The sequence below is a fragment of the Chiloscyllium plagiosum genome, chromosome 23, assembly GCF_004010195.1.
Source record: "Chiloscyllium plagiosum isolate BGI_BamShark_2017 chromosome 23, ASM401019v2, whole genome shotgun sequence".
Classification (NCBI taxonomy): Eukaryota; Metazoa; Chordata; class Chondrichthyes; order Orectolobiformes; family Hemiscylliidae; genus Chiloscyllium; species Chiloscyllium plagiosum.
In genome coordinates this window covers 51,827,990-51,972,168 of record NC_057732.1, presented here as the reverse complement: position 1 = coordinate 51,972,168, position 144,179 = coordinate 51,827,990, and the positions used below count along the sequence as shown (strand labels likewise).

The 144,179-nt window shown below is 40.1% G+C and overlaps 3 protein-coding genes across 7 annotated transcripts; 1 reads left to right on the top strand and 2 right to left on the bottom strand.

Moving 5' to 3' along the window:
* The first annotated feature begins 12,728 nt into the window (after positions 1 to 12,728).
* ucmaa (upper zone of growth plate and cartilage matrix associated a) lies at positions 12,729 to 25,599 on the top strand. Its single transcript, XM_043713261.1, has 5 exons — positions 12,729 to 13,003; positions 13,879 to 13,944; positions 14,024 to 14,119; positions 21,318 to 21,416; positions 24,687 to 25,599. Exons 1-5 carry the CDS (start codon positions 12,946 to 12,948, stop codon positions 24,782 to 24,784), a joined length of 417 nt encoding a protein of 138 aa, XP_043569196.1. The 5' UTR covers positions 12,729 to 12,945; the 3' UTR covers positions 24,785 to 25,599.
* An 8,433-nt stretch (positions 25,600 to 34,032) lies between these two features.
* Positions 34,033 to 96,865, bottom strand: mcm10 (minichromosome maintenance 10 replication initiation factor). 4 transcript variants are annotated; one of them, XM_043714166.1, is made up of 20 exons: positions 96,735 to 96,865; positions 90,274 to 90,324; positions 89,637 to 89,951; positions 86,275 to 86,400; positions 85,370 to 85,510; positions 82,111 to 82,300; positions 79,441 to 79,600; positions 71,564 to 71,731; positions 71,271 to 71,387; positions 67,252 to 67,448; positions 63,690 to 63,787; positions 62,481 to 62,597; positions 62,138 to 62,264; positions 61,381 to 61,609; positions 60,001 to 60,145; positions 53,658 to 53,776; positions 50,273 to 50,386; positions 41,575 to 41,720; positions 36,317 to 36,359; positions 34,033 to 34,263 (listed from the first exon to the last, which is right to left on the bottom strand). In XM_043714166.1, exons 2-20 carry the CDS (start codon positions 90,278 to 90,280, stop codon positions 34,180 to 34,182), a joined length of 2,643 nt encoding a protein of 880 aa, XP_043570101.1. In that variant the 5' UTR covers positions 90,281 to 90,324; positions 96,735 to 96,865; the 3' UTR covers positions 34,033 to 34,179. The 4 variants fall into 4 exon arrangements, with proteins under 4 accessions (XP_043570101.1, XP_043570099.1, XP_043570100.1 ...); XM_043714164.1 differs by lacking the exon at positions 96,735 to 96,865 and adding an exon at positions 90,885 to 91,251; XM_043714165.1 differs by lacking the exon at positions 96,735 to 96,865 and having other exon boundaries at positions 90,274 to 90,856.
* Positions 96,866 to 97,096: 231 nt separating this feature from the next.
* optn (optineurin) lies at positions 97,097 to 140,443 on the bottom strand. Of its 2 annotated transcripts, none has more exons than XM_043714169.1 (15): positions 140,290 to 140,443; positions 134,724 to 134,895; positions 130,643 to 130,836; positions 129,717 to 129,887; positions 128,692 to 128,768; positions 124,943 to 125,077; positions 124,360 to 124,555; positions 122,590 to 122,705; positions 120,507 to 120,677; positions 119,450 to 119,543; positions 109,348 to 109,482; positions 108,756 to 108,908; positions 103,850 to 103,992; positions 101,217 to 101,299; positions 97,097 to 98,707 (listed from the first exon to the last, which is right to left on the bottom strand). In XM_043714169.1, exons 1-15 carry the CDS (start codon positions 140,296 to 140,298, stop codon positions 98,586 to 98,588), a joined length of 1,971 nt encoding a protein of 656 aa, XP_043570104.1. In that variant the 5' UTR covers positions 140,299 to 140,443; the 3' UTR covers positions 97,097 to 98,585. The 2 variants fall into 2 exon arrangements, with proteins under 2 accessions (XP_043570104.1, XP_043570103.1); XM_043714168.1 differs by having other exon boundaries at positions 134,724 to 134,871; positions 140,290 to 140,385.
* Between the last annotated feature and the right edge of the window lie 3,736 nt (positions 140,444 to 144,179).

Genomic DNA, 144,179 nt, shown 5'->3' with positions numbered 1-144,179 from the left:
ATCGATCCATTCACTGTTGAAAAATAAAATTCAATGATAGAAAAATAGAATGGTTTAGAATTGTGCTTTGAATGGGCAAGGAAATTATACTGTGGAAGAGATAGCAAAGTCATTGAGCTCAGGGGCACAGACCTGAATCAGGGGTCCAGAATCCTGTCTGAGACAACAACTAGGCAGCTGAAAATGTGTTTCTGGAAAAGCGCAGCAGGTCAGGCAGCATCCAAGGAGCAGGAGAATCGACGTTTCGGGAATGAGGAAGGTGTGCCAAGCAGGCTAAGCAACACATTTTCAGCTCTGATCTCCAGCATCTGCAGTCCTCACTTTCTCCCACAACAGCTAGGTACCAATACGAGTTGGAAATGTATAAGCTCATAATGAGGTTTGTAAGTATTAGAACCAGCCAAGGGAGATTACATTCCAAACACTCTTTTTGAAATGATGAGTTACAGGAAAAATTAATAAAAGCCTCATGTCTAGGGAAGTGCTAGAATGAATAAGATAACTGTAAATGAGGGGGTGGAAGGATTTGGCAAGAGAAGCAGTGGTGAGAAGGAGGAATCCATATGGGAATCCATCGAGGGAACATAATCAGATGAAAAGGAATCTTTGTTCATTGGCTGATGACACAGAGCATAAATCTTGACAAGTTCTGTTGTAGGGAGTAAGTTGAGACAAAGAGGTAACTCAAACTGGACAGACAAATTGCAAATAAAATGAGTTCGGATTCCATTATACCAAAATATCTGAATGGAATTCAAGTATATTTTTGAGTGACCACTGTCTACTGCTCTTTCAACTAGCAGGAGAGCAACTTCTTCAAATCCTGGGTCACAACTCACTAAGAGAAGCAACATTCACTCCGGATGAATACATGCCCTGAGTCACTTCCGAAGGAATTCACCCACGTTCCAACTCCACTGGGTCCTGTAGGTCAACAACCCAAACAATGCCCTTTCCCTCTTTCATTTGCTGACTCATCAACTTAACCTCCTCATACGTGAGAAAAGGTCAGTGGACAGTGGGACAATTTGTTTCCAATGGTTATTGAGCTAAAATTTCTGACAATTAAATAACTATTGATTGAGGTGAGTAATAATGAACAAACTAAGTTCATTGTAATTTTACACTGATATAGCCAAGATAAGGTACAATAGTTTTACATCGATTTCTGGAGGTACTGGAAATGTGCTCTGAGATGTTAAACTAATCGGACAGGTGCAACATGTTTGACTGATAACCAATGCAAACTGTAGATATTTTCAATTTGATTAAAGTAACAAAGAAATCCATCAATAATTGAGTTCTGAAATGTGTTCCAATTGATAAAGCTAGCAAACAGTCTTCTCTCCTGGTTGTTCTCAGGATATTTATTATGTTCAAATGCAGTAAGTCTGATCAGACAAGCTCACTGCCTTACTCCCCACGCCAATAGTCACACGCGGTGACATTCTCCACATATGTTAGATCATGCTGTGCTTTATTGAACATTCTTATGTTGAATTTGTGACTGAATTGGTAGAAATTTCTACTTTGATTTAATAGGGGAACATCTGTTGTGAGACAAAGCTTGTCACTCTAATCAGTTTGGAGTACAACATATCATTCTGGATCACCATGTTCCTTTACTCTTTCACTCTTTTCCCACACTTGAAGAAATTCTCTTGTGGGGTGGTGGTGGAGGGGGAGGTGGTGTTTCAGTATCAAATTGATGTGGGCTGGTTAGCTAAATGACCAAAAATTGAAAATGTGTCATGAAGCAGGCACCAATGGATGATGTCTAGCTCCTATCACAGGCAGGGAAAGGGAAGGAGGCTGGTTATCTTCTTAAACATCTTAATCAGGCTGCAAGACTCAGATTGAACCTGTTTTGCAAACTCTGGAGATTATTCCCACAATTTCTCCACCACTGTTCCTCACTTTCATTAACTCCTTCACCTCTTTGAGCAGCATTTTGGTCACCTGACCGAATATCTCTTCATGTGACTCAGTGTCATAATGGTCATGAAGAGTTGAAAAGTGTTGCTCTGAAAAAGCACAGCATCCAAGGAGCAGGAGAGTTGACATTTCAGACGTAAGCCCTTCATCAGGGAGGTGCGCGGAGGTGGGGGGGGGAAGGTGGGAAGGGGCTGAGAGATATATAGGAGGGTGGGGGGAGAGATTAGATTATTTACAGATTAGATTACTTACAGCGTGGAAACAGGCCCTTCGGCCCAACAAGTCCACACCGACCCTCCAAAGCGCAACCCACCCATTCCCCTACATTTACCCCTTTACCTAACTCTATGGGCAATTTAGCGGGTCCAATTTACCTAACCTGCACATCTTTGGACTGTGGGAGGAAACCGGAGCACCTGGAGGAAACCCACATAGACACGGGGAGAATGTGCAAACTCCACACAGACAGTCGCCTGAGTTGGAAATTGAACCCGGGTCTCTAGCGCTGTGAGGCAGCAGTGCTAACCACTGTGCCACTGTGCCGCCCAAAGGTAGCTGGAAAGTCAATAGGTGAATGCAGATGGGGGGTAATGGTGATAGGCCGGTAGAAAGGAAGTTGGACAGAGAGGACAGGTCAAGAGGGCGGTGCTGAGGGCAGTGAAGGGTTGAATTTGGGTTGAGTTGGGGAGAAGGCAGATTTGAAAACTAGTGACATTGGTGTTGATGCCATGTGGTTGAAGGGCCCCAAGGCAGAAGAAGAGGTTTTTTTCCTCCAGTCATCAGGTGGCTTGGATTTGGCCCAGGTGGAGGTGGCCCAGGACTTGCACATCCTTGGCAGAGTGGGAGAGGGAGTTCAAATGGTCAATCACAGGGCAGTGAGGTTGTTGGGTGCATGTGTCCCAGAGATGTTCCCTGAAATGCTCTGCGAGTTGGCGTTCTATCTCCCCCGTGTAGAGGAGACCCTATCGAGTGCAACGAACACAGTAGATGAGATGGCGTTCTGTCACATGTAGACTACAATGGGTAAGATTGAGAGATTTCCTTCCTGGAAAGAACATTATTGAACCAGCTGGGTTTTTACAACAGCTCTGTGGTCCTCATTAGGCTTGCTTTTGATTCCAGATTTTTGTTGAGTTTAAATTGTACCAGCTACGTTTTGGGATTCGAAGCCACATCCCTAGAACATCGACCTGTGGCTCTGGACTGCTAGTCCATTGACACTATACCAGCACTACTCCTCACGTGTTAATTTCTGGCAACACACTCCTGGATATAAAGTGAGAGAATTATTAAAATATTGACTTCAAACTAAATATGAAGATAAGTTATGTCAAAGGTTTTATAAACTTGCAAAAAAACAAGCAAAAGGCTAACAATTTAGCATGGGTTTGACTTTGAATTAACTGTGAGAGAAATTTCTTTTCTGTTCCTTGGGTGGGTAACATTATTTTTGCCTCATTTTTCTGGCTGGGCAGCTTTGTGAATGTGCTAGTGGCTATAAGAGCAGACAGATCATTTTCTCTTGTAGTGGAATTATATTCCATGTACTATGATTTGATTAACTATCTATCCCATTCCAGAACCTGTATTTCAGGTCAAAATCTCAGTTGTAAGGGGCCACATATTTTTCACTTCTTTGGAACCATAAGCTGATGTTGGACTGCTTGAATTGAGAAAGCATGAGAGCTTTGCAACTTGTAAAACAAATGTTGAACATGGTTGAGCTGTGCCTGTAACATGTTGCTTTTCAGTAACAAGAGGGAGGGACAAGTTGAGACCGAACAACACCAGGCGAATTTTGCCTGACAACAGTTCTCTGATTGGTTGAACTGCAGAGTGTATGAAACATTGTCAGTGCCAAAAGCAAGAAAGAATGAAAACTTACAGCCTGCAGACGACACCACCGCACCCCCCTCTCCCATCCTGATCCCATGTGGGGGAGAAGAGACAGAAAACATCCAAAAGCCTAAAACAGAGGATTCATAAGAACATGAGAAACGGGAGCAGGAGTAGGCCATCCGGCCCATCGAGCCTGCTCCCCCATTCAATACCATCATGGCTGATCTTTTTGTGGACTCAGCTCCACTTACCCGTCCACTCACCATAACCCTTACTTCCTTTACTGTTCAAAAATCTATCTTTGCCTTTAAAACATTTAATGAAGTTGTTTCAACACCTTCACTGGGCAGGGAATTCCGCAGATTCACAACCCTTTGGGTGAAGAAGTTCCTCCTCAGCTCAGTCCGAAACCTGCTCCCCCTTATTTTGAGGCTATGCCCCTAGTTCTAGTTTCACCCCCCCAGTGGAAACAACCTCCCTGCTTCTGTCTTATCAATCCCTTTCATAATTTTATATGTTTCTGTAAGATCCCCCTTCATTCTTCTAAATTCCAGTGAGTACAGTCCAGTCTACTCAATATCCCTTCACAAGACAATCTTCTCAACTCCGGAATCAACCTAGTGAACCTCCTCTGCACCCCCTCCAGAGACAGTACATCCTTTCTCAAGTAAAGAGACCAAAACTGTACTTAGTACACCAGGTCTGGCCTCGCTAGCACCTTGTACAGCTGCAGCATATGCTCCCTGGTTTTAAACTATTTTTAAACTCCATCCCGCTCTCCATTCATACAAGTAAAGACCTCAGTGGATGGTGATCAACTATTGAGTCAAAGGATAACCATCACCATACAGACAACGGTGTATCATCATTGCAAAAGTCAAAAGAACTGTGAAAAAAAGAGAACATTCCATTTTGTGGTCTGGAATTTTGACATTTCAGAACGTTGCATCCCCTATCTATATTCTTTTTCCATCCATAATATCAGCCTTTTCTCTACCTTGATTGTGAATGTGTGTATGTGTGTTTGAGAGTATGTGTCTGTCTATGTGTGTGGCTGTCTTTGTGTCTGTGTGAGTGTGTGTGTAGTTTGAAGGGGTAAGTTGCATGAATTAGAAATCCTTTCTTTTCACATGTTACAAAGTTGTGTAGAAATCTGGGAAGTGAAAGGCAGGAAGCTATAGTTTGTTTGTTTAAATGATAGGATGGCAGAGTGTGTGGTCCCTTTAAGAGATGAAGTGCTTTTCAAAGCTTGGAAATGATTTAAAACTATGGGTCTGTAATCAGCTGTTGCGGCACAGATAGTTCTAAAATATACACAAATAACAATTGGCTGCATGACTGGAAAACCTTAGGCTTTGGTAACGAGCTTGAATCAGCCAATTAGTTTAAACCAAGCCCTTTGATACTGAAAACCTACCAAATTTAAATCTGGTGGTGCTAGCAACCTTGAACCAATCTGATTGTAAAGAAATTAACAGGTAATCAAGGATACAAAAGATGTGGGCATTTTGAAAATTGGGAGGGAGCCATCTGAAGAGATAAAAACCTTTTCAGCTCTTGGGGGGGGGGGAAGAATGCAACACTTATTCATAAAGGTACATGGCATTCTTAGATAATATTCCTGATGCCAGAATTCAGTGGAGAGAGATGTTCAGAATAGAAGAAATTACAGAGGAAACATCTCTGACAGCAGAAGAAAAGCTGAAGAGGCAGGGGAGCATTTTGGAAGAAACATTCTGTGTGAACTTTGAGAGACTAAGTTTTAATTTATTGTTTTCTTATTACTTGTATTTATAAAAGTGGGACTTGTACATTTGAACAGCATCCTATTAGGATTTAAGTCAGTAAGGGAATAGTTAGTAGTTGGGGGAATTGTTTGTTAGTAATTCTATTAACTTGTTCATTGTTGGAGCTAGATAAATAAATTGTTACTTGTTAATTATAGAGTGGGTGAAAGGATTTCATTTCACTTAACTACTCCTTTATAACAGATTGGGGGTAAGAGGTAGGGGGTACCCATTGTTACACTTTTTTTAACAGATTGAGGTGAGGTGAGCTTCTCTGGGTGTTTTGGTTTTAATTATCAGAGGGGTGTCAACCTCCCCTTCATAACTCCATCCATTGTCACTCAACTAACTTAACAAGAGCAGTGTGTTATCATCTTGGCAACTGAGGTACCAGACGTGGGTTGCTTTTGCCCTTAATCAGCCAAATTGGGTTTTTGTGGTTTCATTGGGCTGTTTCAAACATTCTCACATTTTGTCACAACTTTGGTAGCAGGGATGAAGGAGCAAATTAACTGCAGATGTTGGAATCTGTACTGAACACAACAAATGTTGGAGATCACAGTGGGTCAAACTGCATCCATGGAGAGAGGTAAAAACAAGGACTGCAGATGCTGGAAACCAGAGTCTAGATTAGAGTGGTGCTGGAAAAGCACAGCAGGTCAGGCAGCATCCACTCCATGGAGAGGGACCAAGTTACATTTCAAATCTAGATGAACTTGTTGTCTCTCCATTGATGTTATCTGATCTGCTGTGGTCTCCAGTATTTGTTGTGTTTGGTGGCAGTGAGACCTGAGTATTAGCACATTATTCCCCAATATATTGTGACACAGTACAGATAAGTATCCTTGGAGTTGCTGTGTTTCAGGTGGGACTGTAAAACTGAGACCCATCTGTCTGCTCAGGTGAATGTCAGGGATCCAAGATGTCTTGCCAATATTCATACCTCAGCCACCACAAAGCAAACTGGTCACTGAATGTTTGGAAAGAAAATATATTTTCCTCACATATTTTGGTTTCCTTAAAATAATGCAGCAAGGTTCTCCTTGATGGCTTTTTCGGTTTCACAGCTGTACTTTACTCCTCATGTCTGCTTAGCAGAAAATAAATGTCAGAGAACCCAATTCAAGATACATTGAGAGATCCCAAAGTTTAATTGCTCCACCATTCCTTCATTAACACTCACCTTGTTCCCTACCAGTGGAAACTTTCCTCTGCTGGTTACGTTCCCAAATCTCTCTCGGCCTCTTCTTGGCCTTTCCCTCCTTGGCTCCAGTCTGAGCTTCTCCTGGTTTTTTTGGCTCTGCTGTTCCTTCATTGGCTGCATCCCAATTCTCTCCTGCCTTTAAGTTTCCTTCACAGGCTCTGTTCCAATCCGTTGCTTCAGGTTTTCTTCAGTTACATTTGCACAATTTTTCCTTTATTCTTTCATGGGGTGTGGGTGTCACTGGCAAGGGCCAGCATTTATTGCCCACCCCTAATTGCCCTGGAACTGAATGGCTTGCCAGGCCGTTTCAGAGGGTGGATAATATTCAACTACATTGCTGAGGGTCTAGAGTCACATGTAGGCCAGGCCAGATAATTGCAGAATCCCTACATTATGGAAACAGGCCATTTGGTCCATCAAGTCCACAGCAATCCTCTGAAAAGCATTCCAACCAGACCCAACCCATCCCTGTAACTCCTACAGTTCCCATGGCTAACCCACCAAGCCTGCACAACCTAGTGGTGAAGGATGTCTAAGGCAGAGTCACGTAAAGGTTTGATAAACAGGGTATATTTATTGCATGATGTTAGCTGGTTATGTTCCATCTGAATTACATGAAAGTCTCTTGAGAGATCTCAGACTAGACATAAGTGCATGTACACGTTGATTGTTTAGCTACATAGGACTGAGCATTAACAAAATCAGATATTGCTGGAAAAACTAAGTACCTGTGCAGAGAAAGCAGAGTTAACATTTGTGGCCCAGAACTGATTTGAAGCTAGGAAAATGATGGGCAATTTAGCATAGCCAATCCACCTAACCTACATATCTTTAGAGTGTGGGAGGAAACCTACGCAGATACAGGGAGAACGTACAAACTCCACACAGACAGTCACCCGAGGCTGGAATCGAACCTCGGTGCCTGATTATGGGAGGCAGCTGTGTTGACCACTGAGCTGCTGTGTTGATCACTGAGCTACTGTGCTGCTCAACAGGTAAGCATGGCAGATTTCTTTCCCACAGGGCATTAGTGAGCCAGGTGGGTTTTTACAACAAATGATGTTGTTAGTCACCCTTATTGGGACTAGCCTTATACCCCAGAGCTAACGTTTCAGGCCCAGAACCAATTTGAAGCTTGGAAAATGATTTTCAGAACTGTTTGTAGCTAGAAAAAGGTTGGTGTTTATGCTGATGATTGCGGGGGTGGGGGGAGTGAGAAAGAGTAAGTGATAGGTGGAGATGGAACCATGAGAGAGAGAACACAGTTGGGTGAACAATGGGATGGGTTCAGGTCAGCCTGGGAAAATGAATAGCTGCTAATGGGGATCGTTAGCATTGAACTGTAACTGGAATCTGAACTCAAACTGTTTAGCTCCACCCATTTGCTTATATCATGATGGGTGCAGTTTATTAGATTATATTACTTACAGTGTGGAAACAGGCCCTTCGGCCCACCAAGTCCACACCGACCCGCCGAAGCGTAACCCACCCAGACCCATTCCCCTATATTTACCCCTTCACCTAACACTACAGGCAATTTAGCATTGCCAATTCACCTAACCTGCACATTTTTGGACTGTGGAAGGAAACCGGAACACCCGGAAGAAACCCATGCAGACACGGGGAGAATGTGCAAACTCCACACAGACAGTTGCCTGAGGCGGGAATTGAACCCAGGTCTCTGGTGCTGTGAGGCAGCAGTGCTAACCACTGATGCCACTGTGCCGCCCACGGAGGCATCAGTGTAATCCAATCTTATCTTATGATATCAGTTAACCCTTTCAATTACTAACCACATTATACAATACAGATGATATATCAAATAACCAGTTAATTCACAGGGTCCTAATAGATTACTGGAAAGCCAGAAACTAGAATTGCATTGAAGGCATAATGTCCTGAAAGGGATAATTGTACCCTTGAAAGTTGCCACCCAGGTTGATAGGGTTGGTAAGAAGGCATATGGTGTGTTAGCTTTTATTGGTAGAGGGATTGAGTTTTGGAGCCACGAGGTCATGTTGCAGCTGTACAAAACTCTGGTGCAGCCACATTGGAGTATTGTGTACTGATCTGGTTACCACATTATACAAAGAATGTGGAAGCTTTGGAAAGGATTCAGAGGAGGTTTACTAGAATGTTGCCTGGCGTGGAAGCCTTATGAGGAAAGGTTGAGGGACTTGAGGCTGGTTTTGTTAGAGGGAAGAAGGTTGAGAGGTGACTTAATTGAGACATGCAAGATAATCAGAGAGTTAGGTAGGGTGGACAGTGAGAGCCTTTTTCCTCAGATGCTGATGGCTAGCATGAGGGACATATCTATCAGCCCTCAATTTAAACCAAAGGACAGATATCAGGGGTAGTTTCTTTACTCAGAGAGTAGTAGGGGCATGGAATGGCCTGCCTGCAACCAGTAGTAGACTCGCTGACATTAAGGGGATTTAAATGGTCATTGGATACAAATATGGATGAAAATGGAGTAGTGTAGGTTAGATGGGCTTCAGATTAGTTCCACAGGTCAGCCCAACATTGAGGGCCGAAGGGTTTGTGCTGTGCTATAATGTTCTATGTCCTTCAAATATTCCCTTTCTCTTCTCCCCTCTCCTGATTGTTTTTACTCAATAGTTCCCCTGGTAGATTGACTGGCACCAGGAAATTACAGGTTAACTAGCTTTGGGATTGTAGGCACATCTAAGAAATGATGATTCAGCTGAGGGAAATTTATTAGAGACAAAGATTTAGTCAAGCCCAATGACAGTTGGCAATAACCTCAAAAAATAACTTGCAATGACATAGTGCCTGCAACATCACAAAATAGCTCCTTGTTTTGCGCCTGCACCTTTTCCTTTTGACTTTTCTTGCATCTTGTATTACTGTCTAAAAAAGGGAAATGTCAGGCGTGTTGCCCCATGTAACATTATTCTAGGATGCACACCTGAAAATGAGATGGGTTGTCTGAACCAATATTCCTTTTAATTGCTGATATTATGGATGGAAACAAGGGCAGGGAAAGGATGATAACCGAGATTGTCAGAATGAGGACTCTCCAAGTTCAGGCTGCGAGACCTGGTAACGAGGTAACCCTACCCGGAGTCCCAGTAATCTGAAATAAAACGGTGCCGGAGAAACTCGGTAGATCTGGCAGCTCCTGTGGAGAGAGAAACAGAGTAAATAGATGGTTGAGGCCAAAACATTGAATGTTGAAGGAAGAGTTATAGTTCTTAGGACTGAAGGTGTGGGGGAAAGTAGGAATAGGGTACTGAGTTGGACGATCAGCCATGATCATATTGAATGGGGTAGCAGGCTCAAAGGGCTGAATGGCCCACTCCTGCTCCTATTTTCTATTTTTTTTTCCTCCATGTGTGATTTGGAGTGGAGCTTACAGGTGATATTATTTCCATGCATCTACTGCCTTTATCCTTCGAGGTAGTGCCCATGGGTTGGGAAAGTTCTGTCAAAGGGACCTGGGTCAATTTCTGCAGTTTGTCTTGTAGATAGTACACACTGCTACTACTGAGTGTGGGCTGGTGACAGCAGTAAATGCTGAAGATGGGCATTGAAAGAGAGTATGGGATTAGTGGAAGCTGGAGGACTAAAGACAGCTGAGCGGCAGGATACCTCGAGAGCCATCACCTTGTAGATAGAGATGAACAATTTCCAATAACCAGGCTTCAGTCTCACCTCCTGCAGCAGGCTGACATTTTCCACATTAGTGCATTGCCAAGAAAACTGAACAAACCCATTGCCCTCAGTAGACAGTAAAGGCCTGTGTTCCTGGGCTGGATTTGAAATCAGGTCCTGAAGGGAAAAGTCTACCCAATCTCTAACATGCTTTCTCTTTTGCAGGAAGAGGGCATACACAGTTTGCTGCAAATGATCCAGGTGATTACTGTGAATGCTCCACGATTTAATGAATGACATTAAAATAATTCAAACACCTTGTCATGTGCAAAAACAGAGTGCTAAAGAAACTTAGCAGGTCTGGCAGCATCCATGGAGAGAGAGATAAACAGAGTTAACGTTTTGTGCCCAGTGACCCTTCTTCAGACCCCATCCTCCCAGCAACCTCCCCAAATTCTATACATTTAGAATGATTCAATATCTTGTCTTTAATAAGAAATGTGCAACACTCCTGTCATTAATATCTGAGGTGATTTCAGGGATGGATCCACATTTTGAAAACGGTGCTGAAATTTTCGACTTGTTTTTCAGCAGCAGTGATGTGGTGTCAACATTATTCACTATGAAAAGGACTCAAATGTAAGGAATCTGGGAAAATTAACTCCACACATTATTAATCATTCAATATTATCCATAAGGGACAGCATGGTGGCTCAGTGGTTAGCACTGCTGCCTCACAACGCCAGGGACCAAGATTTGATTCCAGCCTCGGGTGACTGTCTGTTTGGAGTTTGCACATTCTCCCTATGTCTGCGTGGGTTTCCTCCGAGTGCTCCGGTTTCCTCCTACAGTCTAAAGATGTACAGGTTAGGTGGACTGGCCATGCTAAATGGCCCATAATATTCAATATTGTGTAGGATAAGTGCATTAGTCAGGGGTAAATGGAGGATGGGTCTGGGTGGGTTACTCTTCGGAGGGTCGGTGTGGACTTGTTGGGCCAAAGGACCTGCTTCCAATATATAGGGAATCTATGAAATAATTAGGTTCTTGGCAGCAGACTGTATACAATTTCTGTTGAAAGCTGAAGATAAATGTTTGAAAGAAACATATATTTTGTTTATGTCTAAGATAATATTTGACATCAGTTTGATCACAGTGAGATTTGATTCTGTGTTGGATTAAATTCATAATGTTGCTGATTCACAATTAGACTAATCTAGCCAGAAGCTCACGGAAGATTGTATCCAAGATTTTTGATTTGCAGAATTATAACAGTTTTGCTTGTTACTAAACTTTTTTAAAATTAATTTTGCATTCCTATTTTTAATAAAATCTCAGCACATTATGTGATGGGGTGCTCCATTCAACATAATCATTATAAATTCAGCTTGTCTATCTCAGCCGGACTAAAATATATTTAACACTGGCTATTGATTGTCAATATCCAATGAAAACTGGTTAAGGGAAGGACACACCTGAAGTGGAATTTAGAATTGGAGTTTAGAAGAATGAAAGATGAGCCCTTGAAACACATAGGCTTCTTAACGGTGAATATTGAGAGGTTGTTTTCCCTCATGGGAGTATGTAGGGAGTACAGAGAGTTTCCCTCATAAATCCAGAGGGCATATTCTCTGAATAAAGTACTGCCAATTTAAAACTGAGATGAGAAATGTCTTCTCTGAAGGTTGTGTTTGAACTCCTTGTCACAGAGAGCTGTGGGGACAGAGTCCTTGTGTACAGTTAAAGCTGAGACTGATAGATTCGTGATCAGTTGGGGAATCGAGGATTATGGGGAAAGGGCAGGGAAGCGGACATTAGGAACGCCGGATCAGTCACTATCCTATTGAATGGCCTACTCCTGTTCCTATTTCTAAAAAGGGGCAGCACGGTAGCTCAGTGGTTAGCACTGCAGCCTCACAACGCCAGGGACCCGGGTTTGATTCCAGCCTCGGGCGACAGTCTGTGTGAAGTTTGCACATTCTCCCTGTATCTACGTGGGTTTCTCCGGGTGCTCTGGTTTCCTCCCACAGTCCAAAGATGTGCAGTTCAGGGTGAACTGGCCATGCTAAATTGCCCGTAGTGTTAGGTGTATCAGTCAGAGGGAAATGGATCCGGGTGGGTTTCTCTTCAGAGAGTCGGTGTGGACTGGTTGGGCTGACGGGCCTGTTTCTACACTGCAGGGAACCTAATCTAATCTATAAAGGAACTGCTCACACTGGAAACCAGAAATTGCTGGAAAAACTCAGTAGGTCTGGCTGCATCTGTGGAGAGAATTCTGGGAATGTTAACACTGCTTTCTCTCCACAGATGCTGCCAGAGTTTCTCCTGCAATTTCTGATCTTGTTTCTGTTTCTTGTGATCTGAAGCATGTTTCTCGCTGTCGTACCCTCACGGGGGCCAAGTTCCTGACTCTGGAGATGAAAGTGTTTAGAAGCCAGAACCCCGCCCCGGTCAGGTTGAAATGCCAGCACTCTGCCCCTCTCTCTAACACATGTGGAGTGTTCAAACTGCTTTCAGAAACTGACCCACTTCACGATTGTTCTGAGCACTGAGATCCCCGGGAAAATGGAATGGAAACAGTTTATTTTGCTTTCGTGTCTCGGGACCATCTTTATTCTGGGAAGTGAGTAAAAATTATTCAAATTTTCCTGTACTCTGACAGCAATGTTTTGCACGCTTTGTGTTTTCTAATCTTGAGTTCCAGCTTCTGTCAGGGACCGTCGAGAGCGAGAGGGAGACAGACAGACATAGAGAAGGAGAGAGACAGATAGAGACAGGCATAGATATAGAGAGGGAGAGAAACAGATAGAGTCAGACATAGAGAGGAAGAGACAGAGACGGACAGACAGACAGGGAGTGAGACAGACAGACAGATAGATATAGAGAGGGAGAGAGACAGAGACATGGGGAGATTGACAGAGACACAGAGAGGGAATGAGGGAGAGGGACAGACAGACATAGAGAGGGAGAGAGACAGACAGGCAGACCCAGACAGAACGTGTCCCCCAGTTTGTCGCTTGTCCAGAGCTCTCTGGCTCGGATGATTGTAATAACCTGAATGATTGCAAATACAGTCAGAGCTTCTCTATGACACTTAACTCCCTTGGTCCTGGAATTTTACACGGACACATTGCTAACACAAAACATTTACCTTTTACTGAAACGCATGTTTAAGAAGTAAAAATTCAGAATCACGGAATTGCTGCTGTAAAACAGGAGAGCCGTCCCTGGGGACTGTTTATTCTCAATGTGCACTTGCTCGGTTTGGTGTTTTCATTAATACCAGGAGACCCGAAGGATATTTTCCCTTCGGACAGGGCTGGAGGGAGTGGCGGGGGGGAGAGACAGCGGAGACACTGAATAAACTGTGCAAGTTTCTAATGGAAGCCCCCAGTATTTGAAAAATCTGACTGGCTGTCCTCATTGTCTTTTCAATGTTGGTAGTCTGCGCCTTTATCCCAATTAAAGGTGTTTTTGTTTTGATTTTCTCCTCTGTAGTTCTCAGGGAGAGTGAAAGCGCCGCGGTGCCGATGGATAAAGCGAGCAAACCAGGAAACCAGGAACGTAAGAGGAATTTCAATACTGACTCAGTACAAACCGCTTTTATTCGCTCCAATGAAAAGTCTCTTTATTGATTTGGCAGGAATGAAGAGGCAGGTTTTCGTCTCTGAACAAGACGCCTCTAATTTCTTTAAGCGACGTGCTAAGCGCTCGCCGAAATCCAGGGCTGAAATAATGGGTGAGTCTGAACTGTCAAAACTACAGCTCTACCCCCCTCCCTCCCCAACACACACACCCGCTGTCCCTCTGTCTCTGTACAGGCAGGGGGGGGGGGGGGTGGAGAGAACAGACGGAGGGGGAAAGAGTCAAAGGGAAGGGAGAGAGAGAAAGCGAGGGGAGATGGAGAGAGAAAGAGGCAGAGGGGAGGGAGATAGATAAAAGAGGTAGAGAAGGGACGAGGAGGGGGGGGGCGGGAAGAGGAGGGGGGGTGGGAGAGAGGGGCCGGTGGACTGCCCCGGTTAAACGGAGGAAGCAGCCGGTAATTGGGAATGGGGAGTGGGCGGTGGGGAGCAGGAATTGATGTTTCTTGGGTCCTGTGAATGTTCCCCCCCGGGGCTCTCTCAGTTTTAGAAATCTGAGTTACAATTAACCAAAATGAAACTATCCAATATCCTGCAGGACAGGGAGTGGGATGTCTGGAGCTGGTCTTTGGTGGCCCTACATGGGGATTGGGAATAGCTGGCCTGGGGATTCCATATAGTCCATTTCTCCCTGAGCTGAAACTCTGTGGGTGGGGGGAGATACAGAGGGTGAGAGTGTACTGTGGGTTAGGTGTCAAACAGAAAACTACAAGCCTCTGAGATCTCGACAGAAGCTGCTGTTATCAGGTGTCTCTGCCTTGTGAAGCCTGTTCTTTCACTGTTTTTTGGATTAGTGGTGCTGGAAGAGCACAGCAGTTTCACTGTGCTCATTCTGGGAGGTATAGGACAGTCTGGAGTCAGGCTCCTTCACTGCCGAGTCCATCCAGATTTCACATTCATTGGAGCCTAGTCCAACCCAGGACCATTCGGGGACTATCAATTTTTAGAATCCAAATCTTGACCCCCTGCTCTCCCTGCACATACTCTCCTGAGTCCGAGGCACTCTGAATGGTGCAATCTCCCTGTTGAAGGCAGTTTTGGCTGCTTTAAAATTAAACCATTGTGCGTTGGCCATCAATCCTATCAGTCAGGAGACCTGTGAAACTCTAACGCCGGGAGGGAGTTAGCCTGGGGCACAGCGAGATTACAATAATCACAGGCAAAGTCGATAGCTTCTCTCTCTAACCGATTGTATTTTGCACTCAATTTAGTTTAGCAATGATCAGATGCATAAAATGCAATAATATCTTGACAAACCAAAAAGCTCTCAAACTCTGCATTAGTAAATTGCTTTGGAGTGGGATGTGAAATAACTCCATGTCCGGACAGTCCCAACATTTTCTTACCCTTGCGAAATCTCCGTAATAACCGGATGTTTCTGAATGTTGGGTCTCAAAAATAATTAAAAACGAGCTTTTTCAACCTTGAGAACAGCCCAAAGTATTTTTTTTTACCAGCGCCAGGTCGATTTGCAGGGGAAAGTGCTGGACACACAGGAGAGGAAGGAATGAGCACATTATTCCGACTGGGTGATTTGATTGATGCAGGAATGAAGATGTGTTGCTTTTCCAGCAACACATTTTTAGCTCTGATCTCCAGCATCTGCAGCCCTCACTTTCTCCTCCTTGATGCAGGAATGCTCTGGCTGGGACACCCGCAGCATTCCCTGCTCTTCAAAATACTGGGCTCATTTTACATTGACTGGAGCAGGCACAATTTAATATCGCACACAAACAAAATACATTTCCAAACAGACTGTGTACCTGAGTACTGCTACCTTAGACTAGCTCCATGGTGAAATTTTAATCCGAATCTTCTGACTCTCAGGTGAATCCAGTACCAAACTCTCAATCACAGGAAAGGAAGGCAGGACAGACGAGTTTCAGATTTTGTCTGGCTGGAAAAGTTTGGGTGTAAGACCATTAGCAGCAAAAGTAGACCATTCTGCCCATCAAGTCTACTCCACCATTCGATGAGATCATGGCCAATCAGGTCATCCTTGACCCCACCTTATGGTTTTTCCTCATCATATTTCTGAAAAGTTTCAAATCTTGGACCTTCCACAGGTTAAGTGAACGTCATTATTTCTATGCCACAGAAACATGGAGTCTGTGAGAAGGAGCTTATTATTTCAACAATGTCTCTTTATGTGATAGTGCTAGATAATATAAATTCAGAAACAAAACCGACTGGGCAGGTGCACCTGCTACTGGTAAAGTTGCAATTGTAAAAGTTAACTCAAATTTCAGAAAGTCTTTAGGTAACTAGGGGATGAGAGCACAACACTGGTGGTTGAGGGAGCCAGGCATGTGGATTAATGAGATTTTGAAGAGATCAGTTCAAGCAGCAGTTGGGGAGATTTAAATTAAATAATAATTTATACAATATTACTCAATAAATGGTCAAGAAAGCACTGGGTTGTCGCAAAAAGAATCTGCTCAATCATGTCATCTAAGGAAGGAAATCTGCCAGTCTGGCCTTAACTGCCCCTGAAATGGCCTAGCAAGTCCTCAGTTGTAACAAGTTGCTCCAGAATTACTTGATAGCGGAGCACATGTACTTACATCACGTGGACAGCAGCGGTTCAAGGAAGCAGCTCCCTGCCACCTTCTCTAGGAGAGCTAGGGATGGGCAACAAACACTGGCCAGCCAATGATGCCCAAGTATCAAGAATACATTATTTTAAAAGAATCATCTGCTTGGATATTAGTACCAGCAGCCCTGCCAGATCGATGTTCAGCTTCAATGAAATCAGTGGATTTGGTGATACTCATTCTGTGCTACTGATGAAGACCAATTTCATGACCTGCTCTCACTCCATGTTACTTTAGTAATGTAAGAGGCCGTAAATCATGATGCATCAAGGAAATTGGCTGAATTTACTAAGGTGCAAAATCCATTTTATTCATAACTGAACAAGTTTCAATCTTCAGGAGAACATTATACTCTCGGAAATTGAAATTGATTAGGATCCTGACTAGGTAGGCACTTGAAATAACTTAATTCTTAATATTTGACTGCCTGATCAGTGATATTGGCTCAGCTTTTTTTTTAAGGTTACATTGTCTAAATCAATGTAATCTGAAAATTGATGCATCCGATACATTTAGGATTTAACAAATGTTTAACCATTAGCATTAGTTTTGTTTTTTAACCTTTAAATACTTTAATATCCTAAACATGAGTAATCTGAAATTATTTTGACAAAATTTGGAAGTAATTTTTTTTTGAGGCTTTTAAAAAGTGTTTTATGGCAAATTAGTAAATGTTACAGATGTTCAGAGCTGCCAACTTCAGCAAACATGTCGACAGATTTCATCAGTCTGTGGTTACTCTCTGACCACTGGAAACTTTCACCAAATTTCACTCTATTCCTCACTGACTAATCCATTGTTAATCCTAATATAAACAGTGTTTTTGTTACCATCTGAAAGGTCAATACTTAGCTTCCAAGCCCACATTAATTTCAGGTTGCCATGGTAATCAAATTTGTTATCAGCATGGCGAATGATGTCCCTAACCCCATCAGGATTTCTCTCATAAAGACTCTGGCAATGGTTTCCAGTCCACAGCCAACATTAACAAGGAAGCTGAGACTTTCTTTGAGGTGCTTCGCACCGTCTATAAGAAACTCTGCCAATTATTTTAACCTAATCGATGTTTCTGCTGAACCGTGAGCTTGTCACAACCATCTAGATGTACATTCTATACTTAGCACAGGAGCTCTGAAGGACTGTTCGTGTGCCTAAGGGGCTCTTTCATGGCTGTATAGTAAAATTCCCACCCATCACCTGTTACTCATTCAATATGCCATTAGCAACATCGCATATGCTCCTACAATCCATGAATGGCAGCTATTTCAAATGATGCATAGAGGTCTGGAAAAAAAGTGTAACTATGGTTTATCTGTGGATAGTTCTACTGTTGATAGCCATTTAATTCCATTTCCATGAGTTGTCTTGCTTCTAAAATACATTTTCCTTCAAATCCTATGTATTGTTTAGGTTTTATTTTGAGGGCCACTGGACTTGTGCTGAAAGAAAATTTACGTCCATGCTCTGCCAATGCTATATCTGAGACTGGTTTGGATGAGGACTGGCAACAGTACAATAGGAGAACTCATTTCTTCTTGTGGAAAAGATTTTTGCCCCTTATGAATCAATGTAAATTGGATAGAATTGTAAATTTTAACAGTCTCCATATTTTCCTAATCAGCCTTTCAGAGACGTTATTACACATCTCTGGAGCAGTTCGGATTTGAAACTGGCCTCCTGGCTCAGAGGCAGGGACATTACCACTATTCTACAAGAGGCTCTCATTGAATCTGTTTATGGTACAGAATCTGATGCATTCAAATTGAATGAGGCTACCCCTAAATTTTACCTTTAAATTGGGTTTGTAAATTATTGTAGTGCTTTAAACAAACTTAATTGAAATTCTTTGACATCTTATTGGCTGGTATTCACATTTAGTTTTAATCCATGTTCTACTTTTTTAATATGTGTGAACAAACATTTTAATTTTTGTTCCATGGGATGAGTGTGTTACTGGCTTGCCAGCATTTATTGCCCATCCCAGTTGCCTTTGGGAACGTGGTGGTGACTGTTGTGTTTGTGGTGCAGGGACACTCACAATGTTGTTAAGGAGGGAGTTCCAGGATTTTGACCCTGCGATACTGAATGGACAGTGATATATTTTCTAGTCAGGCTGGTGAGTGGCTCAGAGGCGAGCATTCCCATGTATCTGCTGCCATTGTCCTAGGAGGTTTGGTGCATCTTGCAGATGACCCACAAGTAAATGTTTAAGGAGATGCATAGAGTACTAAACATGCAAGTTGTTTTATCTTGGATGGTATTAAATCTTTTGAGTTGGAGCTGCACTGATTATAGGTAAGTAGGGAGTGTTCCATCAGAGTCCTGGTTTGTAGGTGGTGGACAGCCTTTGGGGAGTGTAGAAGTGAGTTAGTCACTGCAATATTCCTCACCTCTGACCTGCTCTTGTAGCCACAGTATTTATGTAGCTAGTCTAGTTTAATTTCTGATCAATTTTAAACATAGGATGTTGTTGGAAGATTCAATGATGGTAATGCAGTTGAATGTCAATTAAGGGAAGATAATTAGATTGTCTCCTGTAGGCGATGGTAATTGCCTGGCACTTGTGTGGCAAGAACGTTATATGTCAATTATCAACCAAGCCTGAATGTTATCTCGATTTTGTGCACAGACATGAACTGCTTCAGAATGTGAAGAATTGTAGATTGTTCAATATTGTCACCATCAGTAAAAATCCCCAGCATTAACTTTGTGATGCAGGAAAAGTCATTGACAAAGCAGTTACAATGGTTGGGCCTGCAGCATTACCCAGAGGAAGTCCTGCAGTGATATCCTGAGTGTGAAATGATTGACCTCTAACATCCACAACGATCTTCCGAAAATGATGGAGAAATTCAGCAAGTCTGGCAGCATCTATGAAGAGGAAACAGAATTAACATTTTAAATCCAGTGACCCTTCTTCAGAACTTGAGTTTCTTCAGCATTTTGTTTTGGTTTCGGATCCACAGTTCTGCTTTATTTTAACAACCATCTTCCTTTGTGCCAGATATGACCTCCAGTAAAATTTTCCCAATTCCCATCAACTCCAGTTTTGCTAGGACTCCTTGATGCCACACTTGGTTGAATGTTGCTTTGATGTCAAGGACAGTCACACTCACCTCACCTCTGGAATTCAGTGCTTTTAAGCATGTTTGAACCAAGGATGTAATGAAGTCAGGAACTGAATGTTTTAGCAGAATTCAAGCTGAGCTGTTGTGAGCAAGTTATTGCCCATTAAGGCTGCTTGATTACACTGTTAATGACACCATACGTCACTTTGAGGATCAAAAGACAACTGATGGTACAGTTCATTCTGCTATTTGTGGACATGACATACCTGGACAATTTTCCACCTTGCTGAGTAGATGCTAGTATTGTGGCTATACTGAAACAGCTGGGCTAGGGCCATATCTGGGTCTTTGCAGTATCAGTGACTTCAGCCATTGCTAATATTAGGTGGAGTGAATTGAACTGGTTGAAAACTTGCCTCTGTGTTGCAGGGGACCTAAGGAGGAGGCCAAGATGGATCATCCACTTGGTATTTCTGGATAAAGAGAGCGACAAATGCATCAACCTTGTCTTTTACATTGGCATGTTGGGCTTCCACAATGTTGAAGATATTTGTGGAGCCTCTGCCTTCTATAGTTTAATTATCTACCATCAATCATGACTGATTGTGACAGGACTGCAGAGTTTAGATCTGATCTGTTGGTTCCAGGATTGCTCAGCCTGACTATTGTATGTTGTTTTTATCTGTTTAATATTATTAAAAAATGCTCATTCATGGAATGTGGGGTTGTTGGCTAGGGCAGCATTAATTGCCTATCTGTGACAGTCCAAAGAACAGTTAAGTAGGTAACTGTAGCTTCACCATTTTGACATCTTAGTTTTAAGTATGCCTGGTACTGCTCCTGACGTGCCCTCCTGCACTCTCCAATTACCAGGGGTCAGTTCCAAGTTTGATGTTAATGGTGCTGGGCCATGAAGTTACAGATTGTAGTTGAATACATGTTGATGGCTCTTAGTGCCTCAGAGATGTTCAGCTTTGAGCTGACAGATTTGCTTGAGACCTGTTTTCAGGAATGGCTTTGTTTTTGAGACATTTTGACCATTTCAGAACAGTTAAGGATCAACCTGATTGTTGAGAGTCCTGAGTCACGTGGAGTCCAGCCAGTAAAGACATTTGTCGTCTTTGCTTTCAGCACATCAGGTGTAATTTTAAAGCAATCCAGTAGTTTCATGGTCAAACTGTTTATACTGAAACTATTTTGTTCAAAATCAAGATTTAGTAAATAAATTCCACCAGATGCATTGGTTGGAACTCTATTTCAATTTAATCACACAAGACCCCATAGCTTTGTCTTGTTCAGTAATATCAGCACTACATCATCATTCCCCTCTTGTGTTTTATGCATTTGTTCATAATTTGCCATATTTCATGTTGATTTTCTAATAGGTATTTTTAATCCAAGGAAGTTTCATCTCAAAATGAAGTTTGTGTTACTTAATCCAGAAGCTCAATGTACAAAACCAGTATTAAATGAATTTTACCATGCTTAGTGAACAATTTTAATTTACTATAGCAAAATAATCTCATTATCATGCTTTAAAAGAAATGGTTGGATAATCATTGCAACAATTTGAAATATGTGCATTGGTAAAGATACAGAAGTCAACACATGTTCAAAAACGATCTTCCCTGCAGCTGAGAACAGACAAAGGCTTGCAGCTGATGAACGAAGGAAGGAATATCATGAGGAACAGTTGAATGAATGGGAGAGTTTTGCAGAAGAGGAGCAAGATGGTAAGGATTCAGAGAAAACCTAAATGATGAGTAAAATTGGAGTATATTCAAAGTGAATTACGTGATGGCTTATGCGGTTAACTAGAAAAATACAAAATTCTCAAATCACAGAATTGCCATGGCACAAAAAGAGGCCATTTGGCCCATTGCACCTGTACTGGTTCTATTCCCTAGTTGAAAATGTGTTGCTGGAAAAGCGCAGCAGGTCAGGCAGCATCCAAGGAACAGGAGAATCGACGTTTCGGGCATAAGCCCTTCTTCAGGTTTCCTGAAGAAGTGCTTATGCCCGAAACGTCGATTCTCCTGTTCCTTGGATGCTGCCTGACCTGCTGCGCTTTTCCAGCAACACATTTTCAGCTCTGAACTCCAGCATCTGCAGTCCTCACTTTCTCCTTCTATTCCCTAGTGTTAATCTTCTGCCTTTTTCCCCATGTCCCTGCTCATAATTTCTATCCAAATAATAATCCAATGCCCTGTTGAATGTCACAATTGAACTCCTTTCCACCACATGTCCAGGCAGTGCATTCCACACTCACTATTTGCTATCTGAAGTTTTGTTTTCTCACATCACCTTGGCTTTGTTTCCAGATCGCTGTAAATCTTTGTCCTCTTGTTTATGTATATTGCTAATTTTTAAAAAAATCCTCCTTTTTTCTGTAATAATCTCCATAAGATCAGATTTTTGACAGTGTGACATTGATCTGCACTGAATGTTTGTTAAATTACCCTTTCTAACCTGCATGGCAGGATCTCTGTTCCGAAAAGGTGACTGGCAACTTACCATGAAATTATGTTGAACTGCTCCAGAGGCTTATTGCTCAACTGAGGGGTTCTGCAGAAAGTAATATTTTACTGAATTAGCAATGTCTTTGAACGTACAATTGTCAAATTTACATGGCCAACTGCAAAAACAAACCCAAAATAGCTTTCTGATGACAATAATCAGGAGTTAACTCAAGCTATTATGATATATTCTTTACAAACTACTCAGTGCTTTGGAGGTAATGGTCAGTAACAAGTTATCCTTTTGGAACAGAGATGTATGAGATGGCAGAAATGGCAGACAGTCAATGTTAACCTTAGTATTTTACTCCCGGAAAAAGGCTCGTTTTAGAAACTGAAAATATTATTATTTCACGCCTCAGACTAATAGGTCAAAAGTCTTCTCCACTCGGTGTAACAATCCTACATGAGGTGTGTTTGAGATTATAATGTCTAGAGTAGATAAAGAGGATTTCCCAAAGACATTTGATAACGTACCACATAAGAAATTTTTACAGAAGATAAGAACTTGTGACATTACGGTAAAATACTTTCTTAGATGGTGTTTAGCTCGCTAGGAAAAAATTAAGAGGCAAGTTAAGTGTACAATTTTTCATTTTGGCAAACAGTAAAGTACCACAGGGATCAATGCTGGGGCCTCATCTATTTACACTCTATATTAATAACTTGATGAAATTGCTGATGATACAAAAATAGGTAGTCTCCAAATGCCTCTTGGAGCGCGGATGCATTGGATTTTGGTTCACTGTCCTTGATGTTTGAGGTGTCGACAGTGAGGAATCTAGGAAGGACGTAAAATGAGGAGGACAAAGTCCACAAATGATTACAGGTAGAGGGTGGCCAAAAAATTGAATAAAATTTGGGGAAATGTGAGATTGTTCACTTTAACAAGAAGAATGACAAAGCAGAACATTAGCTAAAACAAAGACTAACAGATTGCTGCTGTACGTTGTGATCTTGTACACAAATCACAGAAGTTAACAGGAAGTTATGGTAAACAGGAAAGCAAGTAGAACGTTGACCTTTATTGTAAGGGTGTGCAGTATAAAAGTAGAGTAGTTATGCTACATCTGTGTAGGGAATTGGTGAGACCACATAAAAAGTACAATGTATATTTGCTTAATACATACTTACAATAGAAGCTCAGAGGAAGTTCGTTAGGATTTCTGTGATGAAAGGGTTTGTCTTATGAAGAAAGACTGAATGGGTTGAGCCCATTTTTATAATTTTGCAACACAGGATCTTTGGCAGAGTAGAGGCTGAGGGGATGTCCTGAGGTGGAAGTAGGTGGCCTTGGTGCTGGATCACAGGCTTAGTTGCACTATTGTGGAAGACTCATAGAATTTGCAGTTTTCAAAATTGAAGTAATATTTTACTGAATTTAACCAGTTTATCAGGAGTACAGAACATGGTATCTTTTAAAAATACCTACCATATATTACTTGAGTTATGGTTGATCTTGTGTAAAAGTTGATCTTTGACTTTGTCCAAAATTTGCAAACTCTTTGGTTCTTATCACTCGCTTCCAAAGGCAAACTCAACCTTGTGCAAGCTGAATTGATAGAATTATAGAAAAGCACAGTATTGAATGTGACTGAACAGCTCCTGGAGTCTGCAGATATACTATCAGCTCCAGTGGTGGCGCTAATGGAGACAGACTCTGACCTGCAAACACTCTACTAGCAAGGTGACAAAGACAGGATTTCAATACCTCCAAAATGTTACTTGTGTAAATGTCAACGACCTGCATTTTGACCAAATATTTAGCTGTAGCAACAACTTTTATATGACTAGATATACATTTAAGCTTTTTTTTGAAGTTATCATATCAGAATGAAGAGCTTATGATACATTTATGGCTTGAATCATAAGGAGGTTCCCACTGAGAGGGAAGTATATAAATATATTCATTCAGACCATGAATTTGTCTTCAAACTTACAACCGCTATCTTATGTGATACTTATCATTGAACCTGCTCTCTAGTTCCACATGTAGCAGTTTTAAACACTATTTTAAACAGCACACAACTTCAATCCAATACTGAAAGCAGTAGGTGCATTCATTAAAACTACAGCCGTCATGAACAAAATAAAATAAAACCTTTTACTGACTATTATAATCCATGTCATCCTCATTTGGATGCTTTATAATTTACTTCACCATGGAAGTGCGAGGCTGTGATATTTCTCCACTTTTTCATGAGTACAGTATTACCAATGTACAATATTAAACCACAAACAGGAGATACGAGGGATGCATATACATTTTCTGGAAGCTAAACTATTTCATTGGTAGATATTGCTTCAGTTCAAATCAACAATCAGATAAACAATTATGCTGTCGATGCCTTTCACTTGCCAACAATAATTATTGAATAACCCAAAAAATACAGTCTGAGCAAGAGCAAATCTGGAACACTCTGGTAATTCATTTCTTTAGTTAATTGTCAATTTCAATCTAATCCTTTTCTTCTAATTATTCCATAGAACAATATGAAAGGTCTCATGAAAAGATTGAGTCGTGGCGTCAGTGGTACTATGATGGTCTCTACCCTTCGTACCTATACAACCGCTACATTTATTAAATGAATCCAGTGAGCCTCAGATTTATAAGTCAAAGATGAAACTACATACTTTAATATAAGGCAACATCATGTACAGATTGGTTAGATAGAACAGATTTTGTGTTTTACAATCTCATTAAAGTTCTCTTCAAAGTGGCAACAGAAGGATGAAGAATCAACTTATGTTTTTGATTTATTGTGTGCAGCTTCTATAGGGCATAGCTTTGATAAATACTGTATGGCTTTCTTTCAATGTTGTAACAAGTTCACAAATTTGAAGCATTGCTTCATTCAAAAGATTTTTCACATTTTGTTGCAAAGAGGAATATTAAAATTGCATGTGGCAGTCTCCCATAAGTAACATATGTGCAGAATATCAGACTGCTAAGAAACAGCAAAAGCTTTAAGCTATTAAAATCTTTTCCCATAGTTTAGGGTTTATTTAATCTAAGATTCCCTGTATTGAAGGATAGCTTTTCTCAGCAACAACCTCTATTTATCAAGCACCTTTATTGTTATAGAAAGTCCCATGGCGCTTCATAGGGATGTATAAAACAAAATTAGACATCAAGGCAAATATTAAGGGAAATGTCCAAGTACTTAATTGAAGAAGTAAGTTTTTAAACAAGTCTTGAAGATGGAGCTAGGAGGGCAGAGAGATTTAGGAAAGAAAACTCAAAGTGTAGGGCCCAGGCAGCTGAAAGTTCCCCTTCAATTAAAATATTTCTGCTGTATAATTTCCTTTTTACTATATAAATTTTAATTATGTACTTAAGCTGTACTACAACTGCATGCAGAATATTAAAAAAAAACAGAATAAATAATTTTAATCCCAATACTTTTGTTGGTAGAGTTTGTTAAAGGTTTAATAGTGACTTTTTAAACCACTGATGTCAAGTTCCATAATTGGTGATTGAAGCTGACATTACTGAAGGCAAATATACTTTGCTTCTGTAAAACAAACTGAGTTAATCCATGAAATTTAAATATTGTAGTCAGCTCCATACATCGAGAACTCCAAGAAATTCTAAGGTTGCCAAGTCTCATGTTTGGCCTACTCCGGTTTCTATTAGGAGTTTTTATTGCTCGGAAATATCTTATGGTACACCATTTAACAACAAACTCAGCAGATTTACATGACCTCAGCCACCTTTCTGCACTGAAATTCTTTTGCCCAATGTACATGTATCTCTACCATTGAAGCAGGTAATTTCCAGAAAATAGTGGGATTTTTATTAACTTTGTCAAACACTGTAGTAACCTGTTTAAAACTGCAGCTACTCACCTATTGTCCCATAAGTCAATAAAGCTAATTCTATTTGTAACCAAAACTCAAAACCAAAACTTGTAACCAAAAAGGAGTTTCCAATAATCTGCAAAGCAACCCATGCATTAAAGCTCCTAACAACTGGTTAGAGGCCAACATTTCTGATGTGTACTGACTGAATTTGAACGAGATGTTCAGGTATATAGGAAATTGGAACAGAAAAAAGGCCAATTAGTAGCTGGAGCTTGTGGTTTATTCAGTCAGATAATGGCTGATTTAGAATCTAACTCCTCACTCAGCATCAATCATGATTTTCCTTTCAGGCAGAGCTAACCTTTACTTTTGCAGTTACACCTGCGCTGGACTAAAGTTTTGTTTCTTTATCTTTGCCTTATGTTTTACAATACCTTTGGTTTTAATCCCTCCCACCCTCTAACTTATCCCTGGCCTTCCATATTGCTCTGCCTGACTCTTACCCCTTTTTCAACAGCATCAAAGCCCTGGTGTTTCCAACTTCTCCATTCCAATGAACAGTCAACAGGAACGGAAAGGTTAAGTGTTTCTCTCTCCCTGACCTGCTGAGCTTTTCCAGCACTTCCTGCTTTTATTTTAGAATTCCAGTATCCAACGCATTTTGCTTTATCCTTATACCTTCCTTTGCCTTAGCCTATAAAATGGGGTCAGTTAAGCTTGAATGGTTGGTTTGTGATGCCAACACTGTGGGTTCAATTCCCACTCTCCTTCTCAACCTCTCCCCTTGCCTGAGATGTGGTGACTCTCAGATTAAACCACTACCAGTTGGAGATGTTACTATATCCCATTCGAGAACATTGGCATTAAACAACCTTGCTCCAATGTTAAGATCATACCCACCTGGATCTGGACTCCCCACACTACAAAAAAAAGATTTTATCTCCCCTATCAAATCTAATAATCCTCCTAAACACCTGGATGCTAAAAATCTTCAATGTTGGGAGAAAGAATTTCTTTCACTATTTGAACTTCCGATCATCCGATCTAACTCCCCACTGAAAACATCTGTTTCAAAAGAAATAATTGAAATGAGTTCAGAAACAAAGGCAGAAGTCTTATCAGATCCGACTAACTTTAGATACAGTTACTGACAAGTAAAATGATACTTTTAAAATTGCCAATAAAATGGTTCAATGTTTGTTTACTGTGTTACTAGACCTGGCCTGAAGCAATGCATACTTTTGTAGATAAATCCTTTTCCTGATGGCTTATGAACATGTGTGTATTTTTCAAAAGCAGAAAACACATTCAGTTCATCAGCAGGAAATACTATAAAACGCGATGTATCTGGATTCACTTAGTTACATTCTGGCCAAACTAAATACTTTGTCTAACATTGGACTTTTCAGGAAATGTTTTCAAACAACACAAAACTGAGGACCGGGCTATTTAGTATGCCATTTTTAAAAATAACAACTTTGCGAATGTAATATTTTTCATTTTAATATCTGAGTAAGCTGTTCTAACCAGGTAGAAGGTAGTTCCCACCTACGCTTCACAACGTATCTCTTCTCTAACTCCACAAGTACAACCTCACTGCTTGAGTACAATTTTTTTATCCCCACATATTACAAAAAACATTTCATGGTCTAAGATTGATAAGTATTTTGAAATGAGAAAATGACCAACAATTTCCATTTTAATTTGTTTTCACACAAGTGATGCTAATGATTGTGTTATTGCCATTTACTGCTCCTCTCGAAACACCTATAGTTTCTTCACCGGTTCCACCATCCCCAATCTGCCTTGAATCATTAGTTGTCATTTAATTTCCCCCATCATTCATAGGTCTTTCCTTCTCCTGCCTCCATACTTGCTTAAACATTGGTACACCTCTAATCTTTTTCATTTCCAAATTTCCAATGAAAGGTCTTTGCTCTACAGTGAACTAACAGTGGATGGATCAATGGATCAAGTAGCCTCCTTTTGGACTGGATTGACTCAATGACCTGAATTGACTTAATTTCTCTCTCAACAGAGGGTGAAGATTTTCAGCAATTTCTCATTCAGTTACAAATTTACACTGTGCTCGTAGAAACTGAATTGAAACAGTCTGAACTTGTTTCATGAGGTACCTTCAGTCAGCAGAGAAGAAAATGTCTTTCCTAATAGTTTTCTTTAGAAGATTTTAACTGGAGCATTTCTGTTGAACCTACCAAGCAAAACATTAAGCACACTATTTTTTAAAAATTGCATAAACAAAAGACTTTTTAAAAATATTGCTTGGACTTTTTTTTAAAAGATGGAATGCAGATTATTACATATCTGGTCCAACTATCGCACTCCCACTCTGTATCTTCCAATTGCACAATTAAACTTTTTGGCAAGTCTTAATGCAAGAATAATATGGCTGTAGTTTGTTTTAAACAGAAGGAACAGAGATCCTTTAAAAATGGGCTTAGAATTTTGTTTAAACTTTTAAGGTGCTGGATGATTATTTTAATCAAACAGCAAAAAGATGACAGCAACTATAAACTCACATAGCTGAATTCATCCCACTCCAACTCAAAAGTACTCAGTCAAGTCGCCAGTGAGGGTGGCACAGTGTTAGCACTGCTGCCTCACAGCACCAGAGACCCGGGTTCAATTCCTGCCTCGGGCAACTGGCTGTGTGGAGTTTGCACATTCTCCCCGTGACTGCGTGGGTTTCCTCCGGGTGCTCCGGTTTCCTCCCACAGTCCAAAGATGTGCAGGTTAGGTGAATTGGCCATACTAAATTGCCTGTAGTGTTAGGTGAAGGGGTAAATGTAGGGGAATGGGTGGGTTGCTCTTCAGAGGGTCGGTGTGGACTTGTTGGGCTGAAAGGCCTGTTTCTACACTAAGTAATCTAATCTAGTCTTACTAGACCATAGGGCTGCTCTCTCATTAGAGAGAAAACTGATGGTGATTTACCCTGAGGGCAACAATGCCTCAGGCAAGGAGGCAGATTGAGGAGGAGAGTCTTTCATGGTAATCTCAACTAGTGTGGGAATTGAACCCATGTTGACAGCATTGCACTGCTTCACAAACTAACTGTCCAACCAACTGAGCTAAACCAACCCCCAAATATACTCAGTACTTTGTGAAGAACAGGTCAGAGATCCAGCATGCCAGTTTAAAAAAAAGATCATGAGCTAATTGCTCTGTGCATATGCTGCACTTAGTACGATACTGCCATCTAAATGAAGACCATGAAGACTGAAAACAAATGAATCACACGCATCATTCAAGAATTGAAAGCACCAGGAAAAGACCAACAGAATGCTTCTTGTCTCTAGAATGGCAATGATTAAGGGATGACCTGATAGAAGTATTTAAAATGATCAACGGGCTAAATAGGACGTAGAGAAAGTGGGCTGAATTTTATTTAAAATCAGATAAGTGCCCATTTTGGGGAGTTTCATGTTGGATTTATCATCTTGAATGCTCATGAGTTCTCTCTCTCAATTTTATATTGCTCACCTCGTTGTGTATATACCACTGCCCTATAGTGTCACACCCATGCTTCTCACCAGAGAGTACAGGAAGTACTTGCCACCGGCAAACCATTGCAGGATTCCTGCAATCGGTACCATGTTTAATGCCTAGCTGTGTATTCGGAATAGCCCTTCATAGTGTACATTGTGCAAATGAAATAAAAGCCCTGAGGGCACATGGGTGGCAAGGATGACACTACGTTGGAAAGAGGTCACAATCATAAAAGATTTGCTGCATTATGTCATCACCTGTCTGAATAACTATCATTGTTGCTGCAGCTACAAGAGAAGGTGCACAGAAAACCCATTCTTATCTCCATGCCATGTTAGAACCCGGCCTAACAGGGATAGATGTATGGAAGGGTTTGGGAGTTGGCAAATGTGGAGCCTAAAGACCTGTTTTGGCCACTTGGGCCAAATAATCCTATGAAGTAAAATGACAGTGGACTTGGGCTTCTGAGCCCAGAGCTTGTCTGATCTTCTTTTAGTTTCTTTACTGTTTTTTCCTCTTCTATTTTATTTTACTTACCTTTTGGTGAACAGCTGGATCTTTTGCGACAACGAATGGGTCCAACAGTGTGTACTCATGGTGACGGTGAGTTTTGATTTCCAGTGGCATCTGCTTGTAGTGGAGATTCAAGGAGATGGTGGTGGAGGCGAGTTTGGGCCCAGTAGGGGACTTGGTGGTATCAGCAGTGGCTGCATTGATGAGGTGTGCCCAAAGCAGACTCATGTTGGCAGTGGAGTTGAGTTTGGACCAATGTGGCAGTATCATTGATGTCTGCATTATCAGGGCCCAGTGAGGATGCAGTGGTGAGGGCGAGATGGCGCCAATGAGTAGCAATTTTTGTTCCTGTGGTGGCAGTGTGGTGAAGGGGACTGGTGCCTGGCTACCAGGGCTATGACAGAGCACTTGACACAAAGGACTGTAAAGTTGGACACTATCTATTCCTTCAGTTTCCTGCCTTTAAATTCTGTTTTGGTTTATTTTTCTTTGTTTTAAGATGGTGTTGGAGAGTGGCGAAACTATACAACACATTTCATTGTATTTTTTAACAAACTATACACAACAATAAATAAATCAAACTTTACACACTTTGTCTTCTATTTTTGGTCTGTGCTGTGAAGCTGATTGAGGAAGAAGTTTTTATAAAGCTCTGAAGTACTGAGAACTCTTTGAATGAAACAACACGTTAAGCAGTATTCTGAAGGAAAGAAGTTTAAATAATTAAAAAATAATAAGTTATCATTAATCCCAGACTGGCATGTTAAGAAACAGTTGGTATAAGAAAATAAGCTTTTGAAGTTATTAAAAAGAATTTGCAAGTGTCAGGGATTGTATAGGACTGGAAATCAGGAAAATAATAACAATAAATAAGAAGTTACCTACAGTTCCAGCAAATTAGTTTAAATTTTAATTATTTCAAGCCCATCAGAGTATTAAAAATAAGTCTCTCTCTGGAAAAACAGCTGGATTAGGTCTTGTTACAGGTTAAGCACTAATCACTTTTAGAACTGTAACAATGTTTGTCAGCTCTACCAATATGTACTAATTCTGATACAAAACTATTGTTTTGTTCAATCTATAAAAATGCTTAGATTATTTTTAGTGTGTTCACAAACCTTTGAATCTGTATCATAAAGCAATAGCATTTTCCTTTTCTTATTTATTTTCATTTCTGTTATTAACAGATTTTCGTTTTGCTTCACTGTTGAAACAAAGCTCACAGCATGTGATTTAGTAAATGATCACTTTTGTAACAATAATTTAAAAAATACAATGTGACCTGTCCAGCCATGTTACTGTCAGATCTGATTTTTCTGGTACTGACATCAACTGGGTATTACCCCATACCAACTGGAGCCACTAGATAATAATAGGTGCAACCCCTAGCTGATATTTATCCCAAAATCTGATCATTATCACATTGCTGCTCGAGGGCTTGCTGTGCATAGATATCCTACAGTACATCAGTGACCACACTGCTAAAAGTATTTCATTGGCTGTAAGGCACTTTGGAACATTATTAAGATGATGATATAGCACAAATGCCAGCATTTTCCTTAATGCCAAGTCTAGAGAGCCAGTAGAAGCCAATCCTCCAACGTTACTCTGATAGACAGCCATCGTTGTTTAAGGAAACTCAAAGGGCAGGGCTTTTGTTTGCACTACTGTTTTGCAAACTACGCGTGCCAGATTTGTCCCTTATTCATAGACCTTAATTCAATAACCAACGTTGTTCTACCTCTCACAGCAACTGGATCATCTTTTCAAAGTCTATTAATTTCAGAAATTTTTAAATACCACTTTGCTATTTCAGTTTTAAATAACTGAATTATATGTTGAAAATACTTTAAATTAGTAAACAGATTCAACCCTCAATAGGCCTACCTAAACTCAATGGCCTTCTCTTGGTTTCTCTCCAAGGCAATTGGCGCTTCTCCCAACACGTGGTCACTCCTAGCACTACACAACCTGAGATTCCAAGTCCCACCACTGTGATTCTTTATCAGTCTTCTCTCCAATCTGAACAACCGTGACCAGGTTCTTAGCAAAAGGCTTTATTGCTATTTTGTCTGACGACATATTTTGTTGCACTGTGGGTTGATATCTTATGGTAATGTAACTTTTAGTTTATATTAAAATATATCAATTTGGAATGACAGATATCTTTCCACTGTGGAGGGTAACATGTGAAGGGTAATTGCGAGTAATTAGCTCTAAATACAAGTTTTATGAAAGCTTCAGATCTTCAGTGCACCAGGTCCCACCCTATCTTGACTGTATTAAAAAAGGTACAGGCATATCCCGGATTGCAAATGGGTTCCATTCTGCTGTCCGTTCACAAGTTGAGTTGTATGCAAGTCAGGACACAACACAGGACAATTGAAAGGAGCAGTTTGTAAGTGCAGGACCATTTGAATGGTGGGTCTTTAAAATTACATCCCTGTATGGGCTTGTGTTCCTACACTCCGTACATCTTTATATGAAGTGTAAATTGCATCATGTAGATCAGATGATCTTATAGGGGATGAGTAATCATCTAAGGTGGAGTTATTCTGAAAGGATTTTGCATAATTCCCAATAATTGGTTTTTGTGTAGCTTTGGCTGAGATCTGGAAGGTGAATATAGGAAGTTATGAGAGATGTCAAGTAAGAAGAAGAAACCAGATATCTGCTGAAAAATAAATACTGCCTTCCAAGACTTGGTCTTGGATTGTTATATTTTAACAGAAAAAATCGAATTTAAGACATCACTTCCTTAAAATTCTAGTTCTTTTCACCTTTAGCACCCAAAGATCATGTACAAGAATAAATCTGTGCTCATCACCTGTCAGGAAAGAGAAATGGAAGAACATAGAGTTGCTCTAAAACAGATTGTGGGGCAATGCAAGCTACAGTTCACATTTCTAGAGGCATTTCTCCCACTAACAAATCTGAATAGGATACTACGTTAAATTGGTAAAATTATTATAAATGCAGCTTCCTGAAGAAAATGAGCTCATGTCAAAAGCTTGTGCAAATCTGCAGGAGATACCTTTAAAGAAAAACCTGTCAATTCGGGAAAAATATTTACTCAGGATTACTCAGAAATAACAACCTACCTTTCTGAAGCTGAGCAGAGCAAACACAAGACCTGCTGTATAAACTGGTTAGGATTTGGGTGTCCTATCATTAAGACCATAAGACATAGGAGTGGAAGTAAGGCCATTCGGCCCATCGAGTCCACTCCGCCATTCAATCATGGCTGATGGGCATTTCAATTCCACTTACCCGCATTCTTCCCGTAGCCCTTAATTCCTTATGACATCAAGAATTTATCAATCTCTGCCTTGAAGACATTTAGCGTCCCGGCCTCCACTGCACTCTGCGGCAATGAATTCCACAGGCCCACCACTCTCTAGCTGAAGAAATGTCTCCGCATTTCTGTTCTGAATTTACCCCCTCTAATTCTAAGGCTGTGTCCACGGGTCATATTCTCCTCGCCTAACGGAAACAATTTCCTAGCGTCCACCCTTTCCAAGCCATGTATTATCTTGTAAGTTTCTATTAGATCTCCCCTTAATCTTCTAAACTCCAACGAATACAATCCCAGGATCCTCAGCCATTCCTCATATGTTAGACCTACCATTCCAGGGATCATCCGTGTGAATCTCCGCTGGACACGCTCCAGTGCCAGTATGTCCTTCCTGAGGTGTGGGGACCAAAACTGGACACAATACTCCAAATGGGGCCTAACCAGAGCTTTATAAAGTCTCAGTAGCACAAAGTCACTCACAAAGCAGCATTAAGTCTTAGTCTCCTCACTCCAAGATTCCTCTTTATTTAGTGGTGAGTCACGCTCCTATATGGTGAGTGTACTGGATTCGTCATACTAAAGCTGGTGGAGATCCAAAGGTTCATATGTGTGCTGGCAAACCTTGTTCGTACCTGACACATGATTTTAAAGAGAAATAAACCTTCCATGTTCCAAATAGCCATAAGATGCAATCTATGAGATTCGTTTTTGCAGAAATTAAAAGATTGGTCAATTTATTCATGATTAAAAAAGTTAATTTTACATCTGGAAGTTTAACACCACAAGATAAAACTGTTCTGTACCATTGATACAGTGATATTAAAAATGTAGCATTTAATCTTACACTTGCTGATCCATTGATCATTTTGAACTACTTAAAAATTTGCCATGTTCTTCTCCTCTTGGTAGCAGCAGCTCTCCACCTATTTTTGGACCTTTCTTCTCCTAGAGAGACAGAGAGAATTCAGAAATAACAGTATGCTGACAAAAAACAACTTTGCAGCATTGGAAATGTCATTAAGCGAATAAGACTGTCTGCAAATAAAACCATGAATTTTGACACAAAACAATTTTGCTGGCAACAAAATATTTGACAGACAGTTCATCTAAGTTGAGACTAGCATCATTTGGATATAACCTCCAAATGCACATAAGAACCATCTTCCAAATGTCTGTCCTTCAATCGCCTCAAATTTTTCACGTGGAAAATTTTATATGGACATCCATATAGAGTGAACTCAAGTGAGGTTTAAGGAAGACCACACCACGTGGCCATTGTGGGAAGCTAAGGTCTTCAAGTCAGGGTTCTTTATAGGTGGTGGGAGGGGCAATCAACTCTTTAAACCCAGCAGCACCACCAGGAGTAGTGGCCACTGTTAGAACTACATGTCACAGGATGAGAATTAGCCAGAGGCCCAGGAGAGAGGAGGTTACTTGTTGGGGCCAGTCAGGAAGGCCATGGCATGGAGGATTGGTATTGAGGGACAGACTTCCCAGAAGGATACCGAAACAGAGGCCTGCAGCTGGCAGACTGGCTTGCCGGACTACACGCGGTGATCATGTGATGTGATTCCCCCCCTCAACGACCGCACTACTGGAATAACAGCAAGAGTGGGATGAGGTCTGTAATTGGCTCATGCGACCGTGAGGAAATGCAACTTACACCTGGCCCAAGAAACACCCAAATCAACTTTTTGTCCCATGTTCTCAAAGGACAGTCGGCACTTTGGCAATCAATTGTGGCTTTGTTAGTGTCACCCACATCCAATGAATGAATGATGAAAAGAAATTTGGTTATTTTTATTTCACTTTGCACAAGGTTTCACAGGGGTCCTGTCTCCACTGAAGAAAAAGTGTGAAACTAATTCATGAGGAAGATTTCAAAGACACAGAAATCCACAGCTGCATATGGATTATATTTTAAAAAAAGACTAGATGTCCCTAGCGGTTGCTCCTGGACAAACAAATGGTTTAAGATTCCAGACACTATTCATGAACCCGGACACCACTGGATATTCCCTCTCAGAATTTCCTACCGAGGGTATATTCACCAACTCTAAATAAACTGGGCAATGGACTTTGAAAGATCAGCATTTGTAAATAAACATGTATAACCAGATTTCAAAACCTAATATTGTATCAAACCACAAATAGGTTGCAGAATTTTCCAATGAAGGAAAAAGACTAAAGGCCCCCAATATGGAGCAGTGGCTGGAAACTTTGTCCAGTAATGTCTACTGGGAATGGCAACTCTTTGTCCCAGACTTGCCTGATTATCTAAAAGCTATAATATTCAGTCATTATTAAAGCTAAACATTAGTTACCTCTTGTTCTGTGCCACTCCATTTTCAAGGGTTAAATGATGTGAATTCATGAGTGTCAGCATGGGTTGCTGAACGCTGATCTCTACTCTGGCACGCATTGTCACATCCTGCATCACTGTGATTCCCTTCTTGTCAATTTATTTTACTACTTTAGCAGACAGGTTCTTGGCAACTTATTGTAGCTGCATTTCTTTCAAACTAATCAGGTTTATTCAACTCACTGTGTGAACCTTAAAAACTACATCAGATAAAATATTGCTAATACCATTGAATTTGGATCTCAATCTTGGACTTAGATATCTGACACTAGGAAGGTGGTTTTATTTGTTTATCTTGTTTCCATCCATCACCAGTATTGAAGTTAAAGACCGCAGTCAGACTTCACTTGCCCACTACCTCCCCTAAATATCCTATCAAGTAAATAACTTACATGAAAACTCAAATTTAATTTTTAAAAGTTGTTTAGGTGCATTTAACTCCTGACAGGGGAAGGCCATTGTCTGTATTTAAAAATAAAATGCTTGTTTTGGAAGTAATAGTTTACTATTTTGCCTTATTTTACTCTGCAAAAGATGCATTATTGACTACATTATGATACATCAGAGCAAATTAACACATACAAGTAAGCCAAAACAGCAAGCTGTTCAGAACATGAGAACCTTAGATGAACTCACCTTCAGCATTCCATCTCTCTCCCACTTAAACAAGCCACAGTTACTGAAAACAAATATAAGAAATTACTATTGCGTTAGTCAAATAAGTATATGATTATTTCTTATTATTCCACTCATTTAAAATGTATTAACACTTGGAGGGATATGAGCCAAACACATGCAAGTGGGACTAGCTTAGTTTGGGAACATGTTTGGCATGGACCAGTTGGACTGAAGGGTCTGTTTCTATGCTGGAATACTCTACAAAAACATCTGCATTCTGAAATTCTCAGGAAATTATAAGAACATTCTGATGAGTTAAAACAAAGGTGCTCATTGTTGTGGCTTGTACATACTAACAAACACAAAGATAAAACAAAATGCAAAAGCACAAAATATATTTTTAAAATTACAAAATGGAAAGGGTGGTGGTGGTTGACAAATCAAGTTAATTTTTTTTCCCTTAGTTTTCCATCAAAACGTTAGCATACCAATTCAACAGGTAACAAAAAAGAAAATTGAATGTTGGCCTTTAATTCAAAGACTGAGAGGGGAAAGATATATAAGAGACCTAAGGGGCAACCTTTTCACACAGAGGGTGGTACGTGTATGGAATGAACTGCCAGAGGAAGTGGTGGAGGCTGATATAATTGTAACATTTACAAGGCATTTGGATGAATAGAAAGGGTTTGGAGGGATATGGGCTGGGTGTTGGGATATCTGGTCGGCATGGACGGGTTGGACCGAAGGGTCTGTTTCCATGTTGTACATCTCTCTATCTCTATGACAAAGGAGTCTTGAAACTACAGAAGGCACTTATCAGATCACAGCTAAGGAAGGATATAATCCCACTGGAGGCAATGCAGAGAAAGTTTGCTAGGTGGATACTAGGCGTGGAAGGATTTTCTTTAAGGGAGAGGAAGAGTCATTGTAGTTTAGAATAATGAGAGACTACATTACGGAAAAAGATTTTCAGGGGACTTGTCAAGGTAGATGTGGAAAGGCTATTTCCCCCTGTAGGAAAGCATAATCTCAGACTAAGGGCTGGCATATTTCAGACAGAGATGAGAAGGAATTTCTTCTCTCAAAGAAGAATGAATCTGTGGAATTCTTTACCACAGAGGACTGTCAAGAGTGGATCATTAATATTCAAAGCTGAAATAAAGGTCTTATCCATGTGTGGAATATTCAGCATTTGGATAGTTAAAAGGACCGAAACTTTCCCACTGCTTAATTCAAGGATCTTCCTACTCCAAATTTGAGAAAATAAGGTATTCCCAATATACCAGACTGAGTTCAAACAAGTACGATGTTTAAAAGTGTGTAAATTGAGACAGCACAATAAAGAGGCTTTGCACTGGAGTTAAAAATCAAGATAATCAAACTTTATTTGCCCCTCTTTTACTGACTTACAATTGCTACTGATCATGAGGGTGATCTTCACTCTTTCCAGAGGAAGGAACCATGTGAATAATCCTCAGCTGTGTTATAATCGTAAAAAGTGGGAATCTGACTTCTTACAAGATTTCGATAGTGTACTGGACTACCCTTTAAAAAGACTACTTATGATAAACATTTGTTCATGAGATAGATATTGGCAAGAAAAAGCTTCATTTTCCTAAAGAAAATAGCATTGCCTGAGAGATAATATATCGCATCGGGTCATAACACTCTCAATGGCGTACCACTGTAAGCGTTTTTTCTATTTTGCTTCAGAATCAGAGTAGGCTTTAACTGTGGATTTAGGTTATTTTTCAATACAACTTACTTTGTTTTGCTCAGGTGCTACTGTTGTAGTTTAGTGGTTTAGTTTGGAGACCATAAAGTCCCTGTGTATACAGAATGCAATGCTCCACAAGCTTCCAGTCTGAAGCCCTCTCTATTTGGGTCTAACAGAATTTTTCTTTGCATTTATTAATCTGCAGTTTTCTCAGTAAGTCCTCACTGAAGGTTATGATTGCATTTCTGGAAACCACAACTTTAAGTGAAGTGAACTTAACTAAACATTAATAAAAGAATCAATGTTAAAATAACATTTAGATTCTATATGAACCTTATCAGAAAAAAAACATTGTGTTCAAGTATTTTACATTGCTATATCCTACATTGGTAAATAACTTTCAAAAATAACTTTAAAATATGAAAGAAAAATGTAACCTGCCATTTACAGTACCATCTTTTCACTGACAATCTTGCTTCCTGATCATTGTGGTCACTGGTCACTCTTCATTGCTCAACCCTGAGTGGCGGGCAGTGACCACATTCCTCATTCCCTGACTGTTCAGGTTGAGGTTTCTCCCTATTCCCTGATCATCCCAGATGTGGCATCTCTCCACTCCCCAGTCTGAGTTGTGCACCACGCTCCCTGACACACTTGCATACAGTTTCTCTCACTTGGACTTATGCTCCTGTTTAAGATCTCGATTTAGCCTAAAGCTGGAGCAGTGATGTTGAAGTGTGAGTCCCAAAGTGTCGGGGGTTTAACAATCTATATGCCTTTCCAAACTGCTTCTTCCTTACTGCTCTTCTCCCAAATTCTTGATCATCGCAATGTTTGAGGACAGGTGAGTAGGGGGACATTTTAAAAAATAAACATGGATTATAAAAGCTCCAGCACCGTGAACCGTTGAGTCTTGCACTTGCACAATGTTGTACATTGGACTGAATCTGAATCTTGAATGTGAACAGAAGTCCAAGAGAGACAGTGAGTGAGTTTGGAACTAGAGAAGGTACCAAATGACTCAAGTATAAAACAAATTTGAAATGAATCACACAATGTTCAACAAGACTTGAAAGGGTTCAGAAAAGATTTACAAGGATGTTACCAGGGTTGGAGGGTATGAGCTATAGAGGTTGAATGGGCTGGGTGTTTTCCCTGGAGTGTTGGAGGCTGAGGGGTGACTTTATAGAGGTTTACAAAATCATGAGGGGCATGGTTAGGCTAAACAGACAAAGTCTTTTCCCTGGGGTAGAGGGGAAAGATATAAAAGAGACTTAAGGGGCAACTTTTTCTCACAGAGGGTGGTGCATGTATGGAATGAACTGCCAGAGGATGTGGTGGAGACTAGCACAATTACAACATTTTAAAGGCATCTAGATCGGTATATGAATAGAAAGGGTTTGGACGGATATAGTCCAGATGCTGGCAGGTGGGACGAGATTGGGTTGTGATATCTGGTCGGCATGGACGAGTTGGACCGAAGGGTCTGTTTCCGTGCTCTACATCTCTATGACTATGGGCCCCATTAAGTTACTGACATTAAAGTGAAACAATGGTAAGCATGGAATGTTTGTGTCTCTCAAAGGGTCATGAATCTGTGAAATTCACTACCAGAGTGCAGTCAATGTTGAGACATTGAGTAAATGTAAAGAGGAGATAGACAGATTTTTAATGAGTAATTGGTTGAAGGGTTATGGAAAGTGGGCAAAAAAACGGAATTGAAGCAGAGATGAGATCAGCCATGATCCTATTAAATGGCGGAGCAGGATTAAGGGGCTCAATTGCCTACTCCTGCTCTCAAATTCTTGTTTAAGAACACAAAAACTTTGAAATGTTATGAAGAACCAAGCAGAAAATATAATCCTTGTATTATAAGAACCATTGAACCACATCCTAAATTTGAAAATGTGCAATAAAAACTCAAATAGGTCGATGAGTCATAGAATCTCACAGCATGGAAACAGACCAAGTTTCCCAAATTAAACTAGTTCCACCTGCCTGTGTTTGGCCCATTTTCCTCCAAACCTTCCCTATTCATGTATCTGTCCAAATGCTTTTTAAATGTTGTAACTGTATCTGCATCCACCACTGGATTCAGGGAGAGCTTATCAAATGGATACAAAATTGTCTTGCGTGTAGGAGACAGAGGGTGGCTGTTTTTCGTGATGGAGGGTTGCTTTTTGGTTTGGAGGCCTGTGACCAGTGGTGTCCCACAGGGATCATTGCCGAGTCCACTGATGTTTGTTGTTTACGTAAATGATTTGGATGAGAATTAAGGAGGCATGATTAGTAAGTTTGCAAGATGAGACTAAAAGTGGTGGTATAGTCAACAATGAAGAAGGTTGTCTAAGATTACAGAGGGATCTTGATCAATTGGGGCAATAGGCTTGGAGTGGCAGACAGAGTTTAATTTGGATAAATGAGAGGTAAAGTAAAATTTTAATAACATGACTGGAGATTAAAGCTACCCGATCAGGTTATATTCTTAAGGTGTTGTGAATCTGTTGGTGTTATCTGTCCATATTTCCTACCTTTTAAGATGCTTGATATGCATACATTAGCAACTAAGGACGTTTCAATTCTATACTTGACCGTAATGTAATCTGTGTTAACTCACCTTAAAACCAGATGCTTCCCAAAGTGGAAGTTGCAAGTTAAGATTTTGGGGGCGTGAACTCCAAAACAGTAATGACTGCAAGATATTTCCAAGTGATCCCTGATACCCCCTGGGCCTTTTAATAGCCTTGGATGAGGTGCTGGTGAAGGGAGGGAGAGATATCCCACTCTGTTCCCCACAAACAGCACCTACACCCTCTGCCAAACTTTCAGAACTGAAGTTAAGAAGTGTCAATAAATACGAAATTATAGCTCTGCTTTCTCTCCACATATGCTGCCAGACCTGCTGAGTTTTTCCAGCAATTTCTGATTTTGTTTCTGACAATGGAAAAATGTTTGAGAAGCATTGCTCTAAGGAACTCAGCTCAATGTGTTTTAATGTAAAAGGCAATAGAAGCATAAGCCAATCTTGGAACTCATAACCGACAGTCAATTGCACATCATGAAGAACAACTTTTTTTATGTAATTAAGGTGAAGGTGGCACATATTGATGAATAAATGTGATATTCACAGTAGAAAAGTTTGGTTAGGATTATGTATTAAGAAATACTTTGTTGGGCAAAGGGCAGTAAATACTGGAATAATCTGTTGGGCAACTCAATAAAGAGACAGTACGAACATTCAAAGAGGATTCTGGACTCGGAGAACAAGCATACTGAAAGACTGAGCTTGAGAGGGATAAATGTGGTCTTCACCTTCACTCTTCTAATGTCAGTGTAGCTGACAGGAGTGATATGGAGAAATTGGACCGTATTTGAAGCTTTTGAATGGTCCACTACAAACATTGGAATTATACTATTTTTATTATTAATGATATATTACTTGTAATACACTGATTAAAGTTGCCATTAAACCAAGTCCAACTATAGTAGAATGAGATCTTGAACTGATAATTTCAGAACATTTCAATTTTTCTCTACTGCCGGTCTACCACAAACATACCTGCAGCTTTTCTTTGGTAATCTTGTTAAGGCTATTGCTCTGTTACCACATGGGCATTTAAAGAAGCGTTTGACTGCATCATGCCAATGGTAATCATGGTTTTCACTCACACACATCTCCAATGGTTTGTAATATGAATATCTGCACTGCAAGAAAAGTGAGCAATCTATTAACTACTTTAAACTTCCATAAACAATTACAAACGATATAACAGAATTCTGACCCACTGTAAATTTCCAGCATTTTTTGCTTTCAGTACAGATTCTAATCTGCAGTAATTTGCTCCTACATTGTGTTTAATTGACTGCCGCAGCTCTTCAAGGAATGCCCAACCTGAAGAAGTTTTGCTCTACCCTCTGACAGGCAGCTCTGATGAAGAATCATCTGGACTCAAAACGTTAGTTTGCTCTCTCTCCATGAATGCTGCCTGACCTGCCGTGATTTCCAGCATTTTTTGTTTTCACAACAGAATTCCTTGCTCTGAAGCAGGGCAACATTTCAATTTAGTTTTGATGAGATTAGACGTTTTACCATGATAAAATTACGAAAGCAAAACACTTAAGGAAGACTCTTCATCGCACCTACTTAGGTCAACAATTAAATAATTTCTTTCATGATAAAATCAATCAATTGTGCAACTTTAAAAAAACATTCTAGAATGTTGGTGTCAATGTATTTATTGCTCATCTTTATTTGTCCAAGGGCGTTATACTATCTTCATGAATCCCTACAGCCCATGTTATGAAGATGCAACCACAGCGTTGCTGGATAAACAGGCCAGGTGATGGTTCAATTATTTTTCTTCCTGCAATTTGACACATGATTTAAACACATTGGTGTGGGATTGGAATTACATATAGAACAGAATAGATCAGATAGGTTTCCTTCTACGTGTGAAGCATCTAAATTTTTTATTACAATCTGACAATTTCATAATCCCTTTTACTGACAGAATCTTTTAAAGGCTGGATGGAATTTGAATATTCCCTGGATAATTACTCCCATGACATACCAACAACGTTAACATATGCCTCAACATGCTCATACCAAAAACAAGTACCACACTAACATATCATGCATTTGAGTGGGTCTTTGAGCTCAACCACATTGTCAAGTTCCCTCACATTAATTGCTTTATCCTAAACTAATTGCCGCGAGTTTGCGGTCAGCAATAGGACTAAGTAATATGCTGCAGACCTCAAAAAAAGATACTCAAAGATCTAATCACCTGTAATGTAGGTTTCTCCTTTCCTGCTGTCAGCTTGAATCTGGAGTCATCTAGCAGCAGTGATGTTATCAAGCAACATAAGCAGCCAATCAGGGAAGCATTTTCATAGACAGTAAATCAGGAAGTAAAAAACCTCATGGGTCCCTCTCTCAAATTTAAATTTTACTCGTAGTTAAATAAATGATTGGCAGAGATGCATGGTATTTTAAAAGGAAGCTACAAATCATTAGAAAACTAAGGCAGTAAATATGAATCTCTTCCATGAAAAACCCAAATGCACATCATTCAACAAGATTTATCTCTCTCAAGGGTTTTTAATCCTAAGAAAAAGAATGGGAAAGTATTACAGGGTGGCACAGTGGTTAGCATTGCTGCCTCACAGCGCTGGGACCCAAGTTCAATTCCCACGTTGGGCAACTGTCTGTGTGGAGTTTGCACATTCCCTCTGGGTGTTACCAGGGGTAAATGTAGGGGAATGGGTCTGGGTGGGTCGCTCTTCGGAGGGTTGGTGTGGACTTGTTGGGCCGAGGGACCCGTTTCCACACTGTAGGGAATCTAACCTAATCAATTCAATAATTCCTTATTGGTTACAGCCTTTGGTGACTTCAACAGCACATGCAATGGGGAATAAATCAACAGTTTTGTTGGTGTGACCACTCTAACCTGGCCTACTATTTAAAAAAAAAGTCTCATTTCCACATAACATGGATCAAAATATTAGAGTTCAACAATTGGTTACACAAGCACTTGCTTATCCAGAATTTAAATAGATTGCATAACCTTGTTTTCTTCTCTGCTAACAGATTTAACCTATTATCACATTTTTATTACTTTAAAAATGTCCGGTTTAGTATGAAAAGTGAGACACAAAAATGCTGAAAAACATGAGACATTGGAATTTATTATGAACACAGTTGGATGAGTGGAAATCAGGTTTACAATTAGAGCCATCTGGATCAAGACAAGGTTATTTTAAAAAAAAAGACATTGGATCAAGTATGCTTACTAGGAAGGTATGAGAAAACTATTTTCTCATTTAAGAACATTATCCTCAAAGTGTTAAGGAATTTATCTGAACTCTATTAAGCATAATTTTCTGCAACAAGTGATTAAATTGAACATGTGCTATTCTCTATATAAAACATTATATATTTTAATGACATTACAGCACAAGTAACACAGAATTTTCCTATATCTAGTTTTTAATGATTCTAAAAAAATGCAGCTTTAAGTTTAAAGTTGCAGTATGATAAATTTTGAAGCCAAGAACAAATCATGTAATTGATATGTCTTTTAGCATTTGTTTAATTTTCAGCTGTGCTTTTTTCCCAATACTTCAAGAGGTCTCTGCTCCTTCAATTCCATTCTTGTGACCCCTGCTTCCACCACAACGTATCTCTGTCACACCATTGTCTGGCATGTCTTCAGCAACTTAAACTGTAAACTCTGGAATTCACTCCTTAAACCACTCTCTCCCCTTTCAGGTTGCTCAAGCTTTCAGTCACCTGTCTAATTCTATCTTAAGTTGGGTGGTGTCAAACTTTGCTCTGAGATTTATGGCCATCTTGTGGATGTAATAAAATCTGTTAAAGCAAGATGGAAGTGGAACATGGAATTGATGAGCAGAATTAACCAAGTGGATGAGATTAAGTCAGAAATAAAAGAGAAAGAAAAAGTTTGATTTCTTCCTCTGACCGTACATGTGTTGTGCAACAAATTAGCCCAGTCATAACCTCACTATTATTTGAATAGCCCAACTACAAAAGATGCCATGTGCCCTTCTGCATAGTCAAACCAGGCTAGAAACTCAGGATCTCTGCTTTCATTCACATGAACTGTTACTTGCTTGTAATCATTCCAATGCCAAGATAGAATAAACCAAGAGAAAAAAAATGGACATCTTGGTACTCAGCTGCCTTGTTTCTATCTACATCTGGATATCTGAGATAGTCCTTTCATTAAGAAGAAAACTAGATGTAATGATTTTCCAAGATTCACATATCTATTGGCTGCTTTAGTTTCTGTCTGGCTTACATTTTAATACTTGTGTGTGCTGATAACATCATCATTATTTCTACTTAAGGATCTAGGTGCATATGCCAAATAGGTCCTGAAAAGCTTTCTTAAGGGTCTTTGATTTAAAACTGACAAGCTATAGCTTTTATCAATCCATTTTTCATAGTTCACCTACAGAACATTTCCCATCAAACCTGCACATCCCTGGACACTATGGACAATTTAGCATGGCCAATCCCATCGAACCTGTACACCTTTGGATTATGGGAGGAAATCGGTTCACCTGGAGGAAACCGACGCAGACACGGGGAGAATGTGCAAACTCCACACAGACAGTCACCAGAGGGTGGAAACGAACCCGGGCCCCTGGCGCTGTGAGGCAGCAGTGCTAACCATTAAGTAGCCTCTGCACCTTCTAAGTAGTTTCTGGATCTGATTTTCCTCAATTCTACTTTCCTCCCTTTTCCCCATAGCCCTTGATTCCTTCCCAGTTTAAATGTCTGTCTATCTGAGCCTTGAATATACTTAACGACCCAGCCTTGATAGCCCTCTGCGGTAAAGAATTCGCAGATTCATTACCCTCAGAGAAGAGATTTCTCACCTCTGTCTTAAACGTGCAATTCATTTTTCTGAAATTATATCCTAGTATTGACTCTCCCACAAGGGGAAATAACTTCTCTGCATGTAAGCTGTCAAGTTCCATAAGAATTTCGTATTTTTCAATAAGGTCGCTGTAGGAGTGCACCTGAATTGGAAGGGGACTAATATACTGGCAGTGAGATTTGCTAGAGCTGCTCAGGAGGATTTAAACTATTAAAGCTGTGGTGGGGAAGCCAGTGAGGGAAGAGATCAATCAGAGACTGGTACAGTTGAGAAAAGAAGCAAGTCAAACAATCAGGGTAGGCAGGGGTCAAAGCAGAAAACAAGATAGGACCGACAAATTAAACTGCAATTATTTCAATGCAAGAGGCCTAACAGGGAAGGCAGATGACCTCAGGGCATAGTTACGAACATGGGACTGGGATATGATAGCAATTGCAGAAACGTGGCTCATGGATGGACAGGACTGACTGTTCCAGGATACAAATGCTACAGAAAGGACAGAAAGGAAGGCAAGAGAGGAGGGGGAGTGGCATTTTTGATAAGGGATAGCGTTATAGTTGTACTGAGGGAGAACATCCAGGGAAGTTATTTGGGTTGAACTGAGAAATAAGAAAGGGATGATCACCTTTTTGGTTTGTATTATAGACCCTCTAATAGTCAGGGGCAAATTGAGAAACAAACTTGGAAGGACATCTCAGCTATCTGTAAGAATATTAGGGTGGTTATGGTAGTGAATTTTAACTTACCAAACATGGACTGGGACTGCTATAGTGTTAAGGGCTTAGATGGAGAGGAATTTGTTAAGTATGTACAGGAAAATTTTCTGATTCAATATGTAGATGTCCGTATTAGAGAAAACTTGGCATACTTTTGGGAAATAAGGCAGGGCAGGTGACTGAGGTGTAAGTGGGGGAGCACTTTGGGGCTAGCAATCATAATTCTATTATTTTTAAGATAGTGATGGAAAAGGATAGACCAGATCTAAAAGTTGAAGTTCGAAATTGGAGAAAGGCCAATTTTGATAGTATTAGGCAAGAACTTGCAAAAGCTGATTGGGGGGCAGATGTTCACAGGTAAGGGGACGGCTAGAAAATGGGAAGCCTTCAGAAATGAGATAACAAGAGTCCAAAGAGAGAATATTCCTATTAGGGTGAAAGGAAAGGCTGGTAGGTATAGGGAATGCTGGATGACTAAAGAAATTGAGGGTTTGGTTAAGAAAAAGAAGGAAGCATATGTCAGGTATAGACAGGAAAGATCGAGTGAATCCTTAGAGGAGTATAAAGGCAGTAGGAGTACACTTGAGAGAGAAATCAGGACGGCAAAAAGGGTACATGAGATAGCTTTGGCAAACAGAGTTAAGGAGAATCCAAAGGGTTTTTACAAACACATTAAGGACAAAAGGGTAACTAGAGAGAGAATAGGGTCCCTCAAAGATCAGCAAGACGGCCTTTGTGAGGAACCACAGGAGATGGGGTAAGATACTAAATGAGTATATTGCATCAGTGTTTACTATGGAAAAGGACATGGAAGGTAGGTAAATAGATGGTAACATCTTGAAAAACGTCCATATTATTACAGAGGAGGAAGTGCTGGATGTCTTGAAAGGCATAAGAGTGGATAAATTCCCAAGAGCTGATCAGGTGTACCCAAGAACACTGTGGGAAGCTAGGGAAGTGATTGCAGGCCCCCTTGTTGAGATATTTGTATCATCGGTAATCACACGTGAGGTGCTGGAAGATTGGAGGTTGGTTAACGTGGTGCCGCTGTTTAAGAAGGGTGGTAAGGACAAGCCAGGGAACTACAGACCAGTGAGCCTGATGTCAGCAGTGGGCAAGTTGTTGGAGGGAATCCTGTGGGACAGGATGTTCATGTATTTGGAAAGGCAAGGATTGATTAGGGATAGTCAACATGGCTTTGTGTGTGGGAAATCATGTCTCACAAACTTGATTGAGTTTTTTGAAGAAGTAACAAAGAGGATTGATAAAGGCAGATTGGTGGAATTGATCTATATGGACTTCAGGGAGAACTAGCAATTTGGATACAGAACTGGCTCAAAGGTAGAAGACAGAGGGTGGTGGTGGAGGGTTGTTTTTCAGATTGGCCTGTGACCAGTGGAGTGCCACAAGGATCAGTGCTGGGTCCACTACTTATCGTTATTTATATAAATGACTCGGATGTGAGCATAAGAGGTATAGTTAGTAAGTTTGCTGATGACACCAAAATTGGAGGTATAGTGGACTGCGAAGAAGGTTACCGTAGGTTACAATGGGATCTTGATCAGATGGGCCAATGGGCTGAGAAGTGATAGATGGAGTTTAATTTAGATAAACGCAAGGTGCTGCATTTTGGAAAAGCAAATTTTAGCAGGAGCTATACACTTAATGGTAAGGTCCTAGGGAGTGTTGCTGAACAAAGAAACCTTGGAATGCAGATTCATAGCTCCTTGAAAGTGGAGTCGCAGGTAGATAGGATAGTGAAGAAGGCATTTGATATGCTTTCCTTCATTGGTTAGAGTATTGAGTACAGGAAAGTCATGTTGAGGCAGTACAGGACATTGGTTAGGTCACTTTTGGAATACTGCGTGCCGGAAGGATGTTGTGAATCTTGAAAAGGTTCAGAAAAGATTTACAAGGATGTTGCCAGGGTTGGAGGATTTGATACAGAACTGGCTCAAAGGTAGAAGATAGAGGGTGGTGGTGGAGGATTATTTTTCAGACTGGAGGCCTGTGACCAGTGGAGTGCCACAAGAATTGGTGTTGGGTCCACTACTTTTCATCATTTATATAAATGATTTGGATGTGAGCATAAGTGGCATAGTTAGTAAGTTTGCAGATGACACCAAAATTGGAGGTGTAGTAGGAGAGGTTGAATAGTTTGGGGCTGTTTTCCCTGCAGCATCGGAAGCGGAGGGGTGACCTTATAGAGATTTATAAAAACATGAGGGGCATTGATAGGGTAAAGAAACAAAGTCTCTTCCTTGGGGTGGGGGAGTCCAGAACTAGAAGGCATAGGTTTAGGGTGAGAGGGGAAAGATATAAAAGAGACCCAAGAGGCAAGTTTTTCCACACAGAAGGTGGTACGTGTATGGAATGAGCTGCCAGAGGAAGTGGTGGAGGCTAGTACAATTGCAACATTTAAAAGGCATCTGGACGAGTAAATAAATAGGAAGGGTTTGGAAGGATATGGGCCAGATGCTGGCAGGTGTGACTAGATTGGGTTGGGATATCTGGTCGGAAGTGTCTGATAACCATCATAAGATCATGGGAACCTGGGGGTTGTTCATAAGAATACTTATTATTGATAAGGTGTTGCATTGGATTTGGTATACGAAGTAAGGGGGAGAAACAGTGATCATGTTGTATGTGATGGTTAACAGAAAGTGTACAAAAACTGAGCATGTCATGGATCTCCCTTCCAAGGTTGGTCTTTTGGCTTGCTCCCAGCATTAACTGGTTTCTGCATGAATAAACTTCCACTTGCCCGAGTCCTGCCTGCCTCCTGAGTTTTCATTTCCCATTGGGAAAACGCTCCAATAGTCGCCTTCAATTCATTTAAATTCCAATGAACATAGGCACAACTACTTGACTCCTCTTAATAAGATAGTTCCCCCCCCCGTACCCAGTATCAGTCTAATGAACCTTCTCTGGATTGCCTCCAATAGCAGTAAAATCTTTCCTTAAGTACAGCTGTGGTCTGACCAGTGTCTTGTCTAGTTCGAGCAAAATTTCCCTGCTTTTATATTCCATTTCCTTTAAAATAAAATCCATTTTATTTTGCCATACTGTTCCATTTGCCTTCGTTATAAACTGAACTTGCTAACATTTTGTGATTCACACAGCATTCCCAAATCATTGTGTACTGTGGCCTCTTCACTTTTTTTCTGCACTTAAGTAATATTCAGCTTGTTTTTTTTTCCCCCCATCAAAGTGCACAATTTCCCACATCTTCCAAGAATTCTTCAATTCTGGAATACAACTGAGAGAATTGGGGCCTCAAGTCAAAATAAGAGTGGGCACATTGGTTATTGCTGAATAGGAATAGTCCTACAATTCTCTTGCGTTGAAAGTTGGTTTATTAAACTCTGGTGTTAAAAGAAATGCATTTTAGAAGAAAACAGGTGAAGATAATTGAGCTTAAAGAAACATTCATCTGAATCATATAATTCCTACACTGTGGAAACAGGCCATTTGGCCCAACAAGTTCACACCGACTCTCCAAAGAGTATCCCAGTCAGACCCATTCCCCTACCCTATTACTTTACATTTCCCAAGATGAATTCAACTAACCTACACATCCCTGAACACTATGGGCAATTTAGCATGACCAATTCACCTAACCTGCACATCTTCGAACTGCGGAAGGAAACCGGAGCACCCTGAGGAAACCCACGCAGACACAGGAAGACATAGTCACCCCAGGCTGGAATCAAACCCGGTCCCTGGCGCCATAAGATAGCAGTGCTAAACACTGAGCCAATGTGCCGCTCGATTTTCATCTATTTTATATGCCATCTACTTTAATCTTTCTATACTCTATTCTTTGGATAGTGTTTCATAAATCTTAGGTTGCAATGCTAGTGGTTGTAAAGCAGATTAGTGGAGTAGATGTGTCAACCAGTACTTGTCTTATTCAGGCAAGTCATTAACCCAAACAATTGGTGCATTATAGAAAACATGACTGTTGGAAAGTTACATCAAAATGTCTTGTTTATCAACAATACAAGACCACAGCCTCTCAAATTTATCATACTATTGAAACATTTAATTTGAAGCACAGGATACAATTGAGTTCTTTGACGCTGACCAGAGAATGGTCACATACATTCTTCATTGGTCTCTTAATTTCACTCACCGTTTTACAGCTTACCACTCTGCACTTCAATTCAAGGATGTTTCTCATCTTTTCTTCCATTTGATCTTTTTTCACTAGCGGCTCAAAGTATTGCTCTTGAAGCTCGGCTTCTACCTATTGAAACATACAACAATTCTCAATCCTTATACCAAATTACAGTTAGCATTTCTGTTAAGCTATACATGTTCAAGTAAAATTACTGAATAACCAAATTGTAATACAAACACTAATAAATATGTTCCATAAAACTATAGCTTATTAGACTGTGTATTTAAATGAGCCAGTGCAGGACTGATTACAATTATTTTATTTATTCATGGGTTGTGGGCTATGTCATCATTTATTGCCCATCACCAATTGTCCACAGGGCAATGAAGAGTCGACCATATTGCTCTGAATCTGGTATTACCCGGTAAAGATGGCAGATTTCCTTTCCTAAATGCAATTAATGAACCCAATGGAATTATGACAACAATTGACAATGGTCACCAGTAGACTGGCTTTATTTAAACTCCATATTTGTGTGGAATTCAACTTCACCATCTGCAATCGTAAGATTTGAACCCATGTCCTCAAAGCATTAGCCTGGGTGATAGTGACACCATACCACTGCCTCCCCAGGAGGAAGCCCAGGAAATTAAAAGGATTTAATCACCTATTATTGCTTTGATATCTTTAAATTTAACTTACAGAAAAAAAAAACCTTTCATTTACAGTGTTTTTTATGGTCACAGGATATAAAAAATACTTCAGTCAGTAAACCTTTGAAATGATGAACTATTGTAACCTAGGGGATACATGGTAGCCATTTTGTGCACCAGGTACTGTAAAAAGCAATAAAGTTAAATGTGATGGTTGGTTTTGCTGGTTTCGTTGAGAGCTAAATGTTTGTCAGGGCACCAGAAGGAACCCTGCTTTTCTCTAAATAGTATAAAGGGATCTTTTACAATCACTTCAAAGAGTGGTTAGTTGGGAGCTAGTTTAATGCTCCATCCAAAAGGTGGTGACCAAGTAGCAATGGATCAGTGCTAGCTCCATTCAATCGGTAGCCTGTTGCCTTGGAATAAGGAAGTTGTGGGCTCAAGTCATGGGATTCAGATTGAGTGTGCCAATGGGATACAAAATTGGCTTAATGGCAGGAGATAGAATGATGGTGGAGGACTGTTTTTGGGACTGGAGGCCTTTGACAGGAATCAATGTAGGGTCCACTTTCCTTTGTCATTTATGTAGATGATTTTGATGAGAATATAGGAAGCATCGTTAGCATGTTTGCAGATCACACCAAGATTGGTGGTATAGTGGACACTGAAGGAGGCTAATATTTACAGAGATCTTGATCAGAACTGAAAATGTGTTGCTGGAAAAGCACAGCAGGTCAGGCAGCATCCAAGGAACAGGAGAATCGACGTTTCGGGCATGAGCCCTTCTTCAGGAATGAGGAAACTCGAGAAATCTGAGTTCATCCTTGTGGTTGGGGGGTTCTTGATCTTGATCAATTGGGTTAATGGGCTGAACAGTGGCAGATGAAGTTTCATTTAGATAAATGGGAAGGTATTGCATTTGGTAAAACAAACATATACAATTAAAAGTAGGGTTCTGGGTAGTGTTTTAGAACAGAGATCCTTGGGATTCAGGTACATAATTCTTTGAAGTTTGCATCACAAACAGATAAGATGGTTAAGAAGGCATTTATCACACTTGCCTTCATTGCTCATGTCTTTCAGTTTCAGAGTTAGGACATTAGGTTGAGGGTGTATATGACATTGGTGAGGCCGCTTCTGGAGTACTGTGTCCAGTTCTGGTCTCCCTGTTATAGGATGGATATTATTAAGCTGGAGAGGATTCAAAAGAAGTTACCAGGATATTGCCAGGAATGGAGGGTTTGAGTTATAAGGAGAGCCTGGATAGACTGGAAATTTTGTCCACTGGAGTGTAGGAGGTTGAGTAGTGACATTCTAGAGGTTTATATAATCATGAGGAATATAGATACGGTGTATGGCAATGTCTTTTCCCCAGTGTGGAGGAATTCAAAACTAGGTGGCATATTTTAAGGTAGAAGGAGAAAGATTTTAAAAAGACATGACGGGCAATTTATTTACAAAGAAAGCGGTTCGCATGTGGAATGAGCTTCCAGAGGAAGTGGTGGATGGGGGTACAGTTACAATATTTAAAAGACATTTGGATAAGTACATGAATAAGAACTGTTTGGAGGTATATGGACCAAGCGCAGACAGATGGGAATAGATTAGGTTGAGATTATGGTTAGACCGAAGGGTTTGTTTCTGTGCTGTATGAATCTAAGTCCCATTGCAGACCTTGAGCAACGAATCTTGGCTGACATTCCCATGGTGTAATGGGATAATGCTGCACTGTCAAGGAGAAGAGGTTAGAGACCAGCAATCACCATAGCAAAACAGTGCCTATTGGGTGATGTGTCCCAACCTCATAGTAACGTAAAATGACTTGAAACCAAATCTTGTGACTCATGAGAATGCAGGCCCCATTAAATGAGCAGCATTGGCATTGGAATAATATAAAACACAGCAACATTATACAGGGGCTTACTGAATGTCCAGAGGAAAACAAAATTAATTTTAAGTCTGATATGTCTCTTGTGAAAAAAGGTCATATTGGATTTCAAACATTAATTCTGCTTCTCTTCACAGATTTTGCCAGATCTTTAAGTTTTTCCAGCATTTTACATTTTTATTTCATATCTCCCATATTTCCAGTATTTGTTTTTATTTTGCTGAACATCTGTTAATCAGGAAAACAGAAATTCTTTCAACCCCAAAGACGTTACTTGCTTTTCAATCTATGCATTCCGGTTTTCCGTCACAAAAAGTCCAAAAGATATCTTTATTGTGCTAAGCTAAGTGCCACAATCTTTTAAAGTTTATGAACACCTTTTGGGCAGAATTACAACTGAACTTTTCATGACCCTTCACTTAAATGTGTATGAAAAAGTCTGCAACTAACAAATGATAAGGTTCTTAAAATACGTCGTCCATATTTCCTTTCTATAGGACTGATCTGAACTTTTAGCTTCAGAGATAGAAGTACAACAACGTTGACTGGCAGAAATTGGTGTACACATTGGCAAAAGAGACAGGACAAAAAGAAATTGCTCAATGTGCACATTTTATAGCCTGCAAAACGTCTGAGTTAGATGGTGTTTCTGTGCCAGATTATAAATGTCTTGTTGCAAAAGCAAACATGATTAAGTTCCCTGTCTCTTTAGCGTGGAACACAGACTGCCATTATATGATTAGCTAGTGGAGCTTTAACAGGAAAAACATGACCTGAACATAAACCACAACTGGCCTCATTCCATAATGTACAGTGCTGCAGTTAGACAGGAGAGACACAGACAGACTGGTCGCACCTCTTGTACTGCGCCAACATGTCTCGATCGTGCATTCAGTATTTTCTGAAACTCTTCTGAGTCCAGGTACTCCAGCTGTTCATGGCGCTTCTTTAAAGTTGGTTCATCATTTCCCTCACCTGTAGAAAGAGAGTTTTGAAGATGTTTGGATACTAAGAAGCCTCACATAAAGATGCGTAAAGAGGTTAATAATTTCTGTTTTAAAATGTAAGATTTACTTACCTCATTTATGAAGACTTACATTATATGACCAGTACATACTAAATAGCTAATTAAACCTCTAAAGGTTTCTGTGATGCTGGGAACAATTTATCAGAGGCATGAACAATTTTGATTTATCTTTAAATAAATGCCTTCATTCCAATGTATTTTATGAATCTATGATGATGTCTGTCACAACACACACAAGCTTCGGCAAGTGGTAAGCAACATTTATGACAAGAGCCAACTAATGACTATCTCCAGCATGAAAAAATCTAACCAACTCCTCTTCATATGCAATGGCATCACGATCACTGAATGCCCCATCATCAGATCCTGTTGGCTTACCCTTGTCCAGAGATTGAACTGGATTATATTCAGCGAAATATTGTGGCTGAAACAGCAAGCCAGAGGTTACAATATTTGCAACAAATCATCACCTGACTCCCTACAGCCTGCCCATCACTGACAAGGTACAAGTAGGGAATGGAATACTGTCCACTTGCCTGCATGAGTTCAGCTCCAATAACACTAAAGGAGCTTAACACCATCCAAGACAAAGCAGCCAACTAGACTGGCATTCCCTCCATCACTAACTCACTGTGGTAGCAGTGATGTACTGCATCAACCTGTCCAAATTCCTCAACAGCACCTTCCAAACACGTGGCCTCAAAGCGCTAGAGGAAGGGCAGCAGATAAATAGGAAACCCATAACCTGCCATTTTCTTACAAGCCACACATCATCCTAACATAAACCATATCAGGATTCCTTCATTGTCACTGAATTATAAGCTAGGAACACCAATACTGTGGGTGCACTGATACTATATGGACAGGGTAACAGAATGGGCAAGAATATTCATATTATATTTCATTTCCATAAGTGTGAAGTTATCTGCTTTGGTGGAAAAAAAAAACAAAGGGACAACATTTCTTAGATGGAGAGAGTTTGGAAAGTGCTGTCATCCTGGACTTGGTGTCCTTGTTTATACATCACTAAATGCTAGCATATAGATGTTGCAAGTATTTATGATGTGGAGGTGCCAGTGTTGTACTGGGGTGTACAAGGTCAGAAAGTCAGGTGATACCAGTTTATAGTTCAATAGGTTTATTTGAAATCACAAGCTTTTGGAGAATTGCAACACTCCAAAAGTAAATACTTAGGAAAGCATATGGTACATTGGCCTTCATTGCAAGGTGATTTGAGTATAAAAGTAAAGAAATAGAATTAGAAATAGAGTTCAGCGTAAAGATGTCTTAGTGCAATTGTATAGGCCCTTGATGAGACCGGATCTGGATTGCTGTATACTGTTTTGATATCATTTTCCAAAGAAGCATATACTTGCCCTAAAAGGAGAACAATGGAGGTTCACCAAATTAATCCTTGGGATGGCCAGAATGTCTTCTGAGGAGGATACTGAAACAACTGTGCTTGTAATCTCTACCAGTTTGATGTATGAGAGGTGATTGCATTGAAAATTATAAAATTCTTACAGAGTGTGACTGGGTGGATGTGGATAGCATGCTTCCCCCAGCTGATGACTCTAGAACCAGGAGACATAATTTCTAAAAAAGAGGCAAGAATTTTAAGACTGAGATGGGGGTGAATTTCTTAACTTAGCGGGTGGTGAATCTTTTAAATTCTCTACTGTAGAGATTCAAACATTCAGTATATTCAAGATGGAGATTGCTAGATTTCACAAGACTAATGATATCAAGGGACATGGAAGTGGTGCAGCAAAGTGGAATTGAGTTAGACTACCGACCATGATCTAAGTGATTGATATAACAGATGCAAAAAGCTGAATGGTCCACTCTTGTTCCTATGCGACGGTTCAAGAAAGCAGCTCACCATCAATTTCTCCAGACCCTTTAGGAATGAGCAATAAATGCTGGCCTCGCCAGCAAGCTCATATCCAAGGTCAAATTTTTTCAAAAGCCTTGTAAATATCCTGTGCTGTTTTAAAGCACAGTTAGGAATACTTTGCTTGCATCTCCCAGCAAATGTCAGTTCTTTCATGGGACAGTAGAAGTTTATAGAGGTTTCTTGAGACATGAATGACTTTACTTCCTGATATCTCATATGCCCTGAAAATCCACACATTTGTTTTGAACTACCTCCCCACCAGTGCCTTCACCCCCAAGGGCTGATTAGTTGAGGCAGTGATATACACGGCTGATTTGCACTGCAATCATATTTTGGAGTTCAATTAAATGCATTTTAGCAAATTTCTGCAAATAAACAGGGAAGCCACATGGCACAGTGAGTAGCTTTCCTGCATCTGAGCAAGATGCTTTGGGTTCATGATGCACACTAGGTCTATTGGCCACATAAGGTGCGTTTGTAACCAGGCCAGACAGATTGATGTTCATCCTGCAAATGTTTCCACATGCCCAATGGCTGGACGTGAAAACAGGAGTTTCCTGGTCAGTCATTCCACACAAAGAAACAGCAAACCACAGGAGTCCATGGAGTAACCATCAGAAACGAGGAACAGGAGAAAAGACAGATGTAAAGATAAACAGCTTGGGGACATACTTCCAATGCAAAGCAATGTAATTTGAAGCACGTGCTACACCAATCAAAACAGCTCAGCGCACAAAAAGAATCTGAACTATTTAAGTTACAGAAAACAGAATATTCAATTTCCATGAATATCTTAAAAATATAATTTCCATCACTTGTTAAGAAGCTTTTCAGTTTGTAACTACATTAAAGCTTCTTAGAGCATAATGAGCAGTTCAATAAGAAGATTCAGATAAAATGGGTGAATATCAACAAACAACTGAGATAGCAGTGAAAACATAAATGTACATGAGCATTCAGGCATGAAATTAACTCCTGCCCAGAAGCAAATATTATTTATTTATTTTAGCATTGCTTTCACCAATACAGCAGATGTTAGAATACACACTTCTTGCTTGGAACAGAAATATTTTGTAATCTTCCAATGTAGCTACATACAGTGCAAATAAAAACTGGAGTGGGGGAAAAAGTCAAATGTCAAGCCCCAGCAGGATACTACTTCATTATTTGGTGAGTACCACTATTCTTTTAGGAAAATTGGAAGACAGCAGGCATTGTAACTAGTTACTTTTAGATACACTTCAGTTTTGCCGAACTTAGTTTCATAGTAATTGTAACACAATAAATAAATTGTCATCTCTATAATTAGCATGATTCATAATACCTCAGATGATGCCAATGGTTATTGTGAACATTCTAAAACATTGGAATTAAAAGAAGATTGACTTGGGAAATGGAAACATTCAATTACCCATGAGTAGAGTGAACCCTTGAGCAATATTTACTTTAGTGGTTTCTTCCATCAGTAAGAGTACGGCATTGTTGATGTGGCTCCGTACTTGAGGTTAGCAACATTATACATGCGGCACGCCGCTACGGCTTCTCACAAAACTGATGTGGTATGGACATGGCCAAGAAAAACAAGATTAACTTTTTTTTTCCACTTTCTCTCGACTCCCCCAAACACTAAATACTTTGAAAACAAATTCGTATTTCTTCTTTCTGTTATTGTGATGTAGATTTTATTCTGCTATTGGACGGCATTCAATAAATAATTCCGACTTTGCTTGGAATTACACCACAGATGGTGCTAGAAGCTGCATATATTCGCACATGACCCTTTCTTTGTCGTATTTGTCTATTACTGCAGTTTTTTCAATGAGGAAAGGGTTATAGGGATGGTCAATCTCTGCTGCATACTCCATAGCAATAACCTAACAAATCAGTGTCTATCTACATGGTCTGAGCTTAATCAGCAAACTAAAATTGACAGTTAACAGTCCCCTTTGCATCTCCATGCCAACCAATCAGAACCCCATTCTCATGCTGTATACATTTTTGTTCCCTTTCCAAATTTGGTTTCTTGTATTTCAATCCTGACCAGTGCAAGTTGAAGAACTTTGACTTCATAACTCTTTCAAACAATGTATAGGTTTTGTATGACCAAATTATCAATTCTATTATTATCTTTTTGTAATTCAACATTTATCACTTTCCAACACATTTTAGGGCTGCACACTGTACCATGATATTTGGATGCAGATACATAGTATGTAAAATACAAATCTGGTTTTCTACCTTGATGTTTTGTCCAAAGCTAGAAGCAAAGCATGTAGATTCAGTTCTATTTGGATAGTGGCTAGATTTTTGGTATTTATATACTGACCAAAAAGGTACCTAGTCTAGACAATGTTTCTCAAGTTATGAATGTTTAGAATGCAAATTTGCCATGGGCAGAATCATAAAAGTATTAATAGGTTTATACTGTAATCCCTATCTCTGTAATCTACCTCAGCTCCACTATACTTGTTTATCTTTTAAGATGCTCCTTAAAACCTATATTTTGGCCCGCCTGACTCAATATTGTCTTCTCATACCTTGCTTTATAACACTTCCAGGGACATAGTGTTATGGAAGTGTTATATAAAATATTCAAAGTTTGTGAGAATATATATAAAATATATTGCATTGCTCTTGTTGGAACAATGAGGGTGGTGATTACAGCAACGCAATGGTAACTTTCCAACTTTTCTGTTCCTGAACAACTTACAAAATCTACAGTATAGCCTGAGATGACTCTCACGATTGAATTACTTTGATTTGATGGTCAGGATTAGGACCGATTGAAAGGAGTGTAGATTTGGTAGGTAGCAGTCAGTACAATTAAGGGTGAAGAAAAGTGATTTGACAAGAATGTAAGGCAGTGCTGAGAAAATTTCTTATAATTACAGGAATTATGAAGAAACAATTTATTGCAGTTTTGAGCTAGTTTTCCCCCTTAGTGGCATTTTAATTTGCTTTGGAATCTCAGTGCTTGCTTTCTCACACAGGCTATTAAATACTTGTTTGTCTAATAGTAGCCCATTTATCTGGTAATTTTGGACCACTATTACTTTTAACAATTCTTCCCCATTGCATTTGGCACCACATTTACTGGTATGAAGTATGGCTTAAAATCTCAAATGGCTGTTGTTTACCAACTTTCAACTGGTTCCGAGTGATAATATGGATGTAGCAAGAAATAGAGATCGATACTGGGTTGGGAAACAAAGTTTATTCAAAAATGAACAGATTAAATTGAAAATATATTTCAAGGGAAGGGTGTCAATATTTTCTTCTGCTTTACCATAGCAAAATATTCAATGTAAGCTAACTAGACTACATTTATTATCACAGATTCTTCATGGTACTGAGATGATCTTCTGCCTTCGCTAAGATTACTGATAGATGAAGAAAGACCTTTCAGCAAGAAGTTAAATTCAAGACAAATTGATGACTTAGGATCGGAATATGAATTGAAGACCAAACTCACAGTTAAAGTCAGCTAGCTTGTGATTTAATCTGAGTTGTTAACTACTTAAGTCAGTCTTATCTTCTCCATGTCAAACTCCAATATAAAATTAGTTTTGAATCATACAGCATTGCAGGGGACTATTCTTAAAACTCTTTATTCTTTCACAGAGCATGGACATGGTTGGCAAGGTCAGCATTTGTTGTTCATCCCTAATGAACAATGAAATCAATGGCATGCTACATTCATCCACATTGCTGTGGCCCTGGAGTCACATGTAGGCCAGCAGATTGCCTTCCCTAAAGGATATTAGTGAACCAGGTGGGTTTGTATGACCATCGATGATGTTATGCTCACTATTACTAACAATAGCTTTATATTCCAGATTTATTGTTTGGATTTAAATTCCACCACCTGTTATTGTAAAATTCAAATCTGTGCCTGTAGAGTGACATTAGGATTATACTATCATCTCGCTTTTGAGGTCCATTTCTTTTCTGTCAGCTTTTTTTGAACATAAACCCCATCAGTCCCACTCTTTCTCCATAGCTGTGTGAATGTTTTTTTCTTTAAAAATGCATTTACTTCCCATGATAAGCCCAGTTCCACCAATAACATCTGGCAATTTCAAGTATGTTTTCTACTAAAAAAAAGTTGGCTAAAAAAAAAACTGAAATACTAGAGTGAAAATATTAAATGCTAGAAAACCCATCAGGAGCTGGCAGAGCAAAAGAACTTTGCTATATTCTTCATTTTGACTATTCTGAAAAGAAATCGAAGGATAATGGACAACAAACTCTGGACGTCTCTCAGCTACAACTCACCAGGTATGGAAGAAAGATTTTTCTCTATACGCTCCAATATCCTTGCAGGCATCTCTCCTGTGTTGGGCAGTTTCCTCTTCACACAGTTGGGGTCCTCCTTTGTTAGAATTTCACCTTTTTTACGTAGTTTAACAATAGCTGCCACCTAGAAAACGTAACAAAGTGGAATCTAGTGATATTTGTTGTTTGTCTTAGTGACTAGAATGCAAATTGAAAGTTCAATCAAAGACTTGTATCTAACTCTTTTGCATGGACAGGTCAGTAAGCAGGCTGGCAGATGTAAGATGAGAAAAGAATCAGGCATGGGGAGGGCGAGTCAATTTTTTCCCATTTTAGTTGGAAGCTGTATGTTATGGGGCATGGAGAAAATAGTAGCTACTTGCACTAGTAGCTAATGACTTACAATCAAAAGTGCACTCATTACTTTAACCTTCAATTTTTAATCCCTTCCTGAAGGGATCAATTTGTCTTGGATATAAGTTGTGCTAAAATAGCATTCTTCATTAGTACTCTTTGTGGAGTCAGAACAACATCACAGTTAATCCCAATCCTTGTGCACACTCTATCCAAAATGAATTCTTAGATAACTATCAACAGCAGGTTTCATGGCTGCTGTTTCCATCCAGGAGCTTTGTGGGTAATTACACCAGGCTGTGATCCGCTAATTTAAATTACACTGAACAGGGATAAAACTGGGGCCCACCATTAATACGTTTCAGTTCAGTATTTCATTTGGGGAACCTCCAATATTCACATATTTTATTCGGACTAACATTACTGAAATTAAGGGAAATTTTCAAAATCAAGAAATGTTGGATAGGGAAATAAAGGCAGGCAAATGAGAGGAACAAGAGAGATCATGTGTCTTATAAGTTAGATTTCCAGTAAACCAGCCATGCATTCATGATGACATGATTTGGAGATGCCGGTGTTGGACTGGGGTGTACAAAGCGTTGCTCCGAAAGCTAGTGTGCTTCCAATTAAACCTGTTGGACTATAACCTGGTGTTGTGTGATTTTTAACTTCATGATGAAGTCAGCGCAAAAGAGTATGCAATCTAGATAACATCAAAGAAAAAGCCCCCCCACAAACATTAGATGAAGGTTCTGACTCTAATTTCTACTGTCAGAGAAAAATATGTTTAAACTGCATTCATGCCATGTTTGATATTGGAAATGCTCAGAATTTAAAAAACAGTATATGAATTAGTCATGCTATTTCCTAAATTGAAAGAAGATGTCAGATAACCAATCATTTAAAATAAATACATATTTTCAAAAGACACTATGGCAACAATTTTCAGCAACAAGGTCTGATTTCTGATGCATAACAACAGTGGGAGTAATCCACTTCCAAGTGCACATAAGTAGCAGAATTTACCTTTTTAGAATCTGCAGTGGGGCTCAGTTTTGGTGCTGAAGGTGGTGGTATATCAAAAAATAGGATATCCTCCCCTTCAGCAAAGCCCCTGCCTAGTTTAGGTGTCTGTGGTGATGCTGTCAATTTCTGCTCCCTGGGAAATTCTGTTCCAACTTTGGGTGATGAGAGAGACGACAATCCTCCAGGCCCAGATATATGACTGGTACTTTCACTTGTGCTCTGCATAAACCTACACGAAGAAGTTCTGTTAGGATTGTAAGTTTTGTTATCATAATAAAACTTAGTTATAGTCTTGATGGCTAGTTGAGGAAGGAAGAATCCAAAGCCAGTCATTACTACTAGGACAGATTTATTCACAGAGTGAAACATTACACATATATATTTCCTGATGCCATTCAACCCTTGAATCAATAAATATCATTATGTGCAAAGGTAAGAATCCAATCAATGCCCTTCCCCTGTATGTACTTCACTTTGATTGATAAAATTAAGAAAATTAGCTAACTGTGTTCGGCACACTGTGATATTTGTTAAGTAATGGAGTAATCTATAACAGCCACTCAAAAAAAACGAAGAATTTTCCATCTAAAATCACCACACTGCTGTAACTCATTATTACATCCCGACATTTTTCAATATACCAAAATTTTTACCATAAATTTTGATTTGCATTTAATACGTTCAGAAGACAAAGCTAGCTAACATATAAATGTATAATTTATATTGCTCAGGCCAACCACTGACCTATCAACATCACCTTTTTTGTAATTCTTCTGTTTTCTTCTTACGTGATTCTAACAGTTTTCGTTTTTGCTGCTTTAATAGCTCAGAAGCAGATATTGACAGGATGGGAGGTCCTGACTGTGCATTGTTAACTGGTCCACCTGAAAAATCAAGTAACAATGAATAATAACTTGCCCAACAGGTTATATGATTGTTTAAAGTTTGTCAACTGCCTTCTTGAACTGCTGTGTTGCATCTGGTGTAAGTACAACTACAATGTTGACAGGCATGGGGGGGGGGGGGGGGGGGGAAGTAGATGGCTGACCTTTTCAGACAAGAAAGTTTTGTTAAAAGAAGAATAAATATGGCAAGCTGACCTTTCATAGGCACCTTGCTTAAGTGTTTCTTTAAGTTAAGGGCTCCAACTGTAGGCATTTCCATTAAATCCTTAAAATCTTCTGAGCAGCCTGACACGACTTTCCCATTTGCAATTGCTGGAATTCCACAGAAAATTTATTAGTGACAATTCAGATATATCATTTACACTTTAAAACATCAAAATAACACTGAACATTGAAGTGTTTTATAAGATTTTGAAAAAAAATCAATTTCCCCAAACTCTTGCATACTTCCCAATTCAGTTTTTAAATGTCTAATTCTCTCAGCTCTCTCCTGAAGCCTTGTCTGGATTTGGAACATTCAGTTCACTTGCATTTTGCTCAAAAAATTGCACTCTCAGTCTTACTCCTGGTTTAATTCATTCTTTTGATGTAAGTAACTCAACATATTAACCTTGATTAAGTTTGGATATCTTTGGCTATGATGGGTGCTAAGTGTCATTGGAACAAGGTTCTTGCAAAAGCATAATTTCTTCCTTCTGCCAAAGATCTTCCGTAATAGATTTACTTGCAAACAGAAATTGTGGATACTTTTATGGAACAACTAGACATGATATGATACAGGTATGATTCACAATACAAGCTACAATCAATGTATACATAATGCATTTTAAAAAAATTGTCATCTTTTGCAAACAGGACTTTTTCTGGCTAGAGAGGTTATTGATTAAAATAAGAACTGTTTATTCTCAGATGTCGGTGTTACTGGCAAGGTTGAGTTATCGTCCCAATTTGCAGACAGCAAATTCCCATCAACAGAAATGAGATGATGACTAGTGATGTCTATTGAGGGATAAATATTTGGTTAGGACTGAGGCAGAACTCCCCTGCTCTTCATCAAAGTAGTGCTGTGGATCTGTAGCACCTACCTGGGGAGGCAGGCAAGGCCTTTATTAAACGTCACAGCTGAAAAACAGCACCTTATTTGCTCTGAAAATTGTTAGTGGACCTTCTCCCTGAACTGTTGCATTCTTTGTATTGATTATAATGTTCATATCATAGAGTTCAGACACAGTGCTTCCAGAAGTTACCCAAAAGGGGATTATCCCCTCTTGGAGAGTAAACGTATTGCAGCTTATTTTTGCTCTCTATTTCTGGAAAGCATACATTAAGTTCCCCTCTTGCAAGAGTGCCATGCCCTTTGTAGTATTACATCATACCACAAAAAGCAATTCTATCACATATTACCGATCTTTCTCTTAGTTTCTCTGACAATATCATCTGCTCCTTTCACGACCATGTGTGTCAGGGTCGTCTGAACACTTTTCTTAGGACCTGCTGCTCTTCTGCAAAAACAAAAAAAAAGTCAACTGTAAAAAACTTGAAAGTAAAACAAAAATACACTTGTGACCTTAAAAAGCATTTAACATTGCACTCTTTATCAACTACAGATTTGCTTTTACTTCCCCTTTGGGGTATGGACAGATCACATTAAAAAGATGCTGAATATGGCTTCAACTGCATTTATTATTAAAAATTTAATGCAATGCTAATGCTTAAGGGTATGGATTAAACAAACTAGAGGATCTCAAATTGTAGTTCCTGCAAACATTTAGGTAGCTGCTGACAGTTAGACAGAAGCATTCAGGACATCACAATTTGCCTCAAAGTGCTTTGGTTGCAAAGAGTTTGCAGAACTTGATCATATTTGGTGACACTTTGTGGACAGCATCCATGCTGATATTCAGTGAAATTACAATGCTAAATGGCCTAACAGCCATCATCAAGGGAGACATAAGAAAGTTGCTGTCTGCTCTGACACCTGTGTTATCGTCTTCAGTTCAGGAAAGGAAATAAAACCTATTGGCTCGCTGAAAGGATTGCCCTTTGGCCCTCGATGTTGCGCCGATCCAAGCCCACCTAACCTACACTAGCCCACTATCCTCCATATGCCTATCCAATGCCCGTTTAAATGCCCATAAAGAGGGAGAGTCTACCACTGGTACTGGCAGGGCATTCCATGAACTCACGACTCACTGAGTAAAGAATCTACCCCTAACATCTGTCCTATACCTACCACCCCTTAATTTAAAGCTATGCCCCCTCGTAATAGCTGACTCCATACGTGGAAAAAGGTTCTCATGGTCAACCCTATCTAAATCCCTAATCATCTTTTACACCTCTATCAAGTCACCCCTAAACCTTCTTTTCTCCAATGAAAACAGCCCCAAGTGCCTCAGCCTTTTGTCATACGATCTTCCTACCATACCAGGCACATCCTGGTAAACCTCCTCTGCACCCGTTCCAGTGCCTCCACATCCTACCTTTAGTATGGCGACCAAAACTGCACACAATACTCCAGATGCGGCCGCACCAGAGTCTTATACAACTGCAACATGACCTCAGGGCTCCAGAACTCAATTCCTCTACCAATAAAAGCCAGTACGCCATATGCCTTCTTCACTGCACTATTTATCTGGGTGGCAACTTTCAGAGATCTGTGTACATGGACACCAAGATTACTTGAGATTGTAGAGTTAGAGGACACACATTTAACACGTGTAGGTATAACACAGATAAAGACAATCGACATTTTTTCCCCTCAGTTGCAATCCTCTGAAAGATCAATATAAATAAATAATGACTCTGGATCTGGATGTAGAGTTGCTCGCTGAGCTGGAAGGCTCTGGAATGACTGGATAGCTTATAGCTTTTAGCTACAAACAATAACCTGTCAAGTTACTAACAATTATGAGGACTTTATGCGTCTTAATGGGGAGTTGCAATCATTTAGAATGTGAGAAACAGGGATTTTGTGGTACAATGTAACGTCCCTGCGTCTGAGCTCGGAGGTCAGGGTTCAAGGCCCAACTGCTCCAGAGGTGTGTAATAACATTTTTGAACAGGTCGGTTAGAAACCATTAGGATGTGGGAGGGGTATTACCAAATTGTTCCTGAGGGGCCTGCCACAATGCCTTACATATATGTAGTGCCTTTAACAAAATAAGGCACCACATTAGAGCATTATCAAACAGAATTTGACATCAAATACATCATAAGACATTGCAGGCCTTTTAAAATTTTTTTTAGGTGGGGTTGTGGTGTTTGGATAGTTTAGGAGGATAGAAATCGTACAACTTGTTGTGTAGCACCTTGATGAGCCAGACTTTATGGTCTTTTCTCACTCATTTTTCATGTTCTTGTTCTCCCTACAGCAAACTAAAAACATTGCAGCACATACATCAGCTAATCAACTTGATTGTATGATTTTAAAAATTAATTTACAGCATATGGTTATCGTTGACAAGGCCAAATTGTATTGTCCATCCTTCGCCCAGTTCATGCAGTATATTTGTTTTAATTCATTCAAGAGATTTGGGTGTTAACGGCTGGACCAGAGTTTACTGTCCATCCTAATTGCCCTCGAGAAAATTGTGGTGAGCTGCATTCAACTGTAATAGTCCATTTGGGGTAGGTACCCCCACAATAGTGTGCAGGGGGGAGTTCGAGGATTGGATGGGGAATAGTTTGTAGCACAATTTGCAAAGTGGTGGTGTTCCCATTTATCTGCTTCACGATCTGCTTGTCCTTCACGACTGTAGTGGTCATGTAATGAGAAGGTGCTGTTTAAGGAGCCTTCGTGAATTTTGACAGTTTATTTTGTTAATGGGACATGCTGCTGCTCTGCATCGGTGGTGGAAAGAGCCAATGAAGCAGGCTGCTTTGTCCTGGATGGTGTTAAGCCTCAAACAACAGGAACACGATGGCCTAATGGTATTATCGCTCAACTATTTCTTACAGAAATTCAGCTAATGTTCTGGAGACTCGGGTTCAAATCCTGCCATGGCAGATGGTGGGATTTGAATTCAATAAAGAATCTTGAATCAGGAATGTAATGATGACCATGAAATCATTGTCAACTGTCAGAAAAAAATCTGGTTCACTAATGTCCTTTAGGGAAGGAAATCTGCCATCCTTACCTGGTCTGACCTATATGTGGCTCCAGACCCATAGCAATGTAAATGCCTCTTAACTACCCTCTGGGTAATTAGGGATGGACAATAAACGCTGGCCCAGCCAGAGGAACCCGTGTCCCATAAGTGAATCAAAAAAAAAGCTCGAGTTTTGTTGAAGCTGCAATCACCCAGGTAAGTGGGCAGTATTCCATCATGACTTCTGCATAGCATATGATGGACAAGTTTCAGGGAGTCAGGACTTCAGTTATTGGCTACAGGATTCCTAGTCTCTGATGTACAACCGGAGTATTGATATGGCTGGTCCAGTTCACTTTTGGGTCAGGGGTAACTCCCAAGATGTTGATAGTGGAGAATTCAGTGAGGGCCACACTATTGAATGCCAAGGTATGATAGATGCTGTCTGTTGGAGATGGTCATTGCCAAGCACTTGTGTGGTGTGAATGTTACTTACAACTTGTCAGACCATAACCTGGATGTTGTCCAGGTCTTGCTGCATTTGGACACAGACTGCTTCAGCACCTGAGGAGTTGTAAATGATGCTAAACATTGTATAAAAATCAGCAAACATCCCTACTTCTGATCTTATGTCGGTAAAGGAAGGTCATTGATGAAATGGCTGAAGTTGGTTTGGCCTCGAAAACTATTCTGAGGACCTCCTGTCAAGCTGTCATGGACATCCAATAGATATCTATCAAATACAATTATCTAATTCTGTGCCAGGTATGAGTCCAACCAGCACAGATCCCCATTTTAATTCATCCAGCGAAATAAATCATTGTTCAAACAAATATTTAATGTAGAAATCAACTGTATTGTGAGAAGTAGTTTCTTACACTGAGGCTGCATATGATGCTGATGTCACTCCTCCATAGTGGAAACCCTGTTGGCACAGCCTCTCTTTCAGACTGCCACCCTTGCCATGCATTTTGTTAGGAGCACGGCCAGAGAAGCTGGATTGCAAGTCAGCTCGCTTTGCACTAAGCTTCTTGTACTGGGCTTTGACATGGTACTCACAGTATTCACAGTCCATCTGAAAAACAAAGGTGGTACATAAAAAGTTAGTGTAAGAAGACAAAGTTTAGGTTAAGACTATTTCAATACTAGCTAAAGACATAACTAAAGAAGCAGGGGTGAAAACCTTCATCTAGGAATGGGAACTAATCATTTGCTTAAATCGCCTCATTCAAAGTTTGCTTCAATAATCAATAAAATATGATTGTTAATATTAAAAATTTGACATTAGACAAAGTCTAAAATAGTCTCTCACTTTCCTTATTAGAAAAAATAATCATTCCATTCATGTCTTACTTATTATATCTTTTTTCCAGCAAAAGTAAATCCAATCCCACCACATAGTAGGTCTGACTCCCACAGGTACCTTGTCTACAACCTTCCTCCCCCCTCCCCCAAAATAAAATGCGATTCCCCTTACTCCCAATTCCTCCACCTCTGCCATATCTATTCCCTGGAGGAGCAATTTCACTCCTGGACATTCCAGATGGCCTCCTATTTCAAGGACCACAACTTCCCCTCCCACGTGGTCAACAATGCCCTCCAGTGCATCTCCTCCATTTACTGCACCTCTGCCCTTGAACCCTACCCATCCAACTACCCCGGTCCTCACCTTCCACCCCACTAATCTCCAGATATAGTGCATTATCCTCTTCCATTTCCACCATCTACAATCAGACCCCACTACCAAAGACATATATACCTCCCTATTGCTATTGGCATCCCACAAAGACCATTCCCTCGGTGACTCCATCATTAGGTCCACACCACTCACCAACCCACATTCCACACGCAGCACCTTCCCCTGCCTCTGCAGGAGGCGCAAAACCTGCACCCGCCCACCCCCCCTTCACCTTCACCTCTATCCAAGGCCCCAAAGGATCTTTTTACATCTGGTGGAGAATTCTTTTACATCCACACACCTCATCAGGAAGATAGGACATCAACTTGCAGTGTTTCAGAGAACATCTCTGGGACACATGCACCAAACAACGCCACTGCTCTGTGGCCAACTACTTCAAATCCCCCTCCCAATCCCCCAAGGATATGCAAGTCTTAGGCCTCCTCCACCGCCAAATCCAAGCAATCTTTCAACTGGAGGAAGATCACCTTATCTTCCACCTTGGGACCCTTCAATCACATTATCAACATCAACTTCAGCACCTCCAGCCCCACCCCCCTATTTATCTCTCAGCCCCTTCCCCCTCCACATTCCTGATGAAGGACTTATGCCCAAAATGTTGACTCTCCTGTTCCCGGATGCTGCCTGACTTGCTGTGCTTTCTCAGTGCCACACTTTTCGACTCTAGGTCTGATAAAACCAATTTAAACTGAGAACCAAGAATAAAGAATCAAAATCTCTTCAGCTCCAATAATTCAATTGTCACAGCCTGCTTTAATTAAAGGGCTAGGATTTATTTAGCATCTTTCATCATCTCAGGATTTTCTGCAGCAAATGAAAGTCGATTGCTTGTTGTAAAGTAGGAAATGTGGCAGCCAATTTGCACAAAGACAGTTTTCCCCAGTAGCAATGTAGTGATTCCAGATCATTTGTTTTTGTGATTTTGATTGAGAGATAAACATTGTCCACAACTGGGGATAATTCCTCTGCTTCTCTTTGAAGTTAGTATCATGGGCTTGTTTACATCTGAACAATAGAGAAGACAGGCCTCAGTTTAATGATGCAGTACTCCTCTGGTACTGCACTAGAATGCCATGTACAGATTTGTGTGCTTAGGTCATGGAACATGGCTTGAATCCACAACCTTCCAACTTGGAAGCAAAAGTATTCCAAAGGTATTTCATTAAAAAGTACACAATTGTTTTCCAAATGTAAGTATCAAGATATACACCCATGATGGCCCACACAACACTACTATATGATTATATGATCTGCAACAGTACACTGGAACACGGATACGAGAAAATTAATGACAAAGATAAAGTTCTACAAAATGGTTTTTATTTCAGATCTAATAAGTCAGTCTTAAATCTAACATATTCGATTTGCTTACTGTTATATGGCTCGCTCCTCTCCATTTCAAATGTCTTCTGGCCCACAACACTCTGAAATGTCTGTGTCATCTAAATCTGCTCTCTTGCGCAACCCCCCATTTTAACTGCTTCACCAATGGCAGTGCCTTCAGTTGCCTAGCCCCTAAGCTCAGCATTTGTCTGCACAATCCTCCCTGCTCCCGCCCTACCTTGCTTTCACCCTATAGGACCTTCTTTAGAATGTCTTCGGGCAAGCTTTTGGTCTTCTGACCTCAAATGGCTTCTGACCCATCTATGTCATGCAGTCATATTTTCTTTTAGAATTGCTGTCAAAGATCTTAGGAATGTGCATTTCATTAAAGGTGCTGCAGAATACAAGGCATTGTTATTCAGTATAGGTGTTGTGGGGTCAGATAGATCAGTTAGCTGGATAGCTAACTTGCAATGCAAAAAGTCATTCCAACAGCACAGATTCAATTCCTGTACCAGCTGAGGTCACCATAAAAGGTACCTCCTTCTCAACGTTTCCCTTTTCATGAGGCATGGTGACTCTCAGGTTAAACCACCACTAGTTGTCTTTCTCAGAATAGTCCTACGGTCTAGTATGACTATGGCGACTTTGCATGTATGCAATGCATAATTGATCAAAATAAAAGCAAATTACTGCGGATGCTGGAATCTGAAACCAAAAGAGAAAATGCTGGAAAATCTCAGCAGGTGTGGCAGCATCTGTAAGGAGAGAAAAGAGCTGACATTTCGAGTCTAACTGACCCTTTGTCAAACCTAAAAAAAGGGAGAAATAGGGAGGTATTTATAGTAGGCTGAGAGATGAGTCATGGCTCCTGGGTGAGAACACCACACCTCTTTATTGCTACCTTTGCTTCTGGAGCATGACTCACCTTCTCTCAGCCTCGTATAAATATCTCCCTATTTCTAGCTTTGACAAAGGGTCAGTTAGACTCGAAATGTCAGCTCTTTTCTCTCCTTACAGATGCTGCCAGACCTGCTGAGATTTTCCAGCATTCTCTCTTTTGGATGCATAACTGATCGGTTAAGTAACTGACTGGAAAACAAACATAGGGAATGAGACAAAATGAAAACTTATCATGTCTTTGAGAAAATAACATTGCAATTCTAAGCAATCCAACTTCTGATCAACTCCTTTTGTGACTTCGTTAATTTACTAATCTATTGCCTGGACTGAGTTCTGATACACTGAAATCTCAAAGGTTTTCATTTTCAAAATTGTGAATGGAACAGTGGACTAACTAGAATGGTTATTCTGCTTCCACACAAATACATATTGTCAAGTTCTCAAACATGTAACTCCAGTTAAAACTAAAAGTTCAAGAAGATTATCTGCACTCTCATCCTTAGCTTTGAAGGATAATAATCATCCTGCCTCTTAAATGTGGGCTGGCAATTATGAGACTCGTCAAAACACACCATAGCATCAACAATTTCCATTGCAGCCCAGACTGTCACATAAAGCACAACCTTTACCTCTCTGTTTTATTTCAATAAAAACAGAATGACTAACATGTCATTTGAATATTGCAAGCATCTTCCTCCCATTACTGGAGGCATTTTCCTGGATTACAAAAATGAAAATAAAACTCAATGATGAATCTATCTGACGATGGAGACCACTTGGTCCCTTCAAATTGTCAAACAAAGAGTTTTCTTATTTTATCTCAATTCCAGGCTAAACAAACACTCTTCAAGACAAAACTTTAATTTGAATAAAGATATTTTGATATGCAGACCAGAGGAAGTATTCCAACTGAAAACAGTATGTATGTAACTGATTGATCAGCCAATTGTAATTTATCAAAGTCAGACTCACCAAGTTTACTATTTGGGTACAGAGATCTCCATTCTTCTTTCTAGCTCGGCAGGTTCCCATGTCCAAGGCTTCACCCATGATTAGAATCTTCTGTGGGTGATCAACAGACAGACAAACCTGGATCAAAAAAACAGGGACAGGTGAAGCCTGAAATTTACTGGAATGGCATAAATTACTAAATTACTTCATGACTGATACTCCTTATGGCATGACTAAACATCATGTGATACTGAAAAGGCAGAATTACCTAATGCTTTAAATTTGTCTTCTTGAGAAACATTCTATTCACTCACCTCATCTGATCCATCCCTGGATTTCATAGGATTGGCATTCAGTAGACCAATAACAGTCCCTTTCTCTGTTTTCCAATGCTCTTTGTGGACATTCCCAAAGAGGAAGAGAGATAAATTCAGGTTGCTGGTACGCAGATCGCTTAAGTGCCAGATACTGAACGTTTTACCCTGAAACAACAAATAGATTACCTCAACATTATTGCAAAAATGCAACTTCAGGCGTATGAAAGTTAGTTACAAATAAACTCACACACCCAAAAATCATACATTGGTGGTAACTTAAATACAGATGGTTCCTGATTTATGAACATCTGACTTCAAACACTCCTACTTACGAAAAGATCCCATTCTGGGGTACTTTAATATTCATATTAAAGATCTGATGTGAATGTTTCTCATACTTACATATTGCAATTGTATATTGTCCTGTACTGTGTCCTGACTTGCATACAAATAGTTGTGAGCGTACTCAAGAACGGAACATAGAACATTAAGCTTGGTACAGGCCCTTCAGCCCTCGATGTTCCTCCGAACTGTGGAAGCCCATCTAACCTGTACTATTCCATTCTCGTCCATATGCCTATCTAATGACCATTTAAATGCCCTTAAAGTTGGCGAGTCTACTACCGTTGCAGGCAGGCAGTGCATTCCACACTCCTACTATTCCCTGAGTAAAGAAACTACCTCTGACATCTGTCTGATATCTATCACCCCTCAATTTAAAGCAATGTCCCTTTGTGCTAGCCATCGCCATCCATGGAAAAAGGCTCTCACTGTCCAACCTATCTAACCCTCTGGTTATCTTGTATGTTTTAATTAAATCGCCTCTCAACCTTCTTCTCTCCAATGAAAACAGCCTCAAGTCCCTCAGCCTTTCCTCATAAGACCTTCCCTCCATACCAGACAACATTCAAGTAAATCTCCTCTGAACCCTTTCCAAAGCTTCCACATCCTTTCTATAATACTGTGTCCAGAACTGGACGCAATACTCCAAATGTGGCCGCATCAGAGTTTTGTACAGCTGCAGCATGATCTCATGGTTCCGAAACTCAATCCCTCTACCTATAAAAGCTAACACACCGTATGTCTTCTTAACAACCCTTTCAAGCTGGGTGGAAACTTTCAAGGATCTATGTACATAGACACAGAGATCTCTCTGCTCACTGATATTACCAAAAATCTTACCATTAACCCAATACTCTGCATTCCTATTACTCCTTCCAAAGTGAATCACCTCACACTTATCCGCATTAAGCTTATCTCTGGCTCTCTGTAACTGACAACATCCTTTGTCACTATCCACAACTCTACCAACCTTAATGTAATCTGCAAATTTACTAATCCATCCTTCTATGCCTTCATCAAGGTCATTTATATAAATGACAAATAACAGTGGACCCAAAACAGATCCTTGTGGTACCCCACTAGTAACTGAACTCCAAGATGAATACTTCCCATCAACCACTACCCTCTGTCTTCTTTCAGCTAGCCAATTTCTGATCCAAACTGCCACATCACCCTCAATCCCATACCTCCATATTTTGTGCAATGGCCTACTATAGGGAACCTTATCAAACAATACACACATCAACCGCTTTACCCTCATCTGCTTGTTTGGCCATCTTCTCAAAGAACTCAATAAGGTTTGTGAGGCACGACCTACCCTTCTCAAAACCATGTCGACTATCACGAATCAACTTATTCCTCTCTATATGATTATAAATCTATCTCTTATAACCCTTTCCAACACTTTACCCACAACCGAAGTAAGGTTCACAGGTTTGTCTTACTTCCCTTCTTGAACAAGGGAACAACTGAGTCACAATTAAGTAGAATGGATGGCTTTGAGGTATGTAGAGAAGAGGTGTTGGAAATTCTGGAAAGGGTGAAAATAGATAAGTCCCCTGGGCCTGATAGCATTTATCCTAGGATTCTCTGGGAAGCAAGGGAGGAGATTGCAGAGCCATTGGCCTTGATTTTTATGTCCTCGTTGTCTACAGGAGTAGTGCCAGAAGATTGGAGGCTAGCAAATGTGGTTCCCTTGTTCAAGAAGGGGAGTAGGGATAACCCTAGTAACTATAGGCCGGTGAGTCTCACTTCTGTTGTGGGCAAAATCTTAGATCTAAGGGATAGGATTTATGAACATCTGGATAGGAATAATGTGATCAAGGATAGTCAGCATGGTTTTGTGAAGGGCAGGTCGTGCCTCACAAACCTTATTGAATTCTTTGAGAAGGTGGACGAGGGAAAAGCGGTAGATGTGGTGTATATGGATTTTAGTAAGGCGTTTGATAAGGTTCCCCATGGTACAATTTCGGTCCTGTAATGTTTTCTTTAAATAATTTCAAAGGACCTCGCACTTCATGTCCAAATATTAACTCAAAGGGAGCAAACTGAGTCAATTCATTTGGGGCATCTCTAATGGCAAACAATACGAATGGGATACCTTTATCCCAATCATTTGAGTAATCCTCAGGGTCTGATGCCATCTTTCCAAAGCTCCCTGGGATTCAGGATTGTACGCACGCGATTAAAAGTGCGACATGCCTAAGCTAAGCATGATTTCATTAAACAGCCAAGCATAAGATTTGACCCTTGGTCTGGCCTAATCTCTCTGGGTAGCCCACACCACATGAAAAAAGATACTAACTCCTCTACCACCTTTTTCGCATTTATATTCTGTAATGGAATTGCCTCCAGAAATCTGGTAGACACATCCATTATGGTTAGCAAGTACTGGTTCCAAATTTTAGTTTTCCAGAGGGGGCCTACACATTCAATCACATATGGAGTCAGCTATTACAAGGGGGCATAGCTTTAAATTAAGGGGGGGTAGGTATAGGACAGATGTTAGGGGTAGGTTCTTTACTCAGCAAGTCGTGAGTTCATGGAATGCCCTGCCAGTAGCAGTGGTGGACTCTCCCTCATTATGGGCATTTAAGCTGGCATTGGATAGGCATATGGAGGATAGTGGGCTAGTGTAGGTTAGGTGGGCTTGGATCGCCGCAACATTGAGGGCCGAAGGGCCTGTACTGCGCTGTATTCTTCTATGTTCTAACATTTGCTATCCTCCAGTCTTCTGGCACTGTAGACAATGATGACATAAAGATCAAAGCCAAAGGCTCAACAATCTCCTCCCTGGCTTCCCAGAGAATCCTAGGATAAATCCCATCTAGCCCAGGGGACGTATCTATTTTTACACTTTCCAGAATTGCTAACATGTCCTCCTTATGCACCTCAATCCCATCTCGTCTCATACCTGTATCTCAATATTCTCCTCGACAACATTGTCTTTTTCTAGTGTGAATACTGACGAAAAATATTCACTTAGCACTTACCCTATCTTCTCTGACTCCACGCACAACTACCCATTACTATGCTTGAATGGTCCTAATCATTCTTTAATTCTTGATATAGCTATAGAAAGCCTTAGGGTTTTCCTTGATCCTTTTCAATAATGACTTCTCATGTCCACTCCTGGCTCTTCTTAGTTCTTTCTTCAGGTCTTTCCTGGCTAACTTTTAATTCTTAAGTGCCCTAACTGAGCCATCACATCTCATCTTAACATAAGATTTCTTCTTCCTCTTGACAAGAGATTCAACTTACTTAGTAAACCATGGCTCCCATGCACGACAACTTCCTCCCTGCTTGACTGGTACCTACTTATCAAGGACCCATAATAGGTGGTCTTTGAATAAACTCCACATTTCAATTGTGCCCAACCCCTGCAGTTTCCTTTCCATCCTATGCATCCTAAATCTTGCCTAATTGCATTGTAATTGCCTTTCTCCCAGCTATAATTCTTGCCTTGCAGTATATACCTATCCCTTTCCATCACTAAAGTAAACATAACCGAATTGTGGTCACTATCACCGAAGTGCTCACTACCTCCAAATCTAACACCTGGCTGGGTTCATTATCCAATACGAAATCTAATGTGGCCTCGCCCCTTGTTGACCTGTCTACATATGTGTCAGGAAACTCTCCAGCACACATTGGACAAAAACTGACCCATCTGAAGTACTTGAACGATGGTATTCCCCGTCATTATTTGAAAGTTAAAGTCCCATAACAACTACCCTGTCACTCTCGCTCCTATCGAGGATCATCTTTGCTGTCCTATCCTCTACATCTCTGGAACTATTTGGAGGCCTATAGAAAATTCCCAACAGGATAACTTCTCCTTTCCGGTTTCTAACCTCAACCCATACTACTTCAGTAGACGAGTCCTCAAATGTCCTTTCTGCAATCATAATACTGTCCTTGACTAACAGTGCCACACTAACCCTTCTTTTTCCATTTTCTCTGTTCTTACTGAAACATCTAAATCCCGGAACCTGCAATAACCACTCCTGTCCCTGCTCTACCCATGTCTCCAAAATGGCCACAACATCAAAATCCTAGGTACCAACCCATGCTGCAAGTTCACCCACCTTATTCCAGATGCTCCAGGTGTTGAAGTAGACACACTTCAAACAAACTTCTTACCTGCCGGTGCCTTCATGCTATCTTGAAATATTAGGATCTGACTTCTCTACTGTCATCCTCCCATATCTCGAAATACAATTTCGGTTCCAATCCCCCGCTGAATTAGTCTAAATCCACCTGAAGAGCATTAGCAAATTTCTCCTTCAGGATGTTGGTATCCCTCTGGTTCAGGTGAAGACCGGCCTGTTTGTAGAGGTCTTACCTACCCCGGAAAGAGCTCCAATTATCCAGGAATCCAAAACTCTCCCTCCCGCACCATCCCTGTAGCCACATGTTCAACCCCTCTCCCTATTCCTTGCCTCACTAGCATGTGGCATGGGCAACAAAGCAGAGGTAACAACTCTGTTTGTTCTAGCTCTAAGCTTCCACCCTAGCTCCCTGAATTTCTGCTTTAAATCCCCATCTCTCTTCCTACCTATGTCGCTTGTTCATATCTAGGGACTGCCTGTACTGACCTATTACTTCAGGAATTGGTGTGTGGTTCAGTGTTAAATACATCTGTACAGCGTCAATTCAGTTCCTCGTGGGCATCAGTTCACAGTTTAATCTTAGTACCAACTAGAAATCTTCAATGGATAAGTCAGAGAAGTTATAGTTGTAGAAAACAGAAAATTAAGATTTTTCCTTCTCAGGATGTCATTGCACTAACATTACTTTTGTCAGGCTGTTCATTTTGTGAATTTAGTGAACCTCACCAACCTTTTCTCTAGCTGTTTGTTTGCAGAAAAGCTGTTCACCTTCCAGTTTGAGGCAAAGTTATTGACTTATAACATTAATTCTGTGTCTCCACAGATGCCGCCTGACCTAATCATTTGCTTGTGTGTTTTTTATTTGTCAGCTTTCCAAGTGAACAGCTACAAGCAATTGGGATAAAATACATCAAGCCCTGTCCAAACAACTGCATATCCAGCAAGAGTCACTAGACCGTGATTAAAAGTGATAACTCTAGCTGATTATTCCTAAATGTAAGGGAGCAAATCAAATAAAGTGCTCAACAAGCAGTTCTTAACAACATCAGTTAACTGCTAATTATAACATTTTAGATTGGGAATCTCCTGCAACAAATGGATTAGGTGCAAGTGTAGGCCACTTGACCCCCCCCCCAGCTTTCCCTGCCACTCAATAAGATCATGGTCGATCAGATTCTTGCTTAAACTCAATTGCTTTTCATCTCTTTGCTCATTAAGAATCTATCACAGTCATAAAAATACTCAGACTCTGCTTCCACTACCTTTTGAAGAGTAGTTCCAAAGGCTCTCTGAAAAAAAATATTTTAATCTCTGTCTCAAATGGGCAACTCCCTATTTTCAGACGGTGACAACCTAGTTCTAGAATCTCAAGGATAACCAGTTTCTCCACAGCTACTCAGGAACTTATTCTTCCAAGTTTCAAATATACAAGCAGAGCCTATCCAACCTTTTCTCGAAGGCAACTTGCTCTTTCCAGATATCAATCTAGCAAATCTTTTCTGAGCTGCTTACAACTTATTTACATTTTCCCAAAAAGAGATCCACAGTGAACACTACTCCAGATGTGGTTTTACCAATGCCATATATTACTGACACATAACATCCCTTCTTTATTTTCTAATTACTTGCTATACTGACACACAAACCTTTTGTAATACATGCAGTAGGAGACTCCGATCCTTCTGCATCTGAGTGGTGTACAGTCTCACCTTTTTGATAATGTTTCTTTTTATTCTTACATAGGAATATATTCACAGGAATACGCCACTTAACCCATTGAGCTTGTTCCATCATTCAACGAGATCATGCCTGATCTTGTTTCAGATTTAACACTAACAACTAATCTAGCAAACAGTCATTTGTGGAAGAGAATTCCAAATCTCTCCCACCCTTTGTGTGTAGAATTCCTTCCTAACATCTCTCCTCAATGCTCTGGCCATAATTCTTAAACAATGTCCCCTAGATCTAGAATCCCCAACCAATGGAAATAGATTGTCTTTTCTGTTAGTAACCTGAATGAAGGATTTGATCAGAACGCCCATTAACCTTCTAAATTCAAGAGAAAACAGGCCTGCTTTATATAATCTCTCCCCAAAGCTCTGACTCAAAAGAGTGGCACGGTGGCTCAGTGGTTAGCACTGCTGCCTCACAGCGCCAGGGATCTGAGTTCAATTCCAGCCTCGGGCTACTATCTGTGTGGAGTTGGCACATTCTCTCAGTGTCTGCATTGGTTTCCCCTGGGTGCTCCAGTTTCCTCCCACAATCCAAAGATGTGCAAGTTAGGTGAATTGGCTATCCTAAATTGCACATAGTGTTCAGGGATAAATAGGTTAGGTGCATTAGTTAGGGATAAATGTAGAGCAATAGGGTAGGAGAATGGAGCTGGGTGGGTTACTCTTTGGAGGGTCAGTGCAGACATGTTGGGCCAAATGGCCTGTTTCCACACTGTAGGGATTCCATGATTAACCCCTAAAGCGCAGATATCATTCTTGTAAACCTATGTTATACTCCTTTGAAAGGACAATAAATACTTCCTAAGGTATGGTGCCCAGATTTGCTTACAGTACTCCAAGTAGGTTCAGCCGGGATTTTGTAAGGCTGCAGCATAACATCTGTGTTTTGTATTCCAGTCCTTCAGATATAAAGGCCAGCATTCTATTTATCATCTTGATTTTTTTTGCCCTTGTTCCGAGCATTTTAAAGGTCTATCCACCTGAACCCCCAAGTCATTTTGGGTATCCATTGTATTTAATTTCATACCATCTGGAAATCTATTCATTTTTTGGGTTCAAATCGATAACCTCACATTTGCTAATGTTGAACTCCATCTGCCAGTTTTGCTCCCTCACCTAGTCTATCAACATTTCTGCAATTTTATGCTATCACCTACAACCGCCTAATATTGTCTGGTCAGCAATTTTGGATAGATGACTTTTGATACCATTATCTAGTCTGTCTAAAATGGCAATTTCACATGATACTCAATTTGCCAGATTTTTATCCATTCGCTTAACTATCTAAATCCCGTTGTAGCCTCATGTCCTCTTCACAATTTACTTTCTTTGTGTCGTCAGCAAATTTAGCAAACACAGCTTTGGTTATTTCAAATAGAACATTCATACAAATTGTAAAAGTTGAGGCCTCAGCACTGATTCCTGTGACACGCCAATAATTATACTTTTCCAACCAGAAAGTGACCCATTTATGATATACTATGTTCTCAATTAACTATCAATCTTTTATCTGCCACTAAGTTACCCCATACACCGTGAGCTTTTATTTTCCTCAATAACCTTCATAATTAAGAATTGAGCAGAAGGATTATGCTTAATGAAATCAATCCATAGTTGTAACATGGAAGCAAATCACAAAGTTAGACATATCTTCAAATACTGAGCCATTTGCAGATATCATACATACATTGTTAGAGCTCTGTGATGTAATCTTCTTAATGATAACTGCAAAGGTAACCCAGTCTGTGTCCTCCAGCTTTTCAAGTTTCGAACGCAATTGGGAGACCCGGATCAGCTTTCGGCCATGCATTTTTCTCTCCATCTCTGTTGATGAAACAATGGGGTTCCTGGTGAAAGAAGTAACATTACAACTTAATTTCACTGTTAGTGTTCAATTTACTGGAGTAAGTATATTAGTGAAAATCACAGTGACAGAGACCAATTTGAATGTCACAGAACACAGACATCTTGAAAGTCAGCAACAACCTTGAATTGTAACCAATGCCCTGAAGGTTGCTTTAGTGATCCCGCAAACTAGGTGCCAACCTAATTTGTTGAATGAGATGCGTATTAGAATATTCCAAGGTTGGACAGCATAAATGCAAGTTCACTCTTCTTGTGGATAGTGCTCCATCTAGTGAAAATGTGAAAGGCTGGAAAAAATTATTTAAACCAACAACAGAATTTTAACATCAATTTTGGGAAAGGGAAGTAAATAAAACAGAAAATCCCTGGGAATCACTCAAAATAAAATATGCTGATTGAGTAGCTTCATGTTCAAGCAGATTTTGTTTCAGACGCCCAGTGATTACTAACCTTTTAGTTCCACAATTTCTGTTCAAACTGACAACCTTCCCAATTTTCTACCAAACTTTCACCGGACACAGCTTTGTGCCAATTACAAATAGTGCAAAGGAGGCCATGGTCCATTGGGTTGCACTGGCTCTCCAAATGAACACCATGACTCTTTGGTGCTTGCCAATCTATTCCCAGGAACAATGAACATTGTTCCTCTTCAAATAATAATTTAATGCCTTTCTGAATGCATTGATTGAAGCTGCCTCCATCACAATTCCAGGCAGAGCACTCCACACCTGAACCACATGCTGGGTGAAAAAGTTATCTCACACATCACATTTGCTTCTTTTGTAAACTGTATTAAATTTGTGCCATCTCATTCTTGATTCTTTCACGAATGGGAATAGTCTCTCCCTGCCAGCTCTGTCTTCATGATTTTGCATCAGTCAAATCTGTTCTTAGTCTTCTGCTCTTCAAGGAAAACTGTCACAATTTTAGCAATCTATTACTATAACTGATGGTTCTCATCCCTGAAACCATTCCCATTAAAACTCTGCACTTTCTAATGTATTCACATCCCTCTTTCTGTGCACAATACTCCAGTTTAAGTCTAACTCTTATCTTATTCCTCGTTCATGGAATGATAGCACTGCTACCTAGTCCAGCATTTATCATCCACCCTCAAGGGATTAAGAGTCAGCCACACTGCTATGGATCTGAAATATAGGCAGGCCAGACCAGGTAAGGATGGTAGATCTCCTCCCTTAAATCAGATGTTTTTTATAACAACAATCGGCGATGATTACATTGTTGCCATTCAGCTAGTTTATTATGAGATATTTTCAGTGAATTCAAACATCTGCTCTGCTGGGATCTCTCCAGAACTCTTATAATCAATGCTACTAATAAAGTCTTGGATGCTATATGCTTTATTAACTGTTCTTGCCAGCTATCCTACAACCTTTAATGACTTTTGCACATATACATTCATGTCTCTCTGTTCCTGCACAATTTTCAGAGTTGTATCTTTTACTTTGTACTTTCTAAAGTTCTTTCTACCAAAATGTATAATTTCACAACTCTTCACATTGAACTTCACCTGCCATCTATCTTCCACACTAACAACTTGCCAATGGTGTTTTGAAATCATATACTGTATTGCTCAAAGTTTACAATATTTCTCAGTTCTGTACTGTCAACAAACTTTGAAATTACCCCAGTACATCAATTTTCCATGGCTGACATTACAAAGCTGTTTAAAATTAAAATCCATTCCATTTAATTCATATTGTGTATATTTTAATGCTCAAGTTATTGCTTGACTGTGCATGCAAAATCAATATTTAGGTTATTTCAACTTAGCAGATTACAGCAGAGAAGTTCCACAATACTGATAAAATTGGATATCTGTTTTTGAGTAATACTTTTTGCATATGGACCTCCTTTAAAAGAAAATGGTTTGTTTCTCAGAGATCTGTTAATATACTCTGCCCTTAAATATGATAGCACGTTCTGTTAGCTGACTGACATTCATGCCACTCTCTTTATGGTTCACAAAAAGGAATGCAGTCATCCACACTCAAACAATGAGATGCTACCAACAGGAATTTAACTCATTAAGTTTGCAGGGTAATCTATCACAGCATGTAGAAATGTCTGAGCAAATCTCTCTAAATTAGTGAGTGCAGTCATCAACTGAAAGACCAAAATGTGGATTTTTAATATTCAGAGACATTCAGGAGTAAACATCAATTACCCTCTACAATTAAACATTGAAAGAAAGAATTGTTTTCATTTGCAAGCAAATATTTTCATTTTCAACACTGTATTGCACTTTACCTTTAAAAGGCACACAAACATAACAAAAATATTGTGAAATTCGTAAACAATTCAAGTTTATTTGTTATACTGTTTGGCTACCTCAAAAGACACAGAGGGCACAGTCAAATATAACTAGAGAAGAAAGTGGAGTAATATTTCAGCAAAAAAACCCAAGTAAAGAAGTAATGATATTTAACATTATGAAAGAAACCACATTATTCAGAAACAATTACTGTACCTCAGCCTCAAGCCAGAGAATTTATCCACAGCTATGTCTGAATTTGTGGACCTTGAGGTTCCTGGCCTTTCGTAATCTCCTGCTGCAGGAAATTCCTGATGCATGGTATTGGATTTGTTGCTGGTTTTCAGAGGCTGAAGTACCTGCCTACCTCCAGGCTGTGTTTGGATCGGATCTCTTATCTTTGTGACTGGGAGAAGAATATCATTAAATGCAACCTCCTGCTATTAAAATCATAAATCAATAGACACAACATATATTACTTTTGAAGTGTATTGCTTGAGATTCAAAGGCAACCACTCCTTCCACTGACAGAGATGGTTCAGCATCCCATCCAAATTAGGATTTCTTGTTGTAGAGATTCCTCTTCTCCAATGTATGCATCACTCTCACTGTCTTATCAGAACTTTTCCACCCTTAAAAAGCTCTCTGTCCACCTTCATCAAAGGAGTATCTTCCTCCTTCTCTCCTATTTGTTTCCCACAGATGCTTACTCTTTTCTATTTCTTTCTCCATCCTCAAGGGGATCTTTCTCTCCCTCCACAAAATAGATGCATATTTTATGATCTCCATTCCGAAAGCTGCAGCATATATTAAACATAGGCTCAGAATTTCTTAATGAGAGGCCCATCAATGGAGTAAAGTTTTTTAACTATGTTATCTGGTTATCTATAAGTCAAATTATCAGTCAATTATATATTATCAGTCAAATTAAGTGTTCAATTCTTAAAGTGCATAATCCCAAGTATTAAAATCAAATTGCATGACCATCTACTTAGCATGTGATACGTTAGATGCAGAGCCAGGCAGTAAACATTAAATACTATAATGAATACTGCTTCAAAATGTTGTATTACGTACGTTAAAAATTGAACACGTACGTGCACTACAGTACTAAACATTATGTAGAGCATTAGAGAGATACAGCACAGAGACTTGTCTGCGCCAAGCATCCTAAATCTGACCGAGTCCCATTTGCCAGCATTTGGCCTATATCCCTTTAAACCTTTCCTATTCATGTACCCATCCAGATGCCTTTTAAATGTTGTAATTGTACCTGCCTCCACAACTTCCTCTGGCAGCTCATTGCATACATGCACTACCCCCTTCTCACCTTAAACTTAAGCCCTCTAATTTTGGACTCTCCAAGCCCAGGACAACGATGTTTGCTATTCACCCGATCCATACCCCTCATTATATTCATCAGTATGATACTAAATCATATCCAAATAGAGAAATGCTGACCCTGTTTAGACTACTTACTAAATATGATTTGGTAAATAGTACAAATGAAAAACTATATAACATATACAGCACTTCACCAGAATATCAACACAATGATATAATTTCCATACAACAATGTCCATTATGTCCTGTAACATATAACAGATACCTATTTTAGAATCATTTCATTTAATTTTAACATTGCAATATATTTAATTAAATTAAGAAATAGGAGTATAAGAAACAGATTATCTGGAGAATAATTGACATCCTGCAGTTTTACATTGGTGCCCAAATTGATTCAGTTATCCAACGTTTTCTTCAAAGATTTCCATTTGGTGATTAACACACAAAGTATACCTGTAACTGCTGTCCCTGTTTGTCATCGTCTAATAGTTACATAGATAAGAATCAGAGACAGCAATCCACAGGAGGTGGATACACTGAGTTGCAGTTCAGGTTTTAAAAGAAAATCATCTGTCAAGACTTCAATGGAAAGCTGATGAAATGTATAAGGAAATATTAACTTCACAAAAATAACTGAAAAACGTCATTGCTTTACAGATATTTAAAATACATCCAAGTGGTCCAATGTGACAATTTTTTTAAACAATAGAGTAAAATCTATCACTATTTCAACTATATATCAAATTTGAAATAGCTAAATTAGCAACTACCTAGCATCCTATAAAAAAAACAATACAACTTGCGTCGTTCAAAGGTAATTATTCATATAACACAAGTACGTGCAGGCATCTTCAGACAATTCGTTTGTATAGCACCAGGGGTAACAACCTGCAACAAGGTGAAAAAGCAGGGCTTCCATGAATTACTGTAGTAGGTCTCAGGATTGAAACTGTGCTGTTGGCATCATTTCATACCACACCCTAATCATCTAATCAACAGACACCCTGTCCTTGAGAGGAAAATAAAATCCAAAATACTTCATTTTTTTTAAGGCTTCTGAGCAAAGCAACTGCCTTGACTACTCTTCAGCATTTTTACTTTAATGCTATCCTGCCTCAGTTTGGGTTGTAAAGTATACAATACGTGCTCCATTAAGAATGAAGAAAATGTCAAATTGATAACTTTGGTCAGCAATGGATTTTGTTCAAACATATGCAGGCTTCTGCTGCTGAATGCGTTAAAAGAGGCAGTTTACAGAATAAAATGCTGGGTCTATTCAGTTTAGAAGTGCACACATTTAGGGCTGATTTGATAAAGAGTTAAATAAACGAACTGGAAGGTCTTGTTGTGCAATGGGTAATATGCCTGACTCAGAACCAGAAGTTCTGAGTTTCAATCCCACCTTAGAACTTGATGGCCAAGAACCATGCATACATAACACAGACAAACAGGTCAAGCATCATCCTGCAAATCTTTCTAACACGAGACAAATGGCAAAAGTTGGAGAGATTCCTGGTCAGAAATGTAATGGAAATACATTTGGAGTCTCCACCCTCATTATCCATTGTTACAAGATGCATGTTGTACTCGGGCTAACACACTACACTACTGCAAATGAATTAAGTGTTGCTATTGCACAATCTCAATTTAATATACTGGGAATTACATTACTATCGTGGGCATAGATATAAAACATATCAAAGGAGTAGAGGCTACACATTAGATTGTTCTTCCCTTTTCAATGATTAATGAGCCTTGGAAGTGTATCATCAGCCTGCGCCATTATTCAGCAAACCCGTTCACAAAAAATAAAAGAGAAAGAGATGGATCAGCTTTACAATAAGTAAGTGTAGTACCACAATCTATATATCATCTATAATCTTCTTCACTAGTTTACCTATCAAAGAGGGTTGGACAGACTTTTCCAGATTCTGCATCTCAAACAGGTCTTGGGGTTTTGGCAAATGCAAGGCTGCTGGTATTTAGAGGTTTTCTAACCACATTGCCTCCCACATGACAGCAACATGAGGCAGGCCTAATGGACCAGATAGTGTTTTGATGCTTGCAATTTTTGCACATTTGTATATAAATATAATTTCAATAAACAAGAAATCGGTGGATCAATTACCTGCTGTTGGATTTGTAGGTTCTTGGGCCATGTGAGACTTAGTTTTCAACAAGCCATTTTTAGGATTGGGAGTGGGCATACACAGAGCTTCCTGAAAAGATGTGCTTTCTTTTATACTCTGAACAGTACATGCGCCTTTACCTGTTGAAATGATAACAGTTAAAATAAAACAACTTTAAAATGAGTAAATAAAAGTCTATGATTGGAACAGTGAAAAAAAGTAACGGGAATAGAACCACAAAGAGAGCCTCTGGACCAGCATTCCTCGGCAGGATAACTTCACAGTCAATTTAATGCACAAGTGCAACCTCTATATCTGTGCGGTATCAGGATCCACTATATTAGTCTGGTCAGTACATTCAGTGATAAGCCCTGCTGTTACATGAATTGGTTCCGACTTGGATTAAAATTCTATCTAAATTATGAGGTCAAAGTCTGATTTCTGAAAAACGTCGATTTTCCTGCAACCTCCAAGTCACAGTGTAAATTAAACACGAATTTTATAACAACTTGTGTGAGTTGAAACTTCTAAATGCCGAACAGAACAAAGTGGCCACGCAAAAATGGAATTAAACCAGAGGAGTAAGTTTTGCTAACAGGCTTATGCTCCCACATGAAGGTTGCAGTGTTCCAATCATGAATCTATCCAGTTTATAATTTAAAGTACTGCAAAACGTCTCCAAATAGACAAATTTCAAGTCATATCTGGAAAGATGCCAAAGGAAAATTAAACTGCATCTATGGGCCGTATACCAATTTCCACAAACAGTAGTTTGCTGATGGAATAAAGTAACATGAGGTATCTAGAAACTGAAACCCTTTTGCACCGTTTCACTCAGTCAGGTTTCCTTTACAGGGACCACTCAATAAGCTCCTCAGCATGCCATCTTACACTTGCACAATACCTGGTGTTTTCAGCTTGTTTTCAGGTGAGGTTTTTGCAGATCGAACGACAGATTTTGGACCACCTGTAACCTTTGCAAATTCCCTCTGTAACTTTTCCATCTGTTGCTTCATCTGTTCCAGTTCAGCTTTGTTTAATAAAAAGGATACTTAAGGAAGCATCTCAAATAACATAAATATAAATTTTATTTGATTTTGCAAAGAGTTTAGTATTTATGAATTCATCTTCTCTCTGTTCAAAGCAAAGCAATCTCCATAAAACAGAAAACTTTCCCACGACAGCTTCTCATCAGTGATGGAAAATAAATGTAACTTCTTGAGTTTTACTCAAGATGCATACATATGTTGAATACTTCATTGCAATTATGCAAGAAAAAATGTATTTGCTCCTGCTATTCATTCTTTTATAGCAGATACTACAGGATTTACTTGTCTTGCATATCAATATTCAGAATAATCATTGTATAAACAGGAATATCACAAGGTGTTTCAGTTTGAAACAAAGAAATTCGTATTCCAATTATTTAAAACAGACAATAAAACGGCAAAATATTGCTAGATTTCATGTGGCAGATAAACAAAAATATTTAGTGTATCGTAGAATCATAGAGATGTACAACATAGAAACAGACCCTTCGGTCCAACCCATTCATGCCAACGAGATACCCCAACCCAATCTAGTCTCACCTGCCAGCACCCAGCCCGTACCCCTCCAAACCCTTCCTATTCATATACCCATCCAAATGCCTCTTAAATGTTGCAATTGTACCAGCCTCCACCACTTCCTCTGGCAGCTCATTCCATACACATACCACCCTCTGTGTGAAAAAGCTGCCCCGTAGGTTTCTTTTATATCTTTCCCCTCTCACCCTAAACCTATGCTCTCTAGTTCTGGACTCCCCGACCCCAGGGAAAAGACTTTGCCTATTTACCCTATCCATGCTCCTCATAATTTTGTAAACCTCTATAAGGTCACCCCTCAGCCTCTGACGCTCCAGGGAAAATAGCCCCAGCATGTTCAGCCTCTCCCCATAGCTCAAATCCTCCAACCCTAGCAACATCCTTCCAAGTTTTCCAACATCGTTCTGATCGGAAGGAGACCACAATTTCTCGCAACATTCCAACAGTGGCCTAACCAATGCCCTGTACAGCCGCAACATGACCTCCCAACTCCTGTACTCAATACTCTGACCAATAAAGGAAAGCATACCAAACACCTCCTTCACTATCCTATCTACCTGCGACTCCACTTTCAAGGAGCTATGAACCTGCACTCTCAGGTCTCTTTGTTCAGCAACATTCCCTAGGACCTTACCATTAAGTGTATAAGTCCTGCAATGATTTGCTTTCCCAAAATGCAGCACCTCGCATTTATCTGAATTATACTCCATCTGCCACCTCTCAGCCCATCGGGTCAAGATCCTGTTGTAATCTGAGGTAACCCTCTTCGCTGTCCACTACACCTCCAATTTTGGTGTCATCTGCAAACTTACTAACTGTACCTCTTATGCTCGCATCCAAATCATTTATGTAAATGACAAAAAGTAGAGGACGCAGCACCGATCCTTGTGGCACTCCACTGGTCACAGGCCTCCAGTCTGAAAAACAACCCTCCACCCCCATCTTCTATATTTGAGCCAGTTCTGTATCCTTGTGGCTAGTTCTCCCTGTATTCCATGAGATCTAACCTTGCTAACCAATCTCCCATAGGGAACCTTGTCGAACGCCTTACTGTAGTCCATATAGATCACATCTACCGCTCTGCCCTCATCAATCCTCTTTGTTACTTCTTCAAAAAACTCAATCAAGTTTGTGAGACAGGATTGCCCACACGCAAAGCCGTGTTGACTATCCCTAATCAGTCCTTGCCTTTCCAAAGGCACGGTGGGCGGCACGGTGGCACAGTGGTTAGCACTGCTGCCTCACAGCGCCAGAGACCCGGGTTCAGTTCCCGCCTCAGGCGACTGACTGTGTGGAGTTTGCACATTCTCCCCGTGTCTGCGTGGGTTTCCTCCGGGTGCTCCGGTTTCCTCCCACAGTTCCAAAGATGTGCAGGTCAGGTGAATTGGCCATGCTAAATTGTCCGTAGTGTTAGGTAAGGGGTAAATGTAGGGGTATGGGTGGTTTGCGCTTCGGCGGGTCGGTGTGGACTTGTTGGGCCGAAGGGCCTGTTTCCACACTGTAAAGTAATCTAATCTAATCTAATCTAACTTGCCCACCACTGAGGTCAGGCTCACCGATCTATAGTTCCCTGGCTTATCCCTAATCAGTCCTTGCCTTCCCAAATACATGTATACCCTGTCCCTCAGAATTCCCTCCAACAACTTGTCCACCACCGACATCAGGCTCAATGGTCCATAGTCCCCTGGCTTGTCCTTACCACACTTCTTAAACAGTGGCACCATGTTAGCCAACCTCCAGTCTTCCAGCACCTCACCTGTGACTATCAATGATACAAATATCTCAGCACGAGGCCCAGCAATCATGTCTCTAGCTTCCCACAGAGTTCTAGGGAACACCTGATCAGGTCCTGGGGATTTATCCACCCTTACCTGTTTCAAGACATCCAGCACTTCTCTGTAATATGGACATTTTGCAAGATGCCACCATCTATTTCCCTACAGTCTATATCTTCTTTATCCTTTTCCACAGTAAATACCGATGCAAAATACTCGTTTAGTATCTCCCCCATTTTCTGTGGCTCCACACAAAGGCCGCCTTGCTGATCTTTGAGGGGGCCTATTCTCTCTCTAGTTACCCTTTTGTCCTCAATGTATTTGTAAAAGCTCTTTGGATTCTCCTTAATTCTATGTGCCAAAGCTATCTCATGTCCCATTTTTCCCCTCCTGATTTCCCTCTTAACTATACTACTACTTCCTTAACATCATCAAAACAGATTTCTATCCCTAAAGGACATTAGTGAACCAGATGGGATTTTATAACAATTGATAATAGTTTCGTGGTCACTAGTAGTTTTTAATAAAGGATTTTATTCATTGAACTTAAACTCCACCACCAGTTATGGTGGGGTTTGAACCGTTGTCCCCAGAGTATTAGTCTGAGCCACTGGAGTACTTTCCCAGTGACATACCACACTCTTTCCCTGTATGGGGGAAATTATTAGTTTATCAATGTGTCTTGTTGCCAACAGAGAAAAAAAGTCACAGCTTATTGTACTGGACTTGCTCGATTTTCAGCTCATGCAACACTAGTTGAATTATCAAATAGACCACAGGCCCCTGATTTTCCTATTCTGTTGTTCTTTTCAAATGTCCTTCTTTAGCAGCAGTAATCCAATCTTGTCTTTTTTTGGATAGGTTGCAGTTAGAAAAACAAATATAGTAGTGTATTAATTGCAAAATACCTTCCAATTCAACTTTTGATTTTTCTGTCTTTTGATGAGAAATGAGGCATGGTTGGTCAGTTCTCTCCAATGCAATTGCTTCACTCTCCTCCTCTTCTTCCTCCATCATGTCTTCCACATCTCCAAAGAGAGCACTGATTTCCATAGCCTGACCATTGTCCTCATCATCTCCATCAAACAGTTCATCCCATTCGTCAGCATTATCAAGCGATCTCTGCTCTACACTCTGTTCGTCCTGAGAACATCCTGCAATTGTCGTTATTTCTTCCTCATTCTCATCCAGAAGAGATGCCAGTAGAGCCAGATCTTCAGTACCTGTCACCAAGATACATACAAATCAAGAGTTGCAGCTTGGGTTCTAGTTTCAAAACCAATCCAGCTTTAAGAACCGTGGAAGCTGGAAACCTGAAAGAAAAACAGAAATTGCTGGAAAAACTCTGAAGAAGGATCACTGGACTTTAAATGTTATCTCTGCTTTCTCTCAGCAGTGCTACCAGTCCTGCAGTTTCTCCAACCATTTCTGTTTTTGCTGCAGCTTAACATATATTTTTCTAGCAAAACTTTGGAAATGCAATTTGTTTTTAAAAAGCACAGAATCATTTCAATGTTAGAATGCTATCAATTCGAATGCTCTTACCTTCCATATTATGACAATATTATGGCCGTGACTTCAGAAAATGCTGTCACACTGAAAATTGGAAACAAATATCAAGAATGAAAACAACTTACTCTGAATAAATCATAAACACAATCCCAGAGCATTTTGTGGATTAACTAACAAACAAACTACTGGATTTCCACTCTGCGCAATGGTTTGAAGGTGTCTTGGTCCTGGATAGGAATAGGCTGCAGATTCACCAGGATTCAAGGCTCAATTACACAGTAACTCTGTTCTAGTGCTGGGTCCATAAAGTGGAGGGCGATTTGGAACACAGAAAGTCTATTAGGTAAAAACAATGACTGCAGATGCTGGAAACCAGATTCTGGATCAGTGGTGCTGGAAAAGCACAGCAGTTCAGGCAGCATCCGAGGCCAGGCAAAATCGACGTTTCGGGCAAAAGCCCTTCATCAGGAATATGTCAGTCTCTCCTCCCTGTCCCGCTGTGATCGTGTATAAAAGGTGTTAATTCTTTAAAAATTACCTCAGTCTCTCACCCCAGTCCCGATGTATAAAAACTCTGTAATAATTCCCTCAGTGTCTCTCCCCCAATATATTATATATACACATATTAACTCTATAATAATTACCTCAGGGAGTCTCCGCCAGTTTTCGCTCGTTTCCCTTTGGCGCCAAAACATTAAACAGCGTCACCCGCTGACGTAATCACGCTCCACTCCGAGGTCCCGCCCACTGGTAGACTCGATCACCCGGGGACTGGATCACCGAGGGAGCGGACCACCCAGGGACTGGATCACCGAGGGAGCGGACCACCCAGGGACTGGATCACCGAGGGACTGGACCACCGAGGGAGCGGACCACCCAGGGACTGGTTCACCGAGGGAGCGGACCACCCGGGGACTGGATCACCGAGGGACTGGATCACCGAGGGAGCGGACCACCCGGGGACTGGATCACCGAGGGAGCGGACCACCGAGGGAGCGGACCACCGAGGGAGCGGACCACCGAGGGAGCGGACCACCCAGGGACTGGTTCACCAAGGGAGCGGACCACCCGGGGACTGGATCACCGAGGGAGCGGACCACCGAGGGAGCGGACCACCCAGGGACTGGTTCACCGAGGGAGCGAACCACCCAGGGACTGGATCACTGAGGGAGCGGACCACCCAGGGACTGGTTCACCGAGGGAGCGAACCACCCGGGGACTGGATCACCAAGGGAGCGGACCACCCAGGGACTGGTTCACCGAGGGAGCGGACCACCCGGTGACTGGACCACCCTAGGAATGGATCACCGAGGGAGTGGACCACCCGAGGACTGGATCACTGAGGAAGCAGACCATCCAGGGACTGGATCACCGAGGGAGCGGACCACACGGGGGCTGAATCACCGAGGGACTGGACCACAAGGGGACTGGATCGCCGAGGGAGCGGATCACCCGTGCACTGGATCACCAAGACAGCAGATCACCTGAAGACTGGATTGTTGAGGGAGCAGATTACTCAGAAACTGGAGATTCGATTGCTGAGAGAACAGATTGCCTGGGGATTGGATCATCCCAAGAGCAGATCACTGGACGCAGGATGTCCAAAGGCTGGGTTATTTGATTGGTAGATCACCCAAGGCGGTGGATTGTCCAGGAATCACATTGACCAGATGTGGATGACCAAGAGGGTAGATCAACTGGGGGCTGGAACATAAAGAGTTTGGATCTCAGGGGATTGGGTCACCCTTGAGATAGCATCACCCAATGGTGGTCAGGAGAATGGATCCCATGGAGACTAAAGAGCAACCAAGGACTTGGCTCACTTAGGGAGTTGATTACATGGAGTGTGGATAGTCTGGTGACTGAATCTCTTAGTGACCAGTTCACTTGGGGAGCAAATGATTGGTATACTGGATCACCAGGGGTATGTTTGACTCAGAAACTGGATCACCAGGAAAAGTTAACATCTGATCGCCTAGGCTCTTGATCTAGTGAAGATTGGGTCACAGAGAGGAGATCACCTCTAGAGTGGATTGCAGATTGAAAACTGATTGAAAACTATATTGTGTATACCGGAATTACATAATGGAACAGAGAGAAAGGATCATAGAGAATGGGTCACATAGAGACACATTCAAATATAGCGAACAGATTTATTGGTCCAGAAATTCCAATCAGGAACTCTGCCACCTGCAACTTCCCCTCCAAACCAGTGACTACCTTGACTTGGAAATATATTGCTGTTTCTTCAGGTCGAAATTCTACAACACCCTCCCTGATAGCATTGTGGGGCAACCTATTGTAGCAGTTTAAGAATGCAGCTCACCCCCTCCTTCTTAAGGGGCAGATAGAGATGGGGCAGTAGATGCTGGCCCAGCCAGTGCTGCCCACACCCCATGAATGAATTAAAAATTTAGAATCCCTATTATTGACCTTGATCAGATTTTTAAAGAAAGATACATTTTAGACTACTTCCAGTCTGCAAATTCCTGGACAAGAAACTTCGGTTGCAAAACAGCAGAGATCTGTCCAGGAATGCTTGGGGAAAGTGAGGACTGTAGATGCTGGAGATCAGAGTTGATAGTGTGGTGTTGGAAGCTTGAAGCCAGCAGAGGATCATTATCAAAATCATATTCAGTTTTCTGACATTGTGTTCTGTGATTTAAATGTTCAGCAGCATAGCCAGTGCTGTGAATGGGTGAGCATATAAGCTAAAGGTGGAGAAGAGAATGAGTACATGGGTCAGGATTGGCAGTGGGGAAGAAGAGTTCAGCAAGGTACCAGGGGTGGGACGGTGGGTATAAGAATGGGTAGAATTCCAGATAAGTGGCTGAGGGTTTAGGGTGAGTTGAACAGTTGGGTGAAAGAATCTTGCAGGGAGTGGGACAGAGTTGGACTGAGGGGGTTCATGAGGCCAGGGTGGGGTTAGATGTCAGGTTTGATTTAATTCTGGAGATTAATGACATCAAGAGATCAGGGAAAGTGGGACTGAATTGGATTATCAGCCATGATTTAATTGCATAGCAGGCTGAATGGCCTGTTGTTGTTTGTAATCACATGAAGTAGATCACAGAGATTAGGTCATAAGAGATGAGTTATCAGACAGAATTACAAGGAGTGGATCATAAATTGGATCATTCTAGGTCACAGACACTGGGCCATGCGGTGATATGGACTGGATCAGAGACCGAATCACAGAGTAAATCACAAAGCGGATTGTAAAGGATCTCAGACTTGATCTTTTATAGTGGATAACAAGTGGAAGACACCAGATCATGTAAAATGGGTCACACAAACAACATTGCACAGACCACAGAAATTGAATCATCAAATCAAAGGCTTGCTATCACAACCTCTCTCTTTCACTCCTGTTAGCGGTTCTCAGTTACAGCCATCGAACAGGGATAGGCCGCATGTACAAGGCATTGCACTTGCCCCTGATGTATAAGCAAATACCTACAGAACAAGTAGCAAGTGATCGCCATCTGAATAAAAAGACTTGAAATTGAGACAATGCCTTTCCTGGCCACAAGACCTTCCTAGAAGCTTTTGAAGTTTAGTCAGGAAACATGGTAGCTAACTTGCACAAAGGAAGTTCCCACAAATATCAACATGAGGTGGAGCAGATCATGTATTTTCTAAATGATCACTGAGTACTAAGGAGTCCTTTTTCATTAAATTTCTAAATTTGCAGATAACACCATATGCTGTGTAGGACAGAAATATTGGATAGTCCATTTGAGTTGGACTGTAACAAATTACAGGATACTAACAAACTTGCAGAATATAATTGGAATTTCAATGTGAATAAATTAAAAATGTTAGATTTTGGCAAGAAAAAATAAGCAGACTGGTTACTGCCAAGAGAACAAGAATCTGAATGGGATTGATGAGCACAGGGACCTGGGAATACAAGTACACAAATCACAATAAATGGTGACACAGGATAACAAGGTCATAGAGAAAAAAAAATCAAACCAAGCATCAAGGTTTACTTATAGGGGAAAGCAAAGCACCAATTATTCCTCTTTGGAACCCTGGATTCTGGGATTTCAATACTATTTGTAAATATATGGAAACAGTGGAGGGGGACAAACGTGAAGGTGGGAAGTGGATGAACAGGCTGCCTCACATTTCTCTTGAGAACTCAAGTGTGACCCACTGGAGGTCTTTATGCATTCATAAAGCAGGTGTGAAGAGTCTGTTATGCCTTGTGGGGAAACTAAAAACCTGGAGGTCAATACATGAAATCAAAAAGGGAATCTAGAAGCAAAACCTTTACCCAGAGTAGTGAGAAGGTGAAACTAGCTTCCACCAGCAGTAGTTTAGATTACTTACGGTGTGGAAACAGGCCCTTCGGCCCAACAAGTCCACACCGACCTGCCGAAGTGCACCCACCCAGACTCATTCTCCTATATTTACACCTGCACCTAACACTACGGGCAATTTAGCATGGCCAATTAGTTGAAGTGAATAGTATAGAATTCGATAAGTATGAAGGAGAAGGGAATGGAGAATGAATGTTTATGGAGTTTGTGAAGAAAGACCAGAGGAAGCTAGAATGGACGAACCAACCAGCATGGACTAGTTGGGCCAAAGTAGCTGGCTTTGTGTTGTCCTGTTAGTGAGCACTTATGGGAGGCAACGGCCTACTGGTATTATCGTTGAACTGTTAATCCAGAAACCCAGATAACATCCTGAGGACATGGGTTCAAATCCTGCCAAGGTAGATCTGGAATTATGTGTCACTTCACCCACCTAGTGCACTCTTAGCTACCTTCTCCTCAGCCCCACCTCCCCTCCCATTTGTCTCTCCACCCAGAGGCTCCCTGCCTCATTCCTGATGAAGGGCTTTTGTCTGAAACGCCGATTTTCCTGCTCCTCGGATGCTGCCTGACCTGCTGTGCTTTTCCAGCACCACTCTAATCTTGACTCTGATCTCCAGTATCTGCAGTCCTCACTTTCACCTGATGATGGCCACTGTCAATCGTCAGTAAAAAAAAATCTAGTTCATTGATGTGTTTTAAGGAAGTAAACTCCATCCTTACCTGATCTACTCTACATATGACTGGAGACCTACAGCAATGTGGTTGACTCTTAATTGCCCTTTGGGCAATTAGGCCTGGGCAATAAAATATTGGCCAAGCCAGCGACACTTCATCCCATGAATGAATATAAATTTTAAAGTGAGCTTTTCACTTTTGCTTGATCCTTTCTCTTCTGTTTGTGCAGCTCAGATCAATGGCTTATCAAACTTAAAAGTGAAACACTGGGGAAATATTACCAAATAGATTCCTGCTGAACTTGTACCTCTGCTAAAAGTCAGATAATAGTTGATTCTGTCAGCCACCAGATGGGTAACACATATCTGTACATCTGGCCCAAGAATCCACACAATGGAAAAGAACAACCCACTGAGTTTTAGTGGATTCTGACTTTCCACAAGAGTTCTACGGATAATCGGGGTTGCATGGCACAATCACCAAATCCTGCACAGCCAAATCAATGCGAACAGTTTGTCACATAGAGAGCTTGATATGAACCTGGTTCACAGGACCAACCTTTACCTATAATAATGTTGATATCAAGAGTGCACAGATACTGATAACAATGTTATGAAGAATGCAGCAGGTTATCAGGAGGGCTAATCGAATGTTTAGCCTTATTTCAATGGAATTGGAGATAAGATTTACAAAGTCTTATTGCAACTGTACATCATCATCAATGAGATGGCTTTTGGAGTACTGTGAGCAGTTGTGGTCCCTTTGTTAAAGGAAAGATATTTCACTGGAGGCAGTTCCAAGGTTTATATGTGGAGGGATATTCTTATGAGCAAACGCTAAACAGGGTTTGGGATTCTTTTCACCAGGGATCTCATGGAAACATAGAGGATTCTTTAGGGTTGTGGCAGGGTAAATGTAGAGGGGATATTTCCCCACATTGAGAGAGTCTAAGACCAGGGGACATTGTCTTTGAGTAAAGGGCACCAGCTTAAGATAAATGAAGAGGAATTTCTTCTTTCGGATGATTGGGAGACTTTGGAACTCCTTGCTGTAGAGAGCTATGGGGACAGAGTCCTTGTAAATATTTAAGGCTGAGATAGGTTCTTGATCAGAGGAATCATGGATTATGGGGAAAAGTGGATATGAGGAATACTGGTTCAGCCATGATCCTAATGAATAGCAGAGAAGTCTTGAGGGGGCCAAATGGCCTATTCCTGTACCTATTTGTTATGGTAATGTTAGCTACACGAACTGTTGGAAGAGAAATGGAAGAATATTAAAAGTGGGAGTGGGAGATGAATTGGACTGAGAAGTCTGGGAGCAAAATGGCTTTGGAGAAACACTTTCTTTCCACCCAAGTTTAAAAAATTCATATTTGATCTATTCTTTCTTGGACCACAATTAATTTTTAACTTTTCAGCTGTAGGGAAGTGATAAAATGTTTGTTTTCTGAATAGGTTCATGGGAGATCTGCTGTATACATTCACTTACCATTGCAATTTTTTTGCTATTGCTGATCCTGAAAAGAGAATCACAATATTGGTCAAGTACAGCATTTTGAAATTCTTGGTAATGGGCCCTGCAGTTCACATTTTCCAAGAACTTCAGAATCAATTATTATGAATGCTCTCTCTGCTCTTCTGCATCCAGTCTCTTCCTTGGTCAATCTACAAGGCTGAGTATAGTAGCATCAGAAGATATTTTAGTGTAATTTCCATCAAACCCCCTGGGGTGACATAACATCCACTAGAAAACCTATGTGACTTGAGAGCTGCTTCTTACCTTGATCATGTGTGTCTAATATATTGGAGAAAGCCTATTTCACTTCAGGAATTATAAAGCAAGCCACAATCTGAATAGCCACGACAAATATTTATTTCAGTTCTCAAACCATCCTTTGACATTCAGTTATTTTGCAGATTAAAACTGCCTGCATTTATCAGATATAGTAAATAAAGTGCCTAATTATTATATTTTATAGACAAACAACTTAATCTTAGCATGAATCCAGCTTAATACAACAATTGAATTAGCCAGGTTAGCTTTACTAAAATTATTTGCTTAAACAAAAAAAATCCTGACAAGACATTTTATTAATTACTATCTTTAAAACTCAATACAATCACTAAATGTAATATTCAGAAACTTAGTTTGCGTTTTGCACCTCATTTGATATACTACTTCAGCTACCTTGCTTTTTTAAACCTCCTACCTAATATCTCTGAAAATTATTTTTGACTAATACTCCTAAGCTCTGAAAATAAACACTTAGCGAAGCCCAGAGTTAGTCATGGAATGATTTCCACTCCTGCTTTAACTTTGTTTTCCTCTGGACTTTCCCATAGCTCTATCCAGGAAGGTAGTCAAAAAAAATAGAGAAGTGGATAACAAGTGACTCAATTAACGTTCACGTGGGCTAAGTCAGCAGGCATCCCTGAGAGGAATATTTATTTCTTCATTATACCTATGCCCAGAAATATCAATCAATACATGACCCAGTACACTACTCAATATACAGATTGTAAGCATTTCAATTGTTTTATTCTTGATAAATGAATTCTTCAAGTGGAACTTAACCAGAATATTTAGCCTTTGGCAAAGAAATTAACCCATCACATCAGTCAGGAAACATGGCGGTATATGCTCAATTTTACCCCTTACCTAATTGAGTGTAATTATACCGAAAGATTGAGAGACTTAGAATGGTACAATTTCTTCAGTACAAATCTGAATGTCTCCTCTGAAACGTAGATTAGATCTGCCCCATTTTACCCAACTGTTTTTACTTATAACCCAAAACACTTGCGGAAAAACAGTGCCCAGTAACTCACCAACAAATCTGCAGGAAATAAATAACTCTGTAATATGCAAACTCTGAAGCTATTATTGAAAAATGTTAAATCCTTTGGTGCATTATTCTTAGAATTAAGTTTGTAAAGATAAATGAGCACTACATTCACGTAAGCAAATATTAAAGCAGTATGAGATCAGGACTTTCCAAAATGGGGTCAGGACCAAAGTGGGTCACAAGCTCTGAAGCACCAATGGCCACTGAGTTATAACAGCTGTGCCCCTCCCAGTATAAGGCCCCTGGCTATCTATCAGTTCCCACAAGGTCATGACTATTTTCAAACGGTAAAATGGGGTCATAGTGAGAAAACATTTGGGAAGCATTGTGCTAAACAACAAAACATTAATTTCACAATTACAGTTTGAAGTGAAATTCCATAAAAGTAATTACAATCAGCATCCTTTCTCCTCCATCCTCCAATAAGGCAACAACAAATTCAATATGTTTGCATAGCTGTAAGAACCATAACAGTGGTTAGTTAGATCTTCTGCTTATATGATGCAATCCATGACATGTATTTGTAGGGTATCTATGTCAGGCAAGACAGTACCACACTTTGGACAAGCATGTTCCGGCAGAACCCCTTGCAGGTCCCAAGCAAGATTGTCAGGTCCTGATGAGCAGAATTAAAACAACAGTTAAGGTACAGTAATATATCATACACATATCATACAACTTGCAAAATATAAGACTGTGCATGTTTAACACAACGATATTCATTTGTTGAATTCTGCAGCAAAAAAAAACAGATTTACGAAGTTCTATTATTTGGGGCAGGTGATGGCCTCGTGGTATTATCGCTGGACTGTTAACCCAGAGATGCAGATAATGTTCTGGGGAACCAGGTTCGAATCCTGCCACGGTAGATGTTGGAATTTGAATTCAATGAATATCTGGAATTAAACAGCCTAATGACGACATGAATTTATTATCGATTGTCACTAATGGTTCACTAATGTCCTTTAGAGAAGGAAACTGCCAGCCTTACCTGGTCTGGCCTACATGTTACTCCAGACCCGTAGCAATGTAGTTAACTGTCAACTGCCCCCTGGGCAATTAGAGATGGGCAATAAATGCTGCCTGGCCAGCAATGTCCCCATCACATGAATAAATAATTTTTAAAAATACCAGTTTCCATTCTTTCCTTTGGATTGCATTCCCTGTCTTGAAGCCAATTGGCTCTTTTCCTTTTGAAAAGCCTATCACTAACTCTCCCAAATAATTAACTAAACAAACAATTTACAAGCAAAATGGTGGGGAAACAAGAAAGGGAGTTAAATCTAATGATGTCAGAGGGGGAGATAATACACTCCAGTGCTTGCACTGCCTGCGTGCCTACCAAAGCTTCAAAGGCAAGACATTTTAATGATCAATCGATTCAGGGATGTTGTGACACATTTCTGAAGCAGGTAGGATTCGAACCCAGAGGTAGGAGTGCTACTACAGTGCCATTAGAAACCTGAATGATATTTTCAAAAAAAAAAATTAACCTGTTAAATACAAGTTACAACACCCAGTCATACAACAAGGAAACAGACCTTTCGGGGCAGATGGGACTTGAACTTGGCTCCAAGTTAAAAACACTGCCACATGTGTCTCCTTCCTATTGGAAAGATGTTGTGAAATTTGAAAGTGTTCAGAAAAGATTTACAAGGATGTTGCCAGGGTCGGAGGATTTGAGCTATAGGGACAGATTGAATAGGCTGTGGCTGTTTTCCCTGGAGCGTCGGAGGCTGAGGGGTGATCTTATAGAGGTTTATAAAATCATGAGGGGCATGGATCGGATAAATAGACAAAAGTCTTTTCCCTGGGGTGGGAGTCCAGAACTAGAGGACATGGGTTTAGGGTGAGAGACGAAAGATAGAGACCTAAGGGGCAACTTTTTCATGCAGAGGGTGGTACGTTTATGGAATGAGCTGCCAGAGGAAGTGGTGAGGCTGGTACAATTGCAACATTTAAAAGGCATTTGGATGGTTATATGAATAGGAAGGGTTTGGAGGGATATGGGCCAGGTACTGGCAGGTGGGTCTAGATTGGGTTGGGATATCTGGTCGGCATGGACGGGTTGGACTGAAGGGTCTGTGTCCATGCTCTACATCTCTATGACTCTACGTACCTAAGAACTTAGCTCTTCATATTTTCAATCAATCTGTTCAGACATGTTATGGCACAAATGTTAAGTAGGTGGGATTTGAATCCAGGCTTTCTGGTCTAGAGGTAGGGACACTACCACTGTGCCACAAGAGCCTCTAAAAACACATCCTTATTTGTGCAGAGATCAGCCAAAGAACCCAGTTTCTTTTTAAAAACCAACCTGTTTAGATATATCACAACATATCTCTAGAGCAGATGGATTTGAACCCTTCCACCACACCACAAGAATACATCCAGAACCCTGTACCTTTGTTTGGGAAACCCATCGCAAAATCACCTAGAGGTCATCTTTCTTTTTTGATATTCACTACAAACCCATTTGACCACAAATGAGTATTTATTTACCAAAGTAAATACTAAAACTAAACAGTAACAATTAACAACCAACTAGGGACAGTACAACACCAATGTTCTTTTTGAAGGCCATCTACCATCTTTACCTAGTGTGGCCTACAGGTGATTTCAGATTCACATCAATGTGGTTGAATCTGAAATGGCGGAACATTCCACTCCTTTCAAAGACAATTATGGATGGGAAATGCTGGCCTTGACAAAGATGCCCATGTTCCATGGAAGAAATTTAAAAAAAAACCTCCACTCTAATACTCTATACTGATAATGGTCTTGTCTAATTTACAATATCAAACACAATTATAAGATTGTGACAAACGCATTAGTTCCTTCAGGTCATAAGTTTGCTCGCTGAGCTGGTAGGTTTGTTCTCAGATATTTCGTCACCGTGCTGGGTAACATCAGTGAGCTTCCAAGTGAAGGTGAAGCTTCACGAGAGGCACACTGATGTTGTTACCCAGCATGGTGACGAAATGTCTGAGAACAAACCTACCAGCTCAGCAAGCAAACTTACAACCTGAACCTCAAGCTGAGCTCCAAGTCTCAAGAACTGCAAACATAGATCCTTGGTAATATACAGGATCACAGCTGATTTAAATTTAAAACAAAGCTTTTACCTCGTTGAACCGGTTGCTGCATTGCTACATTGTCCTCAGCCCCTAGATTGCTATGACGGCGCTGCAATTCAATCAAAGACTGCCTGTAAATTCAATTAAACATTTGAGAAGTCAATCTTTCAGGTATCAGTGAAACAAGGATTATGAGATAGTACATTAGTTGTGAACCTTAAAGACTAAGATCATTTAAACAGCATAGTACGTTATTTCGAATCACAGTTTAATGTATTACAAATGTTGAACATAAAATAGTACCAGTCAATATTTCATTGTTGATTGAAAAAAACTAAAATGATTCAATTGAACTTTACTGGGCTTTGGCAGCTGACTAAATTTATCATTTACATCTTAAATAATTTCTTTTACCTAAGAGATCTTGCTGATTGATGTTAGACTATAAGAAATCAAAGCAGGAGTAGGCCATTCATGCCTTAAGCCTGCTTTGCCATTCAACAAGATTGTGGTGATCTGCCACAGTCTTCAACTCCCCTTTTGTACCAGCTCAGCATAGCTGTTAGAATTTTGAAATATCAAGGAATTATCTATATTTTTATATATTTCAGTGACCCAGCATCCACACACTGATTTCTATCCATTCATTATCCATCTTAGATAGCAAGGTACAGACAGAATGAAGCAAAGAAAGTGTATATTAGAAGAACTACTGTAAAATGTCATGTTCCCCGTTTGTTCTTGATACATTAACCATAGACAACGTTTTAGTTTGTTCTGCAATAACTGTTTTCATACAGTTACAAGTTCAGACAAACAATTTTAACAGGTTAGCATTTACCATTATTTATGTAGAACAATGCAATTTGATACAGATCAGCGATTCTCAAACCTTTTCATCCCCAATTAGACAGGACTAGAGAGCCCATGGACCACCACCTATCTACCCCAACCAATTTCCCTTGCCACTATAAAGAAAAAACTCAGAAATAAAGGAGCTTATGGAAACTACTTTTATTTTGTTGCTTCTCTCTAATTCAGCGTAATAAATGATATTTATTTTAAAAATGATTATATTAATTCATGCCAGAAGTAAGTATAGATGTTTTCATATGAAAAACATTAATGCAAGAACATGTTTATTTGAAATATTCTAGTTAGTGTTATAAAATTAACATGATAATTCTCTTCTGAGAAACCAATGCTTATCTTACATTTGTTAATTAAGCCTCATCAAGTCTAATACAAATCTTGGTTATAATCTTACACTGAAATATCTTGTTCTCCATGTGGCTGCTGGCTGGTTTGTGTGACATTACGTGAATGATGGAGACAAATCTTTTGGCCTGATCTATTATGTTGGCCTCAGACATGGTGCTGTGCATGAATGACATGCATTTTTTAGGGACATCTACTGGGCTGTGAGGGAGAGAGTTCCAGGATTCTAACACAGTGACAGTGAGGGAACAGTGATAGATTTCCAAATCAGGATGGTGAATGGCTTGGAGGGGAACATTTGGGTGGTGTTCTCATGTATCAGCTGCCCTTGACTTCCTTAGTGGCAAGTGAGGTTGAAAGGTGTTGTCTCAGGATCTTTGTCAAATTTGTGCAGTCATCTTGTAGACGGTATGCACCACTGATGAAGGAAATCAATATTGACCATGATATTTGCTTTGTCCTAGACAGTGTTGAGCTTGACTGTTGTTTTTCTGCCCCCATCCTAGCATGTGCAGCAAATTTCATCACAGTCTTGACTCTTGGTTTTTAGATGTGGACAAACATCAGAGAAGGGGGGGGGAAGTGAAGAAGGGCTTATGCCCGAAACGTCGATTCTCCTGTTCCTTGGATGCTGCCTGACCTGCTGCGCTTTTCCAGCAACACATTTTCAGCAAACATCAGAGAACCAAGGCATGAGTTACTCATGGCAGAATTCCTAGCTTCTGACCTGCTCTTGTAGTCTCAGTAATTATATTGTTAGTTCAGTTCAGTTTCTGGTCAATAGTAAAACCCAGGATGTTGAAAGGTGGAATACAGCAATGCTCAGGGAATGGTTAGATTTTCTCTTGTTGGAGATGGTAATTATCTGGCATTCGTGTAGCACAAATGTTACTCGCAGTTATCAGTTCAAGCTGGATGTTGTCCAGGTGTTGCTCCATACGGAAATGGGCTACTTCAGTATTCAAGGAGTTGTGAATTGTGCTGAACATTATTCAATCATCAGTGAATTTTTCAATTTCCAACCTTACGAAGAAAGGTGGTTATGGATGAAGCAGCTGAAAATAGCTGCGTCTAGGACACTACCCAAGGAGTCAACCTAATGCTTCAAAATTTACATTCCTCACTTACATTCTTAATTTCTTTTACTTGTGGATATGCTACAGCAGCAACACAACATTTGTTAAATTTTTCAAAAATTCTTGGAATGATGATTCTGTTCCCTGTTTGTTTCCCTTTAAGTGAAAACAACATTGAGATTTCTTGTAATTTAAACTATAATTGCAAAGAGTGCTTCAATATTGAAGCAGTTTACAATAGTAGCTTGACTCCTCGAGAGCAATTAGGTATACAGGATAAATGCTGATCTTATCAGTGATCTTCACATTCCACTGACAATAAATATTCAAGACAAAATCTTGCAATACATTTTTGATCAAGTTTTTCTTCAAGACATCATGAAATACCTGCTAAATGCATCCAGTTCCTCCTTCATCTTTGTGTTTTCTTTCATGAGCAAATTCACCCTTTCAGCCAGTGACTCCTTTTCTGCATGAATTGCTTCTCGAGCTGCTCTTTCAGCATGGAAATCTGCACTATAAACATCAGCCTACCGGAAAACAGAAATGACAGCAGTAATAACATTTATTGTAAACATGCATTCAATATTGTGAGCTGCCACACTAGCCAATTAGTACCAAATTTAAATCTGTATTACCTAAACTTAGAAAATACAATTTGCACATAATTTCGTACAATCCTGAAGTTATCAAATTCTAGTCCTGTATGATTTTGGGATATAATGCTTGAATTTCTAGCCACTACAATGGAGGTGTTTTGTAATTAATGCTCTGAAAGTGCTCACCTTGAATAATAAGATTTCCTGTATGTTTTGCTTCTGTCAATTTCAAGACAGGCTTATTGATTTTACTGAAATTAGCAAAATGAATGAGTAATGCTTATATACTTTTATAATTATAGAACATTACAGCGCAGTACAGGCCCTTCGGCCCTCGATGTTGCGCCAACCTGTCATACCAATCTGAAGCCCATCTAACCTACACTATTCCATGTATGTCCATATGCTTGTCCAATGACGACTTAAATGTACTTAAAGTTGGCAAATCTACTACCGTTGCAGGCAAAGCATTCCATACCCTTACTACTCTCTAAGTAAAGAAACTACCTCTGACATCTATCCTATATCTATCACCCCTCAATTTAAAGCTATGCCCCCTCGTGCTAGCTGTCACCATACTTGGAAAAAGGCTCTCCCTGTCCACCCTATTTAACCCTCTGATTATCTTATATGTCTTTATTAAGTCACCTCTTAACCTTCTCTCTAATGAAAACAGCCTCAAGTCCCTCAGCCTTTCCTCGTAAGACCTTCCCTCCATACCAGGCAACATCCTAGTAAATCTTCTCTGCACCCTTTCCAAAGGTTCCACATCCTTCTTATAATGTGGTGACCAGAACTGTACACAATACTCCAAGTGTGGCCGCTCCAGAGTTTTGTACAGCTGTAGCATAACCTCATGGTTCCAGAACTCAATCCCTCTCTTCATAAAAGCTAAAACACTGTATGCCTTCTTAACAACCTTGTCAACCTGGTTGTAACTTTCAAGGATCTGTGTACCTGGACACCGAGATCTCTGCTCATCTACACTACCAAGAATCTTACCATTAGCCCAGTACTTTGCATTCCGGTTACTCTGACCGAAGTGAAGCATCTCACACTTGTCCGCATTAAACTCAATTTGCCACCTCTCAGCCCAGCTCTGCAGCTTATCTATGTCTCTCTGTAACATACAACATCTTTCGTCACTATCCACAACTCCACCGACCTTAGTGTCATCTGCAAATTTACTAACCCACCCTTCTACGCCCTCATCCAGGTCGTTTATAAAAATGACGAACAGCAGTGGACCCAACACCGACCTTTGCGGTACACCACTAGTAACTGGACTCCAGGATGAACATTTCCCATCAACTACTCTGTCTTCTTTCAGCAAGCCAATTACTGATCCAAACTGCTAGATCTCCCACAATCCCATTCCTCCGCATTTTGTACAATAGCCTACTGTGGGGAACCTTATCGAATGCCTTGCTGAAATCCATATACACCACATCAACCGGTTTACTCTCATCTACCTGTTTGGTCACCTTCTCAAAGAACTCAATAAGGTTTGTGAGGCACGACCTACCCTTCACAAAACCATGCTGACTATCCTTAATCGAATTATTCTTTTCTAGATGATTATAAATCCTATCTCTTATAACCTTTTCCAACACTTTACCAACAACTGAAGTAAGGCTCACTGGTCTATAATTACCAGGGTTGTCTCTACTCCCCTTCTTGAACAGGGGAACCACATTTGCTATCCTCCAGTCCTCAGGCACTATTCCTGTAGACAATGACGATTTAAAGATCAATGCCAAAGGCTTGGCAATCTCCTCCCTGGCTTCTCAGAGGATCCTAGGATAAATCCTATCCGGCCCAGGGGACGTATCTATTTTCACGCTCTGCAGGATTTCTAATACCTCTTCCTTGTGAACCTCAATCCCACCTAGTCTAGTAGCCTGTAGCTCAGTATTCTCCTAGACAACATTGTCATTTTCTAGAGTGAATATTGTTGAAAAATATTCATTTAGTGCTTCCCCTATCTCCTCTGACTCCACACACAACTTCCCACTACTATCCTTGATTGGCCCTCATCTTACTCTCGTCATTCTTTTATTCCTTAAATACCTATAGAAAGCCTTAGGGTTTACCCTGATCCTATCCGCCAACAACTTCTCATGTCTCCTCCTGGCTCTTTTAATTCTTCTCAAGACTGTAGCAATCTTCACACATGGAATAAATACTTGAAGAACTGAGCTTCTAGAGTTGGTATTCACTGCTGGCATTTAATTGTAAAATTGACACAAAACATAATAGAGTTGTACTTAGCTATTGTCTGACAATGTGTTTCTGGTCTAGCTCTGGACAGTTGATTAAACAGTGCTGAAAATGTGTTGCTGGAAAAGCGCAGCAGGTCAGGCAGCATCCAAGGAGCAGGAGAATCGACTTTTCGGGGTGATTAAACAGTGCCTTCCTTGCTTCCAAACATTTTGACGATTCTCATTATATGTGCCAGACCTATTACAGCAGCACAAGTTTTCCTATTTTATAAACCACACCTATACTTTTACTAACCAAAGCACATGGAGTGCAACAATTCAAGAAGGCAGCTTACTCTTTTAAAAAGTAACTCATGATGGGCAATAAATGCTGGCCCAGCCAGTGACTGAATAAAAAAATTTCAATAACCATAACTGGCTACTTTTTCAATAACTTCGCTTCATTTGTGTCTGCTGCTGACTTCTAATGCACATTAACAGTACTTAACTTTTATTTGATATTCAACCAAATACTACCCTACATCCATTCAAAACAGGTACACGCTGTTAAAATGAAACCAAAGAATTAAAACCATGCAATGAACAGGCAGGAACCCTGTCATGAGTACATTAAGTAGACGTTCTACTCATCTATTGGTTTGCAGCGTTGCCCTCATGGTAATTAGCATTTTTGAAAATATACAATTATGATTACAACACACAATCTTGTGTCATAGAGATGGAAACATACCCCTCGGTCCAACTCGTCCATTAAGCATACAAGATAAATGGTGATCTTATCAGTGATCCTCACATTCCACTGACAATAAATATTCAATGCAAAATCTTGCAATATATTTTTGAGTCAAGTTTTTCTTCAAGACATCATGGAATACCTGCTAAATGCATCCAGTTCCTCCTTCATCTTTGTGTTTTCTTTCATGAGCAAATTAACCCTTTCAGCCAGTGATTGATATCCCAACCCAATCTAGTCCCACTTGCCAACACCCAGCCCATATCCCTCTAAACTCTTGCTTAACATATACTCATCCAGATGCCTTTTAAATGTTGCAATTGTACTCATTTCCATTCAGCACATTACAGCAGCAGTTCAATCTTGGAATAATGATACATTGCTAAATATTTTCCACCCAAGGCAACATTTTGTTGATTGGGAGGGAGAGTTCAGTTGGAGTGTAGGGATGGCTTTTGGCACAAAGTACAAGAATGTGTTTTAATTCGTTCTTGGAATATGGTGGTCATAAGGAATGCAAATATTTATTGCCATTCCTAATTTCACTCAAATGCAGCGAACATTTTGAATCATTTGAGTTCATGTAGTGTAGGAACACCCATAGTGCTGACAAAAAAGGAATGTCAGAATTTTGACCCAGTGCCATTAAAAGTAATGGAACTTAGTTTGTGACGGTGCTGCTCCTTTAACAAGGTTATGTTGTCCTTGGGTTTTTTTCCCCCAGGTTGTACAGACACAGTTTTTGAAACATCTGGGGTTGATCTAAATGAAGAACCTTTGAAGTTTTTTTTCAAAAAACACTTGTACAATAAAAGTGTAGTGGACAGTTCTCCCAGCTCAGTTTATCTCTGGTTTGGTTTTAGCAAGCAATCAGTTGTGAAGCTGCTGGACCCAAAGAAGCAGGTTAATGCTGATCCTCCCTCTTTCTGACATCTCTCCTGTAAGAACCTGCGTTGAATTTTTCCTTTTTTTGGCAAAGGGGTGTTTATGGGGATTGTTACAAGTATTTGGAACAGCATCATTAAACTGGGATAATCTGTTGGGTTTTCGAATCGGTTATTATTCTGTATTCTGTTCTCTTTTGTTTGTGTTTCATTTGGTAATCTTGCAAATTGTTCTGTTTAAAACTAAGTGGTTGGACCAGCTGCATCACTCCTGGAATATCCACTTGACCTGCTTAAAACAACGAGCAAAGTTAGGATTCGGGCTACTTTCTTGAACTGTTTTGAGAGGGTCTGGCCTGGTCCATAACAAGTATGCAACTTCTCCTCGGCAACTGCTGCCCTTTTTCTCAGTTGTAGAGTTCGCAGCTTTGGAAGATGTTGTTAAATAAACCTCGGAGAGTTGCTGGAGTGCAGCTTGTACCACAGTGTGTCGGTATTGAAAGGAGTGAACGTTAATATAGTGGATTGGGTGCCACTCCTGTGGGTCTGCTTTGTTCTGGATCATTTTGGGCTTCTCGTGGCCAGTGGAGAGTATTCTGTCACAATTTTAACTTGTGTCTTGTAATGTCAGACAGTGACTGGGGAGTCAAGATGTGAGCTACCTGTCACAGAATTCCACAATCTCACCTTGTAGCCATAGTATTGATACATCTGGCTCAGTTATGTTTTGGGTTATTGGTAATGCTTGGGATATTGATGGAAGGAGATTCAATAACAGTAATGCCACTCGAATATTAAAAAAATGAAGCTCAATACAATTTTAAATGCTTCTAAATAAGCAAAATACCACTTCACCTGTGCTCGGAACACAGCCACAGTTTCTATTTCCTCTTCTTGTTTTATAATTGTCTGCTTCATTTCATCAATCTTTTGCTGCTTTTCCACCAAGGCTTTCTCAGCCATTTCTAACTGATTTGAGATATCGGCTAAATCAGCATTGTTTGCGTGCTGCATAAAGAAAGCAGGACAAAAGACATGCATACTTAACACAGAAGTAATAACCAAATTGAACTTTCACAACAATCCCAACCAGCTAACAATGGCAAATAAAATTGAGAGGAAAAACAAATTGCTTTCATTTTCTCCTTTTATAAATAAACCTAAGTGTGACAAAAGGGCATAAGTTTTAGATCAGCTTTATTACAATAAATTACCCCACTCAGTTTCTTTGGCTTTTTAGCAATCCTTTGTTCAGCTGATGAACTGAGCTACTCTTGTGCTCTAAGCAATACTAACGATGGAAAGTTAAGATGCAAATTGTATTTTAATGAACAATATTAGAAACAGACATGGAGTGGCTAACAAAACATTCCTCAAAGGTAAAAATAATAATTAGTACATCTTAATTGCAGTTTTCTTTCAAAGAAAAGAAATTTCAAAATCTAACCTGTGCTTTTAGGTTGTCTGCTTGTTGTTCAACAGTCCTCGTTAGTTCAACAATGGCTTGCTGATTTGCTTCCATTGTTCTTTTAGCTACATCCAGGTCAATAGATATATCATTGATTTTCTCCAAGTTTTTACTCTGTTAATATTAACACATCACATTGGGATTCAGAGAAAACATATTTGATACTAAAAAATGATGACAACTGCTACCAGGCAGATATTTTCAGGTGATATCACCATATTTACCACCGAGTTACAGAATTTCAAGTAATATTCCATATTAAGACGCAATTACAATATTTGATCAGATTTTGTTTTCCCAGAACAATTGTTATTGCACACGTATTGATGGAGGTGTGGAAGAGGTCTAGGATTAAATGGGAAGTGTAATGGAAACAAAGTAGCAAAGAACAGTACAGCACAGCTACAGGCCCTTCAGCTCATCAAAACTACAATGACATGTGATGCCTTTCTAAACTAAAAACCTTTTGCCTCTACACTGTCTGCATCCCTCTCTTCCCTGCCTATTAATATATCTTTCAAGATACCTCTTAAATGTTACCATTGTATCTGCCTCTATCAGCACCTCCGGCAGTGAATTCTAGGCATTTAGCATGGTCTGTGTAAAAAAAACCTCTCACATCTCCTTTAAACATACACCCTTTTACCTTAGACCTATGTTCCCTTGTAATGGACATTTCTACCCTGGGAAAAGGACTCCATTCTATCCATGCCTTTCATAATTTTGTTAACTTTTATCAGGTTGCCCCTCAGCCTTCGATGTTCCAAGTGAAAGCAAACCCTCTTTGTCTAATCTCTCCTCATACTGATACCCTCCAAACCAAGCAACATCTTGTTTCTATACCCTTTCCAAAGCCTCCACATCCAGTAGTGTGATGACCAGAACTGTACATAATATTCCAAATGTGGCTTAACTAAAGTTCTATACAGCTGCAAAATGACTTGTCAATCTTCATACTGTATGCCCTGACCACTAAAGGCAGCACGCATTGTGCCTTCTTGACCCCTTATTCACTTGTGTTGCAACTTTCAGGGAGCTATGGACTGTATGCCTAGCTCTCTTCAATGTTGATGCTACAAAGGGTTCTGCTATTTACTGTATCTCTCCTGCAACAGATCTCCAAAATACATCACCTCACATTTGTCTAGATTAAACTCCATCTGGTATTTCTCCACCCAAGTCTCAAGCCCACGTCCTGCTGTATGCTCTGGCAATCCTTCTCAATATCTGCAGCTCCCCCAATCTTAGTGTTGTCTGCAAACTTACTAATCAAGACAATTACATTCTCCTTCAAATTATTTACATATATTACAAACAACAGGGATCCCACTGATCCATGTGGAACATCACTGGTCACAGAACTCCAATCTGAAAAATATCCTCCCACTGCTACTCGCTGTCATCTGTGACAAAGCCAGTCCCGTATCCATCTTACCAGCTCACTGCAGATCCCATGTGTCTTCACGTTTTGTGTCAACTAGGCATGAGGGACCTTGTTAAAGTCCATATAGACATTTACCGCACTGCCCGCATCTTTGTCATTTTCTTTAAAAAAAACTAAATCAAGTTTGAGAGATGTGACCTTCTCCACACAAAACCATGCTGCTTATTGCTAAATAGGCATATTTTTTCAAACGATTGAGAATCACGTGTAGGTTGGACCAGGTAAAAGGTGACAGATACTTTCCCACCAGGATATTTCTGAACTAGATGGGTTTTTACAACAATCAACAGTAGTTACACAGTCACCATTAAGCTAGCTTTTCATTTCAGCTTTCTCAATTGAATTCAAATTTCACTAACGCTCTGTGATGAAATTCGAATTTATGTCCTCAGAACATTAACCCAGACTTCTGGATTACACTGCCACTTTGCCGTCACCTTCCCCTAGGCGGACTTAAAAGATGTTATACTGTTCTGAAGGTGACTAAGGGAATCAGCCCTGATCAACAATTCTCTTTTTACAGATTCTCTTGTACTTAGCACACTGCTGTTTCTGGGATTTGGTATGCACAAATTCGCTTTCACATTTTGAAATGCCCGGAAGTTGTGAAAGAGGCTGCAAAAATACAAGTTTTTCTTTGCATTATGCAGATTGCAAAACCCAATCCCAACAATAGCGCTGCCCCTCAAAACAAAAGGCAATTCTGAAGGAGAGATGGAAAGATTCAAAGTTTGCTTTTGTGGAAATGTTAATAGAAAAGATATTTTTTAGAATGTATAATACCACCCACAAACTCTTTCCTTCTGGTTAATTGTTGGAAGTGCAATTTTACAGTTGATGATGGAAAATGGCGCTTGATGAATATTAACATTCAGCTAAAGACTACTTAGAAATTGTAAGAATGGTGCTTCTCATAAATACGTAAATTCAAGAACTTCTTTTAAGTCACACTCTCGATAACTTATGGTTTTAAAAGAAAGTGACATCTCAGCTCAAACAATATATTAAAGGTATGAGGTTAGAGTCTGTCTGTATCCTAATCTTGATTCAGACTGGTTCTATCTCCAAAGTAGGAGTTTATAAAATGTTATATGGATTGATTGGCTGCAGGTTGTGCGCTTTTTGAGCAAAAATACAATTCTGCAAGTGCAAATTCACCCCATAGACTTGTGTGTGTATGCGTGTGCGTACATGCTGGGGGGAAAAGAGAGTGTGTGTTTGCGTGGGCATGCTTGTGCCTGACTGCGACGGAATATAAGCCTGTGAGAGGGTGTGTGTGTTGGTGTGTATATATGTGTCTTGAGACGGAATGTGTTTACAAGAAAGGGTCTGTGTGAGTGTGAGAGTATGTAAGAGTGTGTATGACTGTAGTGGGGTCACTTGTAGTGTGACATGAAACCAAGGTCCTGGTTGAGGCCATTTTCATGGGGACCGAACTTAGCTATCAGACTCTGCTGACTGAACCAGTCTGAGTCAAGATTAGGATACAGACAGACTCTAACCTTACACCTTTAATACATTGTCTGAGCTGAATGTCACCTATATCCAAATATAAAACCTTAAGTTATCTCAAGAATATGACTTAAAAGTTGTTCTGGGATTTACATATTAGTGAACTGAAACCTGTAACCCATTCTAAAACATGAAAAACTTAACAGCAATCTAGTTTGTTCAATGTATCATTTTAATTGCACAACACTGATCTTTTGCTATAAATTGTGTGTCTTATGATCCTGCCCCAATAGTTACCTGATGAAGGAGCAGCACTCTGAAAGCTAGTACTTCCAAATAAACCTGTTGGACTATAACCTGGTGTTTTAACTTTGTCACCCCGGTCTAACAACGGCACCTCCACATTTTAGAACGGAGATAAGGAGAAACTTCTTCAACCAGTGAGTGGTGAATCTATGGAATTCATTGCCACAGAAGGCTATGGAGGCAAGGTCATTGAGTTTATTTAAGACAGAGATAAATAGGTTCTTGATTGTCAAGAGGATCAAGGGTTACAGGGACAAAGTGGAAGAACAGGGTTGAGAAATTTCTTCTTGGAGCAAAGGTCAACCATTCACGTAGCAGAGTGGTCATTTAAATCCAATCACTTCAAAACCGTACCAGAATTAGAGTCATAGAGATGTACAGCACAGAAACAGACCCTTAGGTCCCACTCGTCCATGCCGACCAGATATCCTAACCTAATCTTGTCCCATCTGCCAGCACTTGGCCCATATCCCTCTAAACCCTTCTTATTTATATACCCATCCAGACACCTTTTAAATGTGATTGTACCAGCCTCCACCACTTCCTCTGGCAGCTCATTCCATACACACACCACCCTCTGCATGAAAAAGTTGCCCCATAGGTCATTTTTATATCTTTCTCATCTCACCCTAAACCTATGCCCTCTAGTTCTAGACTCCCTCACCCCATGTCTATTTATCGTATCCATGCCCTTCATGATTTTATAAACCTCTGTAAGGTCACCCCTCGGCCTCGATGCTCCAGGGAAACAGTCCCAGCCTGTTCAGCCTTTCCCTGTAGCTCAAACCCTCCAACCCTGGCAACATCCTTATAAATCTTTTCTGAACCCTTTCAAGTTTCACAACATCCTTCTATTAGGAAAGGTTGCATCAAAATATCTTGCTTAGAATGTTGCAATGGTACAATTACACAAATTTCTATTTCTTGCCATAAAGGTTTTACATTTTGGAAGAAAATGATCTTTCAGTCTCTTTGTTCAAGACACTGCGTAGTGAACACTTGCAATAGCCATTACAGAAGGGAGAAAATAATAATTAAAGATAGGATAGCAAATTCATGAACAGTGATTGCTGAAATAATATTAAAAGCAATGGGGTTTGGGAGATTGAAATCAGTCTATGTCAGCAATGTGATCAGACTCATCATAAATTGTCGGATGATTCCTTTTTTTGCCCGAAATTCAGAGTTTACTGAAGACTTTCATTTCGTTTGGCTTGAAACTGCTGAGTTAAAAAATTGGTTACCAATTTGCAATGACGACACCTCACACTATCAATACAGACCAATTTTACCCCTAGATCTCCCAATCCTTTTGTGTAAAAGGTTTGGTAGCTGTGAGAATAGCAATATAAAATCAGCATAATTCATTTTAAAGGCTTGCAAACGCATCATCCCAGATTTTACTGTCTCTGTTTTGAAATTCATACACAGGTTGTGTGATTATTATGACCCCAGTTGATTGTAGGACAAGTCGGATCCCAGATTGACAATTATATATTTAATTTTTGTAGTTGACTACAATGATGGCTAGTCACTGAAACATTTTCATTTGAGGTTGTAGATTTTTTTTAAACAACAGGACATAATTTTATTACACAAAAGAAAGGAAATCAGAGCTATATTATATTTGTAAAGATCTTAACACAAGATCTTTACCATGAACTAGAACACACTTCGGAAGGTTCCCCTGAACTGAACTGAAAAACTACTGCCAAGAGAAACTTTCCATTTTAAACTAAGTTCATGTTTTCTTCTGAATCTAAGTCAACACAAGACTAATGGCTTTGTTCTGTTTACTCTGCCTGTCATAATTCAAGTGTACAAACATCGCCATTTACACTACAGACATCTGCCAAGCACTGACTGCAGTCAAGGTTTGGAACTGATGCAATTAGGTCACTGACCCATAATGACTTTCTGACATTTTAAAAGAGGTCACAGAACTAACTCATATTCATCTGCGTCTCTTTCAAAATCCAAATGCAAAACTATTATGCATGTTTCATCGCACTGAATTTGTTGGTCCTTAAACCCTTTCAAACTGAATTACAGTCCAGAAACTTTTCCAGATTATTACTATGCTCCTGTGATTCCAAACTTTATGGACAACACCCATAACTACCTTCTTAATCCCAGCTTTACTTTGCCCTTATTTTGAATGTAGTCAGATCAACATAATAAACTTACGGATTTGCTTGCACACTGAAGAATACATTTTTGTAGTGGTGAAAGGAGTAAGCAAATGTCCACCTGCTCTGCAATGAAGCAGTTAGTATAAAATGGAACTTTTAAACTGTAGGTAATAGTGTAACTGGCACTGCTGCAAATAAAAAACTGAAACTCTACTAAAGGACAATGCCTGGAATAACGAGCTGGACCTTTTTGGAGCACAGCCAGCTTTTTGCACCCTTCATCTTTAACTTCCGCATTATAATTTACTGGAGGTATGAGCTGATTAATGATATGGAAGTAAACAAAGCAACCACGTGTTGTGAACTAATTAGTTAACTGTATTCAAAGATACATTCCGCCTCCCCCCCCAGTGACATTTTAATTTAATCTTCAGTTTTCTTTCGTTACAAATGCTCAAACAGGGTGGTGCATTGGTAGGACCAGAAGAAACAGGTTCTGCTTTTACTTTCAATTTAGTTTTCTGATTTTAGCAACAATATTCAAATGCATGTAAAGGAGAATCTGCCAGGACGTAGCTGTGTTTTATAGTATGCAGATAGTTATAGTCATAGAGATGTAAATAAAACTCTAACTAGAAAATGTATAAAGTTAAAAATCACTCCACCAGGTTATAGTCCAACAGGTTTAACTGGAAGCACTAGCTTTCGGACCGCTGCTCCTTCATCAGGTGGTTGCCTGATGCTCCAAAAGCTAGTGCTTCCAATTAAATCTGTTGGACTATAACCTGGTGTAGTGTGATTTTTAACTTTGTACACCCCAGTCCAACGCCGTCATCTCCAAATCATAGAAAATGTATGCCTAGAGTTTGTCTAAAACTTTAACTTGCAGTGAATTACCAAGGAGGAAATGGGGTATTTGGGAATTCAGTGAAGAGTGGGACCATCTGTCTGTTTCCTTCACCAACGAGACTGAAGGGTTGAGAAAAACTGGGGAAGTCACTGATAAGGAATTTCAGACAATTAAACTGGGTATAAAAGAGTAAGAAGGAGACAAGGAAAAAAGTAAGATTAACATTATAGTAACAACCATCACACCAACAATTTAGTCAATTATTGGTCAGTAATGTGCAAAACCACAAAATTCTGGTGATACTAATTGTGCAAAGCAAACAATGTTGTAACATAAATTGATCAACAACCTCTGGAATTATGGAATCCCTACAGTGTGGAAACAGGCCCTTCGGCCCAATAAATCAACACCAACCCTCCGAAGTGCATCCCACCCAGACCAGTATCCTACCCTATTACTCTACATTTTCCCCTGACTAATTCACCCAACCCACACATCTATTTAGGCAATTTAGCATGGTCAATTCACCGAACCTGCACATGTTTGGATTGTGGGAGGAAACCCACGCAGACATGGAGAGAATGTGCAAACTCCACACAGACAGTCGCCCAAGGCTGGAATCGAACCCAGGTCCCTAGCACTGTGAGGAAGCGGTGCTAACCGCTGAGCCACTGTGCTGCCCCACTGGAGACTGTGTACCTCTCAAGCCACTGAACCAGTTAGCCAGTTTAAGAAAAAGCCAGATTTTACTGGACAAATGATTTGTCAAATCTTTTCAAAGACGCTATGTTTGCAAAGCTGAGTATTTTCAACTTTTTCTGTTTTAGAATTTTCTCATACCTGCTAACTTAGATGGATACATTATATATTTAATTTTTGCAATTGGTTATGATGGTTAGTCACAAAGATTTTCATACAAGGCTGCAGATGTTCCTTAATAAAAGAACATCATTTTATTACACAAGAAAAAGAAAACAGAGCTACACATTAAAGTTATAACAAATGCAAACATCAAAATAAGGTTTCAATCTGTTTCCAAATAACATCCATTCCAGTGACTCAATCCCAGAAAAATCTCAGCTTTTAAATCTTTACTTAACTGAGGCTTTCCAGCTTAATTTTCATGAACTGGAGTTCACTCTGCTTACTTAAGTGTTAAATTAGCTTATTCAACAAAAAAAAACACAGGGACATGATCTGATCTGTGGTACACAAACTTCACTGTATATGTTCCATTTTGTTTAATAACACAGATAGACAAATTAATTGTTGAATACAAGTGATGCTATCTGTGAAACATTATCAGCTAATCATGCTGCTGTCTCTCAGACTGTCATGATGATGGGCTGTCCTAACCTTCATGGTTGAGGAATCAGAGTGAGATTTTGAAGGTCTACTACACAGTCTGTTTTAGATTACTTACAGTGTAGAAACAGGCTCTTCGGCCCAACAAGTCCACACCGACCTTCCGAACAGCAACCCACCCAGACCCATTCCCCTACATTTATCCCTTCATCTAATACTAGAGGCAATTTAGTATGGCCAATCCACCTAACCTGCACATTTTTGGACCTTGGGAGGAACCGGAGCACCCGGAGGAAACCCACGCAGACACTGGGAAAATGTGCAAACTCCACACAAACAGTTGCCTGAGGCGGGAATTGAACCCAGGTCTCTGGCGCTGTGAGGCAGCAGTGCTAACCACTGTGCCACCCAGTTTTCTTTTATATCTGGGAGGCAACTTATAACAATGGACTATTCATATCTTGGACCTTAACATTTTGCAAACTCACCAAGTACATGGTTAACTTAATGATCAGTTAGAAATCTGTATTTTCTATGAAATACATTTCAGCAGATAGATTACCATGAACAATGATATTCAGATATTTATTAGTGAAGCAGAAGTGTAAAAAAAAAACTATTAGATGTATAAATTGCTAATGTATAACTGGGAATACTGTATATTAATGCTGCCTGACCTGCTGTGCTTTTTCAGCAACACATTTTCAGCTACTGTATATTAATACCAGTTAGCTTTGCTATAATTGTCAAGTCAGAACAAGAATGAAAAATATCATTTTTTGCTCTATACTGTGGAGTTCAGAGAAACAAACAGCACTTAATTGAATCTGGATTGCTACTCCAGGTGAGATGTACATCTAAGATTCAACAAATCATCACTGTGGGATATAGATAAAGTAGTGTTACTTCTGTAATTATAATTACTTGTGCAAGGTAAATGAACTCAAACCAGTGTGTAATTGTTTCAACTAAGAGCTGAGTCAACAAGAATGCAAACTATGTGGAGGAAATACATAATTGTTTATGTAATAGCTAAAATTGTATGCAAGAATGAAATGTGACTGCAAAACAATTGTAGATGTTACAGACAAATAGATAAGGTGCTGTGAGGATGTAGGTTAAGCCAGATATGCTTGCACAAGCAGTAGTTATAAGCATCTGTTTCCCACTTTTACAGAAACACAGGAACAAACCCCAATTAAAAGGTCATAAGGATCAGTATGGTTGGGGAAAGCACAGATGGAGGGAGTAGATAATGGTGAAGAAAGAATATACCTAACAATGGGCCACAGCGGGATGTGGTCAAACGGCCTTGTGAGGCCAGAAATAAGCATTTTGTCACAGACAAGGCCGGATAAGGCAAGCGATAAACAGGAGTAATGGGTGCCAGTCTTAGAGAAGTGGAAGATGTAAATGGGGAGGAGCAATGGGATAAAAAAAATAGGAACCAAATTGCATAAATATCGTGTATTCGTTGAATTCAGTGTGTGTGTATCCCTGCCTTGTAGACAGTGGACATCGCACCCTCTTGCAAGAGTACTACTGATTCAGATCTTGTCTCGGACTGAAATTATTGAAGTGAGTGAGCTTTGTTTCTCTCAATCACCATCGTGAAATGCAGAGTACACGACTTCAGGCACCAAGCGAGATTCAAGGAAACTACTTGAAGCTATTATACCAAGACAAATCTGTGCCACGGGCTTGACTGCACATAAATGGATTAAAATACCCATTTAAAAATAAAAACACAAAATTTGATGTGCTATGGTCTGCCTACCTAACTCGAAAGAAATCAATGAAAGTACACACTAAGCATGGAAATATAGCATTTTGGCACGGATTTACTGACACCACCCAGTATTGTTAATTACGGCACAGTGGCTCAGTAGTTAGCACTGCTGCCTCACAGCACCAGGGATCCAAGTTCAATTAAGACATCATGTGCTCGTCCTTCTGTACACTGCCTAAAACAGACTTTCATACTTCACTAGTCAAAGTGTGGTGCTGGAAAAGCACAGCCGGTCAGGCAGCATCCAAGGAGCAGGAGAGTCGACGTTTTGAGCATAAGCCCTTCAGCAGGAATTCTCCTGCTCCTTGGATGCTGCATGACCGGCTGTGCTTTTCCAGCACCACACTCTGATCTCCAGTGTCTGCAGTCTCACTTTCTCCTAGTTTCATACTTCACTAGTTAACACACACTATGGTTAACCAGAGACCACTTCATTTAGGTTGACACTTAACAAAAAGTGCTAAGTTCCTCTGTTTACAGCTGATGAACAGTGTTTTAACAATTCGAAACGTAACATGAACAAACGATAAAAATTAAATTACATGAAAACATTTAACAGCCCTTGTCTATAGCTGCATCCTAAAAGGAGTACAGCACTAGTTTCTATCCAAGATATTCAATAGTAGACATTTACACTGACTATTCATGTTAGGACTTCAAAACTGTTCAGCCTATTTACAAATAGAAACTCTAAATTTGAGTGAACTGTACTGAAAAAGGGCAAGATAAAAGTACTGAATTTCTAAAAAAAAGTGCGCAGCACAAAAAATGCCAAAATCGTATTTCCCAAATAATGTACATACCTCTTTAACTTTCATTTCTTCATTAGCCTTCTTAAGGTCATTGTATTCTTGAAACAAATTATTATAGGCCTCTTGGATCTGTGCGAGTTTTCTTCTGTTTAGGTAGAAGTAAAATAAGGAATTACTAAATGAATTATGTTTTTATTTAAATATTTATACAAAATATTTTGTTTGCATAAATATTAAAAGGTAATAAATTCAGAAAATAACTTATTTTAACATTAATGCCCATCTGTTGTTCTTCTCCATCCAGGTCCCCTAATTTCCCAGCATTCTCACCAGCTGGACGGAAAACAAATTTCAAGCCAGAATTTCAGCTCATCATGCAGACTGATATCCCATTGTGGTAGTGAGACGCTATGTATTGGTAAGACTTTTTAACAGAGTGGTCCGTGTGTGGAATGAAAGAAGTAGTGGATATAGGTACAGTTACAATGTTTAAAAGAAATTTAGGTAAGTATATGAATAGGAAATGTTTGGAGAGATATGGGCCAAGCGCAGGCAGGAGGGACTAGTTTGAGATTTGGTCAGCATAGACTGATTAGATCGAAAGGTCTGTTTCCATGCCGTATTACTTTATGATTTTAAAGCTAATTCACATGGATGTCAAAGATCGTGTGGTAATATGTATCATGAGATCATTTCAACACAAATTAGTCATTCATCTCATTCTTACTGCACCTTTGTGGGACATGACTGGAACAAAATGCTTGCCAGACAGACAGGAGGCTGGAAGAACACAGCAAGCTAGGCAGCATCAAGAGGTGAAGAAGTCGACGTAAAGAAGCGACACGTCAACTTCTCCATCTCCTAATGCTGCTTTGCTTGCTGTGATTTTCCAGCCTCCTGCCGGTCCATTTTGGATTCCAGCATCTGCAGTTAGTTTGTCTCTAACAAAATGTCTGCTGCCTTATTCTGCAATACACTTTCATAATTTATTGCAATTAAGCACTTTATAATATGTTGAGGTGAAACAGCACTATACAAATTCAGGTAATGTTGGAGTGCCATGACTTTTTCAAATTTGGAACATGACAAACATGAAAAGAAAATTTACTTTTCCTCTGCTAGTTTTATTTTTTCATCTGCTATTTTCATCTGATCAATCTGATGCTCTGATTGTGAGCTTTCCACTTGCAGCTTCAACTTTTCATTGGAAAACATAAGCTGCCTTTTCTCCTCCATGGTCACTTGGTTGTTTGCTAGCTGTTGTTCCAAATCAAGACATCTGAAAGAGAAGAAGTGGTTAGAATTTTGTTGCACCCATTAACAATGATAAAAGTTAATAAAAACCAAAGGAAACAATTCAACTTCTTAGGGCTACCAGTGGTTAAAATCTTCATTTTAGATTAAATTTAGTTTTGGACCAATGTTTTGCATTCCTCAAACCAGTTTGACATTGATTGGTATTTTGTTCCATCAAAATGTTTTGATAATATCATAAGCATATGCATAATTTTTTTCGATGTTTTTGTTGGGATAAACCATCCAATTACTTTCTACAGATAATAATACCTATACAGGAGGATGTTTATGGCATGGAACCATATAAGAGAGCAAAGAGAACAATAGGTTTAAAAAGCTTGCATTTTTGTCATAGAGTTTGTGATTTTTACATCCTATTTGTTCCTCATCAATTCACAAGCATATTAAAATTTAACTACGTATTTTAAATATCCATTCCCACACTGAAGTAGCATCAGGCAATATTTTGCTCGTAGTTTATAAATAATGATTGAGAACTTGTTCTTGCATCAGAAAATTACTGAGAACTGTTAACAACAGGCCACAGAATTAAATGACAATGTCTTAAACGACTGTACTCTGGCTGATTTACCCATTAAGGATTCCATGAATATTCTATACTGAACATAGTGAGTGAAGGATATAGAATTTGTTTTATGCCACTGAAGTTCAAATATCCTTTTTGATAGAATAAAACCAAAAAGAAGCTTCTGATGATTCACATGTATAAAATGTTAAATATTGACATGAGTGTCACCGCACATGCAGCATTTTCTAGCCATGAGGTGACCTGCTCCTTGGCATTCCACAGATGTTGTGGTACAAATACACACTACAAATTGAAGATGGTTACAGTGTGAGTGAGGGTTAATCCCATACCCTAAATTGCCAATCCTTATAAGAAGAGTACAAAGAAAGTATTGAGCATATGGTACTGGAAAAGCACAGCAGGTCAGGCAGCACTTGAGGAGCGGGAGGATCGACGTTTCGGGCAAAAGCCTTTCATCAGGAAAACCCTAATGGGTGAAGGCCTAGAAATTCAACAGAGATTAAACAGGGCACTAATGAGGCCTTATGAGTTTTATTTCATCCATTGAGTTTGGATGTAGTGCATTGCGTATAAAGAGAAGGAACCAATCTAGGTCATTATAGGACAATTGACACTTTTAGCAGGGAAATTACCACAGCGTCAAACTAAAATGAGTATCTATCAGCACAGATTTTAAACCATATGTACAGTATTCCAAAATTATGAACTTGAGGAAGTTGCAGACAGATGACGAAAATTATATAGATTTTGTGTAAATGAATTCAAAGCCTTTGCCAAGACCCCACAGAAGGTTTCTGAAGATCATGTACAGAATTAAAACATGGCTTGATTATATGGCACCTGTAAAGAACAGACCATTTCGAGTAATTGAGAAGCTTAAGGCAAGGGCCATGGATATAAGATTACACTCAAGAGATTTGAAACAGACACAGATAAAGTTATTTAGGGACAGCCGTAAGGCTGACAGATTTATTTCAAAGAGACTCTGGACAGGGAACACCAGTAGCTTATGTTATGTCTTTTGTCAGAAATCCACGCAGACTTGTAATACTTTATGATCAATTGTTAATGAAGTTAGTGGCAACTTCCTCTCCTTTCCTCTGGGAAAGGGTTTCTCCACTTTTACTGAATATTGGAGGCTATTAAATCATTAGAGAATTAATGTTTCAATGATACCCAAGTATACTTTTGCAAGACAAAGCAACTGAAGTTCTGTTCAAATGTTGTTGGGGTGGTCTGCAGCAGGCCCTCCATTCAACTTTGATAATATTCACGATACCTCAAGTATTAAAAATAGTTTCTCAAGCTTCAACTTACTGATCCATTTTTCAACTATATTTCTTACCTCTCATTAAGAGATTTCTTCATTCGTTCAGCTTCATCCAGCTTTTTCTGGGATCCCTGCAAGTCTTTTACTAATAACATCACTTGCAATTTCAATGCTTCAACTTCATTCGAAGACTGTGGATATATACAAATAGCACTCTGTTAACCTGACTAGTAACTTTATACAGTAATGGAACGGAATAAGGCTGCAGATATCAAACATATTATATCCTAAGCAGCTAAATCTATAACCATTATGATGTAGTCTATAATGCTGCTAAGCCAACCCATTACCAATTATAGTTTAGATGACCAAAGCTGTTACTGAATCCCTCTACATTGTCAAACAATAACTGCTTAATTTCACTGTTGTGAAAACATTAATTCACATTACTTTTTAAATATCCCACAAAAATATCCCACAATACATGGAAGACAACTGGATAGTGAAAATGATACGTGTAGGAAGGACTAAACAACTAAAACTTTCTAAAGCTTTACTCAGTGTCCTACATAGCATTCACTAATGTCAATGTGACTAGATTCCAAAAGCAAAATCTGTTTTTTTTTGTTTGAAGAAGGGATAGGTTTAAAACTAACCCTTCACACAATGTTGCAGTGAATGTGATAAATCTATGGAGTTGATGATGGATAAAATCAGAAGCATTATAAACTTTGAGGAGGACGATGTAGAAATTCAAAGGACATAAATAAGTTGGTGGAAGGAGTAGATAGGTGGCAGAAAAAATTCAATGCGAAGAAATGAGCCAATGCATTTCGACAGGCAAATATAGCTACAATACTGAAAGAAATGCTGAAGCAACATGGTTTAGCTGTACACATGCAGAGATCACTGAAGGATGAAGAAGAGGACAGTTAATAAAACATGCAGTATCCCAGGCTCTATTAATAGCAGTGTAGAACACATAAGTAAGGTGCTTTTGCTGAACTTATGCAAGACACTTGTCATACCTCAGGTGGAGTATTGTGTACAGTTCTGGATGCGATTCAATAGATTTGATGTGAACTTACTAAAAAGCGTGTCGAATTGATTTACAAAAAATGGTTCCAGGGATTTGAAACTTCAATTAGAGGGGTTAGGAATGTTCCTCTTAGAGAGAAGGCTATTAAAAGGAGATTGCATAGAAGTTTTCAAAATCATGAGAGGTGTTTAAGGAGAAGGGTGAAACTGTTTCTGCTTGTAAAAGGATGAAGAATGAGAGGGCAAAGACTAAAGTGATTTGCAAATGCAGCAAATGTGATGCGAGAAAAAGTGTTTTCACACAACAGGTGATTTGATCTGGGATGCACTACCTGGATATGTGGTGGAGGAAGCAACAATTGAGGCATTCAAGAAGATTTCAATGGTTATTTGAATGCAGACAATGTGCAAGGTAATAGGAAACAGGAGCACTGCACTAAGTCATGATATTCACTGGAAAGCCAGATACAATGGCTCAAATGGCCTCCCTGTGCACCATAACAATTCTGAATTAAATTAGATTGTTTAAGACTTCCTACAGAAACATTATTTTGGGACAAAAGTTGGGATCATGAAACGCACCAATGGAGCTATGTATCTGCAAGTGCTTCTTTGCCTCAAGTATGGGTCTGTATTGACTAATGAAAAAGACTTGTTTTGATGAATCAATAGCTCCATTCTCATTTCAGGAGTACCTCAGCCTTTTCACACTGAGCATTTTATGATGCTAAAACAAACAAAGAAACCCCTTTGTTGCAAGCATGGAATCCATTTGAGTTTTACAAACTTCAGCAATAAATCACTTACTTGGTTGTTTGGATTATTCAAACCTTCTACTGGAACAGCTGCTGTTTCAGTATTCTGTTGTTCTACACTGACATCCATCACCACTGTTTCAGGTGCCAATTTCTGTTTGGTACCAGACAAAATCTCCTCTCTTGCATTTTTCTCAGCCTGTCTTGCAAGCTCAGCTGCTTCACACACTTGCTTGAGCTCTGAAACCCTGAGAAACATTGTCAAATTATGTTACTGCTTACTGTGAAGAAGAAAGAAAACTAATTTCAAAAGATAAAAGTACGCTAACAATATTTTTATTTTATTAAGCGCAAGGCCAATTGTAATTAATGTGAGATTTATTAACAAAAATGTTGACTTCAATGTGCTTTCTTCAGTTTTTCATAGAATTTCAATTGCATTTATCATAACTAATAATAATTGGCAACACCCTTTCTTCAATTGTGTTACAGGTAACAAAGCTTCACCTTTTCTACAATTATGATATCAGTTAAGTTGATAGGTTGTCAACAAATTAAATTCAAAAACAACATTAAAATTTGGAACAAGAATTGACAAAATTGAGAGGTGTTTGCACATCCTCAAACTCCTTTACCTTTGCTTTGAAGATTGAAGCTCATGTTCAAGCTTTTCCAGATTCAGAGTCTTGTCCCTCAGCATATGAAGGAGTTGGCTGACTGTTAACTCTTCTGACAGCAGGCGTTTTCCAGTACTATCATCCGTGTTTGACCTGCTTTTCAATTATTGTATTTAAAAGTAAAATTGATATGTTAATTATTTCAACCAACTGCCTATGGTAAAATAACACAGAAGACTAAATAAAAATAGGGGGGCATGGTGGCTCAGCGGTTAGCTCTGCTGCCTCACAGCATCAGGGATCCGGGTTCGAGTGTGTACATTCACCCCACACCTGCATGAATTTCTTTACGGTGCTCCAGTTTCCTCCCACAGTCCAAAGATGTGCAACTCAGGTGAATTGGCCATGCTAAATTGCCCATTGCATTAGGTCCATTAGTTGGGGTAAATTTAGGGGAATGGGTCTGGGTGGGATACTCTTTGGAGGGTCAGTGTGGACGTGTTGGGCCAAATGGCCTGTTTTCACACTGTAGGGATTCTAATCTAATCTAAAAACAAGGAATTACAGATGCTGGAAGTCTGAAACACAGGGAAAAAAGAACTGGAGAAACTGAGCAGGCTCTGGCAGCACTCATGGAAAGAATTCTTCATAACCGATTGCAACATCGAAGACATCATTGGTGCAACTTCAGAATTGCTAAAATTTATCAATTTCGCTTTACCGAGCTCTCCTTTTTCCATTTCAGAGGATAGGCTGGCCGTTAATTTCCACTACAAACCCAATGACTCCCAGAGTTACCTGATCAACAGATCCCAAGGACTCCATCCCATTTTTTCAGTTTTTCTGTCTCCGTTGCATCTGTTCAAATGATACCATCTTCTACACTGGGACCTCAGCAATGTCCATCTTTGTCCGCGACAGAAGATTTCCCACCACCATGATTGATAAAACCCTCAGCTAAGTTCATCTCCCGCACTTTGACCCTTATGCTTTTTCCTCCCTCCCGCAACAATAGGTCCCCAAGATCCTCACATTCCACCGCACCAGCATTCACATCCAAAGGATCATAAGTTACCATTTCTACCACTACCAGACACAAATTCCTCTTCCCTCCTTTGTCAGTCTTTCACAGGGACCATTCCCTCCAAGACACCCTGGTCCATTCCTTCTCCATTCCGGACACCACCCACATCATCTTATCTTGAAATCCCTATCTTCTTACTTTCTCATTCCTCACTATTTGAGGCCCTAGACATACCTTCCAGGTGAAGCAGCTATTTACCTGCACTGGGTTCAATCGATTGACTGTATTTGCTGCTCACAATATGATCTCCTCTACACTGGGGGGACGAAATGCAGAATGGTCAACCACTTTGTGGAACATCTAATGTTCTACCCAGTTTCCAGTTACCTGCTATATCAACATACCACCTTGTTTCCTGGCCAAAACCTGTGTCTCAGGCTCGCTGCACCGCTCCAATGAAGCACAATGCAAGCTGGATGAATAGCATCATATCTTCCACTTGCCTTCAGGGCTCAATATCGAGTTCAATAACTTTAGGGGCAAGCACCTTCTCCCATATCCTTTACCCACTCCTACACCCCAGTCCTTGTGATCATATGGGCTGCTTTCACCAGAGCTAACCCATCATCACCCACTAACGGTTCCCCTCCCCATTAACAGTTTTTCTTTCTCCTCTGTTCTGACTTTTGGGGTCCACCTCAATCTATCATTTGCTCTCCCGCCATCTCCAACTTCAGCATATATACCAACCTAGCTATAATCAGTTCTGAAGAGGAGTCAGTGGAAACAAAACCTTGACTCTGCTTTCTCTTCACAGGTGCTGTTAGACCTGCTGAGTTTCTCCAACTATTTTTGTTTCTGTTATTGAAAAAGACTACTTCATTTTGAAAATTACACTTTAATGAATAAAACAATGATTAATTTTATTGATGGATATTTTCAAGGAAGATGAGCTTCAATTAAGTATAACTCCTGAAAACATAAAACTTTTTGTCACAATTGTCACAAGCCTTGCAGAATTACAAAATATCAAATTATTCACTCACGACTAACAATTTTCCACAGGTGGCATTTTCAAGAAGCCAAAAAACTAAAGCTTGATCAGTAATAGTGTAATAATCCATTTACAGCTTTACTTAACACACAAAAACATCTGCTATTACAGCTTCAGTTTTCACTCTTCCATGTATGTTATTCTTTTTTCTAATTCCTGCAGTACACCCAATGAAAATGGTACATTAGCCTCAAGAATGGCAATTACCCTACAGTAAAGTTATTTATGTACTTTTAAAGCAGAAACAATAAAAATCCACTGGCTAAATTATATGTGTCTCCGGTTTGGGCAGGGCATCTTATAATATTTGTTACGGCTAAATGTTGTGGGCCCAAAGAATCTTTGCGATTCCATAGTTTGGTCAAAGTGAAAAGCTACAACTTACAAAGGTGATCACTTACATCGACATTAAAGATAGAGGCATAGGGTCATAAAACACTGAAGCAGACCCTTCCGTCCAATTCATCCGCGCCGACCAGACACCACAATCTGACCTAATCCCATTTGAAAGCATTTGGTCCATATCCCTCTAAACATTTCCTTTTCATACATCCATCTAGATGCTTTTTAAATGTTGTAACTGTACATTGCTCCACCACTTCCTCTGGTAGCTCATTTCATAAGTACACCACCCTTTGTGTAAAAGGTTACGCCTCAGATCCTTTTTAAATCTTTTCCCTCTCACCTTAAACTTATGCCATCTAGTTTTGGACTCTCACAACCTAGGAAAAAGACTTTGGCTATTCACCCAACCCATGCCCCTCATGATTTTATAAACGTCTGTAAGGTCACACCTCAGCCTCCATCGGTCCAGGGAAAAACAGCCTCAGCCTATGCATTTGGTTTAAAGGAAATAACGTTGCAGTTGGCAGGGTTTTTTGAGAAAATATCACAGCCTCTCCTTGTCTCTTAAGTGATACGAGGATGATGCCATAAGGTAGGGTTGAAGTAGATTATCAGTCATGAAGTTACTCAATGACACAGCAGGCTCCAAGATCTAAATGGTTTACACCTCCTATTTCTTATACATGGACCCGCACTTCACTGTATGGTTATATTTTAACCAATGATCTCTGGTGCAAAAACAGTATCAGATCAACATTTGATGATGAATTATTATATTTTTGAACTAGGTGGCTGGTCTAATTTTCTTGAACTGGTTCAGCAGACATTTGAATAAGTTGAAGAGAGTTGGTTTAGCTGCAAAGGGTCTGTTTCCACGCTATACATTTCTATGACTCTATAACTCGCTTCATTACTGAGCAGTGATTCTCTCATTTTTCAGTTAGGTGGAGACAGATCTCCAAATTCTGTGCCACATTTTGATTTTTAAATTATTCTTTCATTTATTCTATAGCCTTGTGATTCTTCTTCCAACAATTAGCAAGCCTTATACTTCTGAATAACTACATTCTCTCAGAGACTGATCATGGCAATAACATTAAATTGGTGTATTTTACTCGTATACGGTAACAATTTGAATTTGAGAGTAGCAGTACATGTTGAGCAACAAAGCTTTAGCGCATTATTTGAAAGGATACTCTATGCACTATACTATTTGGAATCATGGAATTTTACATATGGAAGTAATCAAATCTTAATTTGAAATAAGTTGAGTTGCAATTAAAAGTTTAAATAGCATACAAACTTAAATCAAATTTTAAATATATAATCAATTAAATAACTTACGTGTAGACTGCTTGGCTGTCTGCACTCTTGCATTGCAATTCCTTTGCTGCTTTTAGTTCACTATCATCAGCAGCCTCCTACATAATTAAGCAGCATTATTGACTTTGAATTTCATTGAATAATTACCACAGAAGTGTGCAAAGTTAAACACATTTTTAAATGTACATAAGTGCTCACAGAAATACCATACTCTAAATTTGGTATATTTTAACAAGCTAACAAAAAAAACTAAAGTTCCAGAAAAATTTCAACTAATTAAAATTTTACTAACTTTCAATAAATGCTAAATTTCATCCCTAATTTTAATCCTTTGCAATGTTCTATGTCCCAGCCAATATTTCAATCAGTGTTCTTAAGCTTTGACCACCAGTGCTCTCAGGTTAGAAGTCTTGACTGGAGTGGTAGGTTGATTTGCTCTACCTTAACCCTCCACTGATCTCACACTGTTTCTCCCCCTCCCACTGCTTGCCTTGCATCCCGATCGTTAGTGCTTGCTGCTTTCAAGAAGCAGTGTGTCACACTATAAAATCACAGCAATTCGAATGTATTTTGCAACTTCACAATACAATTCCTTCCACCTCATGGGTGTATTTTGCTAGTATTTTTAAACTTTTCTGAATTTGGTCTATAGCACAGGCTTGGTTCATAAGTTAGATAGGATCCTGCGCAAACCAGTATTTTATAATTTACCTGTCCTTTTATTATAATGCATGTTTTGTCAATATGAATTCGCTTTAGTGCAGTTGTTGAATTGGTGGATGCTATTTCTACAGCACAAACGTTTAAAACGTGTGTCAGCTGTAACATGATTACAGCTCCAACACTAAGCGCTGTTCCAAAATGCGATTTTCTATAACACAGTGTTTCACAAGAACGCAACCATCACATTATAGAAGAAGTCACTGCATCTTGTTTTAAAGAATTGCATAAACGTTGAAACGTATATTTGAACACTGTTACAATAACCAATTTCTGCAACTAATATGCACTGGAATTCCATTTTTAAATTTAGTTTTCTCACATACCATTCGAATTTCAACAAATGAATCATCAGACATTGGGGCACCCAATTTCAGCAGAAGCTCTGAATTCATGGCAACCAGATCAGCTTTTTCTGTCTGCAGCCTTCTAACAAGTGCTTTCAGTTGCTGCATATCTTGTTCCATCACATTAGAGATTGCACCTTTGGGTACTCCCTGTCAAAAAATAAAAAGTACAGTTTTAAAAAATATTATCCAACTCAATACTTGTCAACACAAGAAAGAATGGAATGAGAGGAGCAAAATTGTGCCTACAAAGTCTATTACATCCGACAAATCAAGTATAGCTTGTGCAGTCATGGTTTTATTTGCAATATTTAAAAGAGGCAAATGATTTAAATTATAATTGTGAAGCTTCCATCTTTACGGGGTAATCAAGCAAGTATTTCAAATGTCAATATTTAGTCTTGTAAATGTTGGAATAACACTCAGGAGTCTATCTTTAATGCCTATTTACAACACCAGAATGTTGCTTGACTTTAAACATTTGAATGTGGATAATCAGTCATGAATGTGGAACAAAACTCCTAGACAACAAAAAATTCAGTAGTTATTACCAATATTACCTAATTCCAGATAAAATGCATCATGATTTGTGTGATTCTATACTTTCTTTTCACCATATGTGCACATTTTTCCATTTCTCAGTTTAATTTCTTTTATCAACACCGTGGTCCAGTGTAGGCATTCACAGATTGCAAATATATATCCAGAAATTAGAACCTGGATTAGAGGTTTTTAAAGGAAACTTAGCATCGGAATACAACTGCTTTTCAGCATTTTAAAAAACTGAATCACACTTCTTCTCCTTTTCCCTTTAAGGTGAACAAATTAAAATGTTTCAGCCTCCATAAGTGCAATGAAATAAGTGTACACACAAAGTCGAAAACCTTCAGTCTTCCTTTGGTTACCTGTGTAGTATCAGCATTTAATTCCTGTATTTTGCTCTTCAAGATTTCATTCTCTGCAGTAAGGTCTGTTAATCGGGTTTTGGCCTCTTCAAACTTGTTCTGAATATAGTCCCTTTCTTCCCTCTGTTTTTCCCTCCAAGTTGCAAGTTCTTCATAACGTTCCTTCATTGCATGATTTGTTTGCTTGATTGCTTCTGCAAGGCAAAAATCACCCACATTTTCTTTCAAGTCAATCAATTAAATACGGAATTGTCATTCAAGTCATGTCTAATCTAATAGGATATTTTTACAATGTAGTGCAAGACCTGGATATTTATTATAGACAGACTCAACACTGACTTTAAATTGGTTTACTAAATATAGATAATGCAATTCATCAAAATACTGCACTAAAAATTAGAATAAAAACACAACTAAAATAGAGGTGGTGGTTCAAACCATTCTTTGTAATTTTTATTTAACTCAAGCAAAGCTTCTTTTGAACAATTCTCTTCGCAATTTGTCAAACCAAAACTGTTGCTGAACAGGGAACTGAAAGAGTTGTGTCTGGAGGGATTTATAATGCTATTTGGATAACAGCCCCAAGCAAAAAATCACCAGCATCTTGGGGGTTATAGATTAATTAATTTAGGGTGTAGGTTTGCTCGCTGAGCTGTAAGTTTGATATCCAGATGTTTCATTACCTGGCTAGGTAACATCATCAGTGGCGACCTCTAAGTGAAGCGAAGCTGTTGTCTCCTGCTTTCTATTTATATGTTTGTCCTGGATGGGGTTGCTGGGGTTTGTGGCGATGTCATTTCCTGTTCGCTTTCTGAAGGGTTGATAGATGGTATCTAGATACCATCCAGGACAAACATATAAATAGAAAGCAGGAAACAACAGCTTCGCTTCACTTGGAGGTCACCACTGATGATGTTACCTAGCCAGGTAATGAAACGTCTGGATATCAAACTTACAGCTCAGCGAGCAAACCTATACCCTAAACCTCAACCTGAGCTACAAACCTTGCAAAAAAGATTAATTAATGTGCTACCCATCTTAAATTCTCCATACTAATCGCAGCTTAGGCTTTTCTACTCTGGTTGAGTGGGTGCTGAATTGGAATCTGTGGAGACATCCAGGGGGGGTTTATGAAATAATGTGAAAGAATAACCCAAGAAGAGAACGTAGCCAAAACACACACATTGCAGAATAGGCTGACTGCTTCACTCAGGAATGGACTGCACATGCACTGTTGAGAACAGTGCTAATGTAAATACCCTTTTCTTTGGTACATAAAATGCATTGGTAATATGTTTTGCATGAAATGAATTCATATTATAAATAATAACTTAGCTAGGGTTTGTAATTACAAATTTATTTGAAATGGGGTCACTGTTCTTGATCAACTTGTATTTCAGGTATGTAAAACAAAATAGCTTTGAATTAATATCTCTTCAAATAGACATGAAGAATTAGTTATGTAGATCTGTAGATTGTGCTTTTAAAAAGCATCCTAAACTACAAAAGTGATAGTTCTCCTTTTAAAAAATTTTTTTTTTTGTATTTAATTATCCTGAAAATATCCGAAGAAGCATTGCCATTTAAATTACAACAAAAATGTAAAAGGTACAAATTTAGTTAGTATAAGTGTTGTGGTTGTAAAAGTAGGAAGTACCAGATATTACTGTGTGGAACTTTCTCTGCAACAATATCTTCCAGGGTCATGCAAATATTATTTTGTTCCAACAAGCAAGTTTCTGACTAATAATTAACCTTTGCAGTTCTAAATAACGATGTGACTGTTGCACCTATTCTCAAAGCCCAGCAATAAAGGGATGTTTCACAAAATGAAGAACTCAATTTCATTAAATATTCTACAACTTCATAAGTCATAATCATTGAATGTTTTCAAGACAATAATGCAAAGTTTGCAATAATAGAAATGCCTACAGTTGATATAATTTATGTTCCAATTTTAGTGCAATAACTCAACTTGCATCACCCAGATAAAATACTAAACTTCTAATACAGGGGATCCCTGATTTATGAATGCTCGACTTACAAATATTCGTACTCACAAACATGATCCCATACAGGGATGTCATTCTGAAGACCCAAAAACTGAGCATTTCCTGTACTTATGAATAGCTGCTTTATATCATCCTACATTGTGTTCCGACTTGAGTACAAATTGACTTGGAAATAGATTCAGGTTCAGAACCCATTTGCAACAGGAACTGCTTGCACCTATATTAATTTATAAACATGCGATACAAAAATATGTAACAGGCTGTAACTATATTCAAGATATAAATTCCTGAGGTAGACTTAGGAGTCACTGTGGCTTTTGAAATGTTCAATTTTACATCATTTTTCTGCATGATTAAAAATTGCGTGGTTCCACACAGGATTGAAGACCGACGGATACAGATGGTCTTGATTTAGCAAATAATTAATAGACCAAGGTATTTAATTAAATCAAAAAAAGGTAGAAGTTTCACGCCAGAACGGTGGTGAATTTGGAACCAAATTTAAGTGTGTTATCTTAACAAATAACCCTATGAAACGGCTTTCTAAACATCTGAAATAAAAATAAGGTACTGGGGCAACTCAGCAAGTCTAGTAGCATTGATGGAGGAAAAAACAGAGTTACTGTTTTGAGTGTTATATGACTCTTCTTTGGAACCGATAAACATGTAGATGGCCATGTGCTTCAAAGTTACAGATGTAGATAGAAACATATCATCAAACACAGTACAGGAAACAAATAGTCATGTTTTGAGACCAGGGCTAAGTAAAACGTGGAAAAATATGAATTTAAGGATTCTGCATATCAATTTGTGCATAATCAACTAAAGGAGTTTAAAAACATAAGATCAATAATGTACATAATATTTTGAAAATGCAGCCTAGGTAACAAGTAGTCACCTCTGGCCAATTATGTAGGTTATTTATTTTTGTTACTTTTCCCTCACCATCAATTCAACTTCTTAGAAAATTAAAATCATATTTCTTCATTCTGTCATTTAAAATCCCCAGTGACTCATCATTACCCGTGGTTATTGGTAGCTCTGTCTGGCTGCTTGGAAGATTACCAACAGTGCAAGGCATTTTAATATTTTAGCAGGTCCGGCAGCATCTGTAGAGAGAGAAACAGTGAACATCAAGTCTGATATGACTCTTCTAAAGAAGAGTCATATTGAACTCGAAGCATTAACTCTGCTTCTTTCACTACGTGTGCTGCAAAACCTGAGCTTCTCCAGCATTTTCAGTTTTTAATTTCAGATTTTATTTTTATTGCATTGGGTATCTGTTCAGCTTCACACTGCTAAAAGGTATTTCAAACACTTTGTAAATATAACTTCTAAGGAATTTATATCCAGAATTAAAAGTAACTAATTTACAGGCTAAAAATTAAAAGAAAGCTGTATTTATGAGAATAAAAACTTGCACACATATATGGTGCCTGATTATGTCAAGAGTTAATTATGTTAAGCAAATTATGTTAACCTAATTATGTTAGGAGTTACTTGGGTCTGGAGTCAGGCCAGGTTAGGATGGTACATATTCTTCTCTAAAAGGATATTAGTGAACTAAAGGGGTTTTTGTAAAAATCAACAATAATTTCACGATCACCATGAAGGAGTCAAGCTTGTCCACGCTACGTGTACATTCTCCAAAGCCAATATGTCCTTCTGAAGGTAGGTTGTCCAGATCCCCTCATAGCGCTTCATGTGGGCTCTAACCTGGGTTTAGTATATCTGCAGGATAATTTCTGCATCCTTGCACTCTTGACATTTCATTTGCTTTGTTGATTATTTTCTGCACTAGTTTGTGACATATTAAAGATCTCTTCATTTGAACCCAATGTCTTTTTGGACATCCAGGGTATTTAACTTCATATGATCTAGAAAATACATTGTTTCCACAATAATATCTGTGGAGAGTTAAGTGATAAAATATTACTAAGTGATGTAAATATACACTTAAACTTTATAATTTAATTTATCACCAAAATCAGAATCCAAACAACTTTGTGAATGAATTATACAGCAGATTACATTTTTGGCTTTACTTAAGTCTAAGACAGGAACCAAACCTTTTAACTCATTGTTCTCCTTAATCAGTTCATCCATTTGTTGTAGGGTATCTTCTGGTGTGAAGGATCCCAGTATTTGTGGGCCATTGAGACTCATGTTAGGACTCCCATTCACAGTATGTAATCCTTGATTCAAATTCTGTGTCATCTGTCCAGGGGCAGAATTATTTACCTGGTTAGAACACATCATCATTTCTTCTAACTATGAAAAAAGCAAACACTTAAAAATGTACATGCTGTATAATACCTATTACTCCTGCTTTAGCATGTGTACTATTTTACTGATCATTTAGTAATAAAGATTCACATTTGAAAGCGCTTTTCACAAACTAAGAATCATATTTTTAAGGTAACAGGAGAAAAATTTAAAAGGGACCTCAGGGGCAACTTTTTCCACAGAGGGTGGTTTGTATGTGGAATGATCTGCCAGAGGAAGTGGTAGATGTGGGTACAGATACAACATTTAAAACATTTGGATAGGTACGTGAAAAGCAAAATTTTGGAGGGACATGGGCCAATTGCAGATAAGTGGCACTAGTTTAATTTAGGAAACTTGGTTGGCATGGACGAGTTGGACTGAAGGGTATGTTTCTATATAAGTCCTGTACTTGTTTGTATTACCGAAATGCAATATCAAAATGCAGTTAATGGAGAATTTCAGACCAGCTTCTACAAGAAAGCAACACACACAGACCAGATACTGAACTACAGAAGCAATCATCCCAACACCCACAGAGCTGCATCGGGACATTATTTAAATGGGCCACAACACACTGCAGCACCCAGGAACTATAGTAGCAGCAGAAAAATATCTAATAAAAGCAAATTATTGTGGATGCTGGAATCTGAAACCAAAAAAAGAGAAAATGCTGGAAAATCTCAGCAAGTCTGGCAGCATCTGTAAGGAGAGAAAAGAGCTGACGTTTCGAGTCTAACTGACCCTTTGTCAAAGCTCTTTAGAAAAATATCTATACAGCTTATTCAAGAAAATGGGTACCCAATAAACACTGTCCACCGATTCCAAAATAACAAACGCAAACAAGCAGATGTGTCCAGAAACTCCAGCCACATTACCATACCTCACAGTCATCTCTGAAATGACTAACTGACTACTCCAAATCCTTGGCATCATGGTAGCCCATAAACCAAACAACACACTTAAACAGCGGCTGGTGAACCTAAAGAACCCTATACAAACAACCAGCAAAATGAATGTCATTAACTAACTACCATGCAAGGACTATAACAAACACTACATCGGACAGACCAGGCAAAAAGCTAGCCATCAGGATACACAAACACCAACTAGTCACCAAAAGACATGACGCACCATCGTATCCCTACATACAGACGAAGGAGGACGCCACTTTGACTGGGACAACACATCCAACCAAGGACATGCGAAACAGAGACGCACATAGGAATTCCCACATTCCCAGGCCTGGCATTCAAACCGGAACTCCATCAATAAACATATTGATTCGGATCCCATCTACCAACCTCTGAGAAAAAGAACCAGAAATGATATTACCCACCTTAAGAGACCAAGGCACAAAAACAGAAAGTGGGACGTTACATCAGCGCTTCACTGGAGGCTTGCTAACTTGGTGATGAAATGCCTGGAAACAAACCTTCCAGCTCAGTGAGCAAACTTACAACCTGAACCTCAACCTGAGCTACAAATCTTCTGAAAAAATATGCAATATCTCATTTGTCCAAATTAAACTCTTTCTGCCACTCTTGTGCCCATTAACCCAATTGATCATGATCTCTTTGTAATCTTAGATAACTTCTTCACTGTCCATTATACCACCAAGCTGTCATCTGCAAACTTACCAACCATGCCTTCTTTATTCTCATCCAAATCATTTCAGTAAATAACAGACAAAAGTGGATCCTGTACTGATCCCTGTGGAACACAACTGGTGACAGGCTTCCAGTCAGAAAAGCAACCCTGCCTCCTAACATGAAGCCAATTTTGTAACCAATTGGCAAGCTCATCCTGATCCCAATGTGATCTATCATGCAGAACGTCTACCACTCTGCCCTCATCAATGTTTTAGTTTCTTCATTAAAAAACTCAACTAGGTTTGTATTTCTTCCTTAACGTGCTCCCACTGTAGTTGCCAGGGCCGTCAGTGATGGCCATTCTACTTCCACTACTTCTATTCTCACTTCCCCGCCCACCCCCCATATCTCCCAGAACGACAATCAGGTTCTCTAATCCTCATCTTTCACATTTGGCTTTCATTTGTTTACAAATCATCCACTTCCATTACCTCCACTACTTCTATTCTCACTTCCCCGCCCACCCCCCATATCTCCCAGAACGACAATCAGGTTCTCTAATCCTCATCTTTCACCATTTGGCTTTCATTTGTTTACAAATCATCCACTTCCATTACCTCCAGCATGATGTCATTACCAATCTTTGCAATTTCAACATCAACCTTCTGAAGGGACCATGCATTCAGTTACACCCTAATCTATTTTTTAAATATCCCTTCTCCTTCTTAAGGCATCGTTCCATGTGAGCACAGATGTAGCTCCTTCCCTTCTATCTTCTCACTATCACAGCCACAAAGTCTCTTACCAGTTAAGATAGTGATTTCATTCATAATATTCTTTGCTTGCAGTGCTGTGCTTGCATTGTAAAATGAGTGATCGCTTTCTGGAACACTTCCATTTAATCAACAAACATAATCCTGCCTTTTCCTGTTGCTGTCATTTCAATTCCTCCCTTAATCGGACCTCTCTGACTTCAGTGAGCTACACTCTTCAAATAAAACTCAATTTAAACTCGATGAACAGTACATCATCTTTCAATCTAAAATTTTACATCCTTCTGGACTCACCATTGAGCTCAACAATTGCAGATCACAAAACCCTGACATTTTTTGCGATTTAATCTTTGTCTCCCACCTATCAGAGTTCCCTTTTGCTCTTCCTTTCCTTCCTCCACCTTGTTTAAAACTCATTACACATCCAAACCTTCACAGGTCACAGACCTGAAATATTGAGTCTGTTTCTCTCCACACAGATGACGTCTGACCTGACTATTTCCAGAACTTCCCAATCTTTATCCGATTCCATAACCATTTCTTCAAATTAGTACTAGGGAATCTTAAACATCCACATGTGACAGAACACAGAAGATGGATGAAGGTGAAGGAAAGGTGATGGACAGATCCAGAGGGTGGTGCCACGTTAGATGCTTAGGATTGCGATAATGTGAGGGAGGGGAAAATGTGTGGTTGCAGGGTCCCAAAACAGAATATGAGGGGCTCCTCCTCCAGACGTCAGGTGATAAATGTTTGGCCATGACTCAGGATCTGCATGTCCTTGACAAAGTGGGAAGTGGGAGGTTTCAGCCACGAGGTGGTGGGGTTGCTTGGTGCAGATGTCCCAGAGATGTTCTCTGAAACGATCCACAAGAAGGTGTCCTGTCTCCCCGATGTACAGGAGACCACATTGGGTGCTACGGATGCAGTAGATGATATAGGTAGAGGCGCACCTCCTCCACTTCATGCATCACCGCCCTTGAACCCCACCCCTCCCAAAGCAACAAGGACAGAATCACCCGGTCCTCACCTTTCACCCCATCAACCTCCGCATACATCGCATCATCGTCGGTCACCTCCGCTACCTCCAAACAGACCCCACCACCACATATATATTTCCCTGCCCAGACCATTCCCTCCGCAACTCCCTCATCAGGTCCACAATCCCCATCAGCCAACACCTTTCCTTGCCACTGCAGAAAGTGCAAAGCCTGTGCCCACATCACTCCCCTCACCCCTATCCACGGTCCCATGGGATCAATAGACAATAGACAATAAGTGCAGGAGTAGGCCATTCAGCCCTTCGAGCCTGCACCGCCATTCAATATGATCATGGCTGATCATTCCTAATCAGTATCCTCTTCCTGCCTTATCTCCATAACCCTTGATTCCACTATCTTTGAGAGCTCTATCCAACTCTTTCTTAAATGAATCCAGAGACTGGGCCTCCACTGCCCTCTGGGGCAGAGCATCCCACACAGCCACCACTCTCTGGGTGAACAAGTTTCTCCTCATCTCTGTCCTAAATGATCTACCCCGTATTTTTAAGCTGTGTCCTCTGGTTCGACACTCACCCATCAGCGGAAACATGTTTCCTGCCTCCAGAGTGTCCAATCCTTTAATAATCTTATATGTCTCAATCAGATCCCCTCTCAGTCTTCTAAACTCAAGGGTATACAAGCCCAGTCGCTTCAGTCTTTCAGTGGATCCTTCCACGTGTCAGAAATTTACCTGTACCACTACCAATGTCATCTACTGCATCCGTTGCGCCCGGGATAAACTGGATTTCAACAGCTTCCTAATTTCCCCTCCTCCCACATTATCCCAGTCACCACCCTCCAGACCTGTGCATCACTCCCCTCTGACCTATCACATTCTCTCTCACCTTCATCTACCTATAACTTTCTCAGCCACCTTCCCCCTCCTCCCAGCCCCACCCCTTCCCATTTATCTTTCAGCCCCCGATCCATATGCCTCATTCCTGATGAAGGGCTTTTGCCCGAAACGTCGATTCTCCTGCTCCTCGGATGCTGTGTGACCTACTGTGTTTTCCAAGCAACACACTTGTGACTTTTCAACCTTGTTCCCAGGTTTACTAGTCTGGTTTATTGGACAATGACACTCCTGAAGGACTGACAGTGCACCTGAGACAAGGCATTTGGGAGAGGCTGAACAGGCTGGGGCTATTTTCCCTGGAGCATCGGAGGCTGAGGGGTGACCTCATACAGGTTTACAAAATTATGAGGGGCATGGATAGGATAAATAGACAAAGTCTTTTCCCTGGAAGCAGGGAGTCCAGAACTAGAGAGCATAGGTTTAGGGTGGGAGGGGAAAGACATAAAAGAGACCTAAGGGGCAACCTTTTCACACAGAGGATGGTACGTGTATGGAATGAGCTGCCAGGCGATGTGGTGGAGACTGGTACAATAGAAACATTTAAGAGGCATTTGGATGGGTATATGAATAGGAAGGGTTTGGAAGGATATGGGCCGGGTGCTGGCAGGTGGGACTAGATTGGGTTGGGATATCTGGTCGGTATGGATGGGTTAGACCGAAGGGTTTGTTTCCATGATGTACATCTCTATGACTATGACAATTAAGGAATGTCACAAACATCAACAGGTCCAAGTTCTTCGCTCAAAACAACCAACCATCACTTTCACTTTCCCCACTCACTATCACTTTCACTTTCCCATCTCTAGTGGCCAATCCAGCTTCCCTCAGCGAGAGCCCGGCACTGACCAACGTTAAACCCTAACTCCCAGGTCAACAGGTACGGGCCTGGGGAGCAGGCGGCTGTACCGCTCGGCGAGAGGGGCGCCCGAACCGGCTACAACCGCCCGCGCCTCCTCCCGCTCCTCTCTCCCCCCCCTCCCCAAAGCAAGAGGACGGTGCGCTCAGACTCCCTGTTTTCGATAGTGAAATGGGACATGTACTTTCCCTGACCCGCGCGATGCCGCAGTTGTTCATGTTAAAGACCCGCACACCGTAAACACAACACTCACCGCCGCCATAACACCAACACCGTCACCACTGCGCAGTCGCAATACACGGCACTCGCCTCCCTGCCACAAACTGAACTCAATGCGCAGCCGCAACACACGGCACTCTCCTCTTCTCCGCAACCAGAATTCAATTCGCAGCCGCAACAGACTACACCATCCCTCCACAACCAGAGTTCAATGCGCAGCCGCAACAGACGGCACTCTCCGCTCCCCCACAACCAGAACTCAATGCGCAGCCGCAAACACGGCACTCTCCGCTCCCCCACAACCAGAACTCAATGCGCAGCCGCAACAGACGGCACTCTCCTCCCCCTCACAACCGGAACTGAATGCGCAGACGCACCAGCTGGCATTCCCCACTCCCACTGCTTCACCGAGCGTCACGTCACGGCAGGTCTGGCCCCATGTGACCCGAAAGCAGAACTCAACGCCGCCATCTTGGTAAGGGCAGAAGGCAAAAGTGTTCTGGAGGAGAAGCTCTAAATTAGTTTTGGTTTATTAACTGTTAGGCAAACCAGCTTTTGTTGAAGAGATCCAACACCGCCCCCAGTTTGCTAGGGTGTTCAAGAACAACAGCATCAGATCTGACACAGAGACCATGGTTTACTAATCCATGGTGGTTCCCATCCTCCTCTATGGCTCTGAAAAATGGACAGACTACAGCAGACATCTCAAGGCAGTGGAGCAGTACCATCAAATGCTGCCTGCGCAAGATCACATTTGTTGGGAAGAAAGCAACATCAACACCAGTGTCCTTGATCAGGTCAACATTCCCAGCATCGAGGCACTGACCACCTTTGATCAGATGTGATGAGCTGACCATGACTGACACGAAACTCCCCAAACAGGTGCTCTATTCCTAGGCAACTGTACCAACAACCATAAAGGGCAGCACGGTGGCTCCATGGTTAGCACTGGTTAAAACAAGGACTGCAGATGCTGGAAACCAGAGTCTAGATTAGAATGGTGCTGGAAAAGTACAGCAGGTCAGGCAGCATCCGAGGAGCAGGAAAATCGATGTTTTAGGCAAAAGCCCTTCATCAGGAATAGAGGCAGGGTGCCTGCAGAGTGGAGAGATAAATGAGAGGGGGGTGGAGGTGGGAGGAAAGTAGCATAGAGTGCAATAGGTGAATGGGGGTGGGGATTGAGGTGATAGGTCAGAGAGGAGGGTGGGGAAGGTAGCAAAGAGTCCTGCCCCTGTGATATTAAGTTTCTCTAATGGCCATAACATTATAGTTCCAAGTACTGATCCATGCTCTGCGTTTGTCATCCTTATTCCTGATACTTCTTGCATTAAAATAGACACACTTCAACCCATCAGACTGGCTATACTTTTGCCCTGTTAAGTGCCTATCCCTCCTTACATGATGATGACTGATATATATTTGATGTATTGTAATTCTCCCAACAGGATACAGGAGGTTAGATTAGATTAGATTCCCTACAGTTTGAATGCAAAATGCTACTTGTTGGAAAACGGAAATAAACACAGAATGCTGCGGGAACCCAGCTGGCGTGGTAGTATCGATTGGCAACAAAACAATATTTGGAGTTCAAAGAAGATTGTCTTCATTAATTTAAGACTCTAATGATGATTATTGAAACATTGCCAATTGTTGGGGAAAATAAATCTGGTTCACTCCTGTCCTTTAGAGAAGAAAACTACTATCCTTTTCCAGTCTGAACTACACAGGGGCAGCACAGTGGCTCACTGGTTAGCACTGCTGCATCACAATGCCAGGGACCCAGACTTGATTCCTGCCTTGGGTGACTGTCTGTGTGGAGTTTGCACATTCTCCCTGTGTCTGCTTGTGTTTCCTCCGGGTGCCCCGGTTTCCTCCCACACTCCAGAGATGTGCAGGTCAGGTGAATTGGCCATGCTAAATTACCTATAATGTTAGGTGCATTAGTCAGGGGGAAATGGGTCTGGGTGGGTTACTCTTCAGAGGGTCGGTGTGGACTGGTTGGCCCGAAGGGCCTGTTTCCACACTGTAGGGAATCTAATCTAAAACCTGTGACTCCATACCAATGGCAATATGGTTGAATCCTAAGCTCTTGACAGTGTTTGCTGCGGTCTTTTTTTTTGTAACATGAAGGAGTTTTAGATTGTGCATTTGGAGTATGAAACATCTTATCACAGAAGCTCTTCCAAAAATCCAATGGGTATTTCTGTAAAAATAACTGATCTCAGTAGAGTTGTTTTCTGGGCAATATACTGTGGCTCAGCCAACAATGCCCACATCCTAAAAATTGGACTCAAACTTTATTTCTGCCCTCAGTGCCCTCCCCCCCTTCAATGGATAACGCCCTATTGCCTCAGCTATCTATAGAGACATGAAGACAAATATTCCATGCAGCTCACCACCCTTCTGAATCAGAGCTGAAAATGTGTTGCTGGAAAAGCGCAGCAGGTCAGGCAGCATCCAGGAAACAGGAGAATCGACATTTCGGGCATAAGCCCTTCTTCAGGAATGAGGAAAGTTTGTCCAGCAGGCTAAGATAAAAGGTGGGGAGGAGGGACTTGGGGGAGGGGCGTCGACTGTCCAGGTGAATTTGAGGTCGGGGTGGAAGGTGTTGGTGAAGTGGATAAACTGTTCAGCCTCCTCGTGGGAGCACGAGGCGGCGCCGATACAGTCATCGATGTCGCGGAGAAAAAGGTGGGAGGTGGGGCCAGTGTAGTTGCGGAAGATGGACTGTTCCACATATCCTACGAAGAGGCAGGCATAGCTGGGGCCCATGCAGGTCCCCATGGTTACTCCTTTGGTTTGGAGGAAGTGGGAGGATTGGAAAGAACTCCTTTCGTTTGGAGGAAGTGTCCCATTCCCTGCCCAAAGCTCCCCAACCTTCCTGGAATAAAAATGGGAAATGCTGGCGAAACATGTTGGAATCTGGGTTTCCGTGGGAGCACCTTCATGGACCTACCTGCAGTCCAGGTGATGCCCAGTGCGAATCTTAGTGCTGCCAGGGCTGTTGGAACAAGTTTTCTTTATTTTTTTATGGGGTGTGGGTGTTGCTAACAAGGCCAGCATTTGCTTCCCTTTTTTTTCTAAATATTTTTATTGAAAACGTTTTTAAATGTGTTACAAAATATCTATATACAAAAAAATCATCAAAACAGAAAAAAAGGCAGTCCTATTGTTAATGAATGACCTACTATTCTACCAAAACAGACATATCTACTGAAATTAAACTACAAGCATGTTAAATAAATACTAATTTAAACTAAATTCAAATAACTTAAATAATATCTCACTACTTTATTCTGTCTCACTCATCACATCTCCATTGAGGCTCCCATCCCTGGGAGCACCATCTACAGTACCCATATTCTTTTCCCCCCCAGTCTCCTCCTCCCAGGGCTCCACGGGCACCCATACTGATTCCCATGGCTATACCACGGCCCTAATTAATATTACTGATAAGTCTGCATCAATATAAATTAAAAAGGGCCGTCACGTCTTGTAAAATGTCTTTTGTGGTGCACTATATCTGTGAGGTAATCTTGGGGGAGATGCTCCATCACTAGCCGATGCCACCGCGTAAGACCTGGTGGCTCTTCTGACATCCAGTTCAGTAGAATGTTCTTCCTCGTGCAATGGGTAAGGATGTTACACAGTTTCTTCCCGTGTTCCCCCAGAGAGGGCGAATTTGGCAATCCCAAAATAAGAATTATTGGATCCACGTTAATTTCAATCCCCAGGATGTCCTTTAGCTCCCTTACTATAGCACTCCAGTATCTCTGGATCTTACAACATGACCAATAGCAATGTGTGTAAGAGTGCCTATACTAATGTTACATTTGGGACACCCTGATGATACTCCTCTCTTGAACTTAGCTAGCCTCTCTCGCACCAAATGAGCCCTATGTAAGATCTTCAATTGTATGGCCT

Bases quoted from the DNA above. Each gene is read 5' to 3' on its own strand.
- ucmaa (XM_043713261.1), top strand. From the start codon at position 12,946: ATGGAATGGAAACAGTTTATTTTGCTTTCGTGTCTCGGGACCATCTTT. The intron at 13,004-13,878 runs GTGAGTAAAAAT...TCTCCTCTGTAG, and splicing joins GACCATCTTTATTCTGGGAA to TTCTCAGGGAGAGTGAAAGC. The intron at 13,945-14,023 runs GTAAGAGGAATT...TTGATTTGGCAG, and splicing joins CAAACCAGGAAACCAGGAAC to GAATGAAGAGGCAGGTTTTC.
- optn (XM_043714169.1), bottom strand. The intron at 128,769-129,716 runs GTATGTGAGAAA...TTAATTATGTAG, and splicing joins CATTTGTTGAAATTCGAATG to GAGGCTGCTGATGATAGTGA. The intron at 98,708-101,216 runs GTAAAAGCTTTG...TCTGCTCATCAG, and splicing joins GCAGCAACCGGTTCAACGAG to GACCTGACAATCTTGCTTGG.
- mcm10 (XM_043714166.1), bottom strand. The intron at 71,732-79,440 runs GTATGTATGATA...TTGTTGTTTCAG, and splicing joins CATCACAGAGCTCTAACAAT to GGTAAAACGTTCAGTATCTG. The intron at 34,264-36,316 runs GTGAGTTCATCT...CTGTCTCTCTAG, and splicing joins AGAGAGATGGAATGCTGAAG to GAGAAGAAAGGTCCAAAAAT.